Source organism: Sus scrofa, chromosome 8, assembly GCF_054392235.1.
Source record: "Sus scrofa isolate SSC_HxYL_T2T_F1_AM1 chromosome 8, Sscrofa_HxYL_maternal_Yorkshire_Landrace_v2.0, whole genome shotgun sequence".
Lineage (NCBI taxonomy): Eukaryota > Metazoa > Chordata > Mammalia > Artiodactyla > Suidae > Sus > Sus scrofa.
The window spans coordinates 62,713,122-62,857,300 of NC_139390.1; the positions used below are offsets into that span (position 1 = coordinate 62,713,122).

General features: G+C 41.5%; 1 protein-coding gene and 1 long non-coding RNA gene across 2 annotated transcripts; one reads left to right on the forward strand and one right to left on the reverse strand.

Moving 5' to 3' along the window:
* Positions 1–27,039: 27,039 nt before the first annotated feature.
* On the reverse strand, positions 27,040–38,762 carry LOC146400816 (uncharacterized). Its single transcript, XM_084972343.1, has 5 exons — positions 38,592–38,762; positions 36,894–36,995; positions 36,003–36,716; positions 30,595–30,724; positions 27,040–29,411 (listed from the first exon to the last, which is right to left on the reverse strand). The coding sequence occupies exons 3-5, from the start codon at positions 36,142–36,144 to the stop codon at positions 29,351–29,353; spliced, it is 333 nt and encodes a 110-aa protein (XP_084828469.1). The 5' UTR covers positions 36,145–36,716; positions 36,894–36,995; positions 38,592–38,762; the 3' UTR covers positions 27,040–29,350.
* A 67-nt stretch (positions 38,763–38,829) lies between these two features.
* On the forward strand, positions 38,830–116,590 carry LOC146400817 (uncharacterized). The gene is made up of 4 exons (XR_014812608.1): positions 38,830–39,255; positions 39,519–39,542; positions 58,545–58,700; positions 114,240–116,590. It is a non-coding gene; the product is annotated as an uncharacterized LOC146400817 (long non-coding RNA).
* Positions 116,591–144,179: the final 27,589 nt, after the last annotated feature.

Genomic DNA, 144,179 nt, shown 5'->3' on the forward strand with positions numbered 1-144,179 from the left:
TATATGTATAACTGAATCTTTTTGTTGTACACCCGAAACTAGCACAATATTGTAACTCAACTACATGCCAATATAAAATAAAAATTAAATTAAAGAAAGCTCACCATCCAGCTCTCCACCTTTCACGTCTCCCCCACTCACCCAGCGTGGTCTCTCCTTTTCAGCCACAGCTGATTCCAGAAGCATTTTTCCCCTTCAACTCTGCTCTCCAGGCCGCCCTGTCCCCTCATCATTTCTCACTTCTTACTGTGAAAATCTCTCCTTTCTCTCCTTATGGCTTCCCGAAACCTGAAAATTGAGGTAATTTAAATTTGGTGATTATGAGACAAATTTTATGAAAAGCAGAGTTGAAAATGCAGGAATTTCCCACTGTTGAAACCTAACTCTCTCTTTGCCTTCCTTCTGTAAGTGCCCCTGGGGGTGCCAGAGTTCACCCCAGACCAGGCTGACCAGACTTAGAGGGTGAGAAACAGTGACAGCCTGCAGGCAGGTGACTTTTACCGTCTGGAGGGGTGGGGTGGGGGTGGGGCGTGCTCAGACAGAGTTACCAGGTTCAGGTATAGCCTGGCCTCTTCTAGCTAGAACGACTTTCCTAACACCCATGTGGAATCCCTGCCCCCTACACCCTGAACCCTGGGACTGTCCCATGCTCCAGCCTGCAGGTGGCATCAGGTGGCTGAATTCAGATAGTAGGGCCGGGGAGGAGGGTGGAATTTCTTTTCTGCCAAGGCCTCCATGAGTCGCAGGCTGCCCAGGACAACCTTTTCCTGCATCCTTGAGGCCAGCCTTCTGAGGACTTCACCCCCTCGGTGATGAAGGCTTGGAGCTCTCCAAAATTCAGCAGCAAATGTCTTAGTGCCTATTAACATCTCACTTCCCTGGCCACCATTTAAACAACCAGCTCCAGTCCTCAGTGAAAAAAGATCTACTGAAATCTGGCTTCAGAAGGAGGCCCCAGGAGGCCTAGAACACCGGGCGGGCGCTGCCATCTGTTCTCCTTAGCGAGATGGAGCAGCCTCAGCAGGGAGGGAGGAGCCTCCAGGTGCTTGCCAGTGATCCTTTCGGAGACTTGGCTTTTTTTGGTTTGGTTTAGTTTTGTTTTTGTCTGGCAGGCTCGAAGAGACACTGTCCTACTTTTCAAAAGACTGATCGCTCCAACATTTTAAGAAATTAAGTCCCTTGGGGAAAAAAATCTTATGTGAGAGGGTTTGTAATGGCTCCTTGACCACGTGCTGTGCTGTCCAATTTATAAAAGAGAAATATTGCAGAGGCTGGGAGCCAAAGATGGTGTGCACAGCCATAGCTTAAAAAGGGACAGATGCTTGTTGGGGATGTGATCCCTGCCCACCCCCCCCCCCCCCCCGCCATTTATTCAATCTGCAGAGACTCTGTCCGCCAGGCTCTGCCCCTGAATTCCAGGAAGAGCCAGATGCCTTCTGTGTCCTCTGTTGGGGACGTAATAATAATCCTCCGAGACCTGGCTGAGCTTGGAGGGAACGGATCAGTGTCGTGCTGGAGATGGGACGTGCCTGTGCAGGGGTTCGCAGGTGTCTTTCTATTGCAAGTGGGCAGGGCACCCCCTGAGTCACAAAGATATCACCACGAAGATATTCCTCTTAGGGGTATTTTATATCACATTGTAGCAAAAGGCAGATGAAATAACAACACTTGGCCTTAAATTCAAAACGTCTTTTTCTAGATTTTATGTTATTGGCTTTGCCTACAAGATTGGCCTGAGACCTAAAATGTGACTCCAGAGGTCCTGCATACCTGGACTGTCTTTCCCCTTCCATGGGGTAGCCTCTCTGCCTGTCCCTCACACCCCTCTGATGCTCAGCCGCCCATCAAAGGCTCGGTTTGTGTAATACTTCCTACTAAAACGTTTGATATTCTCAAGGGGAGATATTTGCATTTTAATAGGTGGCTTGAATATGGAAAAGCTTCAGCCTCAAGCTGTGAAGTCTCACCCCAAGAGACAGGCAGTTTGGGATGGGGACGAGGGTGAAACGTTGTCGGTCCCACTGTGTGTATTCTTTCTTTTGTCCCAAAACTTCAGCATGTATGGCACCTTACACAATCTTGTGGAGCTGAAAGGAAGCCTTTCATAGACAGGCGGGAAGTGGGACGGTTGGAACTCAACAAATCTGTCCCCCCCCCCCCACACCGCCCCCGCAATGCCTCCTGCACCTGCTCCTATTTAATGGGGGCTATTTGAGCCCTGTTTTTTTGTTTGTTTGTTTGTTTGTTTGTTTTAAAGCATTAAGTGAAATTTTGCTTTGGAATTTGGGGAGGAGATGCTTAGAAGGGACCTCTGAGCAGAAGTCACAGACTTCGGCTAAAGCTGCTTCCTATTCCTGACCTGGGAGCAGAGAGGGGCTGGGGTGGGCACAGTCAGCGCGCTCCCCAAACTCCTCCTCAGACGACGGCTGGATGGAGCAAATAAAAATACAGATGCCCCATTAAGTTTGAATTTCCAATAAAATTAACTTTTTTTGGCCATACACATGGTATGCAGAAATTCTCAGTTCAGGGAGTGAACCCTGGCCACAGCAGTGACAATGCCAGATCCCTAACTGGCTGAGACAGGAAACTCCTGAATAATGTTTAAGTAGGAATATGTCCCATGTGCTATTTGGGACATATTTAAATAGAAAATTCCTGTTTATTTGAATTCAAATTTAACTGCATCTCCCTATATGTTACCTGGCAACCCACCTCCACACTAGCCTTTTACAATTCCTTGTATGTTTTAAAAAAATAATCTCTATAAATGGTGAAATCATAGCTCTTATATAAACTTAAAATGAACATGTCAAAGATTTTTTAACTCACTGATTAATGAGAGAACTGGTAAGATGTCACAACTGACTCAAAGAATTCAAGGACACACACACACACGCATATACAATCGGAAAATGTTCAGATGAAATTTTTAGTAGTGTTAACCTAGCCACACTCATAGGACAATAATCAGTTGCATTCCATTGGGCAAAATTAGTTTGCATTTCTATGGACAAGAGTCATCTATGTGACTATCAGTTTTCTACAAGTTGTAATAGTTGTAAAAGAGGTCAACAATAATGGATGGCACAGATAATTAGGAAGGGTGTGCTAGACAGAAGTCCAGTAATCATCCGTGCCTATTTCAAAGTCTTTCATCATTTCTCCTCATGGCATCATGCCTGCTCCTGTCCCAGAGGGTCTCACATGGTGCTTCCCCTACATTTTTAATTACTTATTTTTTTTGTCTTTTTTTTTTTTTTTTAGGGCTGCACCCCACCCTTGGCATATGGAGGTTCCCAGGCTAGGGGTCTAATTGGAGCTACAGCTGCCAACCTACACCATGGCCACAGCAACACGGGATCAGAGCCATGTCTGTGACCTACACCACAGCTCACGGCAATACTGGATCCTTAACCCACTGAGCAAGGCCAGGGATCAAACCCGAAACCTCATGGATACTAGTCTGGATACTGCTGAGCCACCACAGAAACTCTACCTTCTTAGTTATTTTGTTCTTACTGTCACTATCCTCTCAAACATCACCACCCCTGGGAATCCCTCCCTGACCTTGATCTAACAGCCTCCCCTGGAAGCCTATTTCTTTCACTGGAGCATTTTTGTCTGTTATAATTCCTGCTAATTACTGGGTCTCGAACTCCTTTCCCAGTCAAGTCCTGTTCTTACCAGCTCCCCTTCAATGGTTATGCTGTGATCATACTTTTCTCTTTTCTGTTCTTGGACCATAACAAGTTCTCCCCTGCCTCAGGGGCTTTGCACCTGCGGTTCCCTGTGTCTGGAATTTTTTGTCTCTTGGCTTTTGCAGGGTTTGTTTCTTTTCATCTCTCGGGTCTCAGTTTGGATGTCAGAAGGGCCTCTCCACGTCAGATGCCCCCCTCCCAGATGACTCTCTATCCCAGTGGTTCTTAAACCTTCAGCACAGATCAGAATCACCTGGTAAGCTTGTTAAAACACAGATTGCTTGGGCTTGTGCCAAAGTTTTGGATTCAGTAAGTGTGGGGAGTCTGGGGAAGGGTGTGAGGCTCTGTGTTTTAACAAGTCCTGGGTGATGCTGAGGCTGCTGGTTTGGGCACCACTCTTAGAGGAAAAATACTCTGATTATTTTCTCTCAAAACTGAACATTATCTTTTTTCCCTTTTACTGATTTGCTTTCTGTTCCCTGTACAACTGAAAGTCCCACATGAGGAGGAACAAGGATGGCCCTAGGCTTTGCTTTGTCCACAGTGCTAAGGGCAGTGCTTGGTTTTTAAAAAACGTTCAGCATCTATTCATGAATGAATGAACCATTTTCTCTCTTCTTGTCCTGTACTGGGATAAAGGGTCTGTTCACCAAGGCACTGCTGAATTCAGGTGCTGGGACTCAACCAAAGAGAGTGGTTTTCATCCCTATAGTGAGTTTGTGTGGGAGAGGCCTTGATAAATCACATCAGTATCTAACTTGGACGTAGGCCTGTGCTGTGCCCTGAGTGTGCTCTCCTCTCTGGGGCCAGTGCGTCTGGGCCACGGTTGGTTAGAGGGCCTCAGGGCTTTGGGTACCGTTGGCAGGCCCCTGAAGCCTGTCCTTGCTCAGCCTCAAAACCCAAGAAAGAGCCCAAGGTCAGCGATGGAGACATTGATAATTTATTTTTTTTTAATTTTATTTTTTTGTCTTTTTGCCATTTTTCTTGGGCCGCTCCCGCGGCATATGGAAGTTCCCAGGCTAGGGGTCCAATCGGAGCTGTAGCCACTGGCCTACGCCAGAGCCACAGCAACTCGGGATCCGAGCCGCATCTGCGACCTACACCACAGCTCATGGCAACGCCGGATCATTAACCCACTGAGCAAGGGCAGGGACCGAACCCGCAACCTCATGGTTCCTAATCGGATTCGTTAACCACTGCGCCACGACGGGAACTCCCGAGACATTGATAATTTAATGAGTCAGGGAGCTTACCTGTCTGAGGCCAGGTCCTGGAGTGACACCTGTGTGTGGTCAGTCTTCATCCCTTCACACCTTGTCAGGAGGTGGGGGGTTACCACTTATAGGTGAACTGATGTCAGATTGGCTCACGGGTTACCAGGGAAACCAGCAGAGGGGCAGAGCACTCACGTCCCTTTAAAGAGACTGGGGGCTAGGTGGGTCCTGAGGCATGTGTGTAGGAAGGCCGGTCCTGGGAGTGGCCACAGGGGAAGCAGGCACCAGTCAAGTGGGGGATGTAGAGACAGCAAGAGAACATCCTCCTTGAGGGACCAGACCATACAGCAGGCCTCAGCCTGACCTGGATTTTGCTAAGACCAGCAGCTCTTATTGCCGGAACTGAGCTGCTGCCCACTGATGCCAAATAGAAACACAGAGGCAGAGTTTTGGGTGAAGGAATAAAAATTAGATTTATTGCTTTGCCAGGCAAAGGAGGGTCACAGCAGGCTAAGACTGTGCCCCCCCCCCCCCCCCCCGCCAAGAGAGATTGGGAGGCAGTTTTATAGGTTGGGGAGTGAAAAATAGGGCTGCAGATAAGGATCAGAGTAGAGGTAAGCTTGCATTGTTTTCAAAGCTGGTGTTCAGAGGTCTGGTGGTCTTTCTGGAATAAAGAAGCCTTCATTAACATCTTCCATTTGTTGGGGGTTTCAGTTCTGCAGAAGAACTCAAAGATATTTTATCTACATTCCTTGAAGAGGGACCAGGACCTTGTTCTCAAAGCTGCACTATTGTCCCATGACTGTTCCTCTCCAGTCTCTGCATCCCCTTCCTTCTCTGGTTAGCACCTGTTTGAACTCGGGGAAAATCGTGGAGGGTGAAGTTTATCCCCTAAAAACAAGAAATAGGGGACACAGAGAGGCATGTGAGCCCAGGGCCCTGCTTAGTTTTACTATGACAAGCTTGGGAAGACATGGGCAGGTGGGGAGGAGGGGCTCTTGTGCTTTGGCCTCAGATGTGCTTCCTGTGAGGCAGTGCAGGTAAAGGAACAGAGAGGGCTACCCCCCCCACCCCCCAGCTAGGCTATAGGTAGTGTTCTCACATCTTTTGGCATCTTCTTAAATGTCTGGGGTCCTTTGTCTTCTGGTCCTGACTCCTGGCCTCCTGATGTCAATATTCCGATCCAAAGCCCAGCCCAGGCCTGAAGCACACCCTGGGCTTCTGGTCCAGCAGCCTCCAATTCCAGCTCTTTTTGCCTCCTCTCCTCTGTGCGTTCCTCTAGGCTTTCACCTCACCAGGGCATGTAGTAAACCACTGGGTGCTTGAGAAAGACACTGTGGCACAGGGCTGGGAAGTGAGCCCTAGATCCTAATCTTATTCCTCCTAAATACTGTGTGCCCTCGGGAAAGTTACTTAACCATTCTGCACATCAGATCATGGAGAGCACAATAGCAAATCTCTGGGTTGCTGCAGGTGTAAAAGAGATGGTACTTGTAAAGAGTATAGTCCCTGTGCCTTGTAGCTACTGGATGATGGCCTTACACCCTGTTATGGAAACAGCTTTCTATTTCAGTGAGGGACTTTGGTAGACACTGGCGTGCTTTGACTGTAAGAGTCGTAGCAGGTTGGCTATTTGGGCTGCTTTAGATGAGAGCATGTGAGCAAATGTCCATTTTGTGTGCAGCTTAGAGGAGCCTCTGCAGACCTCTCTGGGGACAGAGACCTGGTCACTTGGCCTTTATTTCTAACTCTAAGAAGCTCTGCTCAGAGCCTGCCAGTTGAGGGTAAGACAATAATGGCAACGTTGTAGTTGTATTCGGAGCATTGCTTTAAATAATCCTTCTCCTTAATAGCTTTGCCCCTGGCGTGTGACAGGTGTTTACATTATTAAGTAAAAGCGTTTAAACAGCGACCTCCTTGGTCTAAGGGTGAAGAAGATTAAAATCCGGGCGGTGCTGCAGCCATTTAAATCAACGAGACCTGTCAGATCCACAACACAAGAGCCACTTAGAGGGCGAAGGCACCTATTGTTTTTGAGCTTCAACTAATATCTCAATATGTTCATTCTTTCAAAGTCTGCCCAGGCCCTGGGATGCTCTCAAGAGGCCAGTCTGGCCATAGTCTCTCTCCCTTCGCAACCAGCATTGTTTAATAAATAATGGCCAAACGTGCATCACATAGTTATACTACTAAGGAGCATCAGAGCTTGGGTTGATTCCTCCTTAGAGAAATGACCTTTCAAGGAGTCCCAGTGGTCCAGTCTCTTAGCTTATGAGCAGGCCTGTGAACACTGCCCTCTCTTCTACTAGGGGTACAAACCAAACTGCCTGAGCGCACTCACAGTCACCCTTCTGGACCTGTGTCGTCCTAGTCTTCAGTCACAATACTGGCACCAGTAGCACTGAAGAATAGAGTTTTTGAGATTTAAAGGCACAAAGGACTAAACTCTTTACAAGTATCTCTCTCTTTTTAAAAGCTTCTTGCTCCTTCCTTTTTCTCCCTTGATCAAGCCTAGATTTTCCACATTTGGCGACAGAGGGGACAGGTCCATGGCAGAAACTCTCCGTGTAAGAAATGCAGCTGAGACTCAAGGTTTTCTCTTTCCCTTGGCAGCTTCTAGCTAAGTTCAGGGCACTGATCCACCATCAATGTTCCGGTTCTAAGGGGGACAGCAGACCCTTGTTTTTCCTCAGATTCACAGTTGAATCAGGCTGAAGGGAGGAATTTCCTCTCTGGATCGTCTGAAGGGCTCATTCCCAGGTGATGGACCTGGGCCATGGGTCTCTACTCAGAGGAAGGATGAGCGGGGGTACAGCCACGGCCTCTTGTCTCTGTCAAAATGCAACAATGGGGCTTCATGCTGGACAAGAGATATGTGTAAATAACACTGGTTACCTGAAGGTTTGGGACCAGCAGCATGGGCAGCCCCCAAGGGTTTGTTAGAAATGCAGCAGCTCATGCCCCCAAACCTGCTGAGAGAGAATCCGTGTTTTGCTTTTTTTTTTTTTTTTTTTTTTTTTCTTTTTAGTGCTGCACCCGTGGCATATGGAAGTTCCCAGGCTAGAGGTTGAATCAGAGCTACAGCTGCTGGCCTACATCACAGCCACAGCAACTCGGGGGATCTGAGCTGTGTCTGTGACCTACACCACAGCTCACAGCAACGCCGGATCCTTAACCTACTAGTGGGGCCAGGGATCGAGCCCGCTTCCTCATAGGATACCAGTCCACTTTGTCACCCCTGAGCCACAGCAGGAACTCCAGATTTGGTGGTTTAACAAGCATGCCTGCTAGTATGTGTGTCCGCAGAAACCTGAGAAGCATGGATACAGCACAAAAGGGCCTTTTGTCCACACCATCTCCCCCAGCCTGGGAAACAAGTCCTTTTAAGCCTGGCTCAGAGAAGGAAGTTCCCTGGCATCCCCATCCCCTGGAACTGAGGCATCCCCTTGGTATCTGTGGGGGGATTTCTGAATCGTGGTAGAACGAGTGGGGACTCCTGGGTTTCTGAGTCTGTTTGAAGGGAGGAGGCACATGGAGGGCCTTCTGCAAGCAGATAAGAGAAGCCACTGCACAAGTTCTTCCTATAATCATGGCCAGTACCTCCAACAGCTTGGGACCAATGGTTGGCAGGCCCGCAGGCCGCAGCCTCGTAGGAAAAAGCCCTTGTCAAAGCACCAGGAAATCTCCCAGACAATGCAACAATCCTTTGGTTCAATCAACTCTGTTAAAACCTCACTTGATGAAAATATCTCCTAGGTGTTTGCTTGGTCAGTTGAGTCTCCACGGCAACTGGGAAGCCACGGGTCAATGCAGCCTGAAGGTACTGAGGGAATGCAGGCATTTATTCACGGAGGCAGCAGATGCTCCCTTACCCCTCCACTTGCTGTGAGCTCTGTGATTGGATGCAGGTGCTTAAGCTTCCCGACCTTTAGTGTCTCCACTTTAAAACTGATGATCAGAACGGTTCTCGCCCTGTGGTTGTGTTGCAAGTGCTAAGCTCAGTATTCACCCTGAATAACGCTCAGTATTACTGAGACTCACAGTCCTCTTCACAGGAGGTAAGAATTATACTTCAGGAGTGGAAGGAACCTCGAAGTCACCTGACGGAAAAGGTATGAAAAATGGTAACCACAAAGATGAAAAAGCCTCCTGTTTTCATTTGCCAGAGTCATGGGCTCTGACTCTAGGTCTGTGTTTGCATTACCAAGGTCCAAACAGGCATAGCTTGCCAGGGTCTATGAGGAACTCAGAGCAGAATATGAGCCAGGAGCAGGAGTGGGGCTGCTGCAGGTCAGCTGGGGGCCATTGAGCTCCTTAATGTAGACCAGAGATGAATGGATTTGTTGTGGCAAAATAGCAGGTCTGATATGTCACTAGTGCTGGAAGTGAGTATGACATTTTATTGCTAATGATCACTATCATGGCGAAGGGGAAAGACACGGCCAGATACCACGTTGTGGGTTTGAGCGGTGCTCATTCAGACGAGCTCAAGTGTACCCCCTTGGGCTCTGCCCTCTCTGCCTGACCCCACCTTCACTTCCCATGACTGGCAGGGTGCCAGTGGGCAGGAGGGGGGGTTCCCAGCACAGAGGGCTTTCTAGAGCCACTCGCAAGGTGCCAAAGGACATATACTTTCTCAGGAACATTCGCTCTTGCAATTCGATTCCTGAGGCTTGCAGAGCACAAATGATTTTCAGTGGGAGAGCTGGTGACCTTGAAAATATGGCACATACTTTTGAGTACTTTTTTCTGGAAGCTAACTACTGAAAGCAAGAGTTTTTAAAAAAATGTTCTCTCTCTGTTTTATCTCTGGCAGAAGCTAAAAATATAGAGGGGTTTTCATTTGGCGGTTATCTGGGTGCCTTCCTCTGGCCTGTTTTCCTCCTAAGCTGGGCTCCAACTTTGCACACTGCCGTCCTTTTGATCTTCTATTCTTTGTGTTCAGGTACCCTTTGTGCCTACCTGAACTGTGTGAAACAAATCATCTTAATTACTTCAGGTCTGGCTTCCTCCTCCGGTTCTCATTTTCTGAAATCCCTGCACTGGTTACCAAATAAATCTGTGTGAGGCTCCAGCACTTGGAAACAGCATGGAGGCACCTGCGGCAGCAATTCGAATTTCAAAGTTAGTTAAAAGGCACAGGAGGAATGAGGGAATTGGAGAACCCCTTGGTTTTCAGCCTGGAGATGGAATGCAGACTGTACTTTGAGTCCATGTTCATTGCAAGGCAAGCCCTCACACCTTAGCTTGCAGGAGAGAGAATTATGAATGCTGTCTCCTGGGGGTGGTACCCAGAGCCCTGCCTCCACCAGCCGGCCCAGCCCTAGATGCTGCAGGAACACACACCCTGCGAGGAGCCCAGGCTGGCCGAGAAGGGGGGGTGGGTGTTCTCACCTGCTGGAACTCCCCAGTTTAGCCCCGGCTCAGGAGACCCCCAGCAACGCAGAGGGACCAGAGCTGGAGGCAGGTTGCGAGGGGCCGCACTTTAAGTGGGTCATTCTGAGTGAAGACTCTCTGGCAGAGAAGGGCTGAGGCAGGAGGGGCTATGATCCTGCAAGCCGGGGAGTCCAAGGGGAAGTAATTTGGAGCAAGGAGCTGAAACTGCGGAAAAGAGAATGAAAACCTTCCAGACGGTGCGGTCTGTTAGCCAGTGGCACCCTCTCCTTAGGGTGGCTGCCAAAGGCCACTACTGGAGTAGTGTGAGGGCCCGGGAACATCCAGGGTGGGGTGGGCTGGTGTGGGCGGGAACTGGGGGAATTTCATAGCTCCTCCGTACCAGCTCTGGCTAGAGGCTGACTGCTCGGACCCTCGCCCCCTCAATGCTTTGGGAAGGGCCTTTTCACTCAGGTTCCTTGACTGGGATAGGTTCCCTTTGGAGTGATTGATGCCTCTGCAAAAGGAAGGTGCTGCTGGTGTAGGCAAGACTGTCAGGTCCCATAAGAGGAATTTTGAAAACAAAATTTTCACTGGTTGGGTGATGGTTTGCAAAGTATTTATGAGGGACTCTTGTTTGAAATGGGTAGATTTACTCACCTAGCACGCTGACTTTTTAAAACGTGTTAAGGAAGCAGGTTAGGGTCCACCAAACAGAGTGTCACACCTCCCCTCTCCTCCCTGATGGCCCCAGTGTCCTGGGGAACTTTGAAGTTCACCCAAGTGACCAGGAAGCAGCTTCTCCTGGGGTAACCATCACTGTCCTCTTTCTTGGTTCTATTGGCAAAACAGCAATATGTTAGGCACCCTAGGGAAACACAATGACCTAGATTTGGTCCCTCTGGGCTTTGTACTCTCTTCCCTTCTACCCTCCTCAGAGGGGCTTTAGTGGTTCCCAGCTGGGCTGGGGCAGCCACTTGGGATGCAAAGTTGGACAAGGTCCACAGATGGAAACCTGCAGTTGCTCTGGGCTCTGGTTCTCCTGTAACTGACTCAGGCCATTAGTCCTGTAGCTTGTTGATAGCTTTTCATCTTGGCCATTGCATGTTAGAGGATCAGGAGCTCACTTCTGGATGATGGCATGACTTCCTTGTCTTTATACTCGTTACTTCTAACCTGTCCTTCCACACTAGCCAGGTCCACTTCTGGAAACCACCTTTTCATCATGAAACTCACTTTCCCAAAACTAGTCAATGGCTTCCCAGGGCTTTTAGGACAGAGAACGAGTTGGACTGATGGTCCTTTTCTACCTATAAAAAAAAAAAGTTGGTTCTGGTAGTATTTTGAGAGATTCAGACCTATTCATTTTGGGGATTGACCACACACACACACATTGACATTGGTAATCAGGTTACATTCTGAATCCTTTATCTTTGTAAGCTTGGCCTCATCTATAAGATAAGGGGGTTGTAATAGAACAGTGGTTCTCAGTTCTGGCTCCATGTCAGAGTCATTTGGGAAATATTGCAAATTATGGGACTCTGGGTCAGAATCTTTGCAGTGGGGTCTGGGTGTCGGGATTTTAAAGAGTTGCCAAAGTGATTCCAATGTGTAGCCATTGTTGGAATTAATATATAAGAAGTATCTCTAAGACCATTATCATCTATCATTTCAGATAATTTTTGGTCACCTCATTCTTGAACTTTTCTAGGTCAGCTGAATACTTCTTAGCTAGCATGAAGAAAGATCCTTTTAGTTAGATACAGTCTTAGACACAAACTGACATTGCCCCTTTGTGGCTACTCTAACCCCAAACAAGATTCTGTTTCCCTCTGATTCCAAATATAACCATCCCCCCAATCACCTTCTGACAATTCACCTGATGGGCAAGTTTTGGTGTAGTGACCAAGCACATTAAACTCAGCTCCCTTTTCTCTATTTTTTCTTCATCACCTCTTAGTTTGCAGAGAGTGTTCTCTGCTTCTCTGTGTCATAAATCTGACAGTGGCAGGCCCCCTCTGGAGACGGCATGTCTGTGATGCGGCCTACTTGGTTAAAAGACCTGATGTACATAAATATAAAATTTTGTACCCCTCTACCTGGTTCCTGGTCCTTCAGCTCGTTCCAAGTATGGGGCATTGGGGCTCCTCAAACTCCAATAGGAACAATACCCCAATTCCTTTCTATAGAACCACCTTCCCCAACTCACAGTTTTTGATCACGTGAAACTGATTCCATACCTGAGACCCACAATTAGCTCCCCTAGCTATAAGAACGGTTAGTTTAATGGTGAACATGTGACCCAATCAGATCCAATGAGCCACAGCGATGTTTTCCTCATGGAAGGGTTCTTGAGCTTATCTGCTAGACCTAAAGAGCATATAAAGGTTACAACCATTGCTGCTGTTCCATTCCACTGTGAAGCTGAGAGATGGAGAGAAACAGTCCTGAAAGTAATTATGCCTCTGAGTGGTTCATCCTGAGTGAAATAATAAATTCTCTTTTTGCTTAAGCTAGTTGGGGTTCAGTTTTATGGTACTTGAAATGGTAAATGAGCCACTCTTCATTTTATTTTGCATTGTTAGTTTTAATTGATTCTAGAAGCTCACAGATTGCCTCACAGATAATTCACTCTAGATGCAGGAGCTAGAGATGACTTCAGAAAGTGTTAATTCTCCACAGGAGAGTAGTTGGTTTATAATATGGCAATATTAATTATTTTAGGCACTTTTCATTACTTATTTCCTTTGTCTATTTGTTATTTTTTGTAAAGATAAGTTGATGTGATAGTTGACTCAATCAAAAATGTTCAGGAGTTCCTGTTGTGGCTCAGCAGTGACGAACTCAACAAGTATCCATGAGAATGCGGTTTTGATCCTTGGGTTAAGGATCCCGCATTGCCATGAGCTGTGGTGCAGGTCACAGACACGGCTCAGATCCTGCATTGCTGTGGCTGTGGTGTAGACTGGCAGGTGCAGCTCAAATTCGACCCTTAGTCTGAGAACCTTCATGTGCCACAGGTGTGGCCCTAAAACAAAACAAAAACACAAAAAAGTACAAAATGTTCTCCCACCTCCCCCCAAAAAAGGAGTTCCCATGTGGCTCAGTGGGTTAAGCATCCTGAGTTTTCACTGCAGTGATTTGGGTCATTGCTGTGGTGTGGGTTTGATCCCTGGCCGGGGAACTTTCACATGTAGCCCCCCCAAAAATGTTCAAAATGCAAACGACTTATATTTTCCTTCTGATTAATTGGAGAAGAATGAATCTTGTTCTTTAAAGTTGGAGCAATCACAATAAATATCAAGGAAACACAAACTCTCTCTCTTTTTTTTTTTTTTTGTCTTTTTGCCATTTCTTGGGCTGCTCCCACGGCATACGGAGGTTCCCAGGCTAGGGGTCTTATCGGAGCTGTAGCCCCCGGCCTACGCCAGAGCCACAGCAACGCCGGATCGTTAACCCACTGAGCAAGGACAGGGATCGAACCCGCAACCTCATGGTTCCTAGTCGGATTTGTTAACCACTGCGCCACGACGGGAACTCCACAACAAACTCTTTGGCAAGAGTTACTTTACCTACTTACCAAGATAAAAAGCCTGGAATTCTTTTTGGAATTCTGGCAGAAATGAACTATAACCAGAAGAGTGTTGAGGTTTAGATGGCCAACAAAAGAAAGAAGAGCCTTCTGGTGATGGGCAAGAAAGTTAGGAGAGGGAGAGCAAGCCACATTCATGGCTGCTGTGGTAGAAATGTCCACATATAAGGGTGGTCCCCTTTCCAGTGTGTAGAATCAGGAAGTGGCTGCCCTGCCAGGGACTACATCAGCACCCTTTGCATCTAGATATGGTCATGTGATTAATTTTCACCAATGAGATGTGAGAGGAAGTGTTAAACGCAACACTTCTATGCCAAAGCCCTTACAAAGTGGTTTGATTTCTGGATCCTTCCCCCTTTCTATCTGTACATGATCCTGGTGGTTAGTAAAGGTGTAAGCGCAAAGGGGCTTGGGTCCCCGAATCACTGACTGAAGGAAACCTTGCCTTCGATTATTTTGTGAAAGAGTAAATTTCTATTGTGGTTGGCCCCTATGCATTTACAGATATATCTGATACAGCGAGAACTCAGTGATGCTCAAAATATGGTTACCAGACCAGGAGCATCAGCGTCACTGGACTATTAGAAATGCAGTTTCCTTAGAGCAAAAATAAACCCATGGGACCTCATCAAACTGAAAAGCTTTTGCACAGCAAAGGAAACCAAAAAGAAAACAAAAAGACAACTTACAGAATGGGAGAAAATAGTTTCAAATGATGCAACGGACAAGGGCTTAATCTCTAGAATATATAAGCAACTTATACAACTCAACAGCAAAAAAACCAATCAATCAATGGAAAAATGGGCAAAAGACATGAATAGACATTTCTCCAAAGAAGATACACAAATGGCCAGCAAACACATGAAAAAATGCTCAACATCGCTGATTATAAGAGAAATGCAAATCAAAACTACCATGAGATACCACCTCACACCAGTCAGAATGGCCATCATTAATAAATCCACAAATAACAAGTGCTGGAGGGGCTGTGGAGAAAAGGGAACCCTCCTGCACTGTTGGTGGGAATGTAAACTGGTACAGCCACTATGGAGAACAGTTTGGAGATACCTTAGAAATCTATACATAGAACTTCCATATGACCCTGCAATCCCACTCTTGGGCATCTATCCGGACAAAGCTCTACTTAAAAGAGACACATGCACCCGCATGTTCATTGCAGCACTATTCACAATAGCCAGGACATGGAAACAACCCAAATGTCCATCGACAGATGATTGGATTCGGAAGAAGTGGTATATATACACAATGGAATACTACTCAGCCATAAAAAAGAATGACATAACGCCCTTTGCAGCAACATGGATGGAACTAGAGAATCTCATCCTGAGTGAAATGAGCCAGAAAGACAAAGACAAATACCATATGATATCACTTATAACTGGAATCTAATATCCAGCACAAATGAACATCTCCTCAGAAAAGAAAATCATGGACTTGGAGAAGAGACTTGTGGCTGCCTGAAGGGAGGGGGAGGGAGTGGGAGGGATCGGGAGCTTGGGCTTATCAGACACAACCTAGAATAGATTTACAAGGAGATCCCGCTGAATAGCATTGAGAACTATGTCTAGATACTCATGTTGCAACAGAAGAAATGGTGGGGGAAAAACTGTAATTGTAATGTATACATGTAAGGATAACCTGACCCCCTTGCTGTACAGTGGGAAAATAAAATAAAAAAAAAATAAATAAAAAAAAAAAAAAAAAAGAAATGCAGTTTCCCACACCCCATGATTCTGATTCCTGAATCAGCAATGGTGGAACAAGCTCTCCAGGTGACTTTAATACATCCTCAAGCTTGAGGGCCACTGCCTTCTCTACCAACTTCCCAGCTATCCTCGCTGGTCAGCAGGCACAAGTTGTTTCCTCAATTTCTTCTTGGCTGCTTACTCAAAGCATTGTTAAGTTGCTGGCTTCAATTAGGAATGGTGACTGAAAGTTAAGAATAAATGTTAGAAAAACTGGTGCAGTTGGGAAGATGTTTGGTGAGTTTGAAATTCTATTGAATTTTGAGGAGGAGAAACAACTTCTGTTCAGTTGTAAATATTTTCATTGTTTAAAGGACCCATGTCCCAGAGGAGGGCTCAAAACCAGATCCCTACCAAGTAGCCTAATCAAGGGAAGCAGCCTGAGTAGAGGGAGGCCAGCTGTACTGAACTACAGCTTATGCTGAAAATGTGGGCCCAGTTTTCTCAGGTCTAAATGTTTTTAAAGAGAACTGAAGATTTGGATTTTCTTGTCAAATCTTCTGGTTTGTACATGTTGACTTACATTAAAAAAAAATTTAAAAACAAAGCCCCAAAACTTTGTGTAGTCAAACATGCCCAAGAGTTGAATTTGGTCCCTGGGCTGCTGGTTTTATGAACTTTATGTGGAAGATACAGGGAACCAGCCTGACTGGTTAATGTCTTAGTCATTAGGAGGCAAAATAACTTTTACACAAATGATGAGCTTCAAAGGAGGAAAGAATGAGAGCTCTACAAAGTAGTTGCCAAGGTAACATCTTGCTGATCAGAAAGGAACGGCAATTGGGCTTTCTGTAGACACAGTGGGAGCATGAAACATCATCTTTCTCTATTCTTTCTGTTTCAGATCAGTGAGGAGATGGATTTGAATGCAGTGCAGCTGCCTTAGTTAGCAGAAGCAATTCTTTTCCCATTTGGAGAGACCACAGTGAGACCTGATCACCAACTTGCGACATATGGAAGGCACACCTTAAATCTTCCAATTTGCTAGCAGCAAATCAATGAGCTCAAGAGCTGCTGCCCTAAGCTAGCATCCAGGGAACTGTAGATGAGCTCTTTGATCCCTGAATTTTAGTGAAGGAAAAGTTAAAGCTTTTTCTTAAAGCTGGGGAAGAAGATCTATTAAGCACTGAGGGAAGAGTTGAAGTTTTATGAGTCAGTTGTTTTAAACCATCTTTACCTAAATGTATTGAAAAACCATTGCCAATTAGTATTTTGTTGTATATTTACACTAAAAAATTATTAAGAAAGGCTTTTATATTTTCATTTAATTAAAGCTTATTATAGAAATAAAACTTTGTTCTAGGGCCTGCCAAATTTAGGCAATCTCTTCTCTCTGGGCAAAATCAGACATTGGTATGTTTTTGGCACAATGAGACAGAAATTTTGGAACACTGAGAGACAGATATTTGCCTGAGGAGTTTTACTTTCTCTTTAATCCTTATCAAATATCCAGATATTACCTGGACTGCCTTGGCATGCTGCCTGAAGGCAGGATTCTTTGATTGTATGAAAGAGTTCTGGGTCCAAGAGGTGGCCTGACTTTTTACTGGTGGCAACTAATCAGGTGTTGCCTGGGACAAAAGGTGCCAGGAAAAGCACGTAGGAAAAAAGGTGCTGCCTTTTCTCACTTAACCTACTTGGACATCTTTTGGTAGATATCTACCTTATCTTTTTTAATAACTATGTAGAATCTTGGACATTGGAGGACTCCAAATACTGGTTGTCATTTATGGTGTATTCTTTTGTTATTAGAATAAATTGAGATAAGTATCTTAGCAACCCAGTTTTGCTTACATGTAATACAGAATTTTTAAAGGATAAATTCTGAAATGTGAAAATGAAGGGTCAGAGTATGTAGGATTTGAAATGTTAATAGTTATTATCTAATTGTCCTACAATGGGATTATAACAATTTCTATTTTCATCAGTAGTTCATAAAACTGCTGGTTTCCCCTCTGCCTTATTATATATTATAAAATTTCTTATCTTTTCCTATCTGGTATAGAAAAAAGTGTTTCATTATTCTAACTTTTTTTCATTTTGAGAGTTTGAACACCATCCATTTTTTGTTTGAAAGATACTTGCATTTCTTTCCAGTTAAATCTCTTCATATATTTGCTTTTCTAAAAACTGTTGGAATTTTTTATTGACTATTAAAAACTATACTTTAAGCAATTAGCCTTTTGTCATGTGAGGTACATTTAAAAGAATAAACTTTCTAAGTGTTTTTTATAATTTTTATTTTTTTCTATTATAGTTGGTTTACAGTGTTCTGTCAATTTTCTGTTGTACAGGAAAGTGACCCAGTCACACATACATGTATACATTCTTTTTCTCACATTATCCTCCATCATGCTCCATCACAAGTGACTAGATATAGTTCCCAGTGATACAGTAGGATCTCATTGCTTATCCACTCCAAAGGCAGTACTTTGTATCTAAGTATTTCTATTATGGCGCTCAGGCAAGTCCAGATCGTGGCGATGCACAGCTTGTTGCCCAGCGAAAAGCACTGGAGTCTCAGGCACAGGGCAAGACCTAGGAAGACCCAACCTGCACACCAACCTGCACACCAAATCCGTAAAGGAAGACAAGGTCTAAGACTGTCTGGGGACAGTTTACTGAGTCCTTAGTTCAATGTCATGGCCACAGGTGATGGCTGGAGGTGGTGGAGTGAATGCGTGGTGGGGGAGAAGTCAGGGCTAGGATGAGTGACAAGTTCAGGAGCCTCTCAGGGCTGGAACTCTCACGACAGGGTTTCTTCATTCCTGTTCAGAGGCACTGTTCTGTCTCATTGCTTCTGCTCCTGCACAGAGGATCCCTTCTGCTGCCAACGCCTTCCTAGGCTAGGGCTTTGCTTGCAGTCACAGCGATGCTCATTTAGGCCAGCACCAGACTCTTTTGCAAAAACAAGATTTCATTTTCTCTTTCGAATACCCTGTGTAGTCCCCACATGACACTTTCCCTCATTTTGGGACCCAGGCTGGCCTGAAAGTCTCCATTAAAGCTCATGGTAAAACCACGGTCAGAGTTAACCCAATTTTCCTTCTATGGGATTTATAAAATGCAGCACTTAAAAAAAGCTGAAATTTACTAAACAACTAAAAAAGCCACTGCTCTATTAATTCCTAGCTGGAGATGGTGCTTTCTTCTCAAATAGGCCACCTTTCAGATTGGAAATTACCCCAAATCCTCAAATAGCCCAATGTTTTTCACATGGCGATTCCAGCAAATTGCTGTTTGCATGATGCCTTGATTGGAACTCACTTAAGAGCTAGATTTGCTACTGTATTTACTGACGTGTTAACAAGATGTTTTCAGCTGCCTAAATAATTGTAATATTTGCCAGAAAAAAAAGAAATCAAAGTAATGAAAGGTACTAAAATGATTCATATCTCAACATTTACAAGCCCTTAATTTTCTGGCTGAAGCATGGTGAATGACTTGTTTTTTAAAGTCCTCTCTAGCTACTGGGAGTCCACGGTGATATTTATCTAGATGGCTTATAGATTAGGAAAAATCAATGACTTTCACAGATTGTTAAGATAAGGAGTGTGATTATAGAGTATGAGGTCAGCTAAAAACATCAGATCTCAGACATCCACATTGTAGGAAGAAAGTGAGGGCTCGAAAGGAGAGAAGTAACTCGCTCAAAGTTTTGTGGGTACCAGGGAGTGCAGCAGCATCCCGTGTTTAAGATCATCTCCTTTGTCCCATGGAGTTCTTAGTGCCCTTACCACAGGCATAGCCAGGTCGGGACACAGCTTTGGGGGAGTAGGAGATTGTGAACTGGGCCTTGGGGGGAGGGGCTCTCTGGTTTTACCATGGCTATGCCCACTCTGGGAGAGGCCTGTGACAGATACTGTCACTATTGGTGACTTAGTACCTAGGTTAGTCAACCTGTAGATAGTGTCAGAAGCCCTTGTAATTTGCTTACTTGCTCAGAAAATACATTTTCCTCCGAATAGAAACTGCTATCATTATGTCACTCCTGAAGCGCTCGTGAGTTTAAAGGTACATTTTAACAGGCTAAGTATTCTTCTAAATGGGAAGGATTATGCATCCCTAGGAAAAGAAACATGTAAGTGTTTTATTCTCCCTCCCCCATTTCTGGTCTTATACACTCACGTGCATCTTTATGCCTCTGAAGTATTTGCTCATATTATTCTCTTGGCCTGAAAGACCTTCCCAGATGGAACAGATGTCATGATTTTCCAAGGCTCAGATTGAATGTCACTTTTTTCTTGATTTTCTTGATCCTTCTTCCCAAGTAGAAATAGCACCATACATACACCTGTACAATTCATTTGAAAGTAACATAAACCTCCCTGGTCTTCAGAGAACTTGAGATATCTTACTCACAAGCCTACAAAAGAATAAAGGAGGATTTGGGGTCAAGGGAAAACCAGGGCCACAAAATAAATACCTACCACCCACTCTGGTACCACTGCCTGAGAAGACTGCCAATTTGGACCTGAGTTTCTGGAAGCTAAAGCAAAAGTGGAAACTTATGAATTAAAAGTTTTACTGCATCTGTAAGACAAAAACAAATGGGCTGTTCTGAGAAAGCTCTTCCCGAACCTGAGACCTGAGAACTACTCTGTGGGCTCCTTAGAAACGAGCACAGAGTGATGGAGGGGAGGGGACAGTCTCAGTATCCCCAGGCCTAGTACATATTTCACTCCATTCGGCACTTTTAAAATGCTGCTCAAATCTGGAGATGAGGGGGCACCAAAGTATAACCCAGTTAAAAGTGGTTCCACCAAGGTGTGAAAACAGGGCTCCTGTTGGCTTAGTTCTTTACAGTTTTTTTTTTTCTTAAAAAAAAAAAAACTGAATTATGCTTCTATGTACATGAATAGTAAATCCTAGAATGTTTAAAATAATAGATAGGTTGTTTGTCTTTTAGGTGAACCTCCATAAATTATTCATTGAAAGTATATTTGATAAGGATTATATGACTGAGTGTTCAAGGTTGCATTTTTTTTTTCTCCAGCAAGCACCCAGAGTGCAGATAACGTGCAGCTATTTGAAGACAGATCTGTATGGTTTGTCAATCAATCTGTCAGAATGTACCTTCTGTACTAAGTAGTGTAGCACTTATCACTTTGTTTTACAGACATCTGTGTCCCTGGCATAACTGTATCCTCTTCAAGAGCAGGAACTATTTCTTTTTTGTCTTTGCATCTCTAGCCCCTAGCACAATGCCTGAAACATAGCATCTCTATAATAGATTTTGTTGAAGTAAATCGCCTTAAAAACTTCCCCTTGTCATCCAGTGGCTACTTGGCAAAAATAGGAGTTCTGAGGAGACAAGGACGGAGAATATAAACTAACTACACTTTGAAGAAAGTGAAAAGGTAAAGAGGTAGGAAAGAATGGAACTTGCAGTCCGTCCAGGTGGGAGGTTCCAGTGGGGGTGGCCTTACATGTAGAGCAGACAATGCTGGGGTACCAGCGGATTAAAATGAAGAGGACTAGAAAGGGCTCTGAAAGAGGCTCTGGGGTGGGAAGTGACGGCCTGACTGGAAACAACCTTTTCCTGTTGAGCTAGCTATTGTTTGCTGTCCTATTCCCGTTCTTATTTCCTCTCCTCTGGACTGCAGGCTACTGGAACCTTTTCTAGACTTCCTTAGCAGCTGGACTCTAGGTAGGGTTGGTCAATGGACGACTGGAAAGTGGTAGGAAAGGAAGGCCATTCCTTTGGCTATGACAGGGGTGGGATGGTGCTGTGGTGACTGGGGCTCCAGTAGCATTGGAGCTGGTTCCAGCATCATCACCAGGAACTTGGTCTCCTGTGCTCTTTCTAAGCAGTAGAGAACAATAGCCTCTAAAATAATCTCCAGTGATCCTTGTAGCTTGCTATTCATGACCCTGTGTAATGGTCTCCCCCAAAGTAACTTGCAGCTGACTTATAAAATATCATAGTGTTGCGGGATTCTGCTTCTGTGATTGGTTACAGAAGATTCTGACTGCTGTCTTGCTAGAAGACTCTCTCTATTGCCTTCTCAGCTTACATGCTTTGAGGAAGCACCCCCTTCATGAGACCCACATGGCAGGGAACTGAGGGTGGACTCTGGCAGAGAGCCAGCAAGGGACTGAAACCCACCAATTAGCAAGGGACTGAATGTTGAGAGCATCTACGTGAACCTGAATGTATGCCCTTCCCCATTTGAGCCTTCAGGTGAGTGTAGCCTAATTAACAGTAGCCTGTAAGAGACCCTGGAGCAGAGAAAAGACTCAGCTAAGCCATATCAGATTCCTGACCCACAGAAACCAGGAGATTGTAAACGTGTGTTGTTTCAAGCCATCACATTTTGAGGTCATTGGTTACATGATAGTGATAGATAACTAACATAAGGGCAGAGCCATCAGCTCTGACCTTGGCAGCCAGTGTGTGCTGGTGGACTCTGGGTAACTGACCATTCATTCCTTCACTCCTCTAGCTGTGTGAGGAGTGCCGTTACCGATTTCTAGGTAATGCCACTGTCCTCTTCCAGCATTTTCATCACCTTTGTCACATTCTTTCTTTCCTAAATTCCCTCTGAACTCTCCAAACGGTAGTGGCTACATCCGCATAACTATTTTTCCTGAGAAGAAGAAAAGGGGGAGCATCATATTATTCTAAATGCAGTCTTGACTCTTTAGATGTGATGCCACTTTTGGTTTGTTTTTTTAAAAATCAAATAGAGGTTTGCTTCTCTGCAGGCCTTGATTTCTGGGGAAGGTCAACTTCAAAAGTAGAGTCAGCTGTACCTTCTTTCCTGGGTATAGTAGGTACACAGCCCTGCCCACCTGCAGGCAGCATAGGGGATTCTGAATGACACACAGTGGCTTCTTCTCTGTTTTCATGTGAGGAGTCCATGGCAGTACAATCACTGCATGCTCCCTGTAACTCAAGTAGAATAATATGGCATGCGTACGAGGGCACACTCTTAACTCAGCAGGTGAACAGCCATTTGGACTCCATTTCCCTCAGGGACTGTGAAACTAGAAAGAAACCCATGTAACCGGCCAGAGCAGCCTTGATGAGGCTCAAAAGAGAGGTGGCAAACTCTTAACTATACAGCAAAAAACCAAGTCAGAGGCAGCAAAAGAACAAAGGGAGAGAAAAAGACTAGTCAAAGAGGCCACCTCCATCCACCCACAGAATACCTGGTGAAGAAAATGAGCTACACTTCTCCCACTGGAAAGCTTGGAGGGAGGGAGACATTCAGGAAAACCACAGGGATAGAAAATTAGATGGCTGATCTGAAAGAGAAGAAATGAACTAAAGTGTGCTTTTGATTATGGCGGAAAGTGAGGACAAAAGCAAAACACCAATGTACACTTGGCATCAGAAGGAAGCTTTTATCCAAAGATCTCAAATAAGTTTAAATCTATTAATTGACTTGTGAGGCACTTAACTTATTATTTATTCTTTTTTTTTTTTTTTCTTTAAGGACCGCACCTGCAGCATATGGATATTCTCAGGCTAGGGGTTGAATTGGAGCTGTAGCCACCAGCCTACACTACAGCCACAGCAACACCAGCTGTGTCTTGACTTAAGGTGCAGCTCATGGCAATGCAGGATCCTTAACCCCCCCGAGCAAGGCCAGGGATCAAACCTGTCTCCTCATGGATACTAGTCAGGTTCTTAACTTGCTGAGCCACAATGTGAACTCCTATTATTTGTTCATTTTATATAGAGTTTTATTCTAAGATTTGCTAAGCATTTTATAACCCTAGTGCATGTGTTATTCCTCAAATAACCTGATAATGTACAGTGTGGGCCATTCCTGTTTGGCATATGTGGAAACTGACTCTCAGAGAAGTTGAGTAACATACTGAGGATCGGGGAGGAGAGAGGATCAGAAATGAATGTATAAACACTGGGGAACTCTGTGGATACAACTTAGTCTTTTCCGTGGCTAGGCCTTCATGGCATCTGAAGTGGGCAGAATAATAGTCCCTCAGGTGTTTCCAAATCCTAATCCCCGGAACCTGTGGCCGCGTTAACTTCCACAGCAAAGGGACTTGACAGATGTGATTAAGGTAAGAATCTTGAGTTGGGGGGTAATCCTGAATTATCTGGGTGGGATCCATGTAATCACAAAGGTCTTTGTTAGAGAAAGAGAAAGGTAGGAGAGTCGAAGAATGGAATGATGGAAGGAGAGATTGGAGTGAGGTGAGGCTGTGAGCCAAGGAGTGTGAGTGACCTCTGGAGGCTGGATAGGGTTAGGACCATATTTTCCTCTCCAGCCTCCTGACAACACATTTTATTTTATTATTTTATTTTATTTTATTTTTGATAAGCAAGAAGTAGATTTATTAGGATAGGACGCTTGTGCACATGCAAGCGGGCAGGCAAGGAGGCTCTGCCCCAAGGATCCAGTGGGCTACAGTTTTATCATCCAAGGGGAGCAGGGGTTGGAAAAGCCTGCCTCTTCCTTTCTGGGAGTACTAGCTCCTCCTTGGTATCCAGTAAGGTGTGTCTTCAAATCAGCAGAAGGGTGGTCCTCAAACTCCTGCCCTTGGTCTGAATATGAATGCAGTCCTCATCCCATCCCCCACCCAATGACCTGAGGCAATTCTCAAGGTTTCACTAATGAAGCAAGCCTGCCTTGTTCTGATGGCTTTTTTGAGCAATTTATTTACTTCCAGTGATCTCCCAATGTCCCCTACGTTTCCCTTGTTATCTGTGGTTCTTTACTGGGATTTTTAAAATTATCTGTGCATGCTCCATCCCTATCATTCCCCCCCTCCAGGTGTTTTACCCCTTTACGCTTAAAGGGGATATTGGGTGATGACTGTTCAGTAACTACTTCCTGCTGAGATAGGGTGTAGGCCTGCTTAGGGAAGGCATAAAACACCTGGCTAACTGTTCCTTTTCTGTTGGGAGGGCTGTAAGCCAATGTTGCTCTGTTTAACATTATTTTCCCAGCCACCTTAGAGATTAAACAGTGTATGGTGAAACCAGTAGCACCAGGAGGACCAGTGCTTCTATGAACACCTTTGGGTCCAGGAGCACCAATGGTACAAATGGGGCCAAGGGCACCAGCATTGCCTTTAGCACCAGGCTGGCCATCAGCACCAGGTGCACCAGGGGCCAGGGTGCTCAGGCTCACCACGTTTGCTGGGGAAACCTCTCTCACCTCTAGCAACATAGACTTCTGCACTTCCCAAACAGAGTGGCTGGAGCAAGTACTCAGGTCCTCCTGGGTTTGCCTGGCTATACTTCCTTTCTGGTTCTTTTCTTCGGGCTTTTGCTGTCCTTTGCTGCTGCTCAGGCTTGGACAAAGTGACTGTCGTTGCCCTGAGCTCTCTGAGGTAGCAATTCTGCTTGCTTCACTAATCCTTGTCAGTGACGAATCTCCTCACATTCATTCCCAATGGCCCTTTGAAGTGGACAAACAACTCCATGGCCATGAAACATCATGTTTTAAATAGAAGGCACTGTGTCAAATGTCATCAGCAGCTCAGCAAGAGGGCCACTGATCTCAGACTGATTCAGGATAATAACAGGAAGCTCTGCTCAGTGATCATCAGATCCTATCAAGTGCTTTTTGAGCCACTAAACACAGACTGACTTATTTAACCCTCCACAAAACTTTACAGGGGCAATTCCTACTATTATTCACAAATAAGAACAAATGAGAGTACTGAGGCACAGAGAAGATGAAGCACTTGTTCAAGATCACATAGTAAGTGGGAGAGCTGGGATTTGAACTCAGGAAGTCTAACTCCAGAGAGTTTGCTGCTGGCCACCACAAACCTACACACTGGCTTTACCACACACAGCATTGTGGTCAAAGCAGATCGAGCCCTAGCAGAGACAGCTGCCCACAGCAGGCGCTTAGTAAGGGCTAGACCAGTGAATGAGTGAATAAGCAATGAGTGGAAGAATGAAGGTAACCTAACATGGCATTTGTGTGAGTGAGGAAAGGAGGAGGCGTGTGTGTGCTTCAAACCGAAGGGGCCACACAGTTGTCTGCAGGAGCAGACTGGAGAGGGCGTCCCGGAGACTGGGTAGAAATCTATGAGGCAGTCCTCATGCAGATCCGGCTTGCTAGAGATCTAGGTCATCTGCCACTAGGTTCTCCACCCCTGAGGCTTTCTTGTCTGCTGGTGGCTGCAAGTGGACAGTGATTCAGTAGTGGGAGGCTGGAGGACCTCTAGACCCTTGATCTTGGTTTGGATCTGCACAGTGGGGCCCGTGGTGTGGTTCCATCTCCATAAGCCAACACATTTCTCTGATGTGGAGACTGATGGGTTTGCTTCTCTTAGGTAGTAAAAATAATGTGCCTTAGAATTTTAGTGTTGAAAACCTCTTTGAAGGTCAACCCTCTCATTCTCCTCATTAGGAAACTGAGTCCCAAAGGCATTAAGTGACTCAATGAAGCCATAATACCAGCAAAGAGCAAGTTTCCCTGATTCTCCAGGCACTAAACTACACTTTTAATTACGGTTTATTCATTTGTTTGCCCCCATCTGGTGACAGTCCCTGTGCTGACTTAAACACCTTGGTATTTCAGATAAAACAGGTGGTCTGAGCCTGGCACAGTTTGCCTTCCATAACACTGGATACAGCAAAGACCTAACTGGCTAATTAATCTATGCTACATGCGTTCCCTCGACACAAGGTAATACAACATGCATCTTTAAGATGGACAAACCAGGGTGGTCTGCATTTTCCCTCATTTAATATTTAAAACCTCTTTTTAAGAGGAAGCAGCCCCAGAGAATTCTATTTGCACTTATTTTAATATCACTTAATTAAAAACATTTTCAGCATTATAACAAATAGAACAACTACCTTAGCTCTTCTAGCAGTGAAATTTTTGCCTCCTTACCTGGTTAACAAATATGAGCATCATAAGACTGTAATAAATTATTTAGAGGGTATTTACTTTTAATTATTATTTCCTCAATAAATTCTAAAATTCAATCCTAAAGAAACTAAGATGACTTAGCTACACACAAATGTTTCACACTGGATGCATTTTTGTTTTCTGGAAGGGACTATACGACTTTGTTAAAAATTCCATTTGTCTTTAGTAAGGGAGAAAGGGAGAGACCATTGTGTCATTTAACTGCTCATGCTCTCCTGCCTACACGGTAACTTCTCTATAACTGTGCTTTCCCAGAGTTCTTCTTCCTGAACAGAAACTATTAAATCTCCTCCCTGAATCTCCACTCTAATTATTACTCCTATCGGACATAAAAGGGTGATTAAAGTCACTCATGTCTAGAACCAATTAGATATATGATAATAAAAATTTCTTGTCAAATTCCAGCATGATCTGAGTGATTTAAGTGTGTACACATAGTCTGTTATTCATTATCCCTGTTTTGATAATTCAGTACTACTTGTTTTTGGATTTTCTTTAGCTCAAAAGGAAAAAAAATGCCAATTTTATTCTTATTCTTACCAAACATTTTTATTTAGGAGTAGTCACATAGATTCTGCAGTATTATAATCCGGGTGAGTAATCTAGTCCCAAGACCTTTCTGCTGTGGATGGGAAAACATTTTTGTTGGTTCAGTGGCTTACACTTCAACCTGACCCCAAGATATTTCCTAGTTCCCTTCCCTCTTTTATTTTTCTCTTTCATTAACCACTATTTGAGTCTTGTAGGAGTAATATGAATTAGCACAGAAAATGGAAATTAAGTGTCTGGTTTGAAGTGCCTTTCTTCCTTTGTAGGGTTCACAGCAGAGAAAAACGTAGCTCTGGGAATCTCTTCCCTTTATTTGTGACCCCACCAAGAAGCCACTATAATTTTTCCATTTTATAGTTGGAGATACTAAGACAGAATTAGCTTGGGGACTTGCTCCAGATTATATAGTGAATCAAGGTTGCAGTCAAGAGGAACAAAACATAGGAATAAAAGCTGGTTAAATAATAAACTCAGTATTAGCTGAAAATGCTTGTATAAAACTCAAGGTGGCTTTAAGTACAGTTTAGGATAATAGAGGCCATTTTGGAGTTGCTTCTAAGCTTGCGAGGCCATGATTATGGAGGAAGTTACAACTCTTTCCTGTAAATGTCTCCTGGTGCAATTGTCAGACAGTTGGTCTAAGCCAGTATGGCAATTCTCATTTTGTTATGTTTCCCCAAATCCCTTTTGGTGTTTTATCCACTGGAGCGTTCATTTGAGACAAACAGCTTATGTACTGTTTCTAGCCAAGCAGGAATGAGAATGAATGAGAAAATCACCTGAGAAAATCTGTCCTCCTGATGTCCCACATGAAGCTGGCTGGAGAGTCACCGTTCCCCTGACAGAGCTTCCACCAGTGTTTGTCTACCGTCTGGCTTGTCATGGGGATGGTGCAGCTGCTGCTTCCCCCTCTTCAAAATAAAAACTGCAAATAAGTGTACTTAAAAAATGTGTCCATCCTAGTTCATCTTTTTAGCTGTTTTCCTAGAATTAGAAAAAGTGAAATCTTTTCTGAAGCTCATTGAAATCCAGACTTGCCTAGTCAGTGGCTTCATTTATTTTTTACCTACATTCTTACTTATATATTTTTATTATTTTATGAGTGTTTATTCCAGGCGCTGTGTAAAAAGCTTCATGTACTTAGTTCAGACTGCTGTAACAAGATACAATAAATTGGGTGGCTTAAACAATGGAAATTTACTTCTCACAGCTCTGGAGGATGAGAGGTTCAAGATCAGGGTGCCAGCAGGTTCAGTGTCTGGTGTGGGCCCTCTTCCTGGCTTTCATACAGCCATCTTCTCCTTGTATCCTCATGTGGTGGACAGAGAGAGTCCTAGTCTCTTTCTTTTCTTGTAAGGACACACATGTCATCATGAGAGCTCTACTTTCATGACCTCGAATAAATCTAAACACCTCCAAAAGGCCCCCACCTCCTAAAACCTTCACATTGAGGATTAGGGTTTCCACACGAATTTTTTGAGGCACAGATATACATTCCATTTCACACACACCTCATTTGATCTCAAAACGCCCTACAAAGTGGATGTTATTTCCCTTAGTTTACCAGGTTTAAGTGACTTGCTGAGGTCACCTAGCTGGGTGGCATACTCAGATCTGGCTGACTCCAGGGCCTATGTTCCTAACAATACTCTATGCCCCAAGATGGGGACTTTATAGTCTTGCAGAGTTGAAGCCCTTCAGTGGTCCTTACAGATGCTCCACCTTGAAGATGTATTCTTAAAGAGCCACTGGCACTTATGGTTTTGTGTACTTCCTGGGACTGCTGGCAATGACTCAAGCTTTCATTTCTTTCCTTCCTTTCCTCCTTCCTTCCTTCCTCCCTCCCTTCTTTCTTTGTTTCTTTCTTTCTGCCACACCTGTGACATACACAAGTTCCCAGGCCAGGGTTCAAGTTGGAGCTGCATCTGAGGCCTACACTACAGCCACAGCAATGCTAGATCTGAACTGCATCTGTGAGCTACACTGCAGCTTAGGGCAATGCTGGATCCTTAACCCACTGAACAAGGCCAGGGATCTAACCCATTTCCTCACAGAGACAACATCAGGTCCTTAACTCTCTGAGCCACAAAAATAACTCCAGGCTTTCTGTAATCTCAATTTTCATGTGCATAATTTGGCTTCAGTGAGTATTCTTCTGGTCCCAGACCTTCTGGTTTGCATGTGTGCACATATGTATATGTGTGAATATGTGTGTGTGTTTTCTGGATTGGAAAGTCAGCAATTAGTGATGATCAGTTTCCTTCATCTTTTTTAGGAAGACTTCTTACTGTTCCTCTATTTGAAGATCAAGTTGAGTACGGGAGTTCTCCCAGAGATCCTTTCCTCTTAATTCAGCAAATAAAAGTAGAATATATTAGAAGATAACAAAGAAAAAAACGATCAACACCGACTCCCAAACACCTATATACACGTACCCCCAAATAGACGCAGCGTAGATGGAGATGCATTATCAGAGCACAGACTGATTTTCTAAAGCAAAGCAGACTAATAGTTTCTTGTTGGCACCTCTGAGACTTCCTTCTGAGCCTCTGCTCCTGCACCAGAGGGAGCTCCTTGGCCCTCCCCTTTGGGGCTCTCCTTCAACTGCACAGGCACTCAGGCAGTCTTTGCTGAGTGCAGAAGGCTGTTCTCTCTGTGGCCTCACAATCCCTTCCTGGAATACAGCCTCTCTGGTACTCTGGTCTCACCTTCCCTGTTCCCATATCCTCTGTCGGCTTTCAGCCACACTTAGCCTCTTTACATGCTGGTGGTCAGGGCAGGGGTTGGCATTGCTTTCTTTTACATTTCTGGAGACTTCGAGGCTGAAGGATCCTACCTGGGAGTCCCTTCCCTCCAGTTCAGCTTCCTGTCAGGGTAAACAGTCTATTTTTCTTCCAGTTTGAAAACTTTCATCCCTGGTTGGATTTCATAAGGTTTCTGCCTCAGTCCTAGGGGATATCTCTTGTGCTTATTTGAAGGGGGGAATTAGTGAAAGAACTCTACCATGTTACCAGGCATTTCACTCCCTAGTTACTCCTGGGAATCCACCCAACCGGGGATATGGGTAACAGGAGAAAAACACCGCATAAATAAAGTGGCAATAATAAACATACAAGAGAAAGAGTATTCATTTTCTGCGTGCCTTTCTCCTATTATTATAAGACATAAATAGGAACCTTGAATAAAAATGAGCTTTTAGGAAAGCATACTTTTCCCCTTAGGCTGTTCCCTCATTCTGGGCCTCCATATCACATTCATGGTAATCCCATTATGATGTTCTGGTTGCAAAGAACCGAGATCTACTCTGACTCTAAAGCAAAGGGTCATGTGGAAACCACAGTGGAGCTTGGGAGATCATGTTTGGAAAAAGAACTTCGCCTAGAGTCAAGAGGCAAGGGAGCCTGGCTGTGTCACTATCGTGGTTGTGTTCCTGCTGCGTAGGCACTGGATCAACTTCTCACCTTTGCTTCACTTGCTCACAGCTCGGGGTGCAGACACCTGACAGGATGGGCCTGCTTGTGCGCTTACCTTGCGGTGGGGGAGGAAGGATGGGCTCTCCCTAGGTTCCTCTGTGGACCTTCTGGGAAGCCGCTAGGAGGATGTGCTCGCTGGGAGGTGGGAGGCGGGTAGTCCTCACAGGGGGCAGGTTGGATATATACTGCAATCAAAACAACAACAACAACAAAAGACAAAGAAGACAAAGGATATAGTGAGAGGAAAAATATCTGATGGTCAGTCCAGTGTACTCAGTACTGTTTTTTACAAAATCTCAATTACTATATATATATATATGTATATATATATATATACATATATATATATTTTTTACTTTTCAGGTCTACACCCATGGCATATGGAAGTTCCCAGGCTAGGGGATGAATCAGAGCTGCAGCTCCCAGCCTACACCACAGCCACAGCAATGCCAGATCTGAGCTGTATCTGCGTCCTACACCACAGCTCATGGCAACACCAGATCCTTAACTCACTGAGTGAGGCCAGGGATTGAACCTGCATCCTCATGGATACTAGTTGGGTTTGTTATCACTGAGCCATAATGGGAACTCCTCAAATAGAATTCTTAACACTGTTCTCAATTTCTAGAGCCCTCCCTTTTGTTCTCTTTGTTAAAAACACATTTTTAGGTTAGCAGTTGCCTTAATACTGTCAACATTTTATCCCAAGACCATGCAGTAGCTGCTGAAGTGTACAGTTGGAATTGGATTCGGAAGATTGATGTCCTCTTCAGGCTGCAGACCATCTGATTACTGGATCTCCTCTGGGCAATGAAGCTGCCTCCTTTTCTCCTCTTTCGACCGTCAAGCTTGCACCACAGTAATAATATTTAATAAGAGCAGCAGTAAAACTATGTCATTGCTTCTCTGATGGTCAGAGTGGAACGCAGCTCCAAATAAAACAGGAACGATAGTCATAGAGATAATACAGTTGTTTTAGTTCTTTCACCTTGGGAAGGGATAAGGTAGCCTGAATGTTGATTGACGCTGGTCTCTCACAGCCTGCTGGAATAATACTTCAGGTGTTTGGCTGAAATTCTGAGGTGCACTTGATCATGTATTAAACATTTGCGAGCTATTTACTGCCGCACATTCTGACTGGATCTTGAAAAACAGCTTCGCTAGTGCAGGATAAAGGAAATAAAGCCTTTGTGTTTCTGCCCGCTCTGTCAGAATCAGGTGACTTTTTGTGAGGATATCCAGGCACTTTGCCTCATTCATCTGCTTTTGCTCATCTCATCCCAGAATAAGGAAGAATAATATGAAGATACAGGGGAACTTCTACATACAGAAATCAGAATTTAAAAACAGAAAAATTGTGGGAAGTTTATTTACATTAGGAAGAATTTTCTTTTTGGTTTTACAAAAGAATTCACATTAGAATTTCTTTAAATTGTAAAGACCCTTGCTGGATTAAGGATATGACTGAAACACTCAGAAATACATCTGCTATGAAGACAAACCATGTTTTATATCATCCAATTTTATAACTGAAGAACTGGGAATAATTCTGAAAAAAAGGCATAGAAATTTTGTGTAGCTCTAGGAAGAGGATTTGGATACCTGATTTTTCACTCTCTTATTCTCCTAGAAAGAAAATACCTTCTATGGAAATAAAAAGTGAGCATTTGCATTTTCTGCTTTGGAAAAAAGAATTTTAGTAAGCTTGAAGTGTAAAAATAAAATACATTTCAGGAAAATACTGTCTTTAGATTCTCTAGTCTGTAACTTAGGGGAAGGCATTTCACTGTAACCTTTTTGGGCCTTAGTTTTCTCACCTGCAAAATAAATTTTTGAAAAATAGAGATATAATTGACATATAAGGTTATATTATATGAGCTTTAGGTGTGCAACATAATGATTGGATATTTGTATATACTGTGACATGATCACCACAATAAGTTTAGCTAACATCCAAAATGAAGGTCTTGAATTAAATAATCTCTGAGGACTTTTACAATCCTAAATTTGCTACTCAGGTCTTTATAAGGGTCACCTAAACTCTATAATTCTGAGATTCTCTTTTCCTTTAAGTCAAATCTTACATTAAATCACCAATCTACTCTATGCTTTATCTTCTAATATATTCAGTGCTTTTATTTTATTTTTTTTGTTTATTTATTTTATTTTTAATTTTTTTATTTTTCCACTGTACAGCAAGGGGATCAAGTTATCCTTACATGTATACATTACAATTACATTTTTTTCCCCACCCTTTGTTCTGTTGCAACATGAGTATCTAGACAAAGTTCTCAATGCTATTCAGCAGGATCTGCTTGTAAATCTATTCTAAGTCGTGTCTGATAAGCCCAAGCTCCCGATCCCTCCCACTCCCTCCCCCTCCCATCAGGCAGCCACAAGTCTCTTCTCCAAGTCCATGATTTTCTTTTCTGGGGAGATGTTCATTTGTGCTGGATATTAGATTCCAGTTATAAGTGATATCATATGGTATTTGTCTTTGTCTTTCTGGCTCATTTCACTCAGTATGAGATACTCTAGTTCCATCCATGTTGCTGCAAAGGGCGTTATGTCATTCTTTTTTATGGCTGAGTAGTATTCCATTGTGTATATATACCACTTCTTCCGAATCCAATCATCTGTCGATGGACATTTGGGTTGTTTCCATGTCCTGGCTATTGCAAATAGTGCTGCAATGAACATGTGGGTGCATGTGTCTCTTTTAAGTAGAGTTTTGTCCGGATAGATGCCCAAGAGTGGGATTGCGGGGTCATGTGGAAGTTCTATGTATAGATTTCTAAGGTATTTCCAAACGTTCTCCATAGTGGCTGTACCAGTTTACATTCCCACCAACAGTGCAGGAGGGTTCCCTTTTCTCCACAGCCCCTCCAGCACTATTATTTGTGGATTTATTAATGATGGCCATTCTGACTGGTGTGAGGTGGTATCTCATGGTAGTTTTGATTTGCATTTCTCTTATAATCAAAGATGTTGAGCATTTTTTCATGTGTTTGCTGGCCATCTGTATATCTTCTTTGGAGAAATGTCTACTCAGGTCTTTTGTCCATTTTTCCATTGATTGATTGGTTTTTTTGCTGTTGGGTTGTATAAGCTGTTTATATATTCTAGAGATTAAGCCCTTGTCAGTTGCATCATTTGAAACTGTTTTCTCCCATTCTGTAAGTTGTCTTTTTGTTTTCTTTTTGGTTTCCTTTGCTGTGCAAAAGCTTTTCAGTTTGATGAGGTCCCATGGGTTTATTTTTGCTCTAGTTTCTATTGCTTTGGGAGACTGACCTGAGAAAATATTCATGATGTGGATGTCAGAGAGTGTTTTGCCTATGTTTTCTTCTAGGAGTTTGATGGTGTCCTGTCGTATATTTAAGTCTTTCAGCCATTTGGAGTTTATTTTGGTGCATGGTGTGAGGGTGTGTTCTAATTTCATTGCTTTGCATGCAGCTGTCCAGGTTTCCCAGCAATGCTTGCTGAATAGACTTTCTTTTTCCCATTTTATGTTCTTGCCTCCCTTGTCAAAGATTAATTGACCATAGGTGTCAGGGTTTATTTCCGGATTCTCTATTCTGTGCCATTGGTCTGTCTGTCTGTTTTGGTACCAATACCACACTGTTTTGATGACTGTGGCTTTGTAGTATTTCTTGAAGTCTGGGAGAGTTATGCCTCCTGCTTGGTTTTTGTTCCTCAGGATTGCTTTGGCGATTCTGGGTCTTTTGTTGTTCCGTATAAATGCTTGGATTGTTTGTTCTAGTTCTGTGAAAAATGTCCTGGGTAATTTGATAGGGATTGCATTGAATCTGTAGATTGCTTTGGGTAGTATGGCCATTTTTACAATATTGATTTTCCCAATCCAGGAACATGGAATATCTTTCCATTTTTTTACATCTTCTTTGATTTCTTTGATTAAAGTGTTATAGTTCTCGGCATATAGGTCCTTTACCTCCTTGGTCAGGTGTATTCCGAGGTATTTGATTTTGTGAGGTACAATTTTAAATGGTATCGTATTTTTGTATTCCTTTTCTAATGTTTCATTGCTGGTATACAGAAATGCAACTGACTTCTGAATGTTAATCTTATATCCTGCTACTTTGCTGAATTTATTCATCAGTTCAAGGAGTTTTGGGGTTGAGTCCTTAGCGTTTTCTAGGTATAGAATCATGTCATCTGCATACAGTGACAGTTTGATCTCTTCTCTTCCTATATGGATGCCTTTTATTTCTTTTGTTTGTCTAATTGCTGTGGCTAGGACTTCCAAAACGATGTTGAAGAGCAGTGGTGAGAGTGGGCATCCCTGTCTTGTTCCAGATTTGAGTGAGAAGGCTTTCAGTTTTTCCCCATTGAGGATTATATTTGCTGTGGGTTTATCATAAATGGCTTTGATTATATTCAGGAATGTTCCCTCTATACCCACTTTGGCGAGGGTCTTGATCATCAATGGATGTTGGACTTTGTCAAATGCTTTTTCTGCATCTATTGAGATGATCATATGATTTTTGACTTTTTTTTTGTTAATGTGGTGTATGATGCTGATTGATTTGCGTATGTTGAACCATCCTTGTGAACCTGGGATGAACCCAACCTGGTCATGGTGTATAATTTTTTTGATATGTTGTTGGATTCGGTTGGCTAAGATTTTGTTGAGAATTTTTGCATCTATATTCATCAATGATATTGGGCGATAGTTTTCTTTTTTGGTGGTATCTCTGCCTGGTTTTGGAATGAGGGTGATGGTGGCCTCATAGAATGTCTTTGGGAGTATTCCTTCTTCTTCAACCTTTTGAAAGAGTTTAAGGAGGATGGGCACCTTAAATGATATTCTTGCTGGATAGAGTATTCTAGGTTGCATATTTTTTCCTTTGAGCACTTTAAATATCTCTTGCCATTCCCTCCTGGCCTGTAGTGTTTCTGTAGAGAAATCAGCTGATAATCTTATGGGGGTTCCCTTGTAGGTAACATTCTGTTTTTCTCTTGCTGCCTTTAGGATCCTCTCTTTATCACTAACTTTTGCCATTTTTATTATGATGTATCTTGGTGTGGGTCTATTTGGCTTCAATTTGTTTGGGACGCTCTGTGCTTCCTGTATCTTGAACCCGGTATCCTTTAGATTTGGGAAGTTTCCAGCGATAATTTCTTCAAATATATTTTCCATCCCCTTATCTTTTTCTACTCCTTCTAGAATTCCTATTATGCGTAGATTGGCCCGCTTTATATTATCCCATAGGTCTCTTATATTGCTTTCCAGTTTTTTGATTCGGTTTTCTGTCTGTTGACCGGATTGAGTGATTTCCATTATTCTATCTTCCATATCACTGATTCGTTCTTCTGCATTATTCATTCTGGTTTTTACTGCCCTTAGTTCAGTTTGCATCTCTGCAAATGAATGTTCTAGTTTTTCTTGGCTCCTCCTTATATTTTCTTGTTCCTCTCTGAGGGTATCTGCATTACTGTTCTTACCTTCTCTTAATTCCTTCAGTATTTTCACTATTTCTCTTTTGAACTCCAGGTCTGTCAGACTGTAGAGATCTGTTTCATTGTTGACTGTTTTAGGTGAGTTCTCCTGTTGGTTTGACTGGGGGTGGTTTCTCAGCTTCTTCATCTTGCTTGTTGTTTTCTTTCTCCTGAGGGAGTTGTACTCTCTGTGATGGGGCAGTGTTTGCCTTGTCACTGCCGTGGAATATTTCCTGAGGGCTGGAGTTGTTGGTCAGTCTTTTTTGAGGCAGTGTGGCTTTTCTGGAGTGTTGATGGGGCTAACAGTGTTTCTTTGAAGCAAAGGAGGACTTCCTGAGGGCAGACAGGACTGGGAGGTCCACACCACGATGGTAGCAGATTTCACTTGGTCATGCAGAGCTTGCTCTGGTGTTTTTAGGCTGTGGGGTTCTTGCAGGTGGTTGGCGGTGTTGGGCAGCTTTTCCTCAGGAGTGCATCACCCCCTGGGGGCTGGAGCAGCTATCTGGGTCTCTGAGAACCTACGAGGCTCTTCCCTAGGGCAGCCCAACTCAGAAGGACGGCCTGAGAATGTAGGCAGATCTTTTCACAGTCTGGCCAAGCTTGTTGTAGCTTTTCTGGGCTGCAGGGGGTCCTTCAGAGAGCTGGCAGTCCTTTTCTGCTGTTCTGCAAGTCACTTAGTGCTTTTAAATCCTGTGTCCAGGTTTGTAGCCAGCTAGAGGTCTGAAGAACAATGCAAAAGAATATTAGATTCCTTTTTATTTTAATGAGGAAGTAAATCTTAGAAGAAGAAGATGACGACGATGAGGACGAAGGTGTAAGAAGAAGAAGTCTAAGGTGCAAAAAGCATTATACAGTGTAGGTGCAAAAAGAATAAAAGCGTATGGGAGGAAAACTCACAGAGCCAATGAGCAGAGACTCCCCCGGTGAGGGTCGTGAAACAGCTGTGGTGGTGTGTCATCCTGAATGAGCCCAGGATCTGGCGGGTTACAGTAAGACCACCTGGTTAAGTGGAAAAATGAGACACGGACACAGAAGCAACAGCCCAGAGAATACTGTTGCTCACTAAAGCCACATGCTAGTTGGTTCTGAATTCTGAAAATATTTTTTAGTCAAGTAGAGATGAATATGGGGATTTTCCACATAGCCTGGAACAATGACTTCTGATAGTAACTACCCAGAATGAAGCTATACTTCACAAGTTAGAGGCACAGTCCTTCACAAGACTTCTCTACCTCAGACACTTCTCTACCAGCCACAGACTCCAGGGTTCCTATGCGGTGCTCACTTATGACCTATTGGTTACAAATTTGGGGATACCTACTCATTTGGAATAATTTGCTAGAATGACTCACAGAATGCATCAAAGTGGTATGCTTATGACTACCACTTTATTATACCAAAGAATATAAAAATCAGAATGAGGTTGAATTCATTTTTAAGCCTCCTAAGCCCCAACCCCCTAATCCAGCTGTGGGTCTTTCTGGCTAGGCTAGCCCCCAGCCTGAGTCCTGTCATTAAACTGTGTAGGGCTCATCTTGAATGGTCTTGTTAGCACAAACTATCCCCGTCCAGTAAGAATAACAAAGACATTCCTGTCACTTTTCAATTTCCAAGGATTTATTTATTTATTTATTTATTATTATTATTATTATTTTTACGACTGCACTTTTGGCATATGGAAGTTCCTAGGCTAGGGGTCGAATCAGAGCGACAGCTTCAGGCCTACACCACAGCCACAGCAAGGCAGGATCCAAGCCGCATCTATGACCTACATTGCAGCTGGCTGCAGTGCCTGATTCTTAACCCGTTGAGCAAGGCCAGGGATTGAACCTGCAGGGTTCTTAACCCACTGAGCCACAATGGGAACTCCTGGAATTTCCAAGGATTTAGAGACTTCCTTCCAGGAACTCAGGACAAAAACTACTCAAAATCTTTTTTTCTTTTTTTGCCCATGGCACGTGGAAGTTCACGGGGCCAGGGACTGAACCCATGCCACAGATGCGACCAGAGCCACAGGGGACGCCTCATATTCTTTATCATATAACACCTTGCTTCCACTTTTGTCTGTTTTGTAGTTTCTGAAAGGAGTTAGAATTGCTAGTTCTATCTCCAACAAGTACTTCAGAACTAGACTGAGGTCATTAACTGCGTTCAAGCCTGGGCAGCGGAAGGGTTAACAGCGAGGACGGCTTAGGGTTGCTGCCTCCTCTGCCCCTGGCACAAGTCGAAGTATCCCCTTCCGAGGCCCTGCCCACAGCCTGCGTGTCCGGCGCCTCCCGCAGGCCCCTAACCTTGTGGGGTGCATGCACAATCCCGTCCCGCCCGCCCCCCTCCACCCCCAGCGGAGTGAGCCGCCCAGCGCCTCCTGAGGGAGACCCTTGGCAGCGCCCGACTGTCTGGGGCCACGGTGGGGGCGAGCGCAGCTCTGAAGATCGGTGTTTGCCTGAAAGATGTCACGGGCCAAAAAACTTTTTTGTAATTTTAACATTGATTATTGTGTAATGGCTTTACATGTGGATATTAACTGCGTAAACAATACCACATATAACCATCAAGATGCCTGGACTAGAACGACAGATTCGACAGTTTACTTACATTTTAAAAGTAAAACTTCACCAATAAAACAATCCTATTAGTTAGGTGGACATGATTTTTTAAAGTGATTTTTGGTCATCTGCATACGAAGCAAAGGACACCCCACAAACTGCCTAAGGCGCAGTGTGACAACTGGGGATTCTCATCCTGTGCCTCTTCTGCCGCTCCTATGAACTCCCGCGATATCCCACAAGAACCCACCTCTCGCGTTGGCAGCAGAGTCTAGGGCCTGCTTGTGGGCTTCTGGGAGCTTCCCCGGTGGTGGCCGCATCCGCTGTCATCCTCTTCCCTCCCGAGTGTCTGGACTCAGCCTTATTTTCCCTGGCCTTGCCCAGGCATAGTCACCCTGAAGGCTCCGCGCGTTGGCTTCCTTTGCGAGAAACCCCGCACTTGGCTTCCTCAGGCCCAACGGAACGTGTCCTGAGGTGTGCAGGAAAAGAGACAGTTTCTAGGCGCAGGGCCCGTGGAGAACCCCCCGGCCCCATCGCGAGCGCTGGCCTTGGGCTGGGGCAGAGGCCACGCTCTGGGGCTCTTCAGTGTACAGGCGCCTGAAACTGCGAGTGACGGGCTCCTGGGACGACGGCTGGGTCCCTGTTGCCTGCCTGGAGGGCCACCCGATCCCTGCGACACACCGCGTGTTCGGAGCGGCTGCAGCCTTGACCTGGTGAGACGTGGCGTCGCGCGCGCAGCCCCTGAGCGAAGAGGGGCATGGGCCGCTAGGTGACCCTGCCTCCGCCATCCCCCGCCCGGGGACCTGGGGCGGTTGCTTCCCGTCGGCGAGATGGTGAAGTGAGTTCACATGCAGCATGTGCTTAGCGCAGGGCTGGGCACACGGGAGGCCCAGGTTTGACCTTAGTGATGGCTTTGGGGCTTTGGAATAGCTGTTTATTATAAAAAATAAATGTTTTTTTTTTTTTTTTTTTAAAGGTGGCACAATCTAAATACGGCCAGGTCAGTGTTTTATCGGATTTTTAATAGTCGATCCCTCTGTGAAACGGAATTCTGTCGCAAAATCTTCACCTCTAAAGCACATGAATCTGCGCAAAGCCGAGCTGCTCTAGTTGAAGCGGGTCTGGCTTATCCTGCCACCCTTTCATCTCCGTGGTATTGGGTGTTTAATGCCTTCGGCTTGCAGACTCCTCTGCACCACTGCCAGCCCGGCCTCCTTCCAACCTCCCAGCTTGCTCCTGCAAATGGGGTTAACAGGAGTACCTCTTAAAAGGGTCAAAGTCAGGGTTTAATTTTCTTATTTCAGTTTCTCCATGAGCAAAGGGAGAAGATAATGCTAGCTTTGTTGTGACACCAAATTAGATAATGTCTGCAAACTATTTTGAACTTTTGGGGATCAGCTTTAGAGACAAAGACCCTTGCTATTTCTAATCTCTAGCTTGTTTGTTAAATATGCTATTCTAGACACACTGCTTAAAAACGGGTCAAACCCTATTCTGTGTAAGCAGAATGGAAGCAGTGTGCTCTGGTTAATTGAGAAGAGAGATTTTGAATTAGTTATTCATAAAGTCTGTTGGCAGACCAGGAAGAAGGCTATGTGGCAGCATCTACAGAAAGCTGTCTATGCAGCTGCTATAATCTGATCATTCTGGTCTTTGTTGTAGTTTAATGTCCTTTGCTGAGGTCTGAGACCCTTAATATGGGCTCCCTCTTCCACTATGACTAGTTTCCCAGCCAGGCCTAATGTAATCATTCTGTGCTGCAGTAATGGGAGTTGAGAAGCCATGCATTCTGCGGAAGCTCTTGAGTTTGGTCCTGTTTCCATCACATTATCAGAGGAAAGTCTGTAGTTTATTTTTGCATTAGGAGAATGGAAATAATTACATCTATCGCAAAGATTTGCTACAAAGATTATATGAAATACATGGAAAGCACAATGCCTGGTAAGGTAGAAAGTAAAAACTAGATAGCTATTTTAAACATGAGTATTATTAATAAAATTTCAAAAAACCAAGTTATTTAAAAAATTTTTATTATAGTTGATTTACATTGTTCTGTCAATTTCTGCTGTACAGCAAAGTGACCCAGTCATACATCTATACACACTCTCTTTCTCACATTAGCTTTCATCATGTTCCATCACAAGTGATTGGATATAGTTCTCTGTGCTATACAGCAGGACCTCATTGTCTATTCATTCTAAAAGTAATTTGCATCTTCTAACCCCAAACTCTCACCCCCTCCTCTCCCTCCACCTTGGCAACCACAAGTCTGTTGTCCATGTCTGTGAGTCTATTTCTGATCTGTAGTTGGATTCATCTGTGCCATATTAAAAATCAAGTTATAATTGACATATTAGTTTGAGGTGTACAATGTAATGATTTGATATTTGTATATATTGCAAAATGATCACCGCAGTAAGTCCAGTTAACATCCATTTCCATATAGTTAAACCAAAAAATTTTTTTCTTGTGATTAGAACTTTCAAGATCTAGCTACTTTCAAATAGGCAGTATAGTATTTTTTTTTTTTGTCTTTTTTTTTTGTCTTTTGTCTTTTTGTTGTTGCTATTTCTTGGGCCGCTCCCGCGGCATATGGAGGTTCCCAGGCTAGGGGTCCAATCGGAGCTATAGCTGCCAGCCTACGCCAGAGCCACAGCAACGCAGGATCCGAGCCGCGTCTGCAACCTACACCACAGCTCACGGCAACGCCGGATCGTTAACCCATTTTTTTTTTTTTTTTGTTGGCAGTATAGTATTAACTACAGTCACTATGCTGTATACTACATTCCCATTACCTATACATATAACTGGAAATTTGTACATTTTGAGTCCCTTTGTCCATTTCACACCCCCTGCCCCTCATCAATCTATTGTCTTTATCAATGAGCTTGTTTGTTTGTTTTTGATTCCACATATAAGTGAAATTATGTGGTATTTATCTTTTTCTATGTAACTTATATCACTTAACGTCCATTCATGTTGTCACAAATGGCAAGATTCCTTTCTTTTTTATGGCTAGATAACATCTCTTTCTCTCCACACCCTCCCACATCTGTACACATATACACATGTATGTGTATCTGTATACACATATATATATACTAATATAAAGCATCTTCTTTATCCATTCATTCATCAATGGACATTTAGTTTTTCCATGCCTTGGTTATTGTAAATAATGCCATAGTGAACATGGAGATGCATGTAGCTTTTCAAATTAGTGTTTTCATTTTTTAAAAAACAAATACCCAGAAGTGGAATTGCTGGTTATAGGGTAATGAACCTCCACACTGTTTTCCATAATGGTTGCATCAGATTACATTCTCACCAACAATGTACAAGGATTCCCTTTTCCCTGTGTCCTCCCTAGCAGTTGTTATTTCTTGTCTTTTTGGTAATAGCCATTCTAACAGGTATAAAGTGATGTCTTAGTGTGGTTTTGATTTGCATTTCCCTGATGATTAGTGGTCCTGAGGATTTTTTGGTGTACCTCTTGCCATTTGTATGTCTTCTTTAGAAAAATGTGTATTTAGAATCTCTTGCTGTTGAGTTGTATGAGTTATTTATATATTTTGGATACTAATCCCTTATCATATGTTTGAGTTGCTCATATTTTCTCCCATTCAGTAAATTGCATTTTCATTTTGGTGATGGTTTCCTTCTTCTTTTTTCTTTTTAAAAGAGCTGCATGTATGGCATATGGAAATTCTGGGCTAGGGGTTGAATCAGAGCTACAGCTGCCGGTCTACACCACAGCCAGAGCAACGCCAGATCCCAGCTGTGTCTGCAACCTGTAGCACGGCTCATAGCAATACTGGATCCTCAACCCACTGAGCAAGACTAGGGATAGAACCTGCATCCTCATGGATCCTAGTCGTGTTTGTTACCGCTGAGCCATGATGGGAATTTCGATGGTTTCCTTTATTGTGTAGAAGCTTTTAGTTTGATTTAGTCCCACTTGTTTATTTTTTGGTGTCTTTGCTTTTGGTGTCAGATCTAGGAAGTCGTCACCAAGACTGATGTCAAGAAGCTTATTGCCTTTGTTTTTTTCTACGAGTTTTATGGTTTCAAGTCTCACATTCAAATCTTTAATTTTTGTGTACAGTGTAAGATTGTAGTCATTCTTTTGTATGTAGCTGTCCAGTTTTCCCAATGCCATTTATTAGAGAGACTGTCCTCCTTACATAGTATGTTCTTGGCCCTTGTGTGAGCAAGCTATGTATTGTTATTTTAATGCATGAACTTTTGGGAGTAATTTGTTACATAGTCATAATAACTAGACTAATGCCTCAAAAAAGAATGATATGAATATCAAAAGAAAATAGAGACACATGAGAAAACAGAAGAAACCCAAAGGTTTCTATATTTTTGCAAAAATATTTCTCTTTGTGATCATTCTACAAAAGTCAAATGGGAAGTGTTGGATCTTAAATTGAGTTGCCTTTTCATTTCTTTTTGGGGAAAACTAAACGGATCCTCCCCCACATTAAGACTTAATGTATAAAGATGTTTAGAACCTACATTCTATTAAATGTAGGGTATAATACATATATTCTCTTGATACATACTTCCATTTTTCTAAATAAACTTCTGCTCAGACCCTCCCTGCACATCATGATTTACTCCTCAGTTTGTTCTCCATGTTAAGTGAAGTCACATTAATTGGGCTTTTTTCATTTCCCTGTTTTCTCAGGACGTCCTTGTAGCAGTGACAAAAAGGGAAGTGGGTAATAAGGAATTTGATTTATTATGATTTATTTGATTTTTTGTACATTAATGTTCCTCTGGGAACTCTAGAAAAAGTATGGAGCACTTTCTTAACATCAGCCTGAAGCATAAACAGTGAGGACGAGCAAATGTAGGGTTATCATTGTATTTTAAGTAAGGAGGCTATGATCTTATCAGAGGGTGCTGTAAACCTAACCAGTGCTTCCTAAAGGTTCCAGTATCTAAGGGCCCATAATGAGTTACAAAGGCTTTGTCTTACATCAGACTATAAAAACATAATCCATGGTTCATTAGAATAACCTTTCACTTTGTAAACCAAGATGCATAAGTATGTCAAAGACGGTGCCACACAGAGAATAAGGAGTTGACCATTTAAATTTCGGTACTGAGCTGCCTAGAGTTTTTGTTTTGCAGTCAACATCTTTTAGGATAAACCTGGCATTTTTGTATTGATTGCCTTCTGCGCTAATGTAGTTAGAAGAGAGAATTTTTGCAGAATGTGGAATTTAGCAGTGGGAGAATATATTAGACTAGCTGTGTTTCTTCGCCTCTAGGCATGGTTTGCTCCTTGAAGGTTAGAACTGAGGGAATTCTTTATCTTCCAACATTTTCATTTAGGGCAATCAAACACCACAGTTTGCAGTATTCAGCTTTAGGGAATCTCAGACTTCAGTAAAAAGGATGGTATTTTATTATCTCCTCTGGTTGTTTCTGGAACTTTGAAAAAAATCACACAAACACTTCTATGACTGGATGACTATAACAGAGGAGAACAAACCACTGCAGTCTAGTTTCACTTAGGAAAGCAATTTTCATTGTTCAAGACACTTGTGGTAAGGATACTACTACAAGTAAGGTTTTCGATTTCTTAGAAGCGGCTTCTGTAATTAGCTAGGAATTGTGTTTAATTGAGTGCAATGAGGGGGAAGGGGCTATTCAAAGGGATTGTTCATGGTAGACAGATGGAGGGCTCCAGAACTGTGTTTTTCAAGCTCTAAATGACCAGCACAAACCTGATCTACCCTCTATGAGATTTTTTTCCCTTCAAAAAGAAATCTACTTTTGAAGTCTCATCAGGGTGAATGTAGAGAGATCGGTTGATGTGCTGGTGGTGTCCAAGGTTTCTGTCCCAGCCATGGCTCTCTGACTGCTCCATGACCATACCTAAGTTGCTAGAAGGATTGACTGAGTCTCAGTTTCCATGTCTCTCTGTTTGGGGTAAGTCATAACTCCCTTGCAGCTAGGATGGGAGGCTTATGTGAGGTGGCTTGTGGAGTGGACTCAGACGGTACCTGGCTTATAGGAGATGCTCCCTGACTATTAAGTAGCAATCTCCATGCTCCTCTGACCTTTACCTTGCTGTCTGTATCATCACCTCACGAGGCAGTGAGGGAACCTGGGATGCAGGGACAAGTATAGGACAGGTGACCCTTCACTTCCATCTAGGAAGTGGTGAATATGAATGAGTCTTTGAGGTGATCAACAGCAGCCAGGAGCTAGGTTGCTGGAAGAGTTAGTCCTCAGGCTCTTAGGACCTTGGCTGAAGGACTGAGGTTCCCATCACAGATGTGGGCCTGTCCTTTATCCTTCAGGCAGAAGAAAACATCACTGTTACTCCTCAGAAGTGGGTTTAACATTCTTGGGCCAGTGGCAGGTTGGTAGCTCTCACACTGGCCAGAGAATTCGGGCTCCCGACCCTGATTTACCTGGAGCAGGCATGCCTCAGGGCCATCTGTGAACCCCAAGATGGCTAACACATCTGCTGTGCTCAGGGCTTGGAAACAGCAGTGGGGATAAGACGCTGAGTAGTGAACATTCCAGGAGACCCAGGTGAGAAAAGATCAAGTCACAAGCCAGGTGCAGGGGCAGGTGCTCCTGTGCAGCCCAAAGGGCATCTTCACTAGGCCACATGAAGGACCCCTTCCCCCCTTTAGGCACCTGGTTGAGTACTGAGGCGTGGTAGAGGGACTGCTGAGGAGGAGGAGTTAAAGGTCAGCTCGCTGGGTAAGAGAGAATTTAGGTTATTAAAGTTAGGTTTGTGCCTGGTCTTGGAGGCAGTTTTCTCATTGCATCTAGTGGAGCAGAGGTGAAACGTCTTGGCATTGGGTTCTCTCTCTCTGACTTTGTCTCTAGCTTTAGCCCTCTGTCTCTTTGACTGTGATTCTCTCTCAGTGTGTTTCTCCCTCCCTGTCTCACTGCCTATGTACCATGTCTCTTCTGCCCTTTCTCTTTTTCTGTCCCTCAGACTCTCTCAGTCTCTCTTTCTGGCTCTGTGTCTTTCTCTGTTAGAAAGGTTTTCATTTTCACTTTTGATTAGATACAAAAATAAGGGACTCAAAGTAAGTTAGCTCCATTGCCTAGGTACAAGTTGTAGTGTCATGTCCCTCTGCTATATTTCTCTTGATTCTTGCCCACATGCAACAAGCAGGTGTGGACGGTCTGGCGGAGGACTGTTCCGCTGGGAAGTGTTGCAGCAGTGCTGGGATAGAGCCAGCAGTCTCACCACATGGGGTTGGAGTCAGGCAGGCTCTTTAGGCAGCAGCTTTCAGTTCAGGATGGGAGTGGCTCTGGGTTGAAGGGAATTTGCCTCAAAGCAACAGTGCCTTAGGTTGAAGTTACAGCTCTTGTTAGGGAGCTTTTAATGGGCATTCCAGGTCTGTCTCCCAGAGTGGAAAACACTCCTACCACACAGGTTGCCTCAGAGATGGGAGATCGCAGTCAAGCTTGAGTCAAGTTCACAGAAGAGTACAGCAAATTTTATTTACACCCTCACAGAGAGAGTGGGCTGTCTTTGAGCAGGGACCCCTGCTTGCAGCTGGGTCTTTCCTTATATCCCAACACAGCAGATGTGTTTGGGGACCTGAATTCTCACACCCAAGGTCCACTAATTTTTCCTGTCCTGGCCCTCTGTACCATGCATGCTAAGGGCTGAGTGTTGTTTGATCTCTCTATGGGGGCATGTTTTGATCCTTTGATTGGCTTCGGGCATGGTGCCCTCTCTGCATGGGCATAGGTTGTAAGGAAGTACTCTGAGGAGCATGTCTTTGGCATCTGGGCAGGTCCTTATTTAGCACTGGCCTCCTGTTTTTGGTAATGATAAATGGCCTGCTTTGAATCACCTAGGTCCGATTTCCTGTCCTATCCTAACAGTTGGATCCTGATACCACCTCCTTCTCAGGCTGGCAGAGTGTTATTGACCCTTTTGAGTCAAGTCCCATCAAGGATCCTTCTGCCCCAGTGTTGTTGACACCACTGAATGAGACTGAGTTTGGTTCAGAAGCAAAGGAAAGTTTTCTCTTTGGTCAAAGAATGGCGAGGTGAGAGCACAAGCTCTCCCTGAATGGTGGTTGGTGGGCTCTTTATAGGGATCTCATCAGCCTCAGCGGGGAGGGGGAGGAGGTGGGGTTCTGTGGGGGTGGGGCACAGCTCTGCTCCCCCGTGTCTCTGCACACACCCTGGAGCTGAGGTGTCAGTGCAGAATCTAATGTCTCAGATGCAGGGCCTCTGCACATGGCCCCCTACAGGCAAGTGAAACTAGACCAAGCACAGAAGAAGAGGTTAAACCATATTGCCTAGACTCCACCTTATTTTATCCTGGAGTCCCTGGGGGGCATTGCTGGTGACAAGAATACTCCATAATGTTCAAAGCGCTCTTGTCTACGCTGGCCTTAAGCAGTCTACAAAGAAACGAAAACAAGAAAAATGCAGGGCAGGATTATTATCCTCATGCTTTAAATAGGTAAATCTCAGAGAGTTTAGAAATTTGCCTGAGGTCATCCAGGCGGTGGACTGGAGCATATGCTTCTATGAGAGGGGCCTCTCCCTGCACCACAGAGACAGACTCCCACGACCAACATGTTCCACCTAGGCCTGTCTGGTCTGCTCTGTAGTGTAAGATGTGGGTCCAGGTTTAGGGTTGCTGCTAAGGGCGCTGTTCGCTGGCCTTCTTCCCCAGGTGACAGGAGTGATAATGAGTATGGGTGGGCAAGGGGTGAGGCTGTGGGGGTTGCAGTGTTGTGGGTGGGGTGGTAGGTGAGGAAGTAGAAAGCACAAAATGGAAAAATAGAACTTGTATCCTAAGGGGATGTGTGGAAGGGTGTGTTTAATTTTTATGCCGTCTGGGAGCAAATTTCCTGGCTTCAGACCCCAGCTCAGGGCACTAGCTGTGATCCTGGGCACATTCCTTAACCCTTCTGAGCTTCCATTTTATCATCTGTAAGGAAGAATTATGTTACTTACATAATCAGGTCACTTGTGACTATGAAATGAGACAGTCAACACCAAAAGATCTGGCACAGTGAAGCAGTCACTCAGTGAAGGATGATGAAAACACACCCTGTTTTTGTTTTGTTTTTATCATTAGTGAAGGCTGGTGATGAACCCTACAGGCTGCCTCCTGAGTCAGTGTGTTTAGCGAGTGCTTATATTAGCTAGATACTGTGCCAATTTCTACAGAAACACAAGCAAACCCATTTTCTGATCACAGAGCTGTTGCTGCCTATGGAGTGAGACATGCCATCCTGGGGCATTTCAATGTCGCATGATTGACTTGTGCCGAGATCAGGGAAACACTGACTGGTGTGGGAGTCCAGAGGAAGGCAGCAGAAGGCTCCCCAAGTCTGCTTCTTTGGTTTTTGGATCCCAGGCACACTGCACAGGACCTCCTTCCTAGCCAGTTTAGCAGGTAGAGTCACCGATGGGGGGAGGATGGTCACCTGTGGGTCAGAAGCCTTGCCTTGTGAGACACACACCACCACTGGGGCACACGGGCCTTCCTGGGGTTTAGAACACTAATAAAAATAGAGACGAACCATTTCCAGCCATTTTGTTTAATCTCTTGTCTACAACATGCACCGAAGACGGAGATGTTGGAACAGCAGGGAGAGCAGGCAGTGCTCAGTCAGAAGGGCCTCCCTCTCAGGCATGTCCACCTACCCTGGGGACGAAAGGCATTCTCAGCAGGCCCGCGGCTCCTGGCTTTATCTCTGTATGGGTCTCTTCTTACAATAGTGCTTACGGGGTTCAGGGAAAAGGAAAGCCCTGGCCTGTTCTCCCAAGGCAGGGAGGATGTGGGGGGACTGAAGTCCCCATTCTTCATGGGCAGCAGTAGTCGTGTGTGCTGCCCTACCTGGCAGACAGCACAGGGTTCTGCTGTTTAGGACAGGGGTGACAGGGGTTTGGGCCTCTGTGTCTCGTCATCGTCCGAGTATAGCGCTGTGCTGTTTGTGTGTTTTCTCTTTTGGGAGCAAGAAAATTTTCTCATGGATTAGACCAATAGTTTTAAAAGGAAGTATTGACATTGAAACATAATGATGATATACATACCCCTTTGTGATAAGATGAGGCTTTGGGAGGAAATTTACTGCTGTGGCTGTTTTTTTGTTTTTTTTTGTTTTTTTTTTACCATATTGATTGCCACATTGTTCAACATGACCTCAAAACATCATTCTTAGGCAGGAGAGCAGAGTGGTTAAAAACACACACTCCAGTGCTCTGGCTCCACTCCTTAACTGTGTGACCCTGTGCCAGGCCCCTTTCTGCTGTTTTCCTCACTTATCTGTGAAATGGGCACAATTTATTTGGGCTATAGTAAGGATAATTACTGAAAGCAGTTCCTGGCTTACACAGTGAATTCTGTTCGCTATTATTATTACTGTCAATATACAAACCAAACTTTTCATAGGATTACTTTGGTGAATTTAAATATATTTCCTGTAGCAACCAGCATGGCAGTACTGGCTCTGGGGAAGGTTGGATGGCTCTGAGCTCTGGTTTAGATGTGTAACCTTAGCCAAATTATTAACCTTTTTGTGCTTCAGCTTTCTCATCTGTAAAATGGGGACAGATAATGGTGATTCCCTCAAAGCATTGTGATGAGGGTTAAATGAGATAATTCATGAAAGGTAAGTCAGTAACCTCCCTGCGCCCTCTGTACAAATGCCTTTTGTCCCCACAGTAGGTGGGCATGCCTGAGAGGGGAGGCCCTTCTGAGCCTGAGCACTGCCTGCCCTCCCTGCTGTTCTAGCATCTCTGTCTTCGGTGCATGTTGTGGACAAGCAGTCACAAAAGATCAAACGAAATGGCTAGAAATGGTTCATCTCCATTTTTATTAATGTTCTAAACTCCAGGAACGCCTGCATGCCCCAGTGGTGGTGTGTGTCTCACAAGGCAAGGCTTCTGAACCACAGGTTCCCTTAAATGCAGAATAGGGGTTATCACGGGACCTAGCTTGAGGGGCTGTTTGGAGGATTAAAGAGGGTTAGGTGTGGATAAGGGGCTTATTAGGATGGTGCTGTGGACATAGCAATCACACAGTCCACTTCAGCTCTTTCTTTATTAAATGACCACCTGCCCAAGCACTACCACCTGTTCAATGTGCAGGTACTTCAGAGTCTGATGTAGTGACCCACATTCTGGCAGGTCTTACTGTGTTTCCTCTGGAGCTGGCAGTCTCCTTCCCCTCGCTTCTTGCCTGTTTATCCACTCTGATTTCCTATTGACTCAGTTACGGCTTCCCTAAGTCCTCTTCCCACACACACCAAGTTAATGGCTTGTTATTTGCTGAATGAGGCTTTTTCTGCAGTTTTGCTTCGGTCTATGAATGGTCTCTTGAGCTCCCTCCTGACATAAAGAGCTCAGGTGTAATGTTATTACAGCTCCCAGTGGACTCCTGGTGTGCCTTGGTTTTGTGACTATACCTGCTTTTAAGCAGTTTCTGAATATTATTATTCTGAGGCCTTTGCTCATGCAGGAAGAGTTAGCAATTAATTAATGCTCCCAATCTTGGGATATTTGGAGGCTTTGTATGGTTTTACCTTGCATGGTGGTTGTCAGAACATATAAACTCTATCTTCTATAATTAATTCCTCAACTTCCTCAAATCCTTTTTGGAAGTGGCAGGATGTAAAAAATGAATAATAGCTTAAATCTTCCCTGTATCGTTCATTTATTCATTCACAATTTGAAGCATTTATTGAGTTCCTATTATGTTCCAGGGAAGGAAGCACTTTATTGAGTTCCTATTATGTGGGAGGGAAGTAGAGGTGAAAACGAGAAGTCCTAGAGGAAGAAAAAGATGTCAGGAATGCCCAGACCCATCTCTGAAGCATAAAAAAGAATGACAGACCCCCCCGGGTCATACTGTGGTGCAGGTGTGATCCCTGGCCTCACACGCAAACTCAAGCTGTCTGACCCTGCTGTGCTGCCTCCACTGTTGCAGCAGCCAGATGACTCACATCCAAAGGACCGTCATCTGTTTAGAGCCATCTTAAGTATTGATCCAAGTTGCTGCAGGGCTCTCAGAGGGAAATACTGAGCAACAGAGTATTAAGTGGCATCAGAATGCCCTGGATGGGTTATTTGAATATTATCTTCCATTTTGGGTACTTAAATGTGTTCTCCTTTTTAATCTTTGCAAGGAACCATGGAGAGAAGGGAACATTTTGGTCCTGTCCCAAAGGTGTCCTGTGAACACCTTGAATATGGAGTTCAGAGTGACTGAGGATGCGATTCTGTACAACTGCCCCACCTGGCCCCTCTCCCTACCTCACTGTTACTACCACAAGGAATTTGGTTCTTCTGGTTTGTCAGTTTTTCTTAAGCCAGAAAAATGTTCTGCCGTGTATCTTTTGTTCTTTTTTCAGAGGCGGCTGTGAAGTTATAATTTACTGGCGTGTAGAGAAAAGTGGATTTTTTTTCATCACAATTCCATTTCCCCCCTCCTTTGGGATTCTTGGGAAAACCTGATTAAAATGTCAGCCAGAAGAATGGCTGGTGATTCTTTAAAAGGACTGATTAAACCAGGATGACCCACAGCACTAAGAGGAGAAGAAAACCCTGTGGGGATCTGAGCATGTAACTTTTTAGTTATTTGAGGAGTGCGCGGGGGTGGGGGGGGGAGAGAAATAAGAAGCTTTGATGGAGAGAAAGGGTGATAGTAAAATTATTATTAACGATGGAAATAATAAATGCCGCTTGAGCAATTTCTATCCCAGGCCCCTTATTGTCTCTAATATGCAAGCTTTTGGAGGTAGGTAGAACTGGCCCTGTTCTCTATAGGGTGTAAGTCACCTGCCTGTGGTCATACAGCCATGGCCTGTCTCTGGGGGCCTGAAAGTCATTTGAGGGAAAGTCTAAAGACCTTTAAGAGGAAGAGATTGTTGCTCCCAGGAAGGGGCTGCCCCGGTGCTTGGAGAATTTATTCCTTCCACTTGGGATTTAAGCACTAATTCCTTCCTGGCTTTTCTGGGATCCAGCCTTTTTGCTCTGATCTAATACATGCTTTCAGAATTTCTTGTTAATTGTTTCCTCTTTAAAATTCTCCCTTTGGAGAAAAGCTAATCACAAATACATGCATACACTCATCTGATTCCGTAGAAAAGGAAGAATTTGTTAACATAACTGCAGTATTTTAATTTTTTGTTTTCTGAGATTGGGATTCTACATGCTGAACAATCCACAAGGGGGAACATCAAAGTAGGACTGGAACCGGTGGCCTGATTCCCTGAGGTCCTTTGTGGCCCCCATCTACCCCATGGCTGCATTGTGGAAGGGAGGCCAGCAGAGAACAGGACTGTTGTCCAGTTGATTTTGGCCAGGCTCACCTAGAGCCAGGCGGCCTCACTAGCTCCTCTTTTGCTTTCTTCTCTCCTTCAAGGCCTAGTCTACTAAACCACACAGAGTCTCTTCCCCTCAGCACTAAATCTGCTCATTTTTTTTTTTTTTTTTTTTTTTTTTTGTGGCACGAAGCTCCATATTATGTTACTCTTCAATTGTTTTCTTTTATAGTAATCATCTTGTCTGCCCAATGGATTGTGAGCTTCACGTGGGTATGAAGAGATCTCCCTTTGCTGTGCCTGCCTTCCCTCATTCCCCCTGGGAGCCCCCCTTTGTCCCTGCACTGATCACAAAGCTGAGCATATAGAGATGCTCAGAATCTACTACTGAGTGAGTTTTAAACATTTTTCTTTTAGAGTGTTAGTTTCTACCCTAAAGCATATGTTCTGTAGAATGAGGGCTCCGTTATCAGGGTGCGAGTTGGTGTGGGCAGCACAGAAGAGGAAATGCCAGGAAGAGGAGTATTGACCCTCTAGATGACTCTCCAGCCCAGGGTTGGGGGGTTCCTTCAAAAACCCCTTGCGAGTCCCTGCACTGACGGTTAGTGATACTTGTTCTTAGATGTGTTACACCTGTAGACTCCTTTCCCAAATGGACTACTTATTGGCAACAGGGAGGAGAATGTGTATTATCTGAAAAATCACAAACTCAAAACTTATTGGTTTAGAAGGGGTGAATTTCTATAAAAGGAGCGGGATAGATCTGCTCCTCCATCTTGGAGGAAATAAAATGTTATAATCGGATATCCCCGTAGGTCCCAGACCTCTGTGCTCAGTAAAGTGTAAACAGGAAGGGAACATCTGTGCTCTGAGGAGTTCCTGGGTCAGCTTTAGAATTTCCTCCTTACAGAGCAGAGCGCTACTCCTGCTGCCTTCCCCTGGACTGTTCACACAGCTGGAGAATCACATCTTCTGGCAGAGAAGAAGTAGTGCAAGAAATAATCTGGATTTTACTTTAAGCCACATTTAATAGAGTCTAAAGTATGGGTCTCTATCTCTTGGATCCTGCAATTTTCTCTTCTAGGTAAAAAATGTAATCAGTATTTTCTTCTTTGGAGGGGAGATATCTCTAATTTGTGTGGACCCTAGAACATGCATTCTCTTCTTCTTGGCCTTTCATCCTTCTTATCATACAGAAATCAAGAGGTTCTATAGGAAAAACTTCAACTATCAGTCATATTCTTCCTCTTTTTAATCCTCCCATTTTTAAAAAAATCTACCCCAAAGGGAAGAATTGAACTAATTTTGAGCAGACTTTTTATTTTTATTTATTTATTTATTTTTTTGTCTTTTTGTCTTTTTTTGTTGTTGTTGCTATTTCTTGGGCCGCTCCCGCGGCATATGGAGGTTCCCGGGCTAGGGGTTGAATCGGAGCTGTAGCCACCGGCCTACGCCAGAGCCACAGCAACGTGGGATCCGAGCCACGTCTGCAACCTACACCACAGCTCACGGCAACGCCGGATCGTTAACCCACTGAGCAAGGGCAGGGACCGAACCCGCAACCTCATGGTTCCTAGTCGGATTCGTTAACCACTGCACCACGACGGGAACTCCCCCTTTTTTTTTTTTTTTTTTTTTTTGTCTTTTTGTCTTTTTTTGTTGTTGTTGTGAGCAGACTTTTTAAATGCAAAAATATACACAAAGGAGCAAAGGGCAAAAATTTAAATTACGCGAGATGATGAATTTTTCTTCAGATAATACAGTTGTTTGATAACACTAGCTTGTCCTGAAATTTCTCATTTGCAATTAGATGTATGCCTTTTTTTTTTTTTTTTTTTTTTTGGTGTTTAGGAGAAAATATTACCAAATAGACTCATGGGGATTAAAAGATTTACATTAAAAATGAAACAAAACAAAAATCCCAAACTGCTGGTGCTTAATTCAGTAGGGGACTGGAAATAACAACCCTGGTTTCTAAAGCATCTTTACAGTGATTCACAGAACTGTGGTATTTCAGGATTGGCAGGAGCTTGGATTAATATCTAGCCCGATCAGATATACCCAGTGCTTGAATCATTTCTTCGATGTCTCTACCAAAATGTCGCTCAGCCTCTGCTGGAATACTTCCAGGGATGGGCTCATTGCCTCCCAAGATATTTCACTTCATCTATGATCAGATATGTAGGAAGTTTTTAATGTTGAACAGAAATTAATTCATATATATTTATTGAGTGCATACTATGTTCCAGATACTAGATATTGTTTATGTTCTGAGGATATAGCAGCAAACTAGATAGAAATCCCTGTGCTTTTCTTCTTTTTTTTTTCTTTTTAGGGCCACACCTGCAGCATATGTAAGTTCCCAGACTAGGGTGGAATTGGAGCTGCAGCTGCTGGCCTACACCACAGCTACAGCAACACTGGATCAGGGCACCTGTGACCTACACCACAGCTTGTGGCAGCTGAGTGAGGCCAGGAATCGAATTCGCATCCTCACAGAGACAGTGTTGAGTTCTTAACCCATTGAGCCACCATGGGAACTCCAGAAATCCCTGTACTCTTGAAGCTTGCTTTCTATGGGAGGGTAGAGGGCAAATAAAAACATGGAAAATGAAATTACTTACAGGAGATAAGTAAGAAGGAAGACAGAAAGTGCCATGGATGGGTACTTGCAGTTTTCACGAGAGTGGTCAGGAAAGGCCTCACTGACGAGTGACTTTCAAGTGAAGTCCTAAATGAGTCGTGTGAGTATCTGGGGAAAGAATGTTCCAGGCAGTAGAAACGGTAAATGCAAAGGCCCCCGGGTCGGTGTGTGCTTAGTGTGTTCATGGGGCAGTAGGGACACCAGTGTGTGTGCAGTGGGGAATACAGAGTGGAGAGTGGTGGACTGTGACATTAGAAAGGGCGAGGGGGCCAGGCCATGGGGTCCTGGGAACCATTGTGAGGACACAGATTTTGCTCTAAAGAAGATGAGAGTCATTGGAGGGTGTTGAGCTGGGACGCAGACAGACTATGGAGAGAGGGTGGGCTTAGGGAGTTAGGGGGCTACTGCCATAGCTCAGACCAGAGATGATGGTGCCTTGGACGAGGGGAGGTGTGAAAGTGGTTGAGTTCTAGATGTATTCTGAATAGTGCTTTTCAAGTTTTACCTGCTGATTCTAGCATTATCTTCTGGAGCTTACTTAACGCATATTGTCCTCCTTCATGTATTCAGACTCAATAACATAAGACAACTGTTTCCTTTGACCCTCGCCTTTGCTCCCCATAGGCAAGCATTCTAATGTGTGATGCATATCCCTCTGTTAGTATGAGTTCTTGTAAGTCAGGCTCTGTTCTTTTGTTATAGATTTTTAACTTAAGTAGATGGTATTGAACAGATCACTTTTGTTTCTTCCTGTAGTTTAAAGGTGTATCTGGAGTTCCCATTGTGGCTCAGCAGAAACGAATCAGACTAGTATCCTTGGGAATGCAGGTTTGATCCCTGGCCTCGCTCAGTGGGTTAAGGATCTGGCGTTGCCATGAGCTGTGGTGTTGTTCGCAGACGCTGCTTGGATCCAGTATTGCTGTGGCTGTGGTGTAGGCCAGCAGGGCTGTATCTCCAATTCAGCCCCACATGCTGTGGGTGTGGCCCTAAAAGTACATAAATAAATATTTATCTGTGTACGAGGAATGTACGAGGAATCTGCTGCTTCTCACTGAAGAGATGTCTTCAAATGATACCACTGAACTGTGAGAAGACTATGTTAAGAGCATGGTTCCCTGAGTTTTCTCCTTTCCATTCCAAACTTGCCACTTCTTCGAACTGTCCCCAGATAACATGGCTTTGAGCCTTCTTGTGGCCTGGCCAGTCTTCTCTGAGCCTCTCATGATTTATCTCTGCTCACAGACCTAGGCTTCTGAGAGCATCTATGCCTTCCTATTTGTCACATGTGGAAACAAGGTTTAGTAGCTGAGGAATGAGTATAAGGACTTTGGGCCTAAGAAAATAGAAGCCCCAGGACAGAGTCAGCCCCCAGGCTCACAGGTGCCCAGGCTAGGCCTTTGCCTTAGTTTTCATGGGCACAGTAGAGTAGTGGTTAAGAACATGGGCTCTTGGATCCCATATTTGTAGTTTTGCTTTCTGTTTCTTCTTCCTACTGGTTGTGTGACTTTGGATTGATTTGCTTAGCCATTCTGAGCTGCACTTTTCCCATCTATAAAATTGTGATACTCATAACTCTAATTTCAAAAGGGTGTTACTAGTATTAGATGCAGTACTCTGTATACCTTTTGGTATAAAGCCTCAAACAAAACGGGTCCCTGGTAAATAGTGACTATAATTTTAAGCACAAATTCATACAAACCCAGATTATCACAAAACATGAAATATGGGTGTTCATTTGCATTGCAAAAATATTAAAGGATTTTCTTTAATAGCAGTTTTTCTCATGTACTTGATATGTTCTTTGAATGACTAAAACTGGGTTTATATACTGCATTTCTGCAGTGCAGACTGTATAAAGGTCTGTTTACCTGTACGATGACGGTGAGGGAGATGTAATGTGACAATAAGAGCCATATTAAAAGCTTCCTGGCAAATGTGGACGTGTTGTTATGTCAAGTTCCTCCTTTCTGTCTTTCTTTCTCTCTGTCTCTCTCTCAAACTCTGTACTATTGTAGTTCCAGTGGGATATACTTTTAAAAAAATCTTGAGGATAACACTATACTTTCAGAAGTGATGTACCCTGTTTTTTCCAGTGAATACATATAATAATGAAAATGTGGAAGACAAGGTCTTGAGGAGACTGAGAGAGTTTAGTTTCACTGGAATCACAAGATTAGAAGGTAACTCAGAGGTCATCGCACACTCCCTTTTCTCTCCGTAGATGAGGACTCTCAGGCTCATAGAGGTCAGTGTCTTTCTCAAGCTTACCCAGCTTGTAAATAGCACAGAAGGGGCTCAGGTTTCCTCTCTGGTGTTCTTTCTAGCTCTCCTGGTTCGTAGTAAGGGTTGGATTTAAATAATCTGTTTTGAGGGTTATTTTGTCTTGAAAACTCAGGGAATGGAATTTGTATCTTCCCATGGTAACCTATCCCAGTAAGAAAGTTTTTCCTTTAAACACAGGCCAACTGCCTCTTAGAGCAATTTATTTATTTATATATTAATTTTTATTATTATTTATTTATTTATTGCTTTTTAAGGCTGCACCTGTGGCATATGGAAGTTCCCAGGCTAGGGGTCAAATCAGAGCTACAGCTGCCTGCCTACACCACAGCCACAGCAATGTGGGATCCAAGCTGTGTCTGTGACCTGAGCTACAGCTCACAGCAATGCTGGATCCTTAACCACTGAGCGAACCCACATCCTCATGGATCCTAGTCAGGTTTAACTACCAAGCAACAAAGGGAACTCCATATATTTGGAGCAATTTAAATACCCAAAGTCAGACCTGCCACAGAACTATCATGGTACCATAACATTTGGATATGGTCAAGAGAAGAAAACACATAGTAGACTGCACACATTTAGTCTTTTTTCCTCCTTTTGTCTGAAACTCAAGCTTTTCTTTTCTTTTTTTTTTTTTTTTTTTTTGCTATTTCTTTGGACCGCTTCCGCGGCATATGGAGGCTCCCAGGCTAGGGGTCTAATCGGAGCTGTAGCCACAGGCCTACGCCAGATCCGAGCCGCATCTGCAACCTACACCACAGCTCACGGCAACGCCAGATCGTTAACCCACTGAGCAAGGGCAGGGACCGGATTCGTTAACCACTGCGCCACGACGGGAACTCCCTGAAACTCAAGCTTTTCAAAGGCTCCTTCTTACTTTCTTCCCTCTTGTATTTAATGTCACTTTCACTGGAATGTGAGGGCCAAGGGTCTTTATCTGTTTCATTCCCTGTTGTATGAATAGTGCCTGGCACAAAATAGGTACTAAGTGGGTGTTTGCTGAGGGACTAGGAAATTTATTGAGTACCTACTATGCCAGACACTCTTCTTGGCAAACTGGATGCATAGCCTCCCTTAGTGCCAAGAGTAGGGAAGAAGAGAGAGAAAACATGTCCATCTCCGATAGAGAAGCAAGGTTTAAATTCATCCTACCCATCGCTGACAAACTCAGGAAATCTTTTTGAATGCAGAGCAATCGGCTTCTTTCCTTGACCCTCACATTGTAACAACATGTCAATCCATGACTTAGCATAGCAACACAGGTCACACATGTGCATGCACACACATTTTGGGTCATTTTGATGAGATTTAAGCACCTAATTAGCATCTCTCTCCGCAGTGTATATTTCTCACACCCTTGCCTGGTGCCTAAAACCCCTACTGTGAGAATGATTCTCTGGGTAACAGAACACCTATGATAGGCCCATTTTAAATGGCAAGAGTCATCTGTAGACACCAGACACTAACCGCTAGCAATGCCAGTACCTTTACACGAATTACTTCTTCAGGTTAGTCATTGAGAAGAGCAGAACCTATGGGAAATAAGCATACATAGTAATGTGCTTTTGAGGACAGAGAGAGAAGAGAGAGGCATGTTCTAGATAGAATACTGCTAGTCAGAGTATAGTCTGGGGGATTGCTCTTGGTCCATCGTTAGCTTGTAAGATCACTAAGCACTCTTTTTAGTTAAGATAATTGATTTTTTTTTTGTATTAAGACTTTTCTCATTTAAGGAAGCAGCACATTAATTTATACTTGAGGGCAAACCTCTTATTTTGTCACTGTCTTCTAGCAAACAGTTGATGGACCAGCTGTCCTGAGTAGCAGTGATCTAGAGGATGGGCTGCTATCTGCGTAGGCAGCCCCGGTGCAGCGTCAGACAGTCCCAGGGCTTACAGGGCTACCTGAAGACTCTGCTCCCTGGAGGGGGGCAGCAAGGATAGAGGAGGTGAGTTTTGCTTATTATTTCAGAGCTTTGCCTAAGGATCAGATTTGACCTAAGGTTTTTTTTTTTTCCCTTCAACATCTTGGCAAATAGATGCTGTGGGACACTCAAAACATTTTGTTTGTTGAACATCAGTGTGGTACAATGGAAAGAATAAAGACTCAGAGGGAAAGGAGTTCAAGTCTACAGCTCTCTATATCAGCTTGGTGACTGTGGGCAAATTTAGCTTATGTTTCCTCATTTATAAGAATTGGAATGACAAGAGCTACCATGTAAGTTTTATTATAAGCATTAAGTGTAGTGACATCCCTAAAAGCAGAGTTTCAGGCACATGAATGATTTTTTGAATAAATGAACTGGGCGATACTTCCCAAGCTCTATCTCATTTATTCCTCTCAATGGTTCTGTCATGTAGGAGCGATTATAAGTCCATTTTATAGATGAAGAAACAGAGGCTTTTAAACACAAAGCCTAAGAAAAGTTAAACAATTTGCCTAAAGTTGAAGCTAGAGCCAAGATGACTCATAGATCAAAAGAATGGCTTTAAAGCAGTATCCACACTTTTCCTGAAGGCATCTTTGTTATATTTGATACTAATCACTTGGCTGTGTGGGCACTGACTTGCTAAAGGAACATGAACTGAATCATTAAGCCTCCAAATTATTGTCTCCACTTTACAGACTATGAAAATGACTTGGGTGAGGAAATTCTACCAAATACTTTAATATGGAAAAAAAGAAAAAGAAAAAAGGTGATGTCTATGAATAATTTTGCAAAGGTCAATAGGATTAATACACCTTTGAACATGGTTATTTTAGCTGAAGTAAAGAAATGGCATGGCGAAACCTCACAGACTACTCATGTAATAGAAATGTAATGTGTTTGCCCTTTTTCTTTTCCTTTGTGGCGAAGGTGTGATGACGTGAAGCAAGTTGGTAGAATAAATGGTTACACCCAGGAGTTGTACTCTGGAAACGGGTTGATTATCTGTAAATATTATTTTACATTTTCAGATTCATCAAAAATTATAAACTCATGGTACCTTGAAAAGAATGAACAGATAATGGGAGGCTAAAATTGATGGATTGGAAGCCTGGAGAAAATGTGTGCTCTTGGGGACATTTACAATTGCCTCTTAAGTTCTGCGTAATTTAAAGAAACTACCTCTAACTTACTTTATAGGTCAAACTTCATTTTTAACCTCCTGTGAAATGAAAATTAACCTGGAGGTAAATTCACAGAATTTCCCGAGTAGAAATGAGACACCTAGAAGACATTGATAAGTGTTCTCAGGAAAAAAGATTATATAGTTAAGAAGTTTTGAAGCCACTGGGTTCAGCACAGGTTCATAGATTTCTTTAGTGCAGGACTTCTCAGAACCTCTAAGTGCTAATGTGGACTATGAGCCTTCCAGAGGACTGAAAATAGCATGAACTTACTTGACCATGCACCTGCCCCCCCCCAATTTATTTTCTTCTCCTAAACACTTTGGGTGTGTGTTATGTGTACATGTGTGAACAGAAGTTTTTATTTCACTTGGGTAATATGAAGGACAGGAAGCAATAGGTCATATAGAGAATAGATATTAAATTTTATAAGAAACCACAAGACTTTTTTCCAAGGTACCCATTGTATTTCCACCAGCAATGAGTTCCAAGTGCTTTGCATCTTTGTCAGCACCTGATATTGTCAGGTTTTTTTTTTTTTATATTTTAGTCATTTTAATAGGTATGAACCTTGATCCATACCTGCCCTGAACACTTCTAACATCTTGAGGTATTAGTGTCCCTAGGAACATACTTTGAGAAATATTGATCTTCTCTAACCCTTCTTATTTTATAGTTTAGAAGATTGAGTCTCACAGTTACATACCATATATTCAATGTCTCAGTTTTGTGTTTGCTTATGAGGTATGACTATACAGTAATATGATTATAATTTTGTGATTCTATAAATATTGCTTTGAGGTGAGTGTTCCCTTAAAAATGGACTCCTTGACTGTGTTTACCTTGAGTGTCTTGATGATGGGAACAGTTTCAGAGTTTCTCTTTGGGTATCACTGCACTCAGGTTACCAGACCTGCTTACAAGACACTTAGCCTCAGGACTGCAGAGCAGCAACTGACTGATATTCTCGTGGTAGAAAGAGCATTGGATTAGGGCATCAGTGAAATTTTGGTTTTTTTAGTCTCCACTTGACTGTTAACAACTTAAATGATTTTATCTCTTAAACTCTCTGACCCTGGTTTCTTCGTCTGTAAATCCTGCCGCTAGAATAGCTACCTTGTTGGGACCTTGTTTGGATTAAATGAGATATTGCTTGAAGAGATCCTTTATAGGAGAGATATTAATTGTGTAGGCTCTGGAATTTTACTGCTTGAATTAGATTCTCAGCTTTACTGTTTACTAGCTTTTTGACCTTGGGAAAATTATTTTACTCCATTTCCTCACTTTTAGAATCATAATTTAAGAATTTCTAACATATAGAGTTGTGTGGACTAATAAAATAATATATGCATAATGCTTAGCCTTTACTAAGCATTATGCATAATAAATACATAATAAATACATCTATAAATACCAGATGCTATTAATCTAACCTGTAAAGAATTGGGTGGATTTGAAAGTGCTTACTTTTCAGGGGAGAGCTTGATTGTGTTAGGAGTGAATAGATAGGAAAACAAGGTAAATGAAAGATAGCTAGAGGATAAGACTTGAGAATGATAGCTTGGGTAAAAAAAATTACACATTGGAGTTTCTCTTGTGGTTCAGTGGGTTAAGTATCCATCGTTGTCACTGCAGTGGCTTGGATTGTTGCTATGGCGAAGATTCAGTCCTTGGCCTGGAAATGTCCACATGTCATGGATGTGGCCAAAAAAGAAGAAAAATTATGTAATTCACTAGTCCTGGTTCAGAATGACCAAAGTTTGTATGTTAGTTACCTTCCTCCATGTAATAGTTATTTCCACAAGCTTAACAGCTGAAAACAACCTGCACTCATTATCTCACGGTTTCTATGGGTCAGGAGTTTGGGTATGGCTTAGTTGGTTGCTCTGTAAGGTTGCAAACTATTAGCCAGGGCTGAGGTTTCATCTGAATGTTGGCTGGGAAGGGTTTACTTCCATGCTCACGTGGTGGTTGGCAGCATTCAGCTCCTTTCAGGCTGTTGACCCAAAGCTTGACTTTCTGTCTGTCGGTCCACTCTTAGCCCTCCTCAGCTCCTTGCCACATGGACTTTTTCCGTGTGATGACCTGCTTCCTTCACCAGCAAGGGAGAGAGTATCTGCTGGCAAGATGGGCATCTTAGGCGTTGTAATCATATACATGTAGTTGTTTATCCCCCACTACTCTTGCCACCTTCTGTTGCTAGGAGCATGTCGCAGGCCCTGCCCACACTTGAGAGGAGGGGTCACACGAGCCTGGACACCAGGAGGCAGAGGTCATGGGGGCATCCTAGAATCTGTCTGTTGCAGATTGTTTCCAGAAATCAAGCCCAGCTTAAAAGGATGAAGATCTTGACAGAAAAAGTCCCTGAAACCAATTTTAAAAGATGACATTTTTGGAAACAAAAGCAGTATGGTTGGAATATGTATAGTCTCCCAAGATGATTGTTTTGAAAGGACAATACCTATTTCAACAGAATTTTTATCTGGTAATGCTGTTAGAAGCCGGTCATATAATTTCACGGTCAGATTTCACCAACTCCAAAACGAAAAGGATTTTCCTTATAATCCTCATTCTTTCATATACTTTATACAACCTTTTGGCATTCTACCTTGCATGGACTTTCCTTTAAAGACCTGTCCAGGATGACAGATATGTTGACTGAGGTACTTTTATTATGGGGAAATCTTAGATATGCCCTCTCATTACCTACAGAGATCTGCAAAGATAAATATGGCTTTATCAAAATATCCTTGGCGTTCCCGTCGTGGTGTAATGGTTAGCGAGTCCGACTAGGAACCATGGGGTTGTGGGTTCGATCCCTGACCTTGCTCAGTGGGTTAAGGATCCGACGTTGCCGTGAGCTGTGGTGTAGGTCGCGGATGTGGCTCGGATCCCGCGTTGCTGTGGCTCTGGCGTAGGCTGGCGGCTACAGCTCCGATTAGACCTCTAGCCTGGGAACCTCCATATGCTGTGAGGGTGGCCCAAGAAATGGCAAAAAGACAAAAACAAACAAACAAAACCAAAATATCCTTGATCTTGTGTTTTCAAGGCTCTGAATTTGCCACATAATAGCACAAGTAGTTACTTCTATTTGGCTGTATAAGCCTGTGGGAGTTTGTGTTCAGTAGCTCTAGCGGCCTTTATTATAAATAGATACAGTCACCAGGATTTTGTTATTGAACCACATGACAGGGGAGAAGTGTTGTGTAGAACTGTCTTGCTCACCTATGTGATAATTACCTTAAGGGAAAATGACACACACAGGTATCCTAAAGAAGCTGAGACTTGGTAAAATACTTTTCTGAAAATAGTCTTGGGGCAAAGGTTCATCTTAACTTTCAGGTATAAGGAAGCTATAAAATCCATAAATCACAGGGTGTAAAAATCTCTTTATTTGGCCTGATGAAGACAGAGTTTAGGTTGTGCTTTAACAAGGGACTGTGAGGTTATAGCCAACCACATGAAATATGGAAGTGAACAGAAAGAGTCTTGCTTAGTTTCTGCTTCATAGATATCACAGTGAGCCAATAACGAGTGCATTTGGATGCTGCAGTGGCTCCTTGGAAGATTTTCTGTGAAGATTTTTCAGAACTCTCATCCATTTCTCAGAATTTTCCAGTCAAGTTATTGATTCATTATTTTCACTTCATTTAGAACATTATTCGTCTGTGACTCTGGTTTGTAGTTGAGTTCTACTGAGAATAAAATCAGAAAAACGTTTCTACTTGAACTTCATTTTTCTTTGGATGTTTTTGATAGTACCAATAGAACCTGGAGTGTTGGTGTCACAGGCAAGTACATGCTTGTATGCATTAAAATCTGATACACTCATCATTCATACTTTGGGCCAAGGTAGAACGTGCTGATTGTATGAGTAAAGGTTTCTTATGAGTATTGTTGTTTGGCATATTAATACTTTGAGGTTCATACCTAAAATCAAATTCCTGGAATGAATCAGCTCAAAATCCTCAAAGAGAAAAACTCTAACCATATTTATGACAACAGCATTGAACAGTAAAAGAGCTCATATTCACATGAGATTTTAGTCCAAGGTCTGCCCTATATGTGGTAGTGGGCAGTTAGCTTAAGCCCAGTCTTAGATATTATATAAATGGCTTTTGAAGTCAGAATCCTCTAACTCCTAGGGGGGATAGAGGAGCCTCAGCCTATTACAAACAGAGTGTTGAATTTCTAACCTATGATCTGGTATTTTCAAGGCATACCTGTGGTCACTCTATGCTGACTCCTGTGAGCAGGGGTGTGAGAGGAAGTATAGAGATGATAAAAGAATGAATGTCGAGTCCCAAACTGTCACAGGGAAAGTGTAATCAATTCAGTGTTGATGTACTGAGCATTTTCAAGTACAAAGCACAGAGCCATGTACTGCAGAGGGTGCATAGAGGACTAGGACACAGTCACTGCCTTAAAATGCTTAGTGATAGGAGTTCCTTTTGTGGCTCAGCAAGTTACGAACCCAGCTAGGATTTAACTAGGATGCGGGTTTGATTCCTGGCCTTGCTCTGTCGGTTAAGGATTCAGTGTTGCCAAGAGCTGTGGTGTAGATAGCAGATGCGTCTTGGATCTGGTGTTGCTGTGGCTGTGGTGTAGGCCAGTGTAGCTCTGATTTGACCCCTAGCCTGGAAACTTCTATATGCCATGGGTGCTGCCCTTAAAAAGACCCCCTGCAAAAAAAAAAAAAATGCTTATAGACAGAGGAGAAGTAAATGTTGATAAATAAATTTAAAAAGTGAAGGCAAGGCAGGGTATAAAGTATTGTCATAAGAAATATTCAGACGAGGTGCAATTGATGTTTACATGGGATGATCGTGTTTGGAGAGGGTGGGCCCAGAAAAGCTTTCCTTGAAAGATGCCATTTGAAATGGACCTTAAAGGATGGAGCAGAGTTTGCCTGATAAAAATGAGGGAAGGAAGCTCTGAGTTGAGGGAGATGTATAAGCTAAGCTCGGAGAAGGGAAGACATGGGCTTTGGGGTTAACATTAAATGGTCCATTTGGTTGAACACTGCGCAGTTGTGTTGCAAAAGTAAGCAGCGGGCCCATGACTTTATCAGCACCAATGCTGTGAAAGCTCAGATGGGTTCCATGATTAGTCATTCTGGCTTCTGTAGCCTGCTGGCCTTCTGAGACAGACTCATTTTTATCTTTAGGCCAGTAGAATGCATTTTAAGGATACAACTATCATTCCAGCAGGTATCCTGTCTTTTGCACTAACCTAGTATAGTTATACAATTTTAATTTATGTAATGCAGTGCTTTCTAACAGCATCAGGGAAATGTTTAACATCTTCACTATTCAACAACATCAAACACCATCCAACATTCACTTTGTCAGGAACATGAAAAAATCTTTTTTTTTTTTTTGCCTTTTCTAGGGCTGCTCCTGTGGCATATGGAGGTTCCCAGGCTAGGGGTCTAATCAGAGCTGTAGCTGCTGGCCTACACCACAGCAACAGCAATGCCAGATCCGAGCTGTGTCTGTGACCTACGTCACAGCTCACGGCAATGCTGGATCCTTAACCCACTGAGCAAGGCCAGGAATTTAACCCGCAACCTCATGGTTCCTAGTCAGATTTGTTAACCTCTGAGCCACGACGGGAACTCCCATAAAAAAATCTTTAATGCTTCTGTATTTAAGACCAATACAGTCTATTTGGTGTATCCTCTTGACCATGAAAATGGTCTGGTTCTTGAAGGGACCATTCCCAAACCTGGCTGAAAAAACATTGTGCCTCTTATTTTTGTCACCTGGGTGGCTATCACCTTCACATCACTTTTGGGCATAACTATTCTTTAAATATTTGTCTTGCCTTCTTTGAAGCGTTAAACATTTTTAAATTTAATTTTTTCTTTTTAGCATTACCAAATTCCATGTGTTATCAAGAACCACGTAAAGGCATGTAAGTAATAAGCTGCTCTTGTGCACTGGACCTTGTCTTTGTCAATTGCAGGCACAACTCTCTTGAATTATTTAAACTTCCATCTTGGAGTGAGCCCAGAAATGCTTCAAGTATTCATAAAGAAGTCTTTCAAAGCTTCCCTGAAGGAATAACACTCTGAGTAGTAGTGAGTGAAGTGAAGTGGCAGCAGCAGTTGTAGGACTGAAGTAACATTGGGCCAAAGTGCTAAACTGGGATTTGGGCATTTCCAGAATCTATGTCCCTCAGTATCTAATGTCGAAGCACTTACGCATGGAAGAGACTCGTCAATGCGGGAGCAAAGTAAAAGTAACAGCAACAGCAACTTCAGCTGCAAAAGCATTGTCAAAGCACATGCACATACACAGTCAAAATAGAGGTTTCAGAAACTGTGCTTTTACTACGTGCAATGCACTGTGATCTCTTCCAACCTGAATATTTCTGAAAGATCATTTTCTTTCTTTTTAGTGTGATACAGAGCTGGCCCCATAACTCTGAATCACTCCTAGGAAGGACAGGGCTTGTTCTGAAGTGTCTCTATTGTTTCTGGAAGCAGGGGGCCCCTGCAGTTAGCTGTTGCTGCAGTGTAAGTATGTGGGTCCCTCTCTACTGATTGATTGCTCTATGCATCCATTCTAGTCAACTCAGCATGATGAGTTGGTGATCTTATGCCTAGATAATTCTCTGTTGTAAGGGGCCTGTCCTGTGCATTGTAGGATAGTTAATAACATCCCTGGCCTCTCTCCATCATATACCAGTTGTCCCTAATTGCAACTGGTTGTGACAATTCACACTGTCTCCAGACATTGCCCTGGGGGTCAGAATCATCCTTGTTTGAGAATCACTGCTTTAGATGAACCCTAAACATCATTAATGCTTTCCTATGTCCATATCATGTTATTTTTTTTGTGTGTGTGTGTTTATGGAAGGGTCAAAACACTTCTGCTGTGAATATGATAATGTCAAATATTTAATCGTGTTCCTACTTAGTACTGACATATGAGGGCATTACATTTTAGTATATAGATCTTCAAGATATTTTTACAGTGACTATTAAAAATGCTGTAGACGGACTTCCCGTCGTGGTGCAGTGGTTAACGAATCCGACCAGGAACCATGAGGTTGTGGGTTCGGTCCCTGCCCTTGCTCAGTGGGTTAACGATCCGGTGTTGCCGTGAGCTGTGGTGTAGGTTGCAGACGCGGTTCGAATCCCGCGTTGCTGTGGCTCTGGCGTAGGCCGGTGGCTACAGCTCCGATTCAACCCCTAGCCTGGGAATCTCCATATGCCGCGGGAGCGGCCCAAGAAATAGCAACAACAATAACAACAACAACAACAAAAGACAAAAGACAAAAAAAAAAAATGCTGTAGACTACTACGCAGTATAGTAGTAAGCATAATATCCCCCCCCTTTGATCTATAGGTCACTAGGGAGAATACTATTAGAAAGACTTACTAGGTAATGAGCAATGGCGGTTCTACTAGATATTGATGAAGGAGCAGTACATCCCATGGTTAACTCTACCACTTACAAAGTAAGCATCAATACAATGTATTAAGAAGTTTTAGAAGTTTCCAAGGTAAATGCAGTGAACCTTTTTTAGAAGTGAAATACAGACTACTTCATGTGGTATCCTCCAAGCCACACTGTCAATTTACGGTCAACTTGCCCCACTGCTTGTCCTGTTCTCAGCTTGCTGTCTCTTTCTTCTTCTCAAACAGTGTGTGCTAGGAATTGAAAAATAATTGAACCTAAACAAAATGTAAGGAAGGAAAAGGAAGCAACTGGGAAAATAATAATAATCACACCATACTTTCCAGGGTCTTTTGAATAATCCCTCCTAGGTGCTTCTCCTCTAGCAGAGTGATTGCAAGCTGATTTGGGGAGGGTGCTTGCCAGCCTTAGGAGAAGCCTAGAATTTCTCAGATAGAATGAAATGCCTTTTGTATCCAAGAAACAAACAGTAGTTAGCCTTGCAGCATTTAATATTCATAGCAAGGTAAGGTTACCAGAGAAAGCTGAGAAAATACTGTAGGACTTGCCTGTGAAACCTCAATTAACAAGGCTCTTTGGCTTACAGAAAAAGGAGCTAATTGTTTTTGAGCAGAGCTATTTTTGTTTCTTTCATTGTTCTTACTTCATTGTTTTTTATTTGTACTCATTTCTTTGTTGCCACTTTGCTCTCTGCAGCATGCGTGTTTATCCACATATACATAGGCACACACACAGGGACATAGGCATATGCAGTAACATTTCTGCTGGATCTGCATGTCGTGTGCTGAAAGCTATGAAAATGGAAGGACAACTCAGCCTTTGCACAGCTTCTCTCAGCTTGGGATGAGCTGTACCTTATCAGATATCTCTTTGCCTACATTTTGCTCACTTTTGATATTTCTTCAAAAGAGTAGGAATTTGAATTTTTATTTCAAAATAACTTTTAAAAAAGACTTTCTATTGGAATAATTTTTGTCCACTATGAGAATATTTTGCCCTTATTTTGGGAAAATTTGAATTTAAACAAAAGAGAGTGGAAAGGGGAAAGTGGAAGATGGGAGAGGGAGAGGCACCTTTGTATAACCACCGAAAGGTGGCCTCCAGTAGGCTTCTTCTTTCTCTTCTCCTTTTCCTTTTCCCTCTTTGTGTGTGTGTGTGTGTGTGTGTGTGTGTGTGTGTGTGTGTGTGTCTACACTCAGAGCATATGGAAGTTCCCCAGCCAGGGACTGAATCCAAGCTGCAGCTGCGGCAACACCACATCCTTTCCCATTGTGCCAGGCCAGGCATGGAACCTGCATGGAACCCTCATGGATAAGGAAGAAGGCCAGGCTGCATTTATCTTTGTTTCCTTTGTTTTTCTACTAGAGCCTAGCACAAAGTAAGACCTCTATAAATATTTGTTGAATGTTAATGACTTTTACTTTATTATGTCACTCAAAATATGTTGGTGAATAAAGAGAACTGGCTAGCAGAAAGTGAAAATGTTGAGTCACAGAATGCTGCTAGGAATCATTTTGGCTAAACTTCTAGTATTATAGATGAGAGACAGCAAGCTCAGAACACTTCAGGAATTTGTCTATCAGTGGCAGATCCAGGAGACAACCTAGTTTTGTACTTTCATAATCTAAAATCCTTTTGATTGACGTTGCTCAGAAAAATCTAGCAATATTTATTTAAAAAGCAATCTTTTATCAGACACAACTTAGAATAGATTTACAAGCAGATCCTGCTGAGTAGCATTGAGAACTTTGTCTAAATACTCATGTTGCAACAGAACAAAGGGTGGGGAAAAATGTAATTGTAATGTATGCATGTAAGGATAACTTGATCCCCTTGCTGTACAGTGGGAAAAAAAAAAAAGCAATCTTTTCACCATGAACAAAACAAAAAGGCAATACACAGAATGGGAGAAAATATGATGCAACTGAAAAGGGATTAATTTCCAAAAATATATGAGTAGCTAGTACAGCTCAATATAAAAAGAGTCCAGTAAAACTGGGCAGAAGACCTAACTAAACCTTTCTCCAAAGAAGACATATGGATGGCCAATAGGCACATGAAAAGATGCTAAACATTGCTAATTATTAGAGAAATGAAGGTCTAAACTACAGTGAGGTACCACCTTACACCAGTCATCATTAATAAGTCTACAAATAACAAATGCTAGAGAGAGTGTGGAGAAAATGGAACGCTCCTACACTGTTGGTGCAAATTTAATTTGCTATAACCACTATGGAAAACAGTATGGAGGTTCCTCAGAAAATTCAATATAGAACTGATCCAGCAATCCCACTCCTGGGCATATACCTGGAAAAAACTCTAATTCAAAAAGATCCATGCTACCCCTATAGTAGCAGCACTATTCACAATAGACAAGGCATGGAAACATCCTAAATGTCCATCAACAGATGAATGGATTAAGAAGATGTACATAGGAGTTCCAGTCATGGCTCAGCCTTAACGAACCTGACTAGAATCCAGGAGGATGTAGGTTTGATCCCTGGCCTTGCTCAGTGGGTTAAGGATCCATTGTTGCCATGAGCTGTGGTGTAGGTTGAAGATGCAGCTCAGATCCTGTGTTGCTGTGGCTGTGGTGTAGGCCAGCGGCTATAGCTCTGATTGGACCCCTAGCTTGGGAAACTCCATATGCTGTGGGTGCATCCCTCAAAAGACAAACAAAACAAAACAAAACAAAACAAAAACGTACATATATGCAATGGGGAGTACTACTCAGCCATAAGAAAGAAGGAAATAATGCCATTTGTAGCAACATGGATGGACCTAGAGATTATTATTCTAAGTGAGGTAAGTCAGAAAGAGAAAGACAAATACTGTATGATATCACTTATATGTGGAATCTAAAATATGGCACAAATGAATCTACAAAACAAAAACAGACTCATAGACATGGAGAGCAGACTTGTGGTTGCCAAGGGGGAGGTGGGGAGGGATTGGGATGGCCTGGGAGTTTGAGGTTAGTAGATGCAAACTATTGCATTTAGAATGGATAAAAAACAGGGTCCTACTGTAAAGCACAGGGAACTATATCCAATCTCTTGGGATAGACCATGATGGAAAATAATACAAAAAAGAAAATATATCTATATCTGAATCACTGCTGTACAGCAGAAATTGGCACAACAATGTAAATCAACTATAAATTAAAAAAAAAGAAAATAGAGGAGTTCCTGCTGTGGCAAAAAGGGATTGGTGGTGCCAGGCTAGGGTTCGATCCCTGGCCTGGCACAGTGGGTTAAGGATCTGGCGTGGACCCAGCTGTGGTTTAGGTTGCACCTGTGGCTTGGATATGATCTCTGGTCCAGGAGCTCCATTCTCTGAAGAGGACATACAGATGGCCAATAGGCACATGAAATGATGCTCAACATTGCTAATTATTAGAATGAAAATCAAAACTACAATGAGATATTGCGTCAGAATGGCCATCATCAAAAAATCTACAGATAATAAATGCTGAAGAGGGTGTGGAGAAAAAGGAACTCTCTTACACTTTTGGTGGTAATGTAAACTGGTACAGCCACTATGGAAAACAGTATGGATATTCCTTAAAAAACTAAAAATAGAGTTGTGGTATGATCCAGCAGACCCATTCAGAGAAAATGGTAACTCGAAAAGGTACTTATGTCCCCGTGTTTACAGCAGCGCTGTTTACAATAGCCAAGACATGGAAGCAACTTAAATGCTCATCAACAGATGAATGGATGCACACACACACACACACACACACACACACCTACCTTTGTGCAAACATACACTATGGAGTATTAGCCATGAAAAGAATGAAATAATGCTATTTGCAGTAACATGGATGTACCTAGAAATTATCATACTAAATGAAGTAAGTCAGACAGGGAAAGACAGATATCATATGATAGCCCTTATATATGGAATCTTAAAAAATAGATACAAATGGGAGTTCTCATGGTGGCTAAGTGGGTTAAGAACCTGGTGTTGTCTCTGTGAGGATGCACATTTAATCCTTGGCCTTGCTCAGTGGGTTAAGGATCTGGCATTGCTGCAAGCTGGTGTGTTGCAGATGTGGATCTGGTAGGTTGCAGATTCAGCTCAGATTTGGTGCTGCTGTGGCTGTGGTGTAGTTCCTGGCCTGGGAACTTCCATATGCCGCTGGTGTGGCCCTAAAAAGAAAAAGAAAATAAACTTATGGTTACCAAAGGGGAAAGAGGAGAGAAGGATTTGCAATTTGAGATTAACAGATATCCACTACTACATATAAAATAGGTAAGCAACAAGGGCCTACTGTATAGCACAGGAAACTATATTTAATGTATTGTAATAATCTATAATGGAAAAGAATATGAAAAGGAAAATTATATGTGTATAACTGAATCACTTTGCTGCATACCTGAGACACTGTAATTCAACTACAATAAAAAATAAAAAGTTAAATCAGTCTTTTCAGTTTAACCTTTCAGACAAGTTTGAACATTTATCTTTGGATTTCTATATCATTGGTTTTAGTGCATCCTGTTCACTCATGGGGACTTAAAAATATTTAGATGCCCAGGCCCCTACCCAGATTCAAATATCTATGACTTGTGCATTGATAATTTTAAAATAATTTCCACAGGTGATCCTGTGACATCAGTCACAGATGATCTTGTGACATTCAGTGATATTGGTAACAATTGCTCTGGATGGTATACTTTTCTTCTTTGACAGTACTTCTAGACTCCAGTTTCCACAGAGCTGAATTTGAGGCTTTTATTCTTTACGAAGCATCATATCATTATAAACATTCCTATGACTTTCTACCAGGCTGGTAACTTATTAGTTTTAAAAGTTTCAGTTTATAAATGGGAACTTCTATTGGCTTTTTTTGGGAAGTTAACAGGGGTTGACTTTGAGTATCTATTTCTTTTTCCTCCTTTTTTATCATCATAGTAGAAATTTCTGCTGCTACATACACTGCTGCTCAGCAAAAGACCACAGTTCCCAGCCTTTTTTGCAGCTAGGTTTGGCTGTGTGAATTGGTCTAGCCAATGGGATATGAGAGGAAGTAATATGTGTAAATTTGAATCATCCCTTTAGAAGGAAAGAAATTTGTCCTGCCTGTTCTTTTTTCCCCTCCTGCTGGAGAGCCACCGTACCAACTGTTATGTGACAGAGAAATCCTTGTATGTATTTTTGTCTTTTGTTACAGCAACTCAAGTAGTGCAACAAAGCTGATAAAATCTAAATTGTAGGTGATAAAAATCTGAATTATAACACTAGCTTCTCTGGATCTCATTTTCTTTGTTTATTGTTCATGGCACAGCATTATCTTTCCACAATGAGGTCCTTGAGCTGGGGTCAAGTCTTAGGCATTCTTTCTAATTCTGAAAGTCTGGCAATGCTAGTTACATCTGTTTATTCAACAGCTATATGTTGAAGAATGCCAGTCTGTCTGCAATCTAAAATAGAGAAGAAGAGATAGTTCATTCTGGAACAATAGCATTAGCAAAAGTATAGAATCATAGAGAAACAATGACTGAGGCTGACACTTGTTTATAAAAATCCATAGTCTCTTATTCTGGAACACAGAGTTGACTTAACAGCTCTCAGCTTTTCCAGAAGTTAAGTTATGGTCACATGAATGAACTCTTGACTCTTCTGTTAGCTCATTCTATCTTTGAATCTCCTTACCTGCCTTCACATTGTTTGCTACTCTAACTTCTGTTCCTGTTTTCTGTTTCCCTACTCATGCTAACCTCCCTTGGAGTCTAACAAAATGTTTTCTCAAAATCTACCTCCTGCTTCCTCTGAGTTCAGAAACACTTTTTTCCCTCGATTTCTCTTTGCCTGTCACAACTTCCAACCATGTCTGACCTCCAGCTATAGGCTTTCCCTGTTGTTCTTCAGTCCTCCTTAGAGTAGGAACATGTTTTTATTTCTAACTTGGGTGTCCTCTTCCATTGTCAGGGGCTAATTATAGCAGTTGTCAGTGGAAGTGAAACATGTAACAAATCTGTGAGTGCAAAGTGCAAAAAGTGGAAAGTGCAAAACTTGAAGCATGGACTGTCATTTCAAGAGGCTGGCTTCTTTGTAAGATAGAAGAGTGATGGTGTAAGAAGATACTCATGTTAAGGCCCACAGTTTTGAATGTCAAATGCTCATACATGTAGTCTTCAAAATATATTTTACCTTCATGCAGTTTACCTCTGTCACAGTGTGAATTTACTTTGACTTGAGCTGACAGGAGAAGCCTCAGCTCTTTAATGTGACCCACCTCAATCTGGCCACCATTTAGGTTTTCACTTAACTCTAAGATGTTCCCTGCATACTTTTCCTATTTGTCTTTGCCTGAATATACTATCAGTTTTCAGGTAACACAAGCTCCTATATCAAGTAGGCCCAAAATGCATGAGTTCAATAGAAGTGTGTATGTTTCTCACTCACTTAACAGTTCCAGGTGGGTGCTCCTGATGGACAGGATGACTCTCCTCCATGAGGCCATTTGTAGATTTGAACCGACAGAGGCTATGTTATTTTCTTTTCTTTAAAAATTTTTTTTTGTCTTTTTTGTCTTTTTATGGCCACACCTGCAGTATATGGAGGTTCCCAGGCTAGGGGTCTAATCAGAGCTGTAGACGCTGGCCTATGCCAGAGCCATGGCAACTTGGGATCCCAGCTGCGTCATCTGCAACCTACACCACAGCTCACGGTAATGCTGGATCCTTAACCCACTGAGCGAGGCCAGGGATTGAACCCACAACCTCATGGTTCCTAGTTGGATTCGTTTCCACTGTGCCACGATGGGAACTCCTCTTTTTATTTATTTATTTATACATATATATATATATATATATATATATATTTTTTTTTTTTTTTGTCTTTTGTCTTTTTTGTTGTTGTTGTTGTTGTTGCTATTTCTTGGGCCGCTCCCGCGGCATATGGAGGTTCCCAGGCTAGGGGTTGAATCGGAGCTGTAGCCACCGGCCTACGCCAGAGCCACAGCAACGCGGGATCCGAGCCGCATCTGCAACCTACACCACAGCTGACGGCAACGCCGGATCGTTAACCCACTGAGCAAGGGCAGGGATCGAACCCGCAACCTCATGGTTCCTAGTCGGATTCGTTAACCACTGCGCCACGACGGGAACTCCCATATATATTTTTTTACTGTATAGCATGGTGATCCAGTTACACTTACATGTATACATTCTTTTTTCTCACATTATGTGTTCCATCTTAAGTGACTAGACAGAATTCCCAGTGCTACACAGCAGGATCCTATTGCTAATCCATCCTGAAGGCAACATTCTGCATCTATTAACCCCAAGCTCCCAGTCCCTCCCAGTCCCTCCCCTTCCCTCTTGGCAACCACAAGTCTGTTCTCCAAGTCCGTGATTTTCTTTTCCGTGGAAAGTTTCCTTTATGCCATATATTATATTCCAGATATAAGTGATACCATATGGTATTTGTCTTTCTCTTTCTGACTTACTTCACTCAGGATGAGAGTCTCTAGTTCCATCCATGTTGCTGCAAATGGCATTATTTTGTTCATTTTTATGGCTGAGTAGTATTCCATTGTGTATATATACCACATATTCCTAATCCAATCATCTATCAGTGGACGTTTGGGTTGATTCCATGTCTTGGCTATTGTGAATAGTGCTGCAATGAACATGCGGGTGCATGCGTCTCTTTTAAGGAGAGTTTTGTCCGGGTATATGCCCAAGAGTGGGATTGCTGGGTCTTATGGTATCACAGTTTCCAGAGTCGCCCTGGTCCTTTTTCTAGCCAGAAGGGTAGAAAAGATGGGTGAGCTTGTGCAGGAGATTTCCGTGGGCCAGGCCCGTCAGTTGTCATTCCTGTCCACATTCCCTAAACAGAGCTGTCAATTATGCGGCATCACTGAACAGCACAACTTTGGGAAATGTAATGTGGCCAGACCCAGGAGGAAGGGGAAATGGATGTTTGTGAACAACTAGTAATCTCTGCCACACCCCTTCTATGACTCTCTCCTGCTCAAACAACTTCTTTGCCTATCAAAAACCTTAGTTTTCAGGAGCTAGCTCAAAAGCGACTTACCTGTCCCAGATCCCTAGTTGAAATGACTTGTTCCTTGTTTGCATTCCATGTTGAATTTATATTATAGCCCTCATTTAATTCTGCCTTATGTTCTGGTTAGTTTTTTTTTTTAAGACTTTACTTTTTATGAGCAGTTTTAGGTTTACAGCAAAATCAAGAGGGAGATACAGAGATTTCCAGTAAATCCCTGGCCCCCACAGATGCATTGCTTCCCCTTTTCACATCACTTCCAAGAATGGTACATTTTTTTAAAAATCAAGGATGAATGCATATTGATGCATTGTAGTCACACTAAAAATGGTACTTTTTTTTTTTTTTTTAATACGGAGGATGAACCTCCATTGTTTACCTTAGGGTTCACTCCTGGTGTTGTGCATTCTGTAAGTTTGGATAAATGTACAACAGATATCTATTGTTTTAACATTGTAGAGAATAATTTCACTGCCCTAAAAATGCCTTGGTGTCTATTTGTTTACTCCTCCTCCACCATCCCACCCCTGGCAACCACTAATCTTTTATTGTCACCATAGTTTTGCCTTTTCCAGAATGTCAAATAGTTGGAATCATGCAATGAAAGAAGTTAGCTTCTTTCACATAGCAATATGCATTTAAGTTTCCTCTACGTCCTGTCATGGCTTGATACTCATTTCTTTTCAGTGCTGAAAAATATTCCACTGTGTGGATATACTGGTTTATTTATCCATTCACCCACTGAGAGCCATCTTGGTTGCTTCCAAGTTTTGGCAATTATGGATAAGCTGCTATAAATGTCTGTGGTCAGGTTTTTATGTGGATATAAGTTTTCAACTCCTTTGGGTAAATATCAAGAAGTGGAATTGCTAGATCATATGTTAAGAGTATATTTAAAGTTTTAATTTTAATGAATGTTTTAATTTTAGAATAGTTTTAGATTTACAGAAGAGTTGCAAAAATATTCAGCGTATTCCAGCATATTCTATACCTAGATTTCCCTATTTTTTTGGTAACAATATGTTTAATTTTGTGAGAAACTACTTGTCTTCCAAAGTGGCTGTACCATTTTGCATTCCCTCTGGTCATGAATGAGAGCTCCTGTTGCTCCATATCCTCACCAGCATTTGGTGCTGTCAGCATTCTGGATTTTGGCCATTCTAATAGGTATATAATGGTTTCTCACTGTTGTTTTAGTTTGTATTTCCATGATGAGAAATGATGTGGAGCATCTTTTCATATGCTTATTTGCCATCTGAATGTCTTTGGTGAGGTACCTGTTAGGTCTTTCTCCCATTTTAAAAATGAAGATTTTTGGAGTTCCCATCATGGCCCAGCGGAAACGAATCTGACTGGCATCCATGAGGATGCAGGTTCCATCCCTGGCCTCTCTCAGTGGGTTAAGGCTCCCGCGTTGTTGTGAGCTGTGGTGTATGTCATAGACAAGGCTTGGATCATAAGTTGCTCTGGCTGTGGTGTAGGCTGGTGGCTTCAGCTCTGATTCAGTCCCTAGCCTGGGAACTTCATATGCCGTGACTACGGCCCTAAAAAGCAAAAAAAAAAAAAAAAAAAAAAAAAAAAAAGATTTTTTTTTTCTTACTGTTGAGTTTTAAGAGTTCTTTGTATATTTTGGATAACAGTCCTTTATTAGATGTGCCTTTTATAAATATTTTTTTCTCACCCTGTGACTTTTCTTCTCACTTCTCTGTCTCTGTTCGGATCGTTCATGTTTATTAGTTAAGTTATATATAAAAATGAACAAATTTCTAAATATCACACACAAGTTCTTCCTTTCCATAATAACTTAGACACTACTGTGCTCTCTAAGACCCTGTGTGAATTGGTCATCATGGTTTCCCTGACTCGTGTGCACTTGCTCTCTCTCTCCCCTTCACTGGACTCCAGCTACTGGTCCCCTGGCTGTCCTCTAGGCACACCAGTCTCATTCACTCCTAGGGCTCTTATACTTACACTTCCCCTAGGACTCTTCTTGGTCTCATTCTCTTGGTTCTGTCTTTTGCAGAGTAGAAGTTTTAATTTTAATGAAGCCCAGCGTATCAATTATTTCCTTTATGGATTGCGTCTGTGGTGTTATATCTAAAAAGGCCTCTCCATACCCAAGGTCATCGAGGTTTTTTCCTATGTGAGATCATAAGTCACTTTCCTCTCTTCTCCTCATTTCCTCATCTTAAAAACAGTGGTAACACTGCATAATGTTTTAGTAAGGTTAACTGAGACAGCATTTTTGAAATTTCCCATCAGCACCTTGTATATAATAGATGCTCAATAAATGTTAATGCTGTTGCCTTCTGTCTTTTCCACAGTGATATTCACTTAGTCACTTAAAAAAAGTTGCTGAATTGAACTATAAGTCTTCACAGCATTACAGTAATAGAAGTTCACATTAATAGTGTGAGCTCCGGGTATATGTCGTGTGGGCAACAGAGACCAGGACAGAAGGAAACACTTGGAATAGCATCAGTATGTTGACTGTGCAGGCAGTCCCTAAGCTCTCGAGGACTCATCACTTGCTTAATGAATTGTGTTAACTCTAGCCAAGCTTGCAGCTGCCTCAGATGACCTCTGAGGATTGTGTTGCACCAAGCAATGGCTGCTTTATCACAGATAAGGCCAGAGGCAGCTGGCAGGGCCCAGGCCAGGGCTGTCCCTACCTGACCTACTTAAGCCTTCCCCAAGGACTGCTGGGGCCAGGAGTGAGAAGAGAGGGCTAAGGGGAGATGAGATATGAGAATGGCCTAAAATGTGTTATAGATGATTCTGCCAGTGTGGCAGATGCCTATAGCTTTTCAGATACTTTGGGAAATACGATTTTAGGCTTGGCCATTTACGTGTGAAACGGAGAAAGGGCAACAAAGAATGGTAGACTTTTCACTTGATTATTGTTCTTGCATCTTCAGTTCTGCCCCAGTGGAATATTATCACTGTCATACCAGAATGAGGAACCAGCCTGGGCTGAGGGTCTGTGTGGATAAAAGCAGGGCCAGAGCATCCTTAAAACTTGTGTGACTTCAAGTCATCAAATTTTTACATGCCTCGCTTCCTCAGGTGTAAGGTGGGTCTAATTACTTTATAGGGCTGTTTTAAATTGCAGGAGTTCATATATAAAAGCCTTAGAACAGTACTGATGGGGATTTCCATATGTTTGTTAAATGAATATCTGTATATGTGTTGAACTGAAAAACCGCTTTTCTGCCTTCTCCCCATGTTCCACAGCAGTGTTTATTATACAACCCTGCAACGTTTCCCAGAGTTTGGTTCAGAGCCATTTGTTTTGTTAATTATGCTTATGTGTGTATAAACTGAAGCCGCATCTCAAGAAGAGTCCTATGGGGATGGAGGAGAATGTCGAGGCAGAGTGTATCCCAAGGAAGAGTCCGGCTTGTCTAGCAAGACAGGTTTCTGAGGTTTGGAGAGGAGTAGATTCCAGCTCTAGGATGGTGGCTGGAGATCAGACCTATCCTGCCTATTCTGTGCAGTTGTCTTCCTGTCTTGGGGAGAAACAAACTATCCGTAAGCTGAGAGACACGTCACCCCTTGATGGAGCGTTATGCAGAGCAAGAGAAGTCCTTTCTTACCACAGGGGACTGTGAATACTTCCAGGGCACTGAAGACTGAGGGACTGGCTGCTTGGTGACTGACAGAGATGTGGGTCTCAGCTGGGGTCGAGGAAAAAGATCATGCTAAGCAGTTCAGGCCCTCTGGGCCAACGCATCTGCTCAGGGCAGCCAGGGTGACTCCGTGTCACAGGTTGGGGTCTCTGGAAGCAGATGCTGGGATAGAGTTTGGTGTGCAGGGTCTTATTAGGTATCAGCACCTGTGGAGGGAAAGGGCTAGAAGCAGAATTGGGCAGATAGGGAAGTTAAGCCTGGGCAGGTCAGACAAAGCCTCAGTCAGCCCCCCGTTGGGAGCCCCAGGTTGCAAGTGGCCCATCAGAGTTGTCCTGAGTAGGCTGAAATGGTCAAGGTTTTATATCCTTCCTCTATTAGCCATGGGCGTGGGCTGCCCTGGGAAGGGTATGCTCTTGGGTGACAGGGCTCTTTGCAGCTGAGGCCAAAGGAGCTGATCTCAGGGACAAACCCTTCCCTGAAGAGGAATCTGGATGGTACATCTCTGTGTCCACTGGAGTTCATACAGCCAGTGAAAGGGATTCTCAGAGATTCTGAAGGAGAGACTGGGAGATTTGCCAGGGACTGGTGTGCCTGTATTAGCAAGTAGGGCTTTGAAGCTGATGAAATATGTGAAATTAATAATGTGATCTTGTTCATACCCATAAGTGGTGAGATCTAGAACATTCAAGTTACGTATGTCGATATATATATGCTTTTATTATAAAAATAATGGAAATAATGAAAAAAATGACCTAAAATTCCACCACTCCCTCTAGTCACCTGCTCCCTCTGGTTATTCTCAGATATGTCTGTACATTTTATAGAGTCCAGTTTCGTCTTTTTAAATGCTAATTCTGGGACTTTGATCTAAAAGTCCCAACACCATGTGGGGAAAGTGGCCCAGGTAGTGATGAAACGGTGTCACCTGGACAGTGTGGCCAGGAGATGTGGTGTACATCTCTGCTCAGCCCAGACATCAGGCAAAGAATCGGCTGGAGGAAATAAGTACTCTTGCAGCTACTGTGAATCCCCCCGACTTTTACAAAATGAATCTTTATGATTAAGTGCTGGTGTTGATAGCAAGAACAGTGTTCTTAATATCTTATACCAGCCTGTTTCTTCTGAGTCATCAGTACAATTTCCCTGAGCTTGTTAGTTTTTGCATGTTGGCCTTATAACCAGCAGCTGCACTTTGGGTTGATTATTTGCATTTAAAAAAAATAGGGTGCTCACACTGCATTAAATTTTTATAGCTACAGTGTTCATTGATCAGTTCATTCTGTTAGCAGTTACTATTCCAGCTGTATATTTTAATTATATTTGAACAATCAGCTTTTCCTAGTCCTTGAGTAATTTGGTGAGTTTAATTTGTCCTTTTTTCTAATTCCAACTAAAATTATTTCATTAGTGTTGGGTCCTGTATTATACACCCTTCCTGGTCTTTTAAAATCTATTTCTTGGTGTTTTAATTATGTAGAACAGTCAATAAAAGTTGATGCCAACAAAAGAACTATCAAGGCAAATGATCATGAAGAATATATGCCCATAAGATATATTTTATTAATGAATATCCATAGCATTTATGCCAAAACATTAACTAATTAATTCATACCATACCCTGTATGAATGGCCAGCAATTTTATTTTTCATTTAGTTAATGACAAACTGTGGCACAGAGAAACTATATAAACTATTGAAAGCTGCAACAAGACTGAGGAAAAGTATTAGTTATTTCTGGATCATGGAATCATTAAAATAAATGATTTATTTGACGATAGTTATAATATATCAGACTCTGGTCAGAACATTGACTTTTGGTGACTTTATTTTCATACTTAAGAGATTATAGAAGGAAAGGATCTAAGTTCCTTGTTCAGAGGTTTTAAATTGCCTGTGGGCTGTATTTGACTCACAGACTTGTCTTCTGGAGGCTACACAATTTCATTTCATTTTATTTATTATTTAGGGCTGCACCTGTGGCATATGGAGTTCCCAGGCTAGGGGCTGAATCAGAGCTGCAGATGCTGGCCTGCACGATAGCCACGGCAATGCTGGATCCTTAACCCACTAAGTAGGGCCAGGGATTGAACTTGCATCTTCGTGGATACTAGTCGGGATCCATTGAGCCACAATTGGAACTCCCCACAATTTTATTTTTTGAAATTTGGATTTTAGTGCCTTTGAAAAGGACACCAACTCTCCAGCTCCCCACCTCTGCCTTGGAGCTTTGTATTTGGCCAGGTTTTCATGTATTTAAGTTACCTTCTTGATTATATGAGGCACTTGAATTTGCTATTCCTGATTCTAGTTCATTGCCCTCACTTTCTGCTAGAAAACTGAGACCCAGAGGGTTGCAGTTTGAAAGCACCCATAAAATTATTAGTCGAGCTCAGCCTAGAACCCTTGTTTCATGGATCTGCTCCAGTATTTTTTCCATTGCAATGAGCAGCCTCTATAAATTTTCTTCAGAGAATTAAAGCAAGACAAGTATTTCATTACGTCTCTTTGGATTATGGAAATAAGGCCTTAAAACTATAATACAGATCCATGGAGGCCATAATAAGTTTCCTAATGCTTCAAAAGTATGTTATTTTGGTGTGGCTTAAAGAATGTTAACTGTGAGTCAGAAGATACAGTTCCAGTCTCAGCTGTGTCATTAACTAGAGGCTGTTTGACTCCCATGGCTCTTGGTGTCCTCAGGGCATTATTTTAGATGAGCTCTAAGTTCCCTTCTAGCTCTAGGAACGCATGATTCTTTCATGAACTCCAATCAAAACATATATAGGAATAGAAAGATAAGCTCTTTGATTAAAATGCCACTGATCTAGGCAATCAGTAGTCAGAATTCTGGAAGCATTTTGAAATTGAACTTTATCATCCTTACCCACCTTTTTAGTTGAAGAGGAAATTCAGAAATATATGGTCTAGGGAGGTAATTTTTAGTAAACATGCACATTAACACTTAACAGATCTCTGGAAGAAACTAAACGGATAAGTCAGAGGTCTTGAGACTGATCTCTTTGAGGAGGCACTGACTCTTATGTGGGCTAGACGTGAGCTCCTTGGGGAAAAGGTCTCTCTTTCATTCATCTCTGTTTTCCTTGTGCTTGGTATGATGAATGCTACATAGTGGGTACTCAGTAGGTATTGACTGAATGCCAGCATTCAGAGGAGGACTGTGGATTTTAGAAATTGAGTCCAGCCTCTCTTGCCAATGCAGATATCTGCATATCCTAGGAGACTGCATAGTTCACCCAGTCATTCATTCCATGAATATTTACTGTTGCCTATGTACAGGAGTGATTCTAGGATATAGTCATGAGTCAGAGATAGAATCCCTGTACCAGGAAGCCTGCCACATCAACTGGAGCACGACATCCATGACGAGGATCCACCTGTGTGACGGCTCTCCACTTCATCACTGACCAGCTTTCAGGTCCTTAACCGCCTTCCTCTGGAAATGAATCTCCTTCTCTGACAAAACCAGCCTCAGGCTTCCCGATATTCTCTCCTCATGTCTGCCCCAGCACCTTGTTCTGGGGTCTGCAGTATCCCCAGGTTGTGGGCATTTAGGCCATCTCTCTGAGCTGTTTCAGCCACCACTTAACATCTCTTAAACCTCCAGCATGTGGAATTTACCTGTGCTGGTGGCCATACTCACCTTCCGAACAGCTGGATTCATGCTTGTCCTGGGAGTGAGGGCAGGAGAAGACGCTCTAGTCTAGTCATGCCTTTCCTGGTTGGGTAGAAAAAGCAATAATGAGCAGTTATGTTAGGAAACACTTCCTTGTAGTTCAGCTTCCCAGAAAGTTTGCTGTCCTGATAGAAGCCATTCAGTCGTTTTTCCAAAGTCTCAGTGAATACTGGTTGAAAACTTACTTTTTTTGAGTCAATATTAAGGAAAATATGAAATGAGTAAGGATAGGGAGCAATAGGGCTGAGAGTCAGGCTGGGCTTGAACACAAAGTCATGAAACATGTCTGATTTCAGGAATCCACTGTTCAAGGTTGTCATCCTCTACAACTGATTGTTCAATCAAATCTCAGCACTTTAGCCTTCCATGGTTGCTCACAGGTTACCATTCTACTTTTATCTCCTGTGAGTTGCTCTCATAGAGTCTTTACTTTGGTTAAACAGTGCCTTTCACTACCTATTTAGTCAGCCCTGTGTTTTCTTTGTCCTCATCTTTGCTTACTCTCAGTTTGGAATCCCTTCCCTGCACGTGGAGGATCCTTCCTTCCCTCCTCCTCTGCAGGCCCCAAAGCCTGCCCATCATTTGACACCCATTCTGTATTGTGTAATTCTCCATGGTTCTCCTTCTCTCACAACCTCCTCCCCAGCTGGAAGTGCTCTCTCCCTTGTTTTGAGCTTCTGCAGAACCTGATCTCCGCTTCTTTTTCTGTGAGTGCTTGCTTTTAAATTGAATATAATTACCATAGTCATTAAATGGTAATTATACCAGGTTAAACTCCTTGGAAACCGGGTCCTTGTCTTGTATCTTTGAATTTTCTGCGAGCCAGGTTGAATGTTTTTCACTCAGCAAATATTAATACATTGAATAAGTTACTCTCAGAGAATCCCAAACAAATAAAAATATCTAAACATAACTGTGTAAAATGAAGTTACCATATAGACCAGACTCAACACAGTCTTTTGAAAAAAAAAAAAAAAAAAAGACACGTGTCTGGAATTCCAAAAATACTTGAAAAAACAATTTTAATCTTTAAATAAGCAATCTCTCAAAAATAAAACAACAAATGCAAAACTAAACAAAAGTATTTACCCTCACAATGTATAGCATAACTTTCTGTCTGTCTGTCTTTTTACAGCTGTGGCATATGAAAGTTCCCAGGCTAGGGACTGAATTGGAGCTATAGCTGCTGGCCTACACCACAGCCATGGCACCACGGGATCTGAGCTGTGTCTGTGACCTACACCACAGCTCGTGGCAACACCAGATCCTTAACCCACTGAGTGAGGCTGAGGCTCAAACGTGCATCCTTGTGGATCCTAGTCAGGTTCATTAACCACTGAGCCACAAAGGGAACTCCTTGCATAACTTCTTAAAATCACCTTTTCCTGTCTTCCTTTTTAAAAATATCCCAAAGGTTTTTGCCCTGCCTGGCAGCACCCTCACTCCCCGATCCTCAGCTTCAGCAGCGCTCCCAGCCTCGTTCGCTTCTCCCTGCCCTTGCCAGGGTAAATCCAGCTAGTCTCCCAGGTTTGCCTGTGTTCCCCTGTCCCCTCCCTGAGCAGGGTCACAAGGCTGGATGGGGCTGGACGAGCCATAGTACTTCTGGGTGGATGGGCGTCAGGGAGGTTATGGGTACCCTCCTCCCTCCCTTTCAGAAGCTGTTACGGAACATTTCCATTACTGTCAGGATAACCCCAAATGGGTGTTCTACTATGGATTTCAGAGACAGGGAATTGCCATCTCTTCCTAATTGAAAAAGAACATGTGAGAATGTCCTAGGTGGTTAGTGCCTGACAGCCTCTTTCTGAACTGCGCCTTTGGACCAAACAGCCTCAAATAAGGTAGGTGCAGTGGAGGACAGTTAGGTGAAAGCGAGTCTTCCTGCTGGTTGGCAGCCATCAGCTCCCAAGCCACAGGCAGAAAGTGAGCCAGAGCCTCCTGAGCTTTGTACCTGCCATGGCAGCCCTCCCTCCCCTTGTATGAGGTGACAGCAAGCATTTTTCAGCTTGCGCTTTCAGAATGTAACTAGTGTAGTATTTTTTATTCCAGTGCTGCTTGGCTTGCTTCATTTGCTTTTATGACAGTGCTTGGGTACGATTAAATGACAATTTAATGTGTGTAATAACTCATTTAAAGTTTTAGCGAGGGCTAGAATGAAGGTGATGGGGTTTGAGCACATATTGAAGCAAACTGTACAGTTTAAACCTAAGCCAGGAACAACTTACAACAATTTCTTATCTTGGCAGAAAACAGCTCTATTCTTTCCCTTCTCCTCAGCTCTCTCTCTCTCTTTTTTTAACATGTAGTTTCTACTTCTTGGTCATATAGGGACAGTGCTGTGGAATCTGGGTTTAATCCCGATCCTGTGTTCTGCACTTTCTTCCTGGGATGCGTAAGCTATCTGAAAAACAGCTTGAGTCAGTGAAACTCCTTTTAGCTCCATACCTTGTAAACCAAGAAGAGTTCAGAAAGTCTGGGACCTAGATCAAGGCTCCAGGCTCTTTTTCTGTTCCTGTCAGAACATGAGGAGAAGGTCATTTGGCATTTGTTTGCCTCCTGTATGTCTTTTGAGGTTGGTCAGATGATGTCTGAGGGCTTATTCTGCCACCATTCAGTGTGCAGTTTGGGAAGGAGGGAGAATGGGAGTTGAGCTCACCATCCTCGGAAGGAGATGCTGGCTGAACCCAGGGGCCTGGCTGAGGGACAGGCATAGGACCCCAGGTGGGATGGCTTAGGCCTTCTTCAGTTGACCGCTCTGGCTGTGGCCCAGGAATGGAGGGCAAGGAGGATCCTGACCCAGCACACTCCCCAGCTTCAAATAGTCCCTGCAAATTGACATGCCAAAAAATCCCTCCTGAATGAACTGGAAGGGAGCTTTTCTCTAGGCCCCTCCAGGTGACCTGGTGTCTGCACTGAGTTTGGCAGGAATATGGCAGACTCCTAGGAGCCAGGACCACCAAGTTGCCTAAGGAAGGATGAGCTGGCCCAGGTCAGAAATGGAGCAGGTCAGAACTCCGGTGCTGGTAAGGTATTGGTTTGAGAACAGAAGGTTCTTGTTCATTTGTTTGTTTTACCTTTTCAAACTTTGCAATGGCAAATCATAGAGTATACCACCTTTAGAACAGTTGATAGGTCACTACTAGCAGATCTCCTTAGGTCCAGAGCTCCGCTCTTTAGGGACAAGGGACATCTACCACTTAAGGGGAGAACTGTTGGATGGTAGCACACGGTGAAGTGAGACCACAGAGGTTTCAAAGCCATTGCTTTCAATCTACATGTTTTTAAATCCTGATACCAGGAACTCTGAGTTCTCTGCCCCTAGGGGACATTTTTGAATTTCTTATCTTCTCTCAGCTGCTTTGTAACAGAGAGAGTCTAAAGTGTGCCAGGCTGGGGCTGTTCCCTGGTGGTCTAGTGGTTAGGACCTGACACTTCCACCACTGTGGCCTGGGTTTAGCCCCTGGTCTGGGAACTGAAATCCCATATCAAGCTAGTGCACGTTGCAGCCAAAAAATAAATGCATAAAAATAAAGTGTACCAGGCTAGTATGGACAGAAATAACTTAGTTCCTAGAAATGTGGTCCATCATTGAAGGTTTTTATTTCTTTTAAAATTATTATGTAGTTTTTTTAAGTTGTAATAAGAACACTTAACATGACATCCACTCTCTTAATAAATGTTTAACTGTACAGTATAGTATTATTAACTTATACATCGTAGAGCAGATCTTTGGAACATATTCCTCTTGCATTCATTTTATTTGCTATAAATTGAACCTTTATACCTGTTGAACAGCAACTCCCCATTTCCCTCTACTCAGTCCCTGGTAACTACCATTCTTTGCTTTCATGAGTGTGACTATTATAGGGACCTCATTGAAGTGGAATCATACAGTATTTGCCCTGTAACTGGCTTCTTTCACTTAGTGTAATGTCCTCCAGGTTTATCCATGGTGTTGCATGTTGCAGGATTTCCTTCTTTTGAAAGGCTGAAGAATATTTTCTATTATATATGTATACCACATTTCCTTTATTCATTCACCTGTTGATGGACATTTTGTTTATTTCCATATCTTGACTATTGTGAATAATGCTGAAGTGAACCAGGATGCAAATATGCTTTCAACATAGTGTTTTTGATTCTTTCCCATGTATTTCCATAGGTATAAGTGCTGGATCATGTGGTAGTTCTTTTAAATTTTTTTTTCTTTTTTTTTTTTTTTTTTTTTTTGTCTTTTGTCTTTTGTTGTTGTTGTTGTTGTTGCTATTTCTTGGGCCTCTCCCGCGGCATATGGAGGTTCCCAGGCTAGGGGTTGAATTGGAGCTGTAGCCACCGGCCTACACCACAGCCACAGCAACGAGGGATCCGAGCCGCGTCTGCAACCTACACCACAGCTCACGGCAACGCCGGATCGTTAACCCACTGAGCAAGGGCAGGGACCGAACCTGCAACCTCATGGTTCCTAGTCGGATTCGTTAACCACTGCGCCACGACGGGAACTCCCCCTCTTTTAAAATTTTTGTGTAGAACCTCTATACTGTTTTCCATAATGGCTGCTGTAATTTGCACTGGCATCAACAATGCACAAGGGTTTCCTTACTCTCCAATACTTGTTGTCTCTAAGCCATTCTAACTGGTAAGAGGTGATATCTCATATCTCATTGTGATTTTGATTTGCATTTTCCTGGTGATTAGTGTTTTTGGGTACCTTTTCACATAGTTGTTGATAATTTGCATGTTTTTGGGAAAATGTTTATTCAGGTCCTTGGCCCATTTTTAATTACATTATTTGTGGGTTTTTTTTTTTTTTTGCTATTGGGTCATGTAAGCCCCATATATATTTTGGATGTTAATCCCTTATCAGAAGTCTACTTTGCATATATTTTCTCCTATTCCTTAAGTTGCCTTGTCATTTTGTTGGTTTTTCCTTTGCTGTGCACAACCTTTTTAGTTTGATGTTAATTATTACATATTAAAATTGTATTTTAATTCTTAAGTTAGTTCTGGGAAAATAGCTTTTTTATTTTTTCCTTTCATAACTGTCTCTTGGCTCTATACCAATTACTAACTCCAGTTTAATGATTTTAGCTTTACTAACAGTCAGTGCTTTACTTCCAACCTGCAGATTCTTCAAAAGGTGGAGGAAGTCAGGTTTCATTTCCTTTGTCTTTAGGAGGTGTCTGAATAGGAGTGCCAGTGCCTTAGCACCACTGACCTTGGATGGTGCTGTTGAGGAGCTCCTCAGAGGAGCAAAGATAGGCTGAGAGCCTTGTTTTTGTGGGAGACTTTCAGATCCAACTGGAAGTGCTTTTTTCCTGTTTTGTTTTTTTCCTACACAAGGAAGCAGTTAATTTCCACAAAGCACAACAACCATGTCTTGGAGTGTCAAGTTTTGGAGTTCCCATGGTGGCACAGTGGAAACGAATCCATCTAGGAACCATGAGGTGGTGGGTTTGATCCTTGGCCTCACTCAGTGGGTTAAGGATCTGGCATTGCTGTGAGCTGTGGTGTAGGTCATGGATGTGGCTCGGATCCAGCGTTGCTGTGGCTGTGGTGTAGGCCAGCAGCTACAGCTCCAATTGGACCCCTAGCCCGGGAGCGTCCATATGTCATGGGTGAGGCCCTGAAAAGACAAAAACAAAAACAAACAAACAAACAAAAAAAACAAAAAAACTTGAAGTGTCAAGTTTTAAGTCATTTTGTTTGCATCTGAATTGCCATTTTCAAAATAGGGGCAAGGAGGCTTGTTTGAATGTTCTAAGAATAACGGGGTAGCCAGAACATCCCTGGGATGCTGTTTTCAGGGCCCTCGGAAGGAGAAGCCGAAATCACAACCTCTCATTTAGCCACTAGCAGTAATGCTTGGTGAGTACAGGGTGTTTTTCTGGCAGGAGCATTTGTCTCTATAGAACAGGACCAGGTTTGACAATGCATTTTGGATTAGCAACCCCACTTCTCCGACTGAGGGATAAGGGACTTGAATACCACTTTTGTGCTTACTGGCTAATTGTGTGTATTTGTGTGTGTGTGTGTGTGTGTGTGTGTGTGCATGCATGCACGCACATGAGTGCTGTTGGGGCAGGGGGTGTTGGGCAAGGGCTATGCAGGAGGAATGTGAAGAATGAGGTAGGAACATACATGTACTCTCAGTCTCTTGGCTTTTGTTCCTGATTCTTTCCCTTGGTGCCAAGTCTGAGCGGTAGGTGCTAGGAAGGAGGAAGGGGCACGTGGTGGGAGAATGATGAACAAGATGGGGGATGACAGGGGGGCCATCTGCTCTCTGTCTTTGTCACCAGGGCCTAATGCTTTTGACTTCGAAGGCTAAATTTAAATTCTTAAAAAAATATTCAGCTTAGTTTCTGTCTTGGAGGACTTAGCTGAATATTGAACACTGAATCAAGGTTATGCTCCGTGCTGCTTTCAGTCCTGGCTGAGAGCTCTGTTGAGTTGTTTATTAACTCAGTGACTTAAACAGAATTTACAGGATAACCACAAATCTAAGAGAGAGGGACAGAGGCTGGGCCTGGGCAGGAAAGGGGAACAGAGTCGGCTTTTCTTATTTGGGGGCTAGAAATTCCTGGACAATGTGACAGTGACCTCTAGTCTAAGGAATGTCTTCGATGAGAAGTTTGGATACCATTGCTTGTCATCATCACACAATGAACAAATGGTTCATGAGTTTTAGCAACAGTATAAAAGCCATTCCTTGTTAAGGAGGGCTTGGCACTTGGGGGTATATGTCCCTTTGGAACAAATAGGTCTCTGAAGAGAGAGTGTCCCCTCTTCTCCTTGCCCATCAGTAACATTGCCTGTTTACCGATGGCTGCCTCAGATGCTCAGCCTAGCCTTTCTTGAGACATGTGTGCTGGGAGCCTAGTCCAGGTTGCCTTAGACATGAAAGTGGTGAGAGTGTCAGGTGTTGGCATGTGAGAAGAATATCTCTGATGCACATCAGGGTAGTACTTCTGGTGATTGTCTACAGGGCTTATTTTCCTGATAATTCTTTTCTGAGCCTGTTAACTCCTAATTAGAGGTGGTCACATCTGTGTATCATACCCTTTCCTCTCCACTTCTAATACCTTCCTTTAATTTTGATGCCCTCCACTGTGGTGAAGGAGAAAATAGCAAATGCTCCCTTCTCTGTAATAGGTGGTGGTCCTATGTTTTCCAGTATCTCTGTGAAGGTACAGCTATTGTGGCCTGTCTGGATCATGGGGTAAGAAATGATCACCTGGATGTAATAGCTCCAGAGTTCCACAGTCAAACACTCTGGCTCCTGTAAATATCTCGTTATGGCAGTTAAAGTCTCAACATATCTTTGTGTCCTATGTCCCTGGAAATAGGAGATAAGGCACTAGATGTTTGTACAGAAGTCCACAGCACCAAACATGTTCCAGAGTGGAGGGATATCCCTGCTTAAATCACACTGGATCTATAATGCTTTAGTCTGAGCTAATCAACCCTTCTTCCAGCAAAGCAGGCTGAATGCAATGAGGGATTTACAAACCAGTCCCTAAGCTTAAATCCCCTCAGCAAAGCTCTCAACCAGGTGTAGGTGAGAAGACATTGGGTGAAGGATGACAGAGAGCTTTTATCTTCTGTGCTTGAGGACAGGGCTACTGTTTTAGTTCTACAGTGATGAGTGGGGGCTGAAACCCAGCCTGTGGTTTAAGGCAGCATCAGTCTTGAGAAAGGGGTGCTTTTTTAAAAAAATTGCTGAAAGGCAGAGCTTGCCAACTCTTCCCTATTCGAGGAGTGACTTTCTTTTCTGAACAAAGATCTCATATATGCTGTGACTCTTACATATCCAGGTGCCAGGAGTCCCATTGTACATTGTATGGCTAGCCCAGGAGCTGAAGGAGAATCAAAATGGTCAAGTGATTCTATGAGCATTGCAATCTGACACTCAGATTAGAAAGCATCATGTTAAGGGAAGCCTACTGGAAGCAGCACAAATAGACTTAGGATGAGGGACTCTCCTTTACTTTTTAAAAAATTAAAGTACAGTTGATTTACAGTGTTGTGCCAATTTCTGTTGTACAGCAAAGTGACCCAGTCATCTGTCTGTCTGTCTGTCTGTCTATCTACACATACACACACGCACACGCATGCACACACATATATACATACATATTCCTTTTGTTATATTTTCTTCCATCATGGTCTATCCCAAGAGATTGGATATAATTACTTGTGCTATACAGTAGGACCCTGTTGTTTATCCATTGTAAATGCAGTAGTTTGCATCTACTAACCTCAAACTCCTAGGCTATCCCACTCCCTCCTCGCCTTCCCCTTGGCAACCACAATTCTGCTCTCCATGTCTATGAGTGTGTTTTTGTTTCATAAGTAGGTTCATTTGTGTCATATTTTAGATTCCACATATAAGTGATATCATATGGTAGCTGTCTTTCTCTTTCTGACTTACTTCACTTAATGTGATAATCACTAGTTGCATTCATGTTGCTGCAAATGGCATTATTTCATTCTTTTATGGCTGAGTAGTATTCCATCATATGTACTTACCAAATCTTCTTAATTTATTCATCTGTCAGTGGACATTGTTTCCATGTCTTGACTGTTGTGAATAGTGCTGCAATGAACATAGGCATGCGCATGTCTTTTTGAATGCAAGTTTTGTCTGGAATTATATGCCCAGGTGTAGGGTAGCTGGATCATATGGTAGCTCTGTATTGAGTTTTCTGATGCACCTCCATACTGTTTTCCACAGTGATTGTGTCAAATTAATTTTCCACCAGCAGTGTAGGAGGGTTCTGTTTTCTCCACACCCTCTCTAGCATTTGTTATTTGTAGATTGATTAATGATGGCTATTCTGACTGGTGTGAGGTGGTGCCTCATTGTAGTTTTGATCTGCATTTTTCTAATAATTAGTGATGTTGAATATTTTTTCATGTGCCTACTGGCCATCCATATGTCTTCTTTGGAGAAATGTCTAGTTAGGTCTTCTGTCCATTTTTCAGTTGGGTTATTTGATTTTTTGTCGTTGAGTTGTAGGTGTTGTTTATATATTTGGTAGATTAAACCCTTGTTGGATGCATCCTTTGCAACTAATTTTTTCCTATTCTGTAGGTTGTCATTATTATTTTTTTTTTAATGGTTTCCTTTGCTTGCAAAAGCTTGTAAGTTTGATTAGGTCTCATTTGTTTATTTTTGTTTTTATTTCTATTGCCTTTGGAGATTGACCTAATAAAACATTTGTGTAGTTTATGTCAAAGAATGTTTTGACTATGTTCTCTTCTAGCAGTTTTATGGTGCCATCTTATATTTAAGTCTTTAAACCATTTTGAGTTCATTTTTGTGCATGGTGTGAGGGTGTGTTATAGTTTCATTGATTTATATATAGCTGTCCAGTTTTGCCAGCACCACTTGCTGAAGAGACTGTCTTTTTGCCATTTTATATTCTTGCCTCCTTTGTCAAAAGTTAACTGGCTGTAGGTGTCTGGGTTTATTTCTGGGCTCTCTGTTCTGTGTCATTAATCCATATGTCTGTTTTTGCGCCAGTACCACACCATTTTTTTTTTTTAGGGCCACACCTATGGCATATGGAAGTTCCCAGGCCAGGGGCTGAATTGGAGCTGCAGCTTCCGACCTATGCCACAGCAACATAGGATCAAGATGTATCTGCAACCTACACCGCAGCTCAGGCAATACCAGATCCTTAACCAGCTGAGTGAGGCCAGGGATCAAACCTGCATCCTCATGGATACTCGTCGGGTTTGTAACCTGCTGAGCCACAGTGAGAACTCCCACATCCATCTTGATTACTGTACCTTTGTAATACTGTCTGAAGTCTGGAAAAATTATATCTCCTGCATGTTTTTTTTTTTCTTTAGAATTGCTTTAGCAATTCTGGATCTTTTATAATTCCATGTAAATTTTTGGATTATTTGTTCTAGTTCTTAATATATTCATCTGTTGTTAGACATTGAAGTTGTTTCTGTGTCTTGGCTATTGTGAATAGGGCTGCAGTTGTACATAGGGGTGTATGTGTATTTTTGAATGAAAGGGGACATGGATCTTTTTGAATGAAAAACGTCATGGGTAATTTGATAAGGGAACACATTCAATCTGTAGATTGCTTTGGGTAGTATGGTCCTTTTAACAATATTAATAAAAAACCAGTGGAGTCAATGAGGAAATCAAGAAGGAAATTAAAAAATAAGTCAAGACAGATGGTAATGAAGACACAACTACTCAAAGTCCATGGGATGCTGTAAAAGTAGTGCTTAGAGGGAAGTTCATAGCAATACAAGCCTTCCTCAAAAAACAAGAAAAATCTTAAATTGACAACTTAAACCACCACCTAAAAGAATTAGAAAAGAAAAACAAACAAAAACCTAAAGTCAGCAGAAGGAAGGAAAATAAAATAGAGATTCAAAAAACAACAGAAAAAAATCAATAAAACCAAGGGCTGGTTCTTTGAAAAGGTATACGAAATGGACAAACCCCTGGCCAGACTCACTAAAAAGAGGAGAGAAAAAACCCAAATAAAATAAGAAATGAAAAAAGAGACATCAAAATGGATACTGCAAAAATACAAAAAAAAAAAAAAAAGAATACTATGAACAATTGTATGCCAACAAATTTGATGACCTAGATTTATGGATAACTTTCTAGAGACTTAGAGCCTGCAAAAACTGAATCAAGAAGAAATAGATCAACTGAACAGACCAATCACTAGAAATGAAATTGAATATGTCATAAAAACACTCCCTACAAATAAAAGTCCAGGACCAGATGGCTTCACAGGCAAATTCTACCAAACATACAAGGAGGAACATCTACTCACCCTCCTTAAACTTTTCCAAAAGGTTGAAGAAGAAGGAACACTCCCAAAGACATTCTATGATGCCACCATCACCCTTATACCAAAACCAGACAAAAATACCACCAAAAAAGAAAACTATAGGCCAATATCTTTGATGAATATGGACACAAAAATTCTCAACAAAATTTTAGCTAACTGAATCCAACAACATATTAAAAGATCATACACCAAGACCAAGTGGGATTCATCCCAGGTTCACAAGGATGGTTCAACATATGAAAATCAGTCAACGTCATACACCACATTAACAAAAGTCAAAACCCACATGATCATCTCCATAGATGCAGGAAAAGCATCTGACAAAACCCAACATCCATTCACAATCAAAACTCTTACCAAAGTGGGTATGGAGGGAACATACCTTAACATAATAAAAGCTATTTATGACAAACCCACAGCAAATGTAAAACTCAATGGAGAAAAGCTGAAAGCCTTCCCGCTGTAATCTGGAACAAGACAAAGATGCCCACTGTCTTTGCTGTTATTTGACATAGTGTTGGAAGTCCTAGCCACAGCAATCAGACAAATAAAAGAAATAAAAGGTATCCAAATTGGAAGAGAAGAGGTAAAATTGTCACTGTATGCAGATGACATGGTACTATATATAGAAGACCCTAAGGATTCACCCCAAAAACTACTTGAACTGATCAACAAATTTAGCAAAGTATCAGAATATAAGATTAACATTCAGAGATCAGTCACATTTCTGTATAGTAACAATGAAATATTAGAAAAGGAATACAAAAATACGATACCTTTTAAAATTGTACCCCCAAAAATCAAAGTCCTGGGAATACACCTGATCAAGGAGTGAAGGACTTATATGCTGAGAACTATAAAACATTAATCAAGGAAATTAAAGAGGATTCAAAGAAATGGAAAGATATTCCATGCTCCTGTGTTGGAAAAATTAATATTGTAAAAATGACCATACTACCCAAAGCAATCTACAGATTCAATGCAATCCCTATCAAATTACCCATGACATTTTTCACAGAACTGGAACAAACAATCCAAAAATTCACATGCAGCCACAAAAGACCCAGAATTGCCAAAGCAATTCTGAGGAACCAAAACCAAGCAGGAGGCATCACTCTCCCAGACTTCAGGCAATATTACAAAGCCACAGTCATCAAGACAGTGTGCTACTGGTACCAAGATGGACAGTCAGACCAATGGAACAGAATAGAGAACCCAGAAATAAACCCAGACACCTATGGTCAATTAATCTTTGACAAAGAAGCCAGAACATAAATTGGGAAAAAGACAGTCTTTTTAGCAAGTATTGCTGGGAAGCCTGGACAGCTGCATGTAAATCAATAAAACTAGAACACACCCTCATACCATGCACAAAAATAAGCTCAAAATGGCTTAAAGACTTAAATGTAAGACAAGATACCATTAAACTCCTAGAAGAGAACATAGGCAAAACATTCTCTGATATCAACCTTACAAATGTTTTCTCAGGTTAGTCTCCCAAAGCAACAGAAATAAAAGCAAAAATAAACCAATGGGACCTAATCAAACTGACAAGATTTGCACAACAAAGGAAACCATAAAAAAAAAAAACAACCCAAAAAGACAACTTACAGAATGGGAGAAATTAGTTTAAATGATGCAACAGACAAGGGCTTAATCTCTAAAATATACAAATAACTTATACAGCTCAACAGCCAAAAATCCAATAACTCAGGCAAACGACCTGAATAAACATCTCTCCAAGGAAGATATACAGATGGCCAACAAGCATATGAAAAAATGCTCAACATCACTGATTGTTAGAGAAATGCAAATCAAAATTGCTATGAGGTACCACCTCACACCATCAGAATGGCCATCATAAATAAGTCCACAAATAACAAATGCTGGAAAGGGTGTGGAGAAAAGGGAACCCTCCTGCCCTGTTGGCGGGAATGTAAATTGGTACAACCACTATGGAAAACAGTATGAATATATTTACAAGGAGATCCTGATGAGTAGCATTGAGAACTATCTCTAGATACTCATGTTGCAACAGAACAAAGGGTGGGGGAAAAAAAACTGTATAAATGTTAAGGATAACTTGATCCCCTTGTTGTACAGTGGGAAAAAAACAAAATGAAAAACAAAACAAAACAAAACAGTATGGAAGTACCTCAAAAAACTATACATAGAACTCCCATATGACCCAGAAATCCCACTCTTGGGCATATATTCAGACAAACTTTCCTTGAAAAAGACACATGCACATCCATGTTCATTGCAGCACTATTCACAATAGCCAAGACATAGAAACAACCTAAATATCCATCAACGAATGAATGGATTAAGAATATGTGGTATATATACACAATGGAATACTACTCAGCCATAAAAATGAACAAAATAATGCCATTTGCAGCAACATGGATGGAACTAGAGACTCTCATCCTGAGTGAAGTAAGTCAGAGAAAGACAAATACCATATGGTATCACTTATATCTGGAATATGATATATGGCACAAAGGAAACTTTCCACAGAAAAGAAAACCATGGACATGGAGAACAGACTTGTGGTTACCAAGGGGGAGGTGGATGGCCTGGGATGGCTTGGGAGTCTGGGGTTAATAGATGCAAACTGTTGCCTTTGGAATGGATAAGCAATGAGATCCTGCTGTATAACACTGGGAACTATGTCTAGTCACTTATGATGGAGCATGATAATGAGAAAATAGAATGTATACATGTATGTGTAATTGGGTCACCTTGCTGTAGAAAGTTGACAGAACACTGTAAATCAGCTATAATGGAAAAAATAAAAATCATTATAGGAGTTCCTGTCGTGGCTCAGTGGTTAATGAATCCGACTAGGAACCATGAGGTTGCGGGTTCCATCCCTGCCCTTGCTCGGTGGGTTAACGATCTGGCGTTGCTGTGAGCTTGTGGTGTAGGTTGCAGACGTGGCTTGGATCCAGCATTGCTGTGGCTCTGGCAGGCTGTTGACTATAGCTCCGATTCGACCCCTAGGCTGGGAACCTCCATATGCTGCGAGAGCAGCCCAAGAAAATGGCAAAAAGACAAAAAAAATCATTATAAAAAATTAATCTTCCAGTCCAGGAGCATGGAATATCTTTCCATTTTTTTTTAGAATCCTATGTAATATCCTTGAATGATACTAATGTTTTATAGTTCTTTGTGTATAAGTCTTTCACTTCCTTGATCAGGCTTATTATTTTTTATGTGATTTTAAAACGTATTTTATTTTTACATTGCTTTTCTAATATTTCATTGTTACTATACAGAAATGCAACCTATTTCTGAATGTTAATCTTGTATCCTGCCACTTTGCTGAATTCATTGATCAGTTTGAGTAGTTTTTTTGTGGAGTCTTTAGGGTTTTCTATATATAGTATCACATCATCTGCATAGAGTGACAATTTCACCTCTTCTCTTCCAACTTGTATACCTTTTATTTCTTTTGTTTGTCCGATTGCTGTGGCTAGGACTTCCAATACTATGTTGAATAAAAGTGAGAGTGGGCATCCTTGTCTTGTTCCAGATTTTATTGGGAAGGCTTTCAGTTTCTTTCTGTTGAGTATTATATTGGCTGTGTGTCTGTCATAAATGGCTTTTATTATGTTGAGATATGTTCTCTCTATACCCACTTTGGTAAGAGTTTTGATTGTGAATGGATGTTGGGTTTTGTCAGATGCTTTTCCTGCATCTATGGAGATGATCATGTGGTTTTTGACTTTTCTTTTGTTAATGTGGTGGGTGATATTGATTGATTTTCATATGTTGAACCATCTTTGTGAACTTGGGATGAATCCCACTTGGTTTTGATATATGATCTTTTTTATGTGTTGTTGGACTTGGATGGCTAAAATTTTGTTAAGAATTTGTGTGTCTGTATTCATCAAAGGTATTGACCTATAATTTTCTTTTTTGGTAGTATCTTTGGTTTTGGTATTAGGATTAATGGTGGCTTCATAGCGTTCCTTCTCCAGTATTTTGGAAAAGTTTAAGAGGGATGGATATATTTTCTTCTTTGTATGTTTGGTAGAATTTGCCTGTGAAGCCATCTGGTCGTGGACTTTCGTTTGTAGGGAGTGTTTTTATTACATATTCAATTTCATTTCTGGTGATCAGTCTGTTCAAGTTATCTATTTCTTCTAGATTTAGTTTTGGTGAACAGTATATTTCTAGAAAGTTATCCATGTCTTCTAGATTGTCAACTTTGTTGGCATATAATTAATTGTTCATAGTATTCTCTTAAGGATTTTTGTATTTCTGCAATATCAGTTGAGATTTCTCCTTTTTCATTTCTTATTTTGTGTACTTGGGTTCTATTTTCTTCTTGATGAGTCTGGCCAGAGGTTTGTCAATTTTGTTTACTCTTTCAAAGAACCAGCTCTTGGTTTTATTGACTTTTTTCTATTGTTTTTTGAATCTCTATTTTATTGATTTCCTCTCTGATCTTTATGATTTCCTTCCTTCTGCTGACTTTAGGTTTTGTTTGTTCTTCTTTTTCTAATTCTTTTAGGTCAGTAGGTTAGGTTGTTATTTAATAATTTTCTTGTTTTTTGAGGAAGGCCTATATTGCTATGAATTTCCCTCTAAGAACTGCTTTTTCTGCATTTCCATAGACTTTGTATGGCTGTATTTTCATTGTCATTTGTCCCTCCCATTTTTTTAAATATCCTTTTTGATTTACTCATTGACCCATTGGTTTTTATTTTCAGTAGCATGTTGTTCAGTCTCAATTTAGTCAGTTTTTTCATGTTTCTTTTCCTGTGGTTGATTGCTAGTTTGATGCCATTGTGGTCAGAGAAAATGCTTGAAAGTAATTTCGGTACTCTTAAATTTGTTGGGGTTAGTTTTGTGCCTTAGTATGTAGTTAATCCTAGAGAATGTTTCATGTGCACTTGAATAGAATATATATTCTGTTTTTTTTTTTTTTGGATGTAAGGGCCTAAAAATATCAATTTAGTCTAACTGTTCTATTGTGTCATTTAGGATCTGTTGCCTTACTGATTTTCTGTCTAGAAGGTCTATCCATCGATATGAGTGGGTTGTTAAAGTCTCTTACTATCACTGAATTTCTGTCTATTTCTCATTTATGTCTGTTAGTATTTGTTGTATGTAATCGAGTTCTCCTATTTTAGGAAGATATATATTGATGAGTGTAATATCTCTTCTTGAAATGATCCTTTTAGCATTAAATAGTGTCCTTTATCTTTCTTTATGGCCTTTGTTTTAAAGTCTATTTTGTATAATATGAGTATTGCTACTCCCACTTTCTTGTCATTTCCATTTTTATGAAACATCAATTTCCATCCCCTCACTTTCATTTTGTATGTACCCTATGCCCTAAGATGGGTCTCTTTTAGCTAGCGTATTGTAGGCTCTTGTTTTTTTATCAGTCTTCTACTCTGTGTCTTTTGATTGGAGCATTCAGTCCATTGACATTTAAGGTAATTATTGATAAATATGTGTTTTATGCTGTTTTAAACCTTGTTTTTTAGTTGATTCTAAGTTTATCCTTTGTTCCTTTATTTTTCTTTTTTGTGGTTGGAGGATTTCCTTTTATTTTATGCATGTGTTGTCTTCCTTTGTGTGTATGTGTATGTGAATATATAGTTTGTTTTTGATTTGTGGTTGTCCCCCCCCCTTTTTTTTTTTTTGCTTTTTAGGGCTGCATCTGTGGCATATGAAAGTTTCCAGGCTAGGGGTTGAATTGGAGCTGTAGCCACTGGCCTATGCTGGATCTTTAACCTACTGAGCAAGGCTAGGGGTTGAACCTGCGTCCTCATGGAAACTTTTCAGCTTTGTAACCTGCTGAGCCACAACAGGAACTCCCAATTGTTGCCCTGTTTTTCAAGTATGTTAATCCCTTCTTACATCTGCTTGCTTTAGCCTGATAGTCATATAGGCTCAAACACATTCTACAAAAAGAGTCTAGGTTTTATTACTCTCCATTCCCATATTTTATGATTTTGATGTCCTTTTTTACATTTTTATGTTTATCCTTTTGCTGTTTTATTTGTGTTTATCATTGCTTTCACAAAAAGTTGTGTTTTTTTTTAAATCTGCATACTGGTTTATTTAAGTAATTGCTTTCATTTGAGATTTCCTCCATGCTATATCTTCTTACTTCTCTCCTATTTAGAGAAGACTTTCAATATTTCTTTTAAGATAGATTTATTAGTATTGTATTCTTTTAGTTTTTGTTTTTCTGAGAATTCTTTATTTCTCCTATTTTAAATGATAATCTTATTGGGTAAAGTATTCCAGGTTGCAAGTTTTTCCCTTTGGAACTTTGAATATATCTTTGTACTCTCTTCTGCTCTGTAACATTTATGTAGAGAAATTAGCTAATGGCCTTGGTTGGGGGGGTTCCCTTATAATTAACTGTTTTTTTCTTGCTTCCTTTAGAATCCTCTCCTTATATTTAACTTTTGTCATTTTTATTATGGTGTGTCTTGGTGTAGGTCTATTTGGGTTCAATTTGTTTTGGGCCCTCTGTGCTTCCTGTATCTGGATATCTGTTTCTTTCTTTAGATTTGGAAAGTTCTTAGCCGTAATTTTTTCAAATACATTTTCAGTCCCCCTCCTTTTGTACTTCTTCATCTGGAATCCCTATTATATGTTGATTGACATACTTTATATTATCCCAGATCTCTTATATTACTTTCATTTTTAAAATTTTATTTATTTATTTATTTGCCTTTTTAGGGCCGTACCAGAGGCACATGGAGGTTCCCAGGCTAGGGGTCGAATCAGATCTGTTGCTACCAGCCTACACCACAGCCACAGAAACTGGTGCTGTGGATCTGAGCCATGTCTGCAACCTATACCACAGCCTACAGCAGTGCCAGATCCCTAACCCACTGAGTGAGGCCAGGGATTGAACCCACAACCTCATGGTTCCTAGTCAGATTTGTTTCCACTGTGCCATATGGGAACTCCCATTATTTTTTATTTTTTTTAATTTGGTTTTCTGTCTGCTATCCTGATAGGGTGATTTCCATTATTCTGTCATCCAAGTCATTTATTTGTTCCTCTGCATTATTTATTCTACTCCTCAGTGCCTTTAACTCAGCTTAGTCTCTGCAAGTGAATTTTCTAATTTTCTTGGCTCTTCCTTATAGTTTCTAGTTCCTTTTTATTTTTAATTTTTTTAATTAAATGATTTTTATTTTTTCCATTATAGTTGCTTTACAGCGTTTTGTCAATTTTCTACTGTATAGCAAAGTGACCCAGTCACACATACATATATACATTCTTTTTTCTGTCATTATCATGCTTCATCATAAGTGACTAGGTATAGTTCCCAGTGCTGTACAGCAGGATCTCATTGCTTATCCATTTCAAAGGCAATAGTTTGCATCTATTAACCCCAGATTCCCAGTCTATCCCACTCCCCACCCTCCCTTGGCAACCACAAGTCAGTTCTCCAGGTCCATGAGTTTCTTTTCTGTAGAAAGGTTCATTTGTGATGTATATTAGTTCCAGATTGAAGTGATATCATATGGTATTTGTCTTTCTCTTTCTGACCTAACTTCACTTAGTATGGGAGTCTCTCGTTCCATCCATGTTGCTGCAGATGGCATTATTTTGTTCTTTTTTATGGCTGAGTAGTATTCCATTATGTATATATGCCACATTTTCTTAATCCATTCATCTGTTGATGGACATTTAGGTTGTTTCTATGTCTTGGCTATTGTGAATAGTGCTGCAGTGAACATGCAGGTACATGTGTCTTTTTTTCTTTCTTTCTTTCTTTTTTTTTTTTTTTTAGTCTTTTTGTCTTTTAGGGCCACACCTGCAGCATTTGGAAGTTCCCAGGCTAGGGTCTAATTGGAGCTGTAGCTGCTAGCCTACACCACAGCCACAGCAACGAGACATCTGAGCCTTGTCTGCAACCTATACCACAGCTCATGGCAATGCCAGATCCTTAACCCACTGAGCAAGACCAGGGATCGAACCCATGTCCTCACAGATGCTAGTTGGGTTCATTAACCACTGGGCCACGATGGGAACTCCACATGTATCTTTTTCAAGGAGAGTTTTGTCTGGATATATGCCCAGGAGTGGGACTGCTGGATCATATGGTAGTTCTGTATTTAGTTTTCTGAGGTACCTCCATATTGTTTTCCATAGTGGTTGTACCAATTTACATTCCCACCAACAGTGCAGGAGGGTTCCTTTTTCTCCACACACCCTCCAGCATTTGCTATTTGTGGACTTATTAATGATGGCCATTCTGACTGGTGTGAGGCAGTACCTCACTAGTTCCTTTTTAAAGTAATCAGAATTAGTATTGATAGCTGTTCTTAATTCCTTCAGTATTTTCATTACTTCCTTTTTGAACTTGGTTTCTATTAGACTGTGGAGATCTGTTTCATTGTTTGCTCCTTCAGGGGAATTCTCCTGTTCTTTTAACTGGGAATGGTTTCTGTGCTTCTTCATTTTGCTTATATTTTTCTTACTCTGAGTTTAGGGAAAACTGTCCTCCACTGTATTCTGGAGGGCTGTTTATATGCAGCAGCATCCCTGGGTACTTGTGTGGGTTTGCTGTTTTTTTGGTGTGTGGACTGCTTTTGGTTTAGATGCTTGCTGTCTCTCCTCAGTGTGGGCAGGCTGTTATCCTTTTGATAGGGGCTGTGCAGGTTCATAGCCTGTGTATGCTTCCAGGGAGGTGGGGTCAATGGCTGGCATCTACAAATGGCACCTGTTTGCAGGGCCCTGGGCAGTGGCAGTGACCCTCAGGTAGGTGGGGGTGTTACCCAGGGCCCTTGGCAATGGCAACGGTGGGGTGTGTGCATTTCCAGGGAGGTAGGGGAAATGGGCAGTGCTTGGTTGCAGGGCACTCTGTGGTGGTGACTTCTGAAGTGACTGGGGCCCCAGGTGGTGTCAATATTGGGACCCTTAGTGGTAGTGGACCATGCCCACCTCTGGAGTCTGAGATGGCTGTGGCAGTTTGTAGTTACCCCTGTAGCTGGCGCAAGAGGCCACCTGCGAGCCCCTGCATCTGCAGAGAGAGGAGTTCCTATGGCAGTCCTGCCCGCCCTTCTCTCACACTCCTGAGCAGTGGTGCCCTGCCTCTCTGGAGGGGTGGTACACTTCCTGCACTCCCTCAGCTGTGGTGCACTGCTCCCTGGCCCCCTCAGGCCATTCTCTTCAACCAACTCTAGCTTTCTGCCTGGAACTTACCTCCATAGCTGGAGTCCGGTGCCCAGCCCCTGTGCGAGTGCCTCAGGTTGTGGTGTGCTGAGCAGTGGCACAGATTGTCTGTGTAGCTCTCTTTCTGTTTTGCCCTCCTCAGACTGGTGGCTGTGCTTTTCTCCAGGTCTTTGAATCTCTTCCTCTGTCTTGGCTGATCAGTTATGTGGCCTCCCAGGGTATGGGTTCCTTTCCTCTTTCACAGCCCCTCTCATTCCTGATTCCTTTTTTTTCTTTTCTCTCTCTCTCTTCTTTACCCCCTTTGTTCTTCCCAGTTATGTGGAGGGTTTCTTGCCATTTTTGGAAGTCTGAGGTCTTATGCCAGCATTCTGTAGATGTTCTGTGTAATCATTCTAATCATTCTATCTGTGTAATCATTCTAATCATTCTATATGTAGTTTTTTTTTTTTTTTTTTTTTTTTTTTTTTTTTTGTGTATGTGTTTGTTGGAGAAGGTGAGCTCCAGGTACGTCCTACTCCTCTGCCATCTTGCTCCCGCCCCCTTTCCCCTTATGTTTTGTAGGCTGCTGTCAGGCTTGTCTAGTAAAGGCCTGGAAGCTGAGTTAGAAAGAAAAGCAGAGTAAGTTTCAGGGAATTGATAAATCAGTGTGACATGTCCCCCAAATGTAAATGAAGAGTGTATCATCTGTCTTTGGGCTGTCTTTAAGAAATGGGATAATCCAGTTGCTGTGGGTACATGAGAGTCATCTGATCAGCAGGTCTTCCATTCCACAGGGGCTCAAACTGTTTTATTTTCAAAGGGGAAATATATCTGTGTTTGCCCTCCTTTGCTTTGTAAAATTGAATTGCAGAGAATTCATGAATAATAGAAAGAACACTAAGGACTGTGAAATTAACACTGGCATGTAACAGAATTTCTAAAAGGGAAACTCTGTGGAGGAAGACCATCTCAAACCCCCCTCCTTCCAGGGAGGTTGGAAACTGGAAACCCTAGCATTGGAGGGTGAAATGAGAGGTCCAGTGTAGTCCCTGCTTTCAAGAAGGTGGTAGATTTCAAATCCTTTAGGTCAGGTAGATAGTTCTTATTTTTTGAAGATCTTCAAGGGTGGGAACTATGGGGGTTTATGGTTCCAGTAAGGACCATAGGTCCAGTTGTGATAATTGTCCATGGTAACCACTATCTTACTCTTTTTTTTTTTCCCACTGTACAGCAAGGGGGTCAGGTTATCCTTACATGTATACATTGCAATTACAGTTTTTTCCCCCACCCTTTCTTCTGTTGCAACATGAGTATCTAGACATAGTTCTCAATGCTATTGAGCAGGACCTCCTTGTAAATCTATTCTAAGTTGTGTCTGATAAGCCCAAGCTCCCGATCCCTCCCACTCCCTCCCCCTCCCATCAGGCAGCCACCAGTCTCTTCTCCAAGTCCATGATTTTCTTTTCTGAGGAGATGTTCATTTGTGCTGGATATTAGATTCCAGTTATAAGTGATATCATATGGTATTTGTCTTTGTCTTTCTGGCTCATTTCACTCAGGATGAGATTCTCTAGTTCCATCCATGTTGCTGCAAAGGGCGTTATGTCATTCTTTTTATGGCTGAGTAGTATTCCATTGTGTATATATACCACTTCTTTCCGAATCCAATCATCTGTCGATGGACATTTGGGTTGTTTCCATGTCCTGGCTATTGTGAATAGTGCTGCAATGAACATGTGGGTGCATGTGTCTCTTTTAAGTAGAGTTTTGTCCAGATAGATGCCCAAGAGTGGGATTGCGGGGTCATGTGGAAGTTCTATGTATAGATTTCTAAGGTATCTCCAAACCATTCTCCATAGTGGCTGCACCAGTTTACATTCCCACCAACAGTGCAGGAGGGTTCCCTTTTCTCCACAGCCCCTCCAGCACTTGTTATTTGTGGACTTATTAATGATGGCCATTCTGACTGGTGTGAGGTGGTATCTCATGGTAGTTTTGATTTGCATTTCTCTTATAATCAGCGATGTTGAGCATTTTTTCATGTGTTTGCTGGCCATCTGTATATCTTCTTTGGAGAACAGTCTACTCAGGTCTTTTGCCCATTTTTCCATTGATTGATTGGTTTTTTTGCTATTGAGTTGTATAAGTTGCTTATATATTCTAGAGATTAAGCCCTTGTCAGTTGCATCATTTGAAACTATTTTCTCCCATTCTGTAAGTTGTCTTTTTGTTTTCTTTTGGGTTTCCTTTGCTGTGCAAAAGCTTTTCAGTTTGATGAGGTCCCATGGGTTTATTTTTGCTCTAGTTCCTATTGCTTTGGGAGACTGACCTGAGAAAATATTCATGATGTTGATGTCAGAGAGTGTTTTGCCTATGTTTTCTTCTAGGAGTTTGATGGTGTCCTGTTGTATATTTAAGTCTTTCAGCCATTTGGAGTTTATTTTTGTGCATGGTGTGAGGGTGTGTTCTAATTTCATTGCTTTGCATGCAGCTGTCCAGGTTTCCCAGCAATGCTTGCTGAATAGACTTTCTTTTTCCCATTTTATGTTCTTGCCTCCCTTGTCAAAGATTAATTGACCATAGGTGTCAGGGTTTATTTCCGGATCCTCTATTCTGTGCCATTGGTCTGTCTGTCTGTTTTGGTACCAATACCACACTGTTTTGATGACTGTGGCTTTGTAGTATTTCTTGAAGTCTGGGAGAGTTATGCCTCCTGCTTGGTTTTTGTTTCTCAGGATTGCTTTGTCGATTCTGGGTCTTTTGTTGTTCTGTATTAATGCTTGGATTGTTTGTTCTAGTTCTGTGAAAAATGTCATGGGTAATTTGATAGGGATTGCATTGAATCTGTAGATTGCTTTGGGTAGTATGGCCATTTTTACAATATTGATTTTCCCAACCCAGGAACATGGAATATCTTTCCATTTCTTTACATCTTCTTTGATTTCTTTGATTAAAGTGTTATAGTTCTCGGCATATAGGTCCTTTACCTCCTTGGTCAGGTGTATTCCGAGGTATTTGATTTTGTGAGGTACAATTTTAAATGGTATCGTATTTTTGTATTCCTTTTCTAATGTTTCATTGCTGGTATACAGAAATGCAACTGACTTCTGAATGTTAATCTTATATCCTGCTACTTTGCTGAATTTATTCATCAGTTCAAGGAGTTTTGGGGTTGAGTCCTTAGCGTTTTCTAGGTATAGTATCATGTCATCTGCATACAGTGACAGTTTGATCTCTTCTCTTCCTATATGGATGCCTTTTATTTCTTTTGTTTGTCTAATTGCTGTGGCTAGGACTTCCAAAACTATGTTGAAGAGCAGTGGTGAGAGTGGGCATCCCTGTCTTGTTCCAGATTTGAGTGAGAAGGCTTTCAGTTTTTCCCCATTGAGGATTATATTTGCTGTGGGTTTATCATAAATGGCTTTGATTATATTCAGGAATGCTCCCTCTATACCCACTTTGGCGAGGGTCTTGATCATGAATGGATGTTGGACTTTGTCAAATGCTTTTTCTGTGTCTATTAAGATGATCATATGATTTTTGACTTTTTTTTGTTAATGTGGTGTATGATGTTGATTGATTTGCGTATGTTGAACCATCCTTGTGAATCTGGGATGAACCCTACCTGGTGATGGTGTATAATTTTTTTGATATGTTGTTGGATTCGGTTGGCTAAGATTTTGTTGAGAATTTTTGCATCTATATTCATCAATGATATTGGGCGATAATTTTCTTTTTTGGTGGTATCTCTGTCTGGTTTTGGAAGGAGGGTGATGGTGGCATCATAGAATGTCTTTGGGAGTATTCCTTCTTCTTCAACCTTTTGAAAGAGTTTAAGGAGGATGGGCACCAATTCCTCTTTATATGTTTGATAGAATTCGCCTGTGAAGCCATCTGGTCCTGGACTTTTATTTGTAGGGAGTGATTTTATGACCTCTTCAATTTCATTTCTAGTGATGGGTCTGTTCAGTTGATCTGTTTCTGCTTGATTCAGTTTTGGCAGGCTGTAAGATTCTAGAAAATTGTCCATTTCTTCCAGATTGTCAAACTTGTTGCTGTATAGTTGTTCATAGTATTCTCTTATGGTTTTTTGTATTTCTGCTGTATCTGTTGTGATTTCTCCTTTTTCATTTATAATTTTGGTTATTTGGGTTCTTTCTCTCCTCTTTTTAGTGAGTCTGGCCAGGGGTTTGTCAATTTTGTTCACCTTTTCAAAGAACCAGCTCTTGGTTTTATTAATTTTCTCTATTGTTTGCTGAGTCTCTATTTTATTGATTTCTTCTTTGATCTTTATAATTTCCTTCCTTCTGCTGACTTTAGGACTTTTTTGTTCTTCTTTTTCTAATTCATTTAGGTGGAGGGTTAAGTTGTCCATTTGGGATCTTTCTTCTTTTTTGAGAAAGGCTGGTTTTGCTATAAATTTCCCTCTGAGCACTGCTTTCGCAGCATCCCATAGGTTTTGAGAGGTTGTGTCTTCATTATCATTTGTTTCAAGGTAGTTTTTAAATTTCTTTCGTGATTTCCTCATTGACCCATTGGTTTTTTAGTAGCATGTTGTTTAGTCTCCATGTAGTAGGTTTTTTCTCTTTGCTTTTCCCATGGTTGATTTCTAATTTCATGGCATTGTGGTCAGAGGAGATACTTGAGATAATTTCTATGCTCCTAAATTTATTGAGGTTAGCTTTGTGTCCCAATATGTGGTCGAATCTTGAGAATGTTCCATGAGCATTTGAGAAGAATGTGTATTCTGATTTTTTTGGATGTAGTGTCCTGAAGATATCAATGAAGTCTAACTTTTCTATTGTTTCCTTTAGGATCTCTGTTGCTTTATTGGTTTTCTGTCTAGAGGATCTGTCCATTGATGTGAGGGGGGTATTAAGGTCTCCTACTATGATTGTATTCTCATCAATATCTCCCTTTATGTCTGTTAATATTTGTTGTTTGTATCTGGGTGCTCCTATATTTGGGGCATATATGTTGATGATAGTAACATCCTCCCCTTGGATGGCTCCCTTAATCATTAAGTAGTGTCCTTCTTTGTCTTTCTTTATGTCTTTTGTTTTAAAGTCTATTTTGTCTGATATGAGCGTTGCGACTCCTGCTTTTCTGTCTTGTCTATTGGCATGAAATACTTTTCCCCACCCTTTCACTTTCAATCTATATGTATCTTTTGTCCTAAGGTGAGTTTCTTGTAGGCAGCAGATTGAAGGTTTTTGCCTTTTTATCCACTCAGCCACTCTGTGCCTTTTGATTGGGACATTCAGTCCATTGACATTTAAGGTGATAATTGATAGATGATTATTTATTGCCATTTGAACCTCGTGTTCCAGTTGATTCTATGGTTCTCCAGTCTTCCTTTTTTTTTTTTTTTTTTTGGTTTGATGGTCTCCTGTTATTATCTGCTTGAGTGTATTTTTTTTTCATTTTTTGCAAATGCAATATTTGGTTTTGGCTTGTGGTTGCCCTGTTTTTTAAGTATGCTAACCCCTTCCCATAATTGTGTGTTTTAGCCTGATGGTCCTGTAAGTTCAAACACTTCATTAGTATATTAAAATTAAGAAGAGAGACATACATACAAACAAAAAGGGTTATTTACTTCCTAACATCCCTTGCCCACATTTTATGGTTTTGATGACACTTTTTTATTTTTTTCTTTTTAATTTTATTTTGTTTGAAGCATGTTCATGATTAAATCTGTATGCTGGCTTATTTGAGTGACTGCTCTCTGGTTGCAGTTTCCTCAGTCCTAGTTCTTCCTCTTCTTCTTTTTTTTCTTTTCTTTTCTTTTTTCTTCCCTTCCCTTCTTTTCTTTTTGGTTTAGAGAAGCCCTTTCAGTATTTCCTTTAACCTGGGTTTTGTGCTGCTGTATTCTTTAAGTTTTTGTTTGTTGGGAAAAATTTTTATTTCCCCTTCTATTTTAAATGATATTCTTGCTGGATAGAGTATTCTAGGTTGCATATTTTTTCCTTTGAGCACTTTAAATATCTCTTGCCATTCCCTCCTGGCCTGTAGTGTTTCTGTAGAGAAATCAGCTGATATTCTTCTGGGGGTTCCCTTGTAGGTAACATTCTGTTTTTCTCTTGCTGCCTTTAGGATCCTCTCTTTATCACTAACTTTTGCCATTTTTATTATGATGTGTCTTGGTGTGGGTCTGTTTGGGTTCAGTTTGTTTGGGGTCCTCTGTGCTTCCTGTATCTTGAACCCAGTATCCTTTAGATTTGGGAAGTTTCCAGCAATAATTTCTTCAAATATATTTTCCATCCCCTTATCTTTTTCTACTCCTTCTGGAATTCCTATTATGTGTAGATTGGCCCGCTTTATATTATCCCATAGGTCTCTCATATTGCTTTCCAGTTTTTTGATTCGGTTTTCTGTCTGTTGACCGGATTGAGTGATTTCCATTATTCTATCTTCCATATCACTGATTCGTTCTTCTGCATTATTCATTCTGGTTTTTACTGCCCCTAGTTCAGTTTGCATCTCTGCAAATGAATGTTCTAGTTTTTCTTGGCTCCGCCTTATATTTTCTAGTTCCTTTCTGAAGGAGTCTGCATTACTGTTCATATCTTCTCTTAATTCCTTCAGTATTTTCACTATTTCTCTTTTGAACTCCAGGTCTGTCTGACTGCAGAGATCTATTTCATTGTTGACTGTTTTAGGTGAGTTCTCCTGTTGGTTTGACTGGGGGTGGTTTCTCAGCTTCTTCATCTTGCTTGTTGTTTTCTTTCTCCTGAGGGAGTTGTACTCTCCGTGATCGGGCAGTGTTTGCCTTGTCACTGCCGTGGAATATTTCCTGAGGGCTGGAGTTGTTGGTCAGTCTTTTTTGAGGCAGTGTGGCTTTTCTGGAGTGATGATGGGGCTAACAGTGTTTCTTTGAAGCAAAGGAGGACTTCCTGAGGGCAGACAGGACTGGGAGGTCCACACCACGATGGTAGCAGATTTCACTTGGTCATGCAGAGCTTGCTCTGGTGTTTTTAGGCTGTGGGGTTCTTGCAGGTGGTTGGCGGTGTTGGGCAGCTTTTCCTCAGGAGTGCAGCACCCCCTGGGGGCTGGAGCAGCTATCTGGGTCACTGAGAACCTAAGAGGCTCTTCCCTAGGGCAGCCCAACTCAGAAGGACGGCCTGAGAATGTAGGCAGATCTTTTCACAGTCTGGCCAAGCTTGTTGCAGCTTTTCTGGGCTGCAGGGGCTCTTCCAGGGGGCTGGTGGTGCTGAGCAGCTATTCCGCGGGAGTGGGGCACCCTCTTGGGGCTTGGGCAGGTAGCAGGGCCGCTGGAAACCCAAGAGGCTCCTCCCCAGGGCAGCCCGACTCAGAAAGACCGTCTGAGATCTTTTCCTGACTCGGCCAGGCTTGTTGCAGCTTTTCTGGGCTGCAGGGGGTCCTGCTTGGAGCTGGCAGTCCTATGCAGCTGGTCCACTAGGTCTCGGCCCCCCCTCGGGGCTTGGGCGGGTAGCAGGGCTGCTGGAAATCCAAGAGGCTCCATCCCGGGGCAGCCCAACTCAGAAAAACCGTCCGAGAATTAGGCAGATCTATTCACGGCCTGGCTAGGCTTGTTCTAGCTTTTCTGGGCTGCAGGCCTTTTCTAGGGGGCTGGTGGTGTTTGGTGCTGCTCTGCGGAAGTGTAGCCCCTCCAAAGGGCAAGCAGGCCTGTGCAGGGACAGCCCCTGCGGTGGTAGGCTTCAGGCAATTGTTGAGGCCAGCTCTCCTGGATGGCAGGCAGCCCCAGGTCTGGTGAGAGCGTAGGGGGTGGCAGGGGTGGGGGGAGGGGATGCACTGGGAAGCACAGCTTTCTGCTAGCTAGCCGGCCTGTAAGCTTGCTGTGGCGTGGGGGGTATTCTATGGGGACCCACCCCTTCTTCTCTCCCCTCCCCAGCACGGGCGCAGACCAGGCTCTTCTCCCAGGTTCCCTCTGATGCGGCTTTCCACTTCCCCGCCCCTAGAGTATTGCTCCCTTCCTCTGCGACAGCTTTGTTTTCTAGTCTCCCAGGCAGTCTCTGCCCCGTCAAATGGTTTCTAGACCTCCCAAGCAGTTTCCGCTCCGCCCCACCCCCCCAGCCCGTTCTCGGGGTCTAACCTCTGGAGCCGAGATCTCGGTGCCCAGCCCCCATCCAGGCGTCCCCTGTCCCTTTCCCGGGGACTAACCTCTGGATCGGAGGTCTTGGTGCCCAGCCCCCACCCAGGCGTCGCCCGGCCCTTTCCCAGGGACTAACCTCTGCAGCCGAGGTCTCGGTGTCCAGCCCCCACCCAGGCGTCGCCCGGCCCTTTCTCGGGGATTAACCTTCGGAGGAGAGGTCTTGGTGCCCAGCCCCCACCCAAGCGTCCCCCGGCCCTTTCTCGGGGACTAACCTCTGGAGCCGAGGATTCGGTGCCCAGCCCCCACCCAGGCGTCTCAATTTTTGGTGACTGTGCCCGTAGTTCAGATGGTCCGTTGGGTTCTTGATCGGCTTTTCCGTACTCCAACTTTACTGCTACACTCTTCTCTGCATCTGGAGATTCCTCCGGTTCGTTTGATCTTTCCCCCGGTAGGTGACTTTCCAGGGTGCGGAATCCCTTTCTCCTCCGCAGTTCCCTCTCGGGAGTGCCAGTCCCGCTCAGATTCACCTTCTCTCACTCTCCTCTTTTCTCCCGTTCTGCCCAATAATGTCACGAACTTCTTGCCGTTATTGGAGTTTAGGTTCCTCTGCCAGTGATTGGTTGCTGTTCTGTGTGAGTCATTTATTCTGTAGATGTGCTTTTTTTGTTGTGTTTGTGGGAGAGGGCGAGCGTGTCCCCCTACTCCTCCGCCATCTTGTCCTCTCTCTAGATTATTTTAAAGCACACTTCAGCAGTTTCTCAGATGATCCTTCTGAAACTACCTGTCTAAGTGCCAGACAGAGTCAACACCAGGGCCCCCTTCACAGCAGTCACAGGGTCCTATGCCTATTTAATCCTCTGTTGTTACCATATTGAAATCCTTCCTGATTTGCGAAAAGGGAGCCCCCATTTTCATACTGCCCTGGCCCATGGAGTCTATTCCCAGCACTGCTTATGGTGGCCCTGGACTGGGGTCTACAAACCACAGGATAACAGACAATGAAGCAGGAAAGCCCAAGGAGAGCTCTGAGAGAGTTAGGATACTTTTATTCCACCAGATTTGACGTAAATATATATTTTTAAACACCTTATGATACCTGTGTAGAGTAAGTCATTATCGAACCGTAAAAAAAGTCTCCCATTCTTACCAAGAATTAGTATATTCTGCAGCTACTCCTGCTTTATTATTGACAGAAAGTGTCTACTGATGACTATAAAAATGGATGTGAAAGATGCCAGATTTTGTATCGATCTAAGACTTCCTCACACTCTAGGAAAATGCTTTTCACTATAAATAACTGATTGGGTACGGCAAAAACACAGGCAACTAGGCATGATGCTGTAGACTCCAGAAGTCACTACCTGGCTCTATAGTTTCTCTCTGTGTCTTACTAGTTATAGGATCTTGGGTGAGTCACTTCATTTTTCTGTGCCTTGGTTTTTCCTTCTATAAAATGAAGCACACCCAACCATCTGACCTTGCCTCTAAGACCCCCCCCACACACTTTCTGGCCCCTCAGGAAGAGGTCTCTGTACCCCATGACTGGATGACCTCTTGCTGATCCTGCTATCAAACTCTCCTCCTCCCACTGACCCACATAATCCACCCCACTTTTTATTATCTTAGATAAAGAGTCACAGTACTTCAAAAAAGGGAGACTGCGTACACTAGGGGTTAATCGTACACCCTCTGGAGCCAGAGTGCAGAGGCTGAGTCTTGGTGCCAAGGATTACTAGCCATTTACACACAGTCAGTGCCTCAGTTTCCTCATCTGTAAAATAGGGACCTCTTTCACATGGTTGTACTGAAGATAAATGAGTGCCGTGATAGTCATTTGTTGTCATTTTTATTCTCTGTGTAATAAGAAATAAAACAAGATATTTTAAAATTTGGCCCTCCTAGACTACTTGAAAAGACTTTAACTTATCTTTCAGCCAAGGTTCTATTCTGTCCTTCAGACAGTCACCAACAGAATGTAGATAAAATGTAAATTTTATTATTTAAATACCTTAATTGAAACTTTGCAAAGGCTTCCATCACTTAGCATAAGTTTTGAGCTCCTTGGCACTGCATAAAATGCCCCCCATGGCCTGGCCTCATGACCACAGCCTGTCTCTCCTGACTCCAAGCCTGGATTAGACCCATGGCATCAAACTACTACAGATCCTGAAACACACCAAGATATCTGTCACTGCTCTACCCTTACCCATCCTACTTCCTTTGTTGGAATTCTTCCTGCCCCAAAACTGTGCTAGCTCCAGCTCAACACTATACCTAAGTTCAGGGATTGTCTGCTGCAGAATCCCACAACCAGCCGGGTCTCTGGTCCCCACTAACACTCTGTGCATCTTTTCATCATTATAGTATGATGTAATGACTAAGTGTTCAAACTTTGGAAATGCACCACCCAGGTTTGAATCCTGGCTCAGCAACTTATTTGGAGCATGACCCTGGGCAAGTTTCTTAAGCTACTGTGCCTCAGTTTTTTTTATCTATGAAAAGAAGATAACAAAAGTACCTACCTTATAGGGCTGTTGTAAGGAATACATGATTAAAGCCACTATATCAAGGGCTTGATGTAGTACACAGAGGAAGGTATATACTCAGTAACTGTTAATACCATACTACATTAATTTTCTATTTATGTGTGTCTGTTCCCCTGGACTATGAGCTCCTGATAGTAAGCACTATTCCTTATTCATTTTTCAAAACGCCCAATATTAAGCAAAATGTCTGGCATTGTTTTCATCCATTATCTTCTCCTCAAAACAAACAAACAAACAAAAAACAGCCACCAGGAGATCCCTGACTTCTAGCCAATGGAACGTGAGTGCATGTAATATACAGTAATACCAAACCTAGCCATAATGCATCCCAAGAAATTTTTCAGATTCTTTCTCTATTCACGTGGCCTGGGGTAAAGAACTCTTATATCCCTTAGTATGGCAGTGCCACAGGATAGAAGAGATCAGATCTCTGGATTACCCTTACAAGGTAAGCAGTTCCAGCAGGAACATTCACATTGGACTGTAGGTGAGCAAGAAACAAATCACTGTGCTAAGCTACAGAGATCTGGGGGATGAGAGTTAGCATTACATAACCTGACTAATATAGTAGGTGTTCAAATTTTGTTGAAATAAATGACTGAATGAATGATTCAAAAATTAACTGAGAAATATTTAAATAAATATGATGGAATTCAAGAGCAGGAAAGGCTAAACTAAGAAGGGAATGAGATGGCTGTGAGAGCTGAAGAAGCCTAAAAACAAGACAAAGGATAGGAAAACACAGACTGTGGAGCACCCCTACTACTTCTATGCTGCCCATATCAGAATTCACTTTGTTCTCTGGCCTTATTTTGTGAAAGAAAAATCATAAACAGAGAAGGGTCTGAGATAAAGTTTTGCTTCTGGTGGACAACTTTCTGACCCCTGGGATGACACAACATAGCACGGGGGATTTCAGGGTGAAATGATTGAGGTTCTTTACTAAGTATATATAGGTGGGCTCTCAAGAGGGAAGAAAAGGTAGCTCTAGGGTTTAATATCCTCTATTTTCAGATGCTAGTGAAGATCAGACCACCGGTACTAGACCACGACTACCTTCTGTTCTCAAGAGATCATATAACTCACCTATTTGCCGTGAGGCCTTAGAAGTGTAGAAGAAGAAAAAAAAGTTCTCCAAAAGAGGAAAAGGAAAAGACTCTCCATAGGGTCTGAGAGAATTGCTGAGGAATTCTGTGTTCATCCAGGACACTGGGGAGGAGAGGAGAGGAGAGGCGGTGAGGAGGATGCTATAGCAGGGGGCCTTGAAAGGCACTCATCCAATCCTAGGATCAGAACATCGACCGAGACCTGCCCTTTTATGCTTTCCTAAACTCTGTGTTGGTCTCCCCTCTTTTTGTATTTGTTCAAGTTGTGTACAAACTGTGGAGGTTGTCCTAAAGGAAGTTCAACTGTAGGGGTTTCTCTATATGCTGATCAAAGTTACAGGAGCAATGCTGGAACTAGACTGATAAGAAGGGTATGGTCTGAAAAGAAAAAAGAAGACAATGAAGAAAATTTACTTCTTCACCATTTTGTCATGAGCTATTTCAAAGAGTAGAGGCTACAGAATCAGTTTCAATGACATTTCAGTTCCCCTCAACAAACGCCAGGACTCTGTAGTGTGACAAGCATTATGTTAAATGCTGGGACACAGAGTTAAACGTGGAAAGTGCCTTCAAAGAGCTCATAATGCATAAAAGTAACAGAAATGCCCAACTGATTGAAAGGAAATTCAGTGTGGATGCAGTGCTAATACAGCTGGCAGTCTTCTGGGAAGTGGAAGAGTCAGGGATGTCAGAGAAATCTACAAAGGAGGGGGACATGTACACTCAGACTTTAATAATATCTTGCTGGATATCACAAACAAGGGAGGAAAGGCTACCCTAGACAGAGAGAACAGTAAAAACTAAGTCACAAATAAAAGAACTGATAGGCTCGGTTCAGGGAATATCAGTAAATCTATACCAGAGAGAATTTGGGGTGCATTAGAAGAGTGAACAGAGAAAAGGTTAAAAAAAATTAGAGACAGTCAGTAGAGAGCCTTGAATTCATACCAAAAATTTGAATTTTATTCTGAAGGTAATGGAGATCCATCACAGATTCTTAGGTAACAAGGTCACTCAAGCATCAGCTAGACATGAGGATGGATTGGAAAGGTACCAGATGAGAGGCAGGGAGCCAGGTTGATGGACTAATGGCCAAATTAGGGAATCGGTAATGAAAGAGGAGGAAAAAAGAAATATAAAAAAGATTTCATCAATAGAATTTGATGTTCTTGGTATCATAAGGGAGGAGTGATTCCTAAGCTTGAAAAACAGGGTAGCTTCTAACGTTTTACAGGGTTTTTTTTACCCCTTTCCTTATCTATTACTACGTAACCTTTGGACACCAGTTGTGATACCCACACATTAGCTTTCCTAATTATCTCTCTCTGATAGAAGGATAATCACATCTGTGTTATTTCCTATAAGAAAGGTGAATGGATACTGCATTAGGACAAAGTCTGGCAGTATCCAGACAAAGTCTATTTTCTCAAGAGTTTTATGAATCAAGGAGTTATTAAAAAAGCAAAGAAATTCAACAATGAAATCTTAGTTTGTAAAGCTCTGGGATTCATTTGAATCAATTGTTGTCATGGTTTCAAGAGTCTGAAAACAACATTTCAAGGTAACCCAAAGATCTAGATATTGCCTCAGTGTTCAGGTAGCAAGAAACAACCAAAGTACCATACCCTATTGGTGCAAATGCTTTAAATTGGTATTCAGCTTAATCGCTAATGTTGCATTACTAATTTTAACATGACACCATGCAAAAATGTGACTTTTTTTAAGGGATGGAAAAAGGCATTATTTTAATAAGTCATTAGGAAATTGCTTTTTGAAAATGAAATGAAAGTACGTGTTTCTTAATTAGGGGAATTCTGTGGAATTGATGAGATATTTGAGCATGCATGATCTGCAGCTAGCAGTCCATTTAAGCTGGACCAAGCCATTGGGAGGGCTTGCTAATGAGAAAGAGGATGATCTGATCATTGCATAAGAAAAATTATAGTGGAAGTTATAAACAGAGGGCATTGAAAGACTACTTACCTTCCAGCTACACCCACCAAAGTTTTGTTGGCCCTTCCTCTTGTGTTTAGAGAAGAAATAAAAGATGTCAAGATGGACCCTATTTTTAGGTCCAACCTTGTCTAGCAGTACTTATGGGCATGAAAAATAAAAGATTGTTAGTTGCACAACCCCAAAATATTGACATTGTATTTGGGGCTCATTTGTAAATTGGGCAAGTGTTGTTTGAGATAGGAAGCAAGAGAAAAGAAAAGAAGGTAACACGTTTGAGAATAAAAGATCTTGGAGTTCTTTCAACGGCAAGATAAAATATTTTTGTTCTGAAACTCTAATCCAGGGCAATTCATACCTAAACTTTAGAAAACATTATGTGGAGAACGTGTGTGTGTGTGTGTGTGTGTATGGGAGAGAGAGAGAGAAAGAAAGAGAGAAGAGAGAAAATATACTTTCTCCTTTATTTTCTTCAACAAAAAGTATTCATGTTACATCTCAGATTACCAGTTACAGCATTTGGAAAGTTTCAGGAATGTTCTATTTAACTATTTTGAAAGTTCCTCTTAGAAATTACTTTTTTTGTAAGGCTCCAGTTACTGACCATTCTCAGACATTTGTTTCTATATTTAATAAGCCAACATATTCCTCTAGCATTAAATTTTTCACCTGGAAATTGGTAGCCTTGCTTGAGCTCCTCAAGTCTCATTGACCCACCGTTTGCAATGATTATCACTCTTAGCAGATTTGGAAATGCTTGCACAACTGTAACATCCAAATACTTCTTCAAAATCTTTTTTTTTTAAGACCTTTGCTTTTGGCTTTGTAAAAGAACTTGGGTTTAACAAATGCGCTCCACAGTTCCCCAATTGGTCATCTGTGGACAAGATTATCTGAAGTCAAGCAGGAATAATATTCATTAACAAAATGGGATCTGATGAACAAGTCAAAGTGGAGGGAGTTTTATATATACATATAACTGTATAAATGCACATATGTAGAATAATTATGGAAACTACTCAGAAGGAATATATCTGATGACATTAATGGGAAAATACAAATGTCTCAGGGCTTTCACTCCCTTAAACTACAGAACAAATTTTACATTATCTACTTGAGTTACCAGAGAACCAGAGCTCAGTTCCATCCTATTGGGAATTAAACTATGAAATAAGATTCTTAAAAATAAAAAGAGGAGTTCCCGTCGTGGCGCAGTGGTTAACGAATCCGACTAGGAACCATGAGGTTGCCGGTTCGGTCCCTGCCCTTGCTCAGTGAGTTGACGATCCAGCGTTGCGGTGAGCTGTGGTGTGGGTTGCGGAAGCGGCTCGGATCCAGCGTTGCTGTGGCTCTGGCGTAGGCCAGTGGCTACAGCTCCGATTCGACCCCTAGCCTGGGAACCTCCATGTGCCGCGGGAGCGGCCCAAAGAAATAGCAAAAAGACAAAAAAATAAAAAAATAAAAAAATAAAAAAAAATAAAAAGAAATTAATTCTGCCTAGCCATTTTGTTAGATATTTGACATAACTTGTAGTCTCAATATATTGCACCTTTGGTCTTATATCAGAACAAAACTCATGGAATAACTGGGTTGTTCTCAGCATGAAGAACAGACACATTTTTTTTTTTTTTTTTTTTTTGTCTTTTTGTTGCTGCTATTTCTTGGGCCGCTCCCGCGGCATATGGAGGTTCCCAGGCTAGGGGTTGAATCAGAGCTGCAGCCACCGGCCTACACCAGAGCCACAGCAACGCGGGATCCGAGCCGCGTCTGCAACCTACACCACAGCTCATGGCAACGCCGGATCGTTAACCCACTGAGCAAGGGCAGGGACCGAACCCGCAACCTCATGGTTCCTAGTCAGATTCGTTAACCACTGCGCCACGACGGGCACTCCAGACACATTTTTCAAAAGAAGCAATTGACTTGTTAAAGATTTGACATATCACAAACATTTGATTTTGTGAGCAGACTGGATTGTGATTTACTTATCCTCTGACTTTACTATCAGGTAATTTACAAGTTTACTTCACAGCCAAGAACTGTGGAAAATCTTAGGAAGAATTGTTAGGGTAAACAGGGGAGAAACACAAAGATATAATAAAGCTATAGTGGTAGCTAAAATGACAGGAAAAACAAATGAAAATCATTTGACTTGTACACCTGTGGGAGAAGAAATCAGGGCCCTTTTTGCATCTGAATCTCACAGGTCTATTTTGAGAGTTGAGATCTGTGTGAGGTACCTCATTCACTCTTCTAAAACAGCTTTTACTTTAAGACAATTCAACTGTGAAATGTATAAAAGTTCCTTCTGAAGCTAAAAAAAAAAAGTCCAAACTCCTTAGCTTTTGACTATTTCACTAAACTCATGGAATCTAGAGATACGACGTGTTGTGATATGATTAAGATAGGCTCATTCACAGGCTGCCATAATAACTAGAACCTTGGTCATGCAGCACTTGTATCCAAGGAATAGGATCCCTTTATCCATCTCATTTCATTCACCTTCCCAAGAAATGGGGCAATGTGTCATTGCTCTTTCTTGCTATGAGGTTCTAGGATTTGAGGCAGTAGGAGGCAAAATACTTGACAAAGGGGTCCAGTTAGGACAACAGTGGAGGGACCAGTAATTGTGGCTCTTGGGCATGCCTACTGAGGTTTCACCAGACACCACCTGCTTCATTTAAGGTGAGGTATTACTATTTTACACCTGTTAAAGTATTTAAACAAGGGGACCATTAGACTGAGGTGGCTCTAATGTCTTGGTAGCCTGTGTAAGCAGACCAAAACCTAAGCTGGAGTCAATGCACTGAACTCAAGAAAGTGAAACTTAAGAACAACCAATCACAAACAGCCAACTAGACTTTCCTAAATAAGGCAGCTGCCTAAAATATAACCAATTAAATAATTTATTTGCATTGCTGAAACATCTTCTCTACACGAAAACTTCTCAGTGACTGACAAGGGATTAATCTCCTAAATATACCAAAAATTCATGGAGCTCAATATCAAAAAAACAAAGAACCCAATCAAAAAATGGGCAGAAGATCTAAATAGACATTTCTTCAAAGAAGACATGTAGATGCCAAAAATCACATGAAAAAATGCTCAAGATTGCTAATTATTAGAGAAATCCAAATCAAAACCACTATAAGGTACCACCTTACACCAGCCAGAAGGGCCGTCATCAAAAAGTCTACCAACAATAAATGCTAGAGAGGGTGCAGAGAAAATAGAAGCCTCTTACACTATTGGTGAAAATGCACATTGGTACAACAACTATGGAAAACAGTGGAAGTTCCTCAAAAAAATGAAAATAGAACTATCATATGATTCAGCAATCCCACCCCTCAGCATCTATCCAGAGAAAACCATAATTCAAAAATATACATTGCAGGAGTTCCCGTCGTGGCGCAGTGGTTAACGAATCCGACTAGGAACCATGAGGTTGCGGGTTCGATCCCTGCCCTTGCTCAGTGGGTTAACGATCCGGCATTGCCGTGAGCTGTGGTGTAGGTTGCAGACGCGGCTCAGATCCCGCGTTGCTGTGGCTCTGGTGTAGGCCGGTGGCTACAGCTCCGATTCAACCCCTAGCCTGGGAATCTCCATATGCCGCGGGAGCGGCCCAAGAAATAGCAACAATAACAACAACAACAACAACAACAACAAAAAAAGACAAAAAAGACAAAAAAAAAAAATATACATTGCAGCACTATTCACAATGGCCAAGACATGGAAACGACCTAAATGTCTGTCAACAGAGGAAAGAAAAAGATGATGTGGTATGTATATGCAATGGAATGTTACTCAACCATAAAAAAGAACAAAATAACGCCATTTGCAGCAACATGGATGGACCTAGAAACTATCATACTAAGTGAAGTCAGTCAGACAGTGAAAGACAAACATCATATGATAACACCTACATGTGGAATCTAGAAAAAAAGGACACAAATGAACTTATGTGCTGAAAAGAAACAGACTCATAGACATTGAAAAACTTGTGGATACCAAAAGGGACTGGGGGTGGGTAGAAGAGTTGGACAGGGGGTGTGGGATTGGCATAAGTACACTGAGGTATATGGAATGACTGGCCAATGGGTACCTGCTATAGAGCACAGAGAACTCCACCCAAGATTCTATGATAATCTATGTAGGAAAAGAATCTGAAAGAGAAGGGATATGGGTATATGTATGACTGAAACACTTTGTTGTACAGCAGAAAATTATCACAAATTTATAAATCAACTAAACTTTAATAAAACTTACACAATGGATATTCTTAAGCCATAAAAAAGAATGAAATAATGCCATTTTCATCAAAATGGATGAACCTAGAGATTATCACACCAAGGAAGCCAGTCAGACAGTGAAAAATAAACATCATATGATATCACTCATATGTGGAATCTAAAAATAGAATACAAATGAACTTATTTGCAGAGCAGAAACAGACTCACAGACTTGGAAAACAAACTTATGGTTACCAAAGAAAACAGGTGGGAGGAGGGGTGGTCTGGAGGTTTGGGAGTGGCATATGCACATTGAGGTATATGGAATGACCAGTTAACAGGGACCTGCTGTAGGGCACAGGGAACTCTACCCAATATTCTGTGATAATCTACATGGGAAAAGAATCTGAAAGAGAATGAATGTGTGTATATGTAATAACAGTCAGTTTCTTATACAGCAGAAATCATCACAACATTGTAAATCAACCATACTTCAAGAAAACTTTAAAAAATGAAAAAAGAAAAGAAAAGAAAACCTCTTTTCTTACCTCTCCTTCTCATGTGAGAGGAGTGCTCCTAACCACTTTAGATTTGGCAATGTCCAATCCAAATCAACACACTCATATAAACTCTTAAAAATTTTAATGTGCCTCAGTTCATCTTTTAACATACCAGAGCATAGAACTGGTTATTCCAAGTTTAGCCTATACAATGATAGTGACCATTCATCTGATATTTAATATTATGCTCCTCAATAATAAAAATACATTAAAATTCATTCACTTAAGTATTTCTTAAACATTAACTGCATGCCAATCACCGTACTAAGCACCAGAAACCCAAAAATGAGTAAGACATGGTGCCTGACTGCCCAGCTCAATCTCATGAAGGAGACATATGGAAGTTAATACACATAGGAGTTCCCATTGTGGCTCAGCAGTAACAAACCCAACTAGTATTCATCCGGATGTGGGTTCAATCCCTGGCCTTGATCAGTGGGTTAGGATCCAGCACTGACCTATCTGTGGTGTAGATCACAGATGAGGTTCAGATCTGGCATTGCTGTGGCTGTGGTGCAGGTCAGCAGTTGCAGCTCCAATTTGACCCCTAGCCTGGGAACTTCCATTTGCTGCAGGTGTGGCCCTAAAAAGCAAATAAATAAATAAATAAATAAGTTAACAAATACAATTTGAAAGGCTAAAGAAACACAACAGAGCAAGCATTGCTGGGAAACCTGGACAGCTGCATGCAAAGCAATAAAATTAGAACACACCCTCACACCATGCACAAAAATAAACTCCAAATGGCTGAAAGACTTAAATATACGACAGGACACCATCAAACTCCTAGAAGAAAACATAGGCAAAACACTCTCTGACATCAACATCATGAATATTTTCTCAGGTCAGTCTCCCAAAGCAATAGAAATTAGAGCAAAAATAAACCCATGGGACCTCATCAAACTGAAAAGCTTTTGCACAGCAAAGGAAACCCAAAAGAAAACAAAAAGACAACTTACAGAATGGGAGAAAATAGTTTCAAATGATGCAACCAACTAGGGCTTAATCTCTAGAATATATAAACAACTTATACAACCCAACAGCAAAAAAACCAATCAATCAATGGAAAAATGGGCAAAAGACCTGAGTAGACATTTCTCCAAAGAAGATATACAGATGGCCAGCAAACACATGAAAAAATGCTCAACATCGCTGATTATAAGAGAAATGCAAATCAAAACTACCATGAGATACCACCTCACACCAGTCAGAATGGCCATCATTAATAAATCCACAAATAACAAGTGCTGGAGGGGCTGTGGAGAAAAGGGAACCCTCCTGCACTGCTGGTGGGAATGTAAACTGGTGCAGCCACTATGGAGAATGGTTTGGAGATACCTTAGAAATCTATACATAGAACTTTCATATGACCCCGCAATCCCATTCTTGGGCATCTATCCGGACAAAACTCTACTTAAAAGAGACACATGCACCCACATGTTCATTGCAGCCCTATTCACAATAGCCAGGACATGGAAACAACCCAAATGTCCATCGACAGATGATTGGATTCGGAAAGAAGTGGTATATATACACAATGGAATACTACTCAGCCATAAAAAAGAATGACATAACGCCCTTTGCAGCAACATGGATGGAACTAGAGAATCTCATCCTGAGTGAAATGAGCCAGAAAGACAAAGACAAATACCATATGATATCACTTATAACTGGAATCTAATATCCAGCACAAATGAACATCTCCTCAGAAAAGAAAATCATGGACTTGGAGAAGAGACTTGTGGCTGCCTGATGGGAGGGGGAGGGAGTGGGAGGGATGGGGAGCTTGGGCTTATCAGACACAACTTAGAATAGATTTACAAGCAGATCCTACTGAGTAGCATTGAGAACTATGTCTAGATACTCATATTGCAACAGAACAAAGGGTGGGGGAAACAAAATGTATACATGTAAGGATAACTTGATCCCCTTGCTGTACAGTGGGAAAAAAATTTAAAAAAAAGAAACACAATAGTGTAGGAGCTCAGTGAAAGATGTAATTAATGTCAATTAACTATAACTTTGTTTTTATGGATTGCTACATCCTATTTCCTAGCGTGGTACTGAGCACGTACAGACATTCAATAAATGGTGTCTGGATGGATGGATGGACGGACGCGTAGGTGGATGGGTAGATAGGTAGGTAGATGGGTGGATGGGAAGAGTAAGCAAGTAAGTGAGTAGGTGGGTAAGTGAGTGAATAAATGAAAAATAAATTGACAACTTAGGAAAAAGAATCCTTTAACCGGTCATGTGTTCTCATTTTAGATTTGGGAAAGCTGGACAAAGTAGTTGGAAAGTATGGGAGAAAATCATTGCCATATCTGAATATTCAGAAAGGCTGAATAAAATAGTACTACAAATACTGAAACAGAAAGTTAGAGGGCCAGGTAATTGTTTCCCTATAGGTATACAGACCCAGTTAACTTCACCTGATGTGTTTATGCATTTGTGTTTATCCTTACCTCAAGCAGCATTTCTTCAGAGATGAACTTTGCAGATCCCTGACCCTACAAACGGTCCAGGTCAGAGCCTCTGTTCAACACTGCCACAGAACCATGGGCCGTGACTTCAGCTTATTCTTACATATACAACAATGTGTATGATTTCTTTTCAGATTCACGCCTACCTGCCCACATAGATTCACACAGTTAGATACAAAGTAACTGAAGGAGCTAAACTGAAGAAACTAGACTTCAAGCCTGCACTTCACCATCAAAACCACAGCAGCTAGGAGAAAGGAAAAATATCTGGAAAAGCCTTCTCAGACAAAGAGTGCAAGTTTTTACCTGCTGACTCTCTTTAATAAATAAGGAAATTTAAGAGTAGTGGTACTGCTTCATCTTGGAACAGTTTTACCTCAAATTCATTCCTCTTACATAGAGAGACCCAAATACCCACTCCTGATTCCAACTGAACTCACCCTCAGTAATGACCAATGAAGATGGTCACAGAGAAAGGGCAAGACAGAGCCTTTTTAAGAACCCTTCACTAAACATCACCTTTGTTTCTGCTCTAGATGCAAAGATGGTCCCAATGACCACAGCTTCCTTAGCATAACCACAGTGAATCTGGGCTGGCCCTGGAAAACCACCCTGACTCACAGAATGTAGCAGTATTGATACTATGTGACTGCTAAGGCTGGGCCTTGAGAAACCTGCACCTTCATTTTTCTTCTCTTGGAACATATTCTCTTGTGGCCCATTCACCAGGCACTAAGAAGCCCAAAAGGAGAAAACCAAGTTGCTCTTGTCAACTGCTAACTCCCAGCAGATGGCCAGGACCTCCTGCCAACCGTGTCAGGGCACAACATGGATGTTCCAGCCCAGCTGAGCTCCCAGATGACTTCAGCACTGATGACATCATGTGAAAAAGAAGAATAGCGCAGGATGAGCTCTGCCAAGCCACAAAGGTGCTACTGTTCATAGATTCTGGAATGGTTTGTTGCACAGTGGTGACTGGAACATAGCCCTTCTCTGGCTCCTGGGTTTTTGGAACAGAATGGTCATTGTTCTTATCTTCCACTAGGGAAGTCTACACTTCCAACACCATGTGTTAAAATGAGAAATGTTTCCTTTGTTCTATTTTCCTTGCTGAAAAAGTACAGCTGAAAATTTCTAAGCAAAATGTAATTACTATGTTGACTGACCATCCCACAAAAAGCTTACATATGAATATTATGTTCCTACTTGGAATCAGCCTCAATCCTTTAAGGAACAAAAACCTCCAAAGACTAGTTGATGGTGAAACTAAGAAGCTGGCAGGTAATCAGTAATTTAGAGAAAGAAAATGTTTATCCTGTGGCCCTGTCAATTTGGGCTAATGTCTACAAATGGAGAATAGCTATTAGCAAATCAATTAATTAGGGTCTTGTTGGCTTTAATAGTGTCAACTCTAATTATTTGTTTGTCTGATCTGAGCTATCCTCAGATTATTTACAATCAGGCCTCCCAACCAACAAAAAATAACAAGGTTGAATCTCACCAAGTATGTGGGGAATTCGAGGATAGTTTTTTTTCCTAGATGCTTAGTCTGAGGCAACATTTTCAGAGCCTGAGCTTTTTCTTCAAGACAAAGTCTCCTTCTGAAGTTAATAAATGACTAACTTTCACAGTAAATTTTCAAAGAAGGTAATAATTAATTAATTTGCCTGGAGGAAAAAAAATTCCTAGAGCCAGGGACATTTGTTCAAAATCAAGGAGTATTTCCTTACACTCTATTTTCTTTTCTCGGCACTTATTTTCTTAAATAGGGTCCGAGGAAGAAATCTCCACTTCTGGAGGGAAATCGAGGCAGGAAACAAATAATCACTCTGTTCCAAAGTCATGACTACCCACTGGCTGTATTTACAATCTGAGAAACTCTAATTTTGTCTTCATTTCTCAAAAGCACACTTGTCTTTATCAATATGTAAGTCAAAGTTATTTTTCTGCCTTCTACAGCTCAATCTCAGCCTAATTCCGTATCTGATCATTTTTATTCTACTTTGTTCTAAAAGAAAAGAATCCAGGTTCCATTTATAGCTTGAGAAAAATGGAAAATTCACTCTCTTTAGCAAGCTGAAAAGTGGTTCCTATAACAAAATAATTACCTAATTAAAGTGCACAATTGAATCAGTTACCACAAGTCCAGTTAAATCAAGGTGCCAAGAGGAATATATTCTACCTGATAAGAAGGAGAGTTAGTGAATAGATGGACACAAAGCATAAAGATCACGCTCTCCATTAAACTTAGAAAATAAGTTATTCCGTTTCCCCTTTAAAAGATGGTATATTGTTTCCTAATATTTCAAAGAAGCTGCATATCTGGTAGTAAGAATGCTAAGTATCTCCAGGCTAATTTAGAAGCTCAAGATTTGATGTTCATTTTGTCAAAGAACCTCTAGCCATACATCCCTGAAAATGACAGGCATTAGTGACCAGTTTATCATAAAACCACTTTGGTCCTCTTCTCTCATGGTGGGCTGGTGGTAGCAGTGATCATTTGGTGTGAATAATCATATGAACAATAAAAAGAATGCCAAATCAGGAACATAACAGAAATTGTTTACCACTACAAGCAAAGAAAGACATCTGCTCACTTCCTAATCAGAGAACCTTACTTCTTTCTTCATTTGAGTTCTGTGATGTCTCTTTATCATGCTCACAGCATTCTCTCCAAAGGCTGAACTCCTGGGCTTTTCTCTTTATTTCTACTTCTAATCTTTTCCATTAAGTTTGTCTCAGTATTGAGAGGAACATCCAGGACACTCAACATTTCTGCCCTGTTCTACCAGAGGTGCTGCTCCACTGGAAGAAACAGTGACATATAAGTCACAATGTCTACAACTGGCCAACTGGAAGAGAAAGTGCAGTGGAGAAAACACATGAAAAACATGATTGCAAAGAGTCAATCTCCAGAGCCTCACTGACCCTACTCCTGATTCCTATCTTATATGCCCCTATATTTTACAGTAAGTTTCCTTTTTTTCTGAAAGTACCAGAATGAGTTTCCAATCTGTGAAACAATATTACCAACACAACTAGTCACTTTCTAGATTCTACATGAAATTTAAAATATGTTTCTGGGAGATGAGATTAAGATGGCAGAATAGAAGGACTGGAGCTCAACTTCTCTCCTAAAAACCACAAAATTTACAACTAAAGGCTGAGCATTCTTCACCCAAATGGACCAGAAACCGTAAAAAAGATATCCTACTCCATAAGAAAAAGAGGAGGCCACATCAAGAGGTAGGAGGGGCTATTTCATGATATAAAAAACCCCATACCTCCTGGGTGGGAAGCCCCATAGACTGGAAACTAACTTGTTCACAGAGACTAACCTACAGCAGTGAGAGTTCTGAGCTCCACAACAAACCCTCACGTGCAGGGACCTGGCACTGGGAGAAAGAGCCCCTGGAGCATCTGCCATTGAAGGACAGTGGGGCCTGTGCACAGGAGCTCCACGGGACTAGGGGAAACAGAGACCCCATTCTTCAAAAGCGCACACAGACTTTCACGTGCACTGGGTCCCAACGCAAAGCAAAGTCTCCATAGGAATCTGGGTCAAACCTGACTGCAGTTCTTGGAGGACATCCTGGGAAAACAGGGGTGAACATGGCTTGTCATGAAGGAAGGACATTGAAAGCAGAGCTCTTGGGAATATTCAGCAGCATGCCTTTCTCTGGAGGTGGCCATTTTGGGAAAATCTGGCCCCACCCGTCAGTCAGTCAGTGCTGACAAGCCCCAGGGCAAACAACAATCCAGGTGAGATCACAGCCCCACCCCTCAGTAAACAGGCTACCTAAAGGCCCCTCAGGCACACAGCTGCCTCTAATCCCATCCACAGATTAAACCTCACCCACCAGAGGGATTAGAATCAGCTCCACCTACCAAGGGGCGGGCATCAGCCCCTCCCATCAGGAAGCCTACAGCAAGCCCCCATACGGACTTCAGCCACAAGAGGGGCAGACACCAGAAGGAAGAGAGGCTACAACTCTATTATCTGTAAAAAGGTCAGCACACCAAAAACCTATAAAAATGAAAAGACAGAAAACTATAACTCATATGAGGGAGAAAGGAAAAAACCCCGAAAATCAACTAAGTGATGAGGAGATTCTCAGCCTCCAGGAAAAAAGACTTTAGCCTGTTGATGCTGAAGATGATGCAAAACATTGGAAACAAACTGGAGGCAAAGATGGATAATTTACAGCAAACACTGAGCAAAGAGATACAAGAATTAAAACTTAAACAAAAAGAGATGTAAAATACAATAACTGAAATAAAAAAATTCACTAGAAGCAGCCAACATCAGAATACAGGAGGCAGAAGAACAAATAAGCAAGGTGGAGAACAGACTAGTAGAAATTACGGATGCAGAACTGAAAAGAGAAAAAAGATTGAAAACAAATGAAGAGAGTGTCAGAGAACTCTGGGACAACATTAAATGACCAAAACTGTATCATAGGGGTGCCAGAGAGGGAAGAAAGAGAGAAGGGGACAGAAGAAATATTCAAAGAGATAATAGCCGAAAACTTCCCTAACGTGGGAAAGGAACCACTCATTCAAATCCAGGAAGCATGAGTACCATATAAAATAAACCCAAGGAGGACTACACCAAGACACATGTTAATCAAATGGACCAAAATTAAAGACAAAGAGAAAATCTTGAAAGCAGACAGGGAAAAGAAATAAATAACATACAAGGGAACCCCAATAAGGTCATTGGCAGATTCTTCAGCAGAAACTCTGCAGGCCAGAAGGGAGTGGCGTGATATACTTAACCTGATGAAAGAGAAAAACCTAAAACCAAGATTACTTTCCCCAGCAAGGCTCTCATTCATATTTGAAGGAGAAATCAAAAGCTTCACAGATAAGCAAAAGTTGAGAGAATTCAGCAACACTAAACCAGCCTTACAACAAATACTAAAGGAACTCCTCCAGGCAGAAAAGAAAAGACAGCAACAGATAACAAAAATTCCACAAATGACAAGGCTCACCAGTTAAGGTATATATACAGTAAAGATATGAAATCATCCATGCACGACTATACCACCAAAATCAGAAATCATGAGAAGAGGTGGGTACAAATGCAGGACACTGGAGATTAACTTGGAATTAAGAGACTAACAACTTCAACTATCTCATATACATATAGACTCATATGAAAACTTCAGAATAACTTCAAACAAAAAATCTATAATTGATAGACAAACAAAGAAAAATCAACACAAATACAACACTAAGATAGTCATCAAACCATAAGAGGAGAAAACAAGAGAAGGAAAGAAAAAAAGAGCAACAAAAACAAATCCAAAGCAATTAATAAAATGGCTATAAGAACACACATATCAATACTTACCTTAAATGTTAATGGACTAAATACCCCAACCAAAAAACATAGACTGGCTGAATGGATACAAAAATAAGACCCATATATATGCTGTCTCCAGGAGACCCACTTCACTTGTAGGGACACATACAAATTGAAAGTGAGGATGGAAGAAAAGAAACCTGAAGTAGCAATACTCATATCAGACAATATAGACTTTAAAATGAGGAATATTTTAAGAGACAAAGAAGGTCATTACATAATGATCAAAGGATCAATCCAAGAAGAAGAGATAACAATTTTGGATATCTACGCACCCAACACAGGATCACCACAATATATAAGGCAACTACTAACAACCTTCAAAGGAGAAATCGACAATAACACAGTAATAGTGGGGGACTTTAACACTCCACTTACAGCAATGGACAGATCATCCAGACAGAAAATCAATAAGGAAACACAGGCCCTGAATGATGCATTAAACCAGATGGACATAATAGATATTTATAAGACATTCCATCCAAAAGCAGCAGAATACACATTCTTCTCAAGGGCACATGGAACATTCTCTTAAGATTGATCATATCCTGGGCTACAAATCCAACCTCGGTAACTTTAAGAAAATTGAAATCATATCAAGCATCTTTTCCAACCACAACGCTATGCAACTGAAAACCAACAACAAGAAAAAAACTGCGAAAAACACAAACACATGGAGACTCAACAACATGATACTAAACAACCAATGGATCACTGAAGAAATCAAAGAGGAAATTAAAAAATACCTAGAAGCAAATGACAACAAAGATAGGACACTCCCAAACTTATGGGATGCAGCAAAAGCCATTCTGAGAGGAGAGTTTATAGCAATCCAAGCCCACCTCAGGAAACCAGAAAAAGCTCAAATGAACAAGCTAACTTTAAAACTAAAGCAGCTCGAGAGAGAAGAACAGACAAGACCTACAGTTAGTAGAAGGAAAGAAATCATAAAGATCAGAGCAGAAATCAATGAAATAGAAGCAAATAAAACCCTAGAAAAGATCAATGAAACGAAAAGCTGGTTCTTTGAAAGGATCAACAAAACTGATAAAGCTTTAGCCAGACTTATCAAGAAAAAGAGAGAGGACTCAAATCAATAAAATTAGAAATGAAAAAGGAGAAGTAACAGTGGACACCACAGAAATACAAAGGATCATAAGAGACTGCTATATGCAGCCATATGCCAATAAAACAGACAACCTAGGAAGAAATGGACAAATTCTTAGAAAAGTACAATCTTCCAAGACTAAACCAAGACGAAATAGAGAAGATGAACGGACAGATCACAAGTATTGACTGTGATTAAAGAACTTCCAACAAACAAAAGTCCAGGGCCAGATGGCTTCACAGGCGAATTCTATCAAACATTTAGGAGTTCCCGTCGTGGCGCAGTGGTTAATGAATCCGACTAGGAACCATGAGGTTGCGGGTTCGGTCCCTGCCCTTGCTCAGTGGGTTAATGATCCGGAGTTGCCGTGAGCTGTGGTGTAGGTTGCACACGCGGCTTGGATCCAGCGTTGCTGTGGCTCTGGCATAGGCTGGCAGCTACAGCTCCGATTAGACCCCTAGCCTGGGAACCTCCATATGCCGCAGGAGCGGCCCAAAGAAATAGCAAAAAGACCAAAAACAAAAACAAACAAACAACAACAACAACAACAAAAACATTTAGAGAAGAGCTTACACCTCTCCTTCTGAAACTATTCCAAAAAAATTGCAGAGGGAGGGACACTCCAAACTCATTCTACGAGGCCACCATCACCCTGATACCAAAACCAGACAAAGACACCACACACACAAAAAGCAAATCACAGGGCAATGTCACTGATGAACATAGGTGCAAAAATCCTCAACAAAATACTAGCAAACCGCATCCAACAGTACATTAAAAGGATTGTACATCATGATCAAGTGGGGTTTATCCCAGGGATGCAAGGATGCTTCAATATCCGCAAACCCATCAGTGTGATACACCACATTAACAAACTGAAGAATAAAAACCCTATGATCCTCTCAATAGACGCAGAAGAGGCCTTTGACAGAATCCACACCCATTTCTGATAAAAGCCCTTCAGAAAGTGGGCGTAGAGCGATGCTACCTCAACATAATAAAGGCCATATGCGACAAACCCAGAGGTAACATCATTCCCAATGGTGAAAAGCTGAAAGAATTCCCGCTGAGATCAGGAACAAGACAAGGACGTCCACTCTCACCACTGCTATTCAACATATTCTGGAAGTCCTAGCCATGGCAATCAGAGAAGCAAACGAAATAAAAGGAATCCAGATTGGAAAGGAAGAAGTAAATCTACCACTATTTGCAGATGGCGTGATGCTATACCTAGAGAATCCTAAAGACTCTACCAGAAAACTGTTGAAGCTCATTAATGAATTTGGCAGTCGCAGGATACAAAATTAATATACAGAAATCAACGGCATTTCTATACACTAACAATGAAGGAGAAATTAGGGAAGCAATCCCATTTACCATCACATCCAAAAGAATAAAACACTTTGGAGTAAACCTACCTAGAGAAACAAAAGACCTGTACTCTGAAAAGTATAAGACACCTTTGAAAGAAATCAAAGGTGACACAAACAGATGGAAAGATATACCAGGCTCATGGATTGGAAGAGTTAATATTATCAAAATGACTATACTACTTAAGGCAATCTACAGATTCAATGCAATCCCCATCAAATTACCAAGGACATTTTTCACAGAACTCAAACAAAATATTTTAAAGTTTGTTTGGAAGCACAAAAGACCCAGAACAGCCAAAGACATCCTGAAAAAGAAAAATGGTGCTGGAGGAATCAGGCTCCCGCACCTCAGACTATATTACAAAGCAACAGTCATCAAAACTGTATGGTACTGGCACAAAGACAGACATACAGATCAGTGGAACAGGATAGAAAGCCCAGAATTAAACCCACGCACCTACAGCCAACTCATCTATGACAACGAAGGCAAGAATATACAATTGAGAAAGGACAGCTTGTTCAATAAGTGGTGCTGGGAAAACTGGACAGCCACATGGAAAAGAATGAAATGAGAACACTCCTTAACACCATACCAAAAAAAAAAAAAAAATAAACTCCAAATGGATTAAAGATGTAGATATAAGACCAGACCCTATAAAACTCTTAAAGGAAAACATAGGCCAAACATTCTCTGACATAAACGACAGCAACATCTTCTCAGATCCACCTCTTAGAGTATTGATGATAAAAACAAAAATAAACAAATGGGACCTACTCAAACTTCAAAGTTTCTGCACAGCAAAGGAAACCCTAAACAACACTAAAAGACAACCCAAAGAATGGGAGAAAATCATTGCAAATGCATCTACTGACAAGGGATTAATCTCCAAAATTTATAAACGTCTTCTGTAGCTCCATACCAAAACAACAAACAACCCGATCCAGAAATGGGCAGAAGATCTAAACAGACAGTTATCCAAAGAAAACATACAGATGGCCAAGAAACACATGAAAAGATGTTCAACATCACTCATTATTAGAGAAATGCAAATCAAAACCACAAAGAGGTACCACCTTACACCAGCCAGAATGGCCATCATCCAAACGTCTACCAACAGTAAGTGCTGGGACAGGGTGTGGAGAAAAAGGAACCCTAGTACACTGTTGGTGGGATTGTACATTGGTGTAACCACTGTGTAAAGCAGTATGTAGATTCCTCAGAAAACTAAACATAGAACTCCCATTTGATCCAGCAATCCCACTCCTGGGCATCTATCCAGAGAAAACCATGGTTTGAAAAGACACATGTACTCCAATGTTCATTGCAGCACTATTTATAATAGCCAGGACATGGAAACAACCTAAATGTCCATCGACAGAGGAGTGGATCCAGAAGGTGTGGTACATATACACAATGGAATATTACTCAGCCATTAAAAGGAAAGACATTCCAGCATTTTTAGCAACATGGATGGACCTAGAAATTGTGCTAAATGAAGTCAGCCATACAATGAGACACCAACATCAAATGCTTTCACTGACATGTGGAATCTGAAAAGAGGACAGACTGAATTTTGCAGAACAGATGCTGACTCACAGACATTGAAAAACTTATGGTCTCTGGAGGAGACAGTTGGGGGGTGTGGGGATGTGCTTGGGCTGTGGGATGAAAATCCTGTGAAATCAGATTGTTATGATCATTATACAACTACAGATGTGATAAATTCATTTGAGTAATAAAAAAATAAATAAAATATGTTTCTGAGAGATTTGGAAAATTTAGAGAAATTAAGAAAGTATCTTCTTTATATACTATATTTACATTTATCTGTTTCAAATATTTTATCATTTTTACACTCATGTCATGAAAATAAGTAGTAGGTGTTTGACATCTATAAAGTAGGAATTTGATTTAAAGAACTCCATCTTTATGCTTTTTAAACCACAACAGAACACAAACATTTCTCCCCAGAAGGATGAATGCATTTATCAAACATTATGAATGTACAAGTGCTTTTTTTGTACTACCAAAGAAAACTTTCTTAACTTTCTTATCTTTATCTATCTGGTGCTCATAATATCCATTCATTATGGACTAAATTCATATCTTTTTAGAATACTACTAATGCTTTTTTATAAATCCAAAATATCTTTGGGAAATTTCTAAAAGACTATTTCTCACTTGACCTCAGAGCCCTCTGAAGTCAGTAAGAGCTCTGTGCTTGAATCAGCCCCATGGAGTGAGAAGCCAAAGAAGAAATGGGACCAACACAAAAATACCCAAATGTACAGAGTGAGGCTTTCCTATCTATGCTGTGTCCCAAACGGCTGAGCTCAGAAACTGTCCTAATGAGAGAACTCTTCAAGGAAAAGAAAAATAGTTCCCCAAAGTGGTCAAGAGTAAGTCAAATAGGAAGAAGATCAACAATTTATACGAATTTTAATGAACATTGATTCCAGGTTCCAGGAATCAGCTGTAAAATTTGTTGGAAAGAGGAAAATTTAGCCTTGACTATAGTTAAAATATAATACTGCCCAGAAAGCATGATTTTGCTTAATATAGCCTCTCATTTCAACTCCCAAATCTGTTTCCAATCTCGTCCCAGAAATCTCTTTCCTACTGATAGCTAAAACATCACAACATCATCATCAGTGATCAGTTCCTGTCAGTTATTCTTCCTTTGGTGGCCTTTTATAAAGCAAATTCTCTAAGAAAAGGTGCTGGGCTCTTGAGGGAGATTGGTGGTATTGAAACCAAGGAATGCTATGGACTGAATCATGTCTCTCTACAAAATTCTGATGTTGAAGCCTGAACCCCTAATGTGATTGTATTTGGAGATATAAGGAGGTGGCTGTATCATCACTTAATACAGTTAAATGATGTCATAAGGGTGGCTCCCTGATACCAAAGGCTCAGTGCCCTTATTAAAAAAAAAAATCAGGGAGTTCCCATTGTGGTATATCACACTAATTTGTGGGTCGTGAAGAATTCTTGTATCCCTGGGATAAATTCCACTTGATCCTGGTGTATAACTCTTTTAATATATAGTTGGATGTGGCTTGCTAATATTTTGTTGAGGATTTTTGCATCTATGTTCATCAGTGATACTGGCCTCTAATTTTCCTTTTTTGTGGTCTCTTTGGTTTTGGTATCAGGGTGATGATTGCCTCATAGAATGAGCTTGGGGGTATTCCTTCCTCTGCAATTTTTCACAAGAGTTTCAGAAGAACAGTTATTTTCTCTGAACTTTTAATAGAATTTCAGTACCTCTGATTGGTCTACTCATTTTTTTTCCTTTTTTTTTTGTCTTTTTAGGGTGCTGCACCTGCAGGATATGGAGGTCCCCAAGCTAGGGGTCGAATCGGATCCAGAGCCGCCAGCCTACACCACAGCCACAGCAATATGGGATCCGAGCAGTGTCTGCAACCTACACCACAGCTCATGGCAACGCTGGGATGAACCCACTGCATGAGGCCAGGGATGAACTCGCGTCCTCATGGATACTAGTCAGGCTCATTAACCACTGAGCCACGACAGGAAGTCCTACTCACATTTTCTGAAAATTTCTTCCTGGTTCAGTCTTGGTAGGTTGTATGTACCTTGTTTAAATCTGTCCATTTCTTTAGGTGATCTATTTTACTGGCATATAGTTGCCTATAGTAGTCTCTTATGATACTTTTTATTTCTGTGGGATCGATTTTAACTTGTTTTTCATTTCTCATTTTATTGATTTGAACCTTATCTCTTTTTTTTCTTGATAAGTCTGGCTAAAGGTTTATCAATTTTGTTGATCTTTTCAAAGAACCAACTTTTGGTTTCATTGATCGTCACTATTTCTTTTCTTTGCCTCTATTTCATTTATTTCTGCTCTGGTCCTTATGATTTTTTTCTTCTACTAATTTGGGGTTTTGTTTGTTCTTCTTTCTCTAGCTGCTTTTGGTGTAAGGGTAAGTTATTTGAGATTTTTCTTGTTTCCTGAGGTAAGCTTGTATCACTATATACTTACCTCTTAGAACTGCTTCTGCTGTGTCCCAGAGGTTTGGGATAGTTATGCTTTCATTTACATTTGCCTCTAGGTATTTTTATTCTCTCTTTGATTTTTTTTTTTTTTTGGTCTTTTTGCCTAGAAAAGGGCTGCTCCTATGGCATAGGGAGGTTCCCAGGCTAGGGGTCTAATCCGAGCTGTAGCTGCCGGCCTACGCCAGAGCCATAGCAACGTGGGATCCGAGCTGCATTTGTGACCTACACCACAGTTCATAGTAGCGCTGGATCTTTAATCCACTGAGTAAGGCCACAGATCAAACCCGCAACCTCACGGTTCCTAGTCAGATTCGTTAACCACTGAGCAATGATGGGAACTCCCCTCTTTGATTTTTTCAGTGATCTATTGGTTGTTTAGCAGCATAATGTTTACCCTCCATGTGTTCGGTTTTTTATGTGTTTTTTTCCTTGTAACTGATTTCTAATCTTGTAGTGTTGTGTTCAGTAAAGATGTCTGATATAATTTTAGCTTTCTTAAATTTACTGAGGCTTGCTTTGTGGCCCAGCATACGATCTATGCTGGAGAATGTTCCACATGCACTTGAAAAGAATGTGTATTTTGCTGCTTTGGGAAGGAATGTTTTATAAATATCAATTAAGTCCATCTGGTCTATTGTGTCATTTAAGGCCTGTGTTTCTTTTTTTTTTTAATTTAAATGATTTTTATTTCTTCTGTTATAGTTGGTTTACAGCATTCTGTCAATTTTCTACAGCACAGCAAAGTGACCCAGTCACACATACACCTATATATGCTTTTCCTCACATTATCATCCATCATATTCCATCACAAGTGGCTAGATATAGGTCCCTGTGCTATACAACAGGATGTCATTGCTTATCCATTTCAAATGCAATAGTTTACACCTATTAATCCCAGATTCCCAATCCATATTCCTGCTTGAAAAACAGTCACAGTGCTGGTAAAGGACTTAAGCTTAAGAACAAAGACCTAAAGGCATAAATTATTTATATGGTCAGCTAAATGAGGACATAATTTGTTGATCTAGGCATGCTGGACCTGTGCAGATTGGCACGCCATGCACAGTATGATATGTCCTCTTAAGAGTAAGAGGAAGATGAGCCTCATGGCCCCAAGTGGTTTATGAGCAGTTGTTAGCAGAATATGCATCAGCAAGGAGAAATGAGGTGCAAACCTAGGCATGCCAGAATGCTGCAGATAGGCATGCCCGTCTACAGAAGCACAATGATGATTCTCTAGATGCTAGGCATAGAAAGCTAATGCCAAGCTTCCTCAAATGTTAATGATTGTTAAATGCCTAAGGTCATAGTAAAAGCTTAACCATCTACCAGTTATGTGACTTTTAAAATAATAAAAGAACTTTTAAAATAATAAAAAAAACTATATCCTGTACCTGCGACCCCCTCCTCATTTGATGTAATCCTAAAGAGCACAATAAAAGAAGTGTAGTTTCTTGAGGCAGAGCTCTTGATCCCTGAGACCTTGAGTCCCCTAGTTCCCACCTTTAATTAAGATAAATGTCTCTGTGTCTTGTTTTATGTTAACTTTTTCTTAAGTTCCACAGCACCTGTTCTTCAGTCCTCACCCGCTGAGCTAGTCTCGGCAATTTCTATTCTTCAGTTTGTTAATGCAATGTATCACATTATTGATTTGTGTATAATGAACCATTTTTGCATCCCAGGAATAAATCCCATTTGATCATAGTGTATAATTCTTTTAAAATGCTGTTAAATTCAGTCTGCTAATACTTTGTTGAGGATTTCTGTATCAACAAAAGTGTGCATCAGAGATACTGATCTCTAATTTTCTTTTCTTGTAGTGTCTTTGTCTGGCTTTGGTATCAGTGTTATACTGATCTTGTAAAATGTGTTTAGATGTATTTCCTTCTCCTCAATTGTTTGAAAGAAGTTTGACGGCTGTCATTAATTCTTTAAATGTTTGATAAAATTTTTTATTTGAAGCCATCTGGTCCTGAAGTTTTCTCTGCTGGAGAGTTTTTGATTTCTGGTTCATTCTCCTTACTAGCAATTGGTCTGTTCAGATTTTCTATTTCTTCGTTATTTAGTATTGGTAGGTTATATGTTTCTAGGAATTTATCAATTTCTTTTAGATTAATTTGTTGACATAATTATTCATAGTAGTCTCTTATGGCCCTTAGTATTTCTGAGTTAGAAGTTATAATGTTGCCTCTTTTATTTCTTTTTTTATGTATTCAAATCTTCTCTAAGTAGTCTAGCAAAAGTCTGTCAACTTTATCTTTTCAAAAAAGAAGCTATTAGTTTCATTGATTTTTTTTCTATTGTCTCTATAGTATCTATTTAATGCATTTTCATTCTGATCTTTATTATTGCCTTCCTTCTACTAATTTTGAAGTTAGTTTTTTTTTTCCTATTCTAGTTTCTTGATATATAAAGTTAGGTTTGTTTATCTGATATCTTTCTCTCGCTCTCTTTTTTTCACTTTTGGCTGCCTTGTAACACATGGAGCTCCCAGGCCAGGGATCAGATCTGAGCCACAGTCTCTACCTAAGCCAAAGCTGCAGCAACATCAGATCCTTAACCCACTGTGCTGGGCTGGGGATTGAACTCTTGTCCCAGTGCTCCCAAGATGCTGCCAATCCCTTTGTGCCACAGCAGGAGCTCCTCTTTGTTTTGTTTTTTGTTTTTTTTTTTTTTGATGTAGGCATTTATTATTATAAACTTCTCTCTTTAGAACTGCTTTTGCTGCATCCCATAAATTTTGGTATGCTGAATTTCCATCCCTGCTTGTCTCAAGAGTTTTTTTCAGCTTTGTCAAGGTATAAATAACAACCAAAATTTAATAAGCATCATGATTTTATATATGTATAGTGAAATATATATACACAATATATATACATTTTTATATATCACTATATATATATCTATATACACACACATTGTGAAAATATTCCTCCCATCACCTTGTATTTATTTTTTGAAAACATGCTTTTTACTGTCTTAGCAAATTTTAATTATATGATATAATGTTATCAATTATAGCTACATTAGATCTTCAGACTTTATTCATCTTATAGCTTAGAGTTTGTACTCTTTTACCAAACTTTTCCAGTTCTCCCACTCCCTATCCCCCTGGCAACCATGAGTTTGCTTTAAAAATTTTTATGTACATTAACTCATATAATTTTTTTTAAAAAACTTAAGTATAGTTGTCTTAAAATGTTGTGTTAGTTTCAGGCATACAACAAAGGAATTCAGATATATACATATACCATACACATACACATATGGTAGTTTATATGTATTAATCTCAAACTCCTAATTAATCCCTACTCCCCTTTCCCCTTTGGTAACAATAAGTTTGTTTTCTAGGTCTGTGAAACTATTCCTGTTTTGTGTATAAGTTCGTTTGCATCTTTTAAAAATATTTCACATATAATTGATGTCATATAATATTTGTCTTTTTATGTCTGACATTTCAATTAGTACGATAATCTCTAGATTTATCCATGTTGCTGCAAATGGCATTATTTCATTTCTTTTAATGACTGAGTAACATTCCATTGTATATATATACCACATCTTCTTTATCTACTCATTTATCCGAGGACATTTAGGTTGTTTCCATGTCTTGGCTGCTGTATAGTTCTGCAGTGAACATTGGTGTGCATGTTTCTTTTTTTTCTTTTTCTTTTCTTTCTTTTTTTTTTTTTTTTGCTATGCCCATGACATGCAGTTCTTGGGCCAGGGATCAACCCATGCCACAGCTGCAGCCTGAGACACAGCAGTGACAATGCTGGATCATTAACCCACTGAGGCACCAGGGAACTCCTGCATATATCTTTCTGAATTATGGTTTTCCCTAGGTATATTCCCAGGAGTGGGATTGCAAGATCATATGGTAGCTCTATTTTTAGTTTTGTAAGCAAACTCCATACTGTTCTTTAAAGTGATTGTACCAATTTACATTTCCACCAACAGTGTAAGAGGGTTCCCTTTTCTCCACATCCTCTCTAGCATTTAGTATTTGCAAATTTTTCGATGATGGCCTTTCTGACTCGTGTGAGGTGATACCTCATTGTAGTTTTGATTTGCATTTCTCTAATTAGTGATGTTGAACATCTTTTCATGTGCCTAGGTCTGTCTTCTTTGGAGAAATACATGTTTAGTTCTTCTGCCTATTTCTGGATGAACCGTTTGTATGTTTTAGAGGGTAATCCCTTGTTGGTCGCATCAGTTGTAAATATTTTCTCCCATTCTGTATGTTATCTCTTTGTTTTGCTTGTGGTTTCCTTTGCTATATAAAATCTTTTAAGTTTAATGAGGTCCCATTAATTTATTTTTGTTTTTGTTTCCATTACTCTAGGAGATGGATCAAATAAGATATTGCTGTAATGTATGTCAAAACTGTTCTGCCTATGTTTTCCTCTAGGGGCTTTATAGTATTCAGTTTTACATTTAGGTCTTTAGTAATCTTGAGTTTATTTTTGTGTATGGTATTAGAGAATATTCTAATTTTATTATTTTACATGTAGCTGTCTAGTTTTCCCATCAACACTTACAGAAGAAACTATCTTTTCTCGTTGCCGGGTTTGTCTTAGATTAATTTACCATAGATACATGGATTTATTTCTGGGATTTCTATCCTTTTCCATTGATCTTTGTGTCTGTTTGTGTGACAGTACCATGCTGTTTTAATTAGTATAGCTTTGTAATATAATGTGAAGTCAGGAAGACTTACTTCTCCAGCTCCATTTTTCTTTCTCAAAATTGCATTGGCTATTTGCAGTCTTTTATATTTCCATACAATTAAAATTTTTTATTTTAGTTCTGTGAAAAATGCTACAGTAATTTGATAGGGATTGCATTGCATCTGTAGATTACCTTATTACCTTGGTGTTGCCAAAACTCAGTCTCTGTTTACCGGTGCCAAATAGAAATGCAGAGAGAGAGTTTTGCGTGAAGAAGAAAAAAAGCTTTATTGCTTTGCCAGGCAAAGGAGGCCACAGCAGGCTAATGCCCTAAAGATTGTGCCCTCCTTTTGGAGAGAGTAGGAAGTGGTTTTATAGTTTGGGAGTGGAAAATAGGGCCACATGTAAGGATAAACATAGATGCAAGCTTTCATTCTTTTTCAAAGCTGGTGTTTAGTGGTCACAGGACTGGTTCTGGTGGGCCTTCTCTCTGGCTTTCACTTGTTGGGGGTTTTAGTTCTACAGAAGAACTCAAAGACATTGTTATGTGTACTCATCAAGGAGGAACCAGGACCCTGCCCCAAGGCTGTACCATTGTTTCTTGACTTCTCCTTTCTCTCGACATCCTCTGCCTTCCCTGATGAGCAACTGTTTGAACCTGCCCTTTGGAGCCCAGGGAAGGTCTTGGAGGCTGAAGCTTATTCCCTAAAAACAAGAAATGGAGGACACAGAAAGGCTTGTGCCCAGGAGCCCCCAAAGGCCCTGCTGGGTTTCATTGGGTAGTATGGTCATTTTGACAACATTGATTCTTCTAATCCAATAACATGGTATATCTTTCCATGTTATTATCATCTTTGACTTATTTCATCAGTGTTATAGTTTTGGAGTACAGATATTTTGCCTCCTTAGGGAGGTTTATTCCTAGGTATTTTATTGTTTTTAATGCAATGGTAAATGGGATTGTTTCCTTAATTTCTCTTTCTGAATTTTCATTGTCAGCATATATAAATGCAACAGATTTCTGTGCATTAATTTTGTATCCTGCAACTTTACTGAATTCATTGATAAGCTCTAGTAGTTTTTTGAGTGTATTTAGGATTTTCTATGTATAGTATCATGTCATCTGCAAACAGTGATAGTTTTTCTTCTTGGACTCCTTTTATCTCTTTTTCTTCTCTAATTGCCATGGCTTGGACTTCCAGAACTACGTTGAATAAAAGTGGTGAGAGTGGACATCCTTGTCTTATTCCTGATCTTAGAAGAAATGCTTTCAGCTTTTCACTGTGGGCTATGCTAGCTGTCGATTTGTCATATATGGCCTATTTTATGTTGAGGTAAGTTCCCTCTATGCCTACTTTGTGGAGGTTTTTTTGTTTTTTAATCATAAACAGATGTTGAATTTTATCAAAAGCTCTTTCTTCATGTATTGAAATGATATATATTTTTTGTGTTCATGCATTATAAGAATATTGCTAAAATGCACATACACCCAAAGCAATCTCCAAATCAGTGCAATTCCTATCAAAATTCCAACGGCATTCATAAAAATAGAAAAAACAATCCTAAAATTTGTACAGAACACAAAAGACCTTGAATAGCCAAAGCAATCTTTTTTTTTTTTTTTTTTGACTTTTTGCTATTTCTTTGGGCCGCTCCCGCGGCATATGGAGGTTCCCAGGCTAGGGGTCGAATTGGAGCTGTAGCCACCGGCCTACGCCAGAGCCACAGCAACGCAGGATCTGAGCCACGTCTGCAACCTACACCACAGCTCACGGCAACGCCAGATCGTTAACCCACTGAGCAAGCGCAGGGATCGAACCCGCAACCTCATGGTTCCTAGTCGGATTCGTTAACCACTGCGCCATGACGGGAACTCCAGCCAAAGCAGTCTTGAGGAAGAAGAACAAAGCTGGAGGCATCACATTTCCTTATTCCAAATTTCTATACAAAGATACTGTAATCAAAGCACCATGGTATTGGCATAAAAACAGATATCAATAGCAGAATAGAGCAATGGAGTAGAATAGAGAGCCCAGGATTAACCCATGCATATATGGTCAATTAATTTTCAACACAGGAGCCAGGAATAAACAATAGGGAAAGGACAGTCTCTTCAACAACTGTGTTGGAAAAAGTGGACAATCACACACAAAAGAATGAAACTGGACCACCGTCTTACACCATAGACAAAAATAAACTCAAAGTCTTAAATGTAAGATTTGAAACTATAAGTCTCCTAGAAGAAAACATAGGGATAAGATCCTTGAATTTGGTCTTGGAGATAATTTTTTATACTGACATCATAGCAAAAGCAACAAAAGCGAAAATAAACACATGGGACTACATTATACTAAAAATACTAAAAAGTTCCTGCACAGCAAACAAAACCATCAATAAAATGAAAATATAACCTACTGAATGGGAGGAAATATTTGCAAACCACATGTCTGATCAGAAATTAACATCCAAAATACATAAGGAAATATACCATTCAATAGCAAAAAGGAACTATCCCAATTTAAAAAATGAACAAAGGACCTGCATAGACATTTTTCCAAAGGAGATATACAGATGGCCAACAGGTACTACCACCACTAATCATCAGGGAAATAAAAATCAAAACGACAATGAGATAACATCTCTCACCTGGCAGAATGTCTATTAGCAAAAAGACAAGAGATAACAAATACCGGCAAGGATGTGTAGATAGGGGAACACTTGCACACTGTTGGTGCAAATGTGAACTAGTACAGCCACCATGAAAAACAGTGTGGTGGTTCGTCACAAGATTAAAAATAGAACTACCATATAATCTAGCAATCCCACTTCTGAGTATATACCCAAAAGAAAAGAAATCACAATCTCAAAGAGATATTTGTAGTTCTATGTTCATAGCAGCATTTTTCACAAGCCAGCATGTAGAAACAGCATAAGTGTCTGTCAATGGATGAATGGATAAAGAAAATGTGAGATGATAGATAGATAGATAGATAGATAGATAGATAGATAGATAGATAGATGGATGGATGAATATTATCCAGACTTAGAAGGAAATTCTACCATTTGTGACAACAGATGAAACTGGAGGGTACTGAGTGAGCTAAGTGAATGAAATAAGTCAGACAAAGCCAAATACTGCATGGTATCCTTATATGTGGAATCTTTTTTAAAAAAATATTAAACACATAGAAAGAGAGAGTAGAATGGTGATTACCAGGGGCCTGGGGGAGTGAAGAAATAGGGAGAGTTGGTAAAAGGGTACAAACTTTCAGTTATAAGATGAATAATGTTGGGAGGATCTAACACATACATGGTAACTATGATTGCTAATACACTGAAATTTCCTAAGAAAGCAGAACTTAAGTGTTCTCACTAGGAAAAAAAAAAGTTAATATGTGAGGGGATGGATATGTTAACTAACTCAAGAGTGGGAATCTTTTCACAACATATATGTATATCAAATCATCACATTGCATATTTTAAATATAATTTTACCTCACAAAATTAAGAATAGAATTACTACATGATCCAGCAAACCCACTCTGGGGCATGTATCCAGACAAAACTATGATTCAAAAAGATACATGCACCCTATGTTCATAGCAGCACTATTCACAATAGCCAAGACATGGAAACAACCTAAATATCCATCAACAGATGAATGGATTAAGAAGATGGGTACAATGGACTATGAATCAGCCATAAAAAAAGAATGAAATAATGCCATCTACAAGCAACATGGATGCAACTAGAGATTCTCATACTTAAATGAAGTCCAAAATGAGAAAGACAAATACTGTATGATTAATCACTTATATGTGGAATCTGAAATATATCACAAATGAATCTATCTACAGAACAGAAACAGATTCACAGACATAGAGAACAGACTTGTGGTTGCCAAGGGGGATGGGAAGGCCTGGGAGTTTGGGGTTAGTAGATGCAAACTATTACATTTACAATAGATAAACAACGAGGTCCTACTGTATATGCAGCACACAGGGAACTATATCCAATCTTCTGGGATAGACCATGATAGAAAATAAATGTATTATATATTTACTTTGCTGTACAGCAGAAAAT

Bases quoted from the DNA above. Each gene is read 5' to 3' on its own strand.
- LOC146400816 (XM_084972343.1), bottom strand. From the start codon at position 36,144: ATGAAGAAGCTGAGAAACCACCCCCAGTCAAACCAACAGGAGAACTCA. The intron at 30,725-36,002 runs GTAAGAACAGTA...TTTTGATTGCAG, and splicing joins ACTGAAGGAATTAAGAGAAG to TATATATCCAACCTGCCCCC. The intron at 29,412-30,594 runs GTAAGCGCACAA...TGCTGAATTAAG, and splicing joins CCTTCCTCCCCCACCGCAAG to AGGAAAGGATCTCTGGGAGA.